The 112,666-nt window shown below is 38.8% G+C and overlaps 1 protein-coding gene across 1 annotated transcript; it reads right to left on the bottom strand.

Moving 5' to 3' along the window:
* Nucleotides 1-17,379: 17,379 nt before the first annotated feature.
* On the bottom strand, nt 17,380-109,373 carry LOC124775445 (Down syndrome cell adhesion molecule-like protein Dscam2). The gene is made up of 7 exons (XM_047250278.1): nt 109,319-109,373; nt 100,234-100,332; nt 81,632-81,817; nt 78,096-78,389; nt 75,885-76,061; nt 61,361-61,662; nt 17,380-18,164 (listed from the first exon to the last, which is right to left on the bottom strand). The coding sequence occupies exons 1-7, from the start codon at nt 109,371-109,373 to the stop codon at nt 18,045-18,047; spliced, it is 1,233 nt and encodes a 410-aa protein (XP_047106234.1). The 3' UTR covers nt 17,380-18,044.
* Nucleotides 109,374-112,666: the final 3,293 nt, after the last annotated feature.

Genomic DNA, 112,666 nt, shown 5'->3' with positions numbered 1-112,666 from the left:
ACCATCTGGCACACGTGCCCCACCTAACCAATGGTTCAATCACACACAAGTTTACATTGTCAGACTTTTACCAGCAGTTGAAGGATTTACTTACTGCCTAACAGTGATCAACTGCTTCAGTCATAGGCCTAAATCTTTCCCATGATTGACATCACTGCTGAAACAATTGCGACCACCTTCTTTCACAGATGGATTGCTCATCTTGGAGTTCCACTTCACATTACCGCTGACTAGAGCAGGCAGTTTGAATCCTACCTGTTTGAAGCACTTGCCACCCTTTTAGGTATGAAGTGCATTCAAACAATGGCTTATCACTCTGCAGAAAATGGTTTAGTGGAACATCTGCACCAACAATTAAAGGTATTCATTTTATGCCACGAATCACAATGTGGACAGAAACACTGCCGATCATCCTCCAGGGCCTCTGTGCATCCTTCAAGGATGATCTGAAAGCTATGGCTGCAGATCTTGTCTATGGTCAACTGATCTGACTGCCTGGTGAGTTCCTCAGCAACATGCTGGGTGCTGTTATCAAGGCATTAGACTTTGTCAACAATTTATGTACATAGATCCACCAGCTGTGTCCTGTTGCACAGAGAAATCAAAAGACTCACCACTCTTTTGTACTGACCAATCTGTGCAAAAGTGACCAATTTTTTGTTCACTGCAATGCTGTCTGCAGGCTTCTGCAGCCACCTTATGATGGATGGTATCCAGTCCTCAACAGAGATGTCAAAATGTTTAAGGCTGATGTTATGGTATCCAACAACCTCCATTGACCACTTTAAACTGTCTTTCAGCACTGCCTAGACTGGTACGAGGAAATTATCTGGCACATCAACCAAAGACAAAACAAAATCATGCAACATTCCACCACCCAACATGGACAAGCCCCAACAGATGTTGAATTCCAGCCCCAATGCTTCGGCAGCCACAAAATCTGTTGTCACATGATCCGGACGTTGTGTCCACTTTAGTTGACTGAATATGCTGTTAGCACATAGGGGGGAGGGGGGTTGTAGTGATTGTGCATCATTGTATCGAAATGTCCAAGATGCAAAATGTTTAAGCAATGCATCACTATTGCTGATGTTTGTTTATTCCTTTGTTTTTCTTATTATTCATTGTACTGATTCTCATCATGAATTCTCAGACTGTTTTACACCATTGTATGCTGTGCTATTAAATGTTGTAATAAAGCGGATTTACTCTAAACTGCAAGAATTGCATGATGCTACTGCTGACAGGTAATTACTAGGGGAAAGTTGGGAATTAAAAACTGAAACCAAATCACAGAATGAAAATATAAATTATAGAAAAAAAGGGTAATATTACATAAAATTGAAAGACATAAGAAGTTAACGAAGTCACAGCACATGTTAGTTCTTTCTCTTCTTTTCTTATTAATTGTCTTCTCCATTTTTATTTCATAATTTCTTTGCCTTTATTTCTGCTTATCGTTTTCATTTTATTTAGTTGGCTCTCAAGTATTACTTAATTTAAAGGTTTTACTTTTCTTGGAATATGTTGTGTGAAATGGTATCTCATATGTGTGTGCACTTTATTTTCTTTGAATAGATAGAAGTTTTTCAGAAAGCTCTGTAATTCAAGAATTATGTAATGTAAAAACATTTGCAAAGGAAAATCAGTGATTTAAGATCAACCTGTGGCTGAAACAAAAGATGTATTTAAAATTGGTTTTTGCTTGTATTTTTTCCACATATGTCTTCTTCCTTAGTCTACCCTAGTGAGCACATGAATAGTGTACGTTCATTTGATGTTTGCTGGTTTCAGTCTTATAAGTAAAAAGAAAACACTGTTATTATTCTTATCATAAGTTCCCAGTTTACAGATCTGTGTACACAGTAACACTGTTTCAGATAATTTAGCTGGAATAACAAAAATCAGTATATCATTGTGAAGAGACATAATGGCAGAACATACACTGTGTTCAGCCATTAATTTGTTGCTACCTATAGCAGATCACAGCCCTGATATTATATGCTGATCATTTTAACGTGTCTTACCAGACATTATCACAAATGATTTGGTCATTTGTCTCTGAACAATGATTCTGTTGGGCTTTGATTCTGTCAGACACTGGTTCCTGTAAGCAATATTGATGGTGGTGGTTGATGAAAACTAACTTAGGTATTTGCAGGTAACATATTTATACCCTCTACTGAGCATACTACATCGTCATACCACATACAATAGTGGTGAGTTATTAAATCCACATTCACACATCTAAATGATGTGTTGCTCTCAATGGTGACAGTTTCATTATTGGTGAACAATTTTGTTTAGGTCAGTTTTCACTAAATTGAACTTATTACTACAGTTACAATCTTTACTTTCAGCCAAAATTGTTATCAAGTTTTATAGAGAAGTGTGTCTTTCTGGCACCCAATATAGGACATAACAAATTATTTGTACAAAACTAAAACTCCACCTGAAAAGGCCATGAAGGCCCAACAGTACTGACTGGCTGCCGTGTAATCGTCAGCCGACAGGCACCACTGGATGCAGATACGGAATGGCATGTGGGCAGCACACCGCTTTCCCGGCTGTACGTCAGTTAATGAGAGCGGAGCCACTACTTCTCAATCAAGTAGCTCCTCAGTTTGCCTCACAAGGGCTGAGTGCACCCTGCTTGCCAATATTGCTCAGCAGGCCGGATGAGCACCCATCGAAGTGCTAACCCAGCCCGACAGTGCTTAACTTCGGTGAACTGATGGGAAACAGTGTTACCACTGCGGCGAGGCCGTTGGCAAATTATTTGTACTGGTTGCATATTTGTCTGTTTTGTTTCCTGTATTATATTTTTGGACAAGGAAAAATTTGTTATGGTGTGATGCAACATTGTAAGGAAAACGTAAGGAATGCCAGGATAGCTAGCCCGCTCTTACATGTTCAACAACTTCCTTGAATTTTTCCTAAATAGCTCTTGGCTCATTTTGGATTCTGAGTGATAAATTTTATTAACTTAATATCAGTTTGCACAATGTTGTATGGAAGATGCCCAACATGGCTACTGTTGTGCCATGCATTGACAAGATGGAGGGCTAGCCATTCTTCTGTTACATGAGCATCCACCTTGTCTATCTGTATTAGACAGTAATGGCTGCAGAGCACGATTGTTGAATGAGAGAACACAAACTCTGTGAATAAATCTGTTTTAAAATATTATGCTCTTTCTGTGAGATTTAATCATGACAAAATTTTGGTATCCAGGAAAGATGGAAATGGAACCTGATACAGAAAAACATGTCCATGTTGATAGCAGTGACATTGTTGATTCAACTGTGGAAAAAGCAGATTCTGACCTTGATATTTCAGAATCTGCAGTTGCTAACATTAGTGTTTTGTTCAAGAAGGTTGAATTACAACCAAAAGTTTAAATGGAAGTTACACCAAACAGACAACCTCTCACATTGTTTGATGATTCATTTGAAAAATTTGTGGAAATAATGTCTTTTCAAGATGCTAAACTAAAGAATGAGTTAGCTTCTCAGCATATAAAGCTAAGTGAATGTATTGAAAGAAAATTTTTCTTGCACTGCAAAAGAATAGGCCACTAAAGTAAATGAAAATATTTCTCACATTGCAAATGAACAGTACGCTAGAATCAGTGATAGGTTGAAAGCACAATCAATTAGGATGAACAGAATAATGTAAATAATCAGATTGCCTCAACTTCAGATTCAGTGACAACTGAAATATTAGGTGGCACTGAAGTGTACCATGAAACAATGGATGTAGTAAGCATTTATCTGGTGATGTTAAGAAAGTAAAAAGTATCCAAAGTATAACAGAGACTAAAATGCCAAAATTGTTGTAACAAGTTAATTTGTGACTTGAGCAATAACAGAAAACAATCCAAACCCTGTCTGCTCAAGGTGAACAGTTTAGCAAATCATTTAATTAAGATTTCAGAGAAAAATACTGATATTCTTGAAAAGGCCAAAAAGGAAATCCCTGCAGTGGTACTATCCACTATTGTGGAAGTTCTATCTGAAACAAGGCCTACAGGCAAGACAATGCAAAATGAGCTCAGCCAGATAAAGGTAGATATCAACCTGGCACCTAGCTGGCTGGTATGAGAATGTTAATGCACAAATCTCTATCCTGAACTTGAGATGATAAAGAACTCACAGCATGAGGCAATGCCTACATTGGCACATGAAAATGAAAGGTATGGTAATACTAGTCATTGTAATCAGTGTATTTCAAATCATTCAGAGCCTAATAGCCCATGTCTGGAATGTTCAAGTGACTCAGTGGGGATAACACATAACTTCTGTGTTTTTATATGAAAGTTTGCTCTAACACCAGCAGTTCCAGGTTTCCATGCACGAGGAAAAATGTCCACATCCCATCATTTTCATTCAAAGTTTTTAGGGTATTCTACATATAACTTGGACTGAGAGACAAAAAATCTGTGCTATGGCCATGACCACTTCTGAAATCTTTTGCTCAATTTGAACATGCTTTTTTTTGTGAAGTATTGGTCAGAGCATGTCCAAGCTTGCTTAAGATGTGAAGTGTTTAATCCTGAGACCTACAACTTGAAATGGGCTGTCTCAGAAAATATTTTAAGAAACATTTAGGAAAAACATGCTACTGAGTCAACTCAGTGGCACACAAAGATGTCACAGGAATACTAAAAGGTAAACTACTGATCACTAGTCACAAAAAATTAATCTATACACTGTTGGATGCTGTAGGAAACTTTTTGCCAGTGGTAGGTTCACTCAATCTGGCTCAGGAGGATGAAATCTTATTCAGGACATCAAGCATATTAATTGCAATGCTAGTGTGATGACACCACACTCTGCAAACCACAGCAACAATGTCCGGAACCATGTCATTTGTGACAATGATGCCACATGCAGCAGGCCCTCAGAATGAAAATAGTCACAATCAGTTCCAAAATGGTTCAGATTTCTTGAGGAAAAAAATTATTGGCATTGGTACCATCCTGGGTACCAGGTGGGTAGGAATGTATCTTATCAGGAATACTAGACGCCATCAAATAACAGAAAGCAATGGCAACCGAAGTATTGTGGACCACAGAAGGTGAATGCTATCAGCAATCGGCCAGTTAAATATTCTGAACCACCTCCTGGTTGGGTTGGCCACAACAACATTTTGAACCTATAAGAGTGGTTGAGGTCACTGAAGAGTTGCCTCTGACCTCTAATCACTTAACAATCTAGAGGTGGTCTTATCCTGCTCCTGGATATCTACTGCAAAATGGAATGAGGGCACACATTATGATGCAGCAACACATGTTACATTATGACAAATGAAAAGATATATGCAAAAAATTATGTGATAGTCCCATGTCATATACAGAACACTTTGAAGGCCAGATTCAAGCCACAGTTCACACTATTGTGGGTGGAATACCACCCAAGATAGACATAGAAATAGACATGGGTGCAAAAATGAATGTCTTAGCAAGTCATTTTTTCTGAAAAGATCTGTGAGACTGCTAAAATTCCAGTGTTGCTAGTGCAAAATTGCATTGTGTTGGGGGCTAGTGCACCTGTACATGGAGGGTAGAAAAGCAAGCACAGGTGGTGGTAAAATTTGAGAACAGTGCTATTGAGTGCAAATTTTTCATTGTCAAGGGTTTATCCATGCCATGCATACTGGTCATGGAATTCCTATGACAGAGGGATGCAAGAATGAACTTCTGAAGTGGAACTTGCCTGCTAGATATTGGAGGAAGAGAAATTTAATTTGTACTCAGAGCAGATTCTGCCAGAACTTAAGTGAAAAATTGTAGTCAGTAAGGTGCTGGGGCCACAAAGTGACCTTGTTGACTACAAATGTGATGATACTTTGTCAACAGCTGTAGAAGGCAATTAGCCTCATACCAATAAGTTTTACACCAAGGCATAAGAGTCTGGGTGCCTTACTGAACGTAAGAAGGCTGATATAGGAAAGTTACTACAGTAATTTGTTCATATATTCTTTGGTAAATCCAGAGTTATAAATGGATAAATACAACATATGAATGTCATCCTCCATGATAGCTTTTAACAACACCAAACTTATTCTAGTCAGTGTGGGGGGGGGGGGGGGGGGGAGAGAAAGGAAGCAGTGAAGTAGGAGGTACGTAGGATGAATTTTTGTTGGTTTTATTGTTCTATGAGGTGATTTGTTGTTTTCATTTTGTAATGAAGTATGTGAAAGCCCATGAACTCCATTGAAATGTAGTATAAATAAATGTGTCATGAGAGCTAATTGTAAGATGAAACCATTATTCAATGTCACATTTTAAAATGCTGCATGTTAATGTGAAGATTTGTTGATTACTCTGAAATGTTAAATGATCATAACTATGAAAGTAGATTTCAAATGATGATATAATTTAGCTGTGTAATGAAAAATGCATGTAGCAATTAGGTCCAATTAGGGCTATTTGCGTAAATTTCTTTATGTTGTAAATACCAATTTAGAGTTATCTTATTACAAAATAGGAAAGATGTTTGTCCAGCGAAAGCCGAAACATGAGAGAAAACTGTGTTAAACACTAGGCCTACATAGAACTGAAAAATCTTCTGCCAATAGCAACATATTGTGTGTACATTGTAAAGATGGTGCAAAAGCTATGCACTGTGCCATTCCTTAGTTTAAGTAGCAAGCCAAAGGCAATAGTTACTTGGATTGTAGGTCATTATATTTACTAATCCACTTTAGATTCTAGTAATGATGTGTCTTCTTTTTGTAATATTGTTTCAGTTATTTTTTTGTACTTGTGTTGTTATGGTGTCAAAAGGCAAACTGGGTCACGCGTTGTTTTTGTAAAGGTTTAGGAATGCAATGTAATTAGAGAATTTCTTTTATACCTTGACCATTTGTGATGGTCACACACTTAGTGATTTGCTATTTTATATCTCATTCCAAAAAGTCAGGTATCTTAAATCAAGGCATGTTCACGTGTAGAATGCCCAGCCTTCTAACACTTTCCATGTAATTATTTCTGTTGTTTTGAGTACTGGGCCAAGATGTAAGTGTCTGGGCACTATATACCACAATTGGAAACATGGTCAATGAGTAACAATATGTTGTTGTTGTTGTGGTCTTCAGTCCTGAGACTGGTTTGATGCAGCTCTCCATGCTACTCTATCCTGTGCAAGCTTTTTCATCTCCCAGTACCTACTGCAACCTACATCCTTCTGAATCTGCTTAGTGTATTCATCTCTTGGTCTCCCTCTACGATTTTTACCCTCCACGCTGCCCTCCAATACTAAATTGGTGATCCCTTGATGCCTCAGAACATGTCCTACCAACCGATCCCTTCTTGTGGTCAAGTTGTGCCACAAACTTCTCTCCTCCCCAATCCTATTCAATACCTCCTCATTAGTTATGTGATCTACCCATCTAATCTTCAGCATTCTTCTGTAGCACCACATTTCGAAAGCTTCTATTCTCTTCTTGTCCAAACTATTTATCGTCCATGTTTCACTTCCATACATGGCTACACTCCATACGAATACTTTCAGAAATGACTTCCTGACACTTAAATCAATACTGGATGTTAACAAATTTCTCTTCTTTAAAAACTCTTTCCTTGCCATTGCCAGCCTACATTTTATATCCTCTCTACTTCGACCATCATCAGTTATTTTGCTCCCCAAATAGCAAAACTCCTTTACTACTTTAAGTGCCTCATTTCCTAATCTAATTCCCTCAGCATCACCCGACTTAATTTGACTACATTCCATTATCCTTGTTTTGCTTTTGTTGATGTTCATCTTATATCCTCCTTTCAAGACACTGTCCATTCCATTCAACTGCTCTTCCAAGTCCTTTGCTGTCTCTGACAGAATTACAATGTCATCGGCGAACCTCAAAGTTTTTATTTCTTCTCCATGAATTTTAATACCTACCCCGAATTTTTCTTTTGTTTCCTTTACTGCTTGCTCAATATACAGATTGAACAACATCGGGGAGAGGCTACAACCCTGTCTTACTCCCTTCCCAACCACTGCTTCCCTTTCATGTCCCTCGGCTCTTATAACTGCCATCTGGTTTCTGTACAAATTGTAAATAGCCTTTCGCTCCCTGTATTTTACCCCTGCCACCTTTAGAATTTGAAAGAGAGTATTCCAGTCAGCATTGTCAAAAGCTTTCTCTAAGTCTACAAATGCTAGAAATGTAGGTTTGCCTTTCCTTAATCTTTCTTCTAAGATAAGTCGTAAGGTCAGTATTGCCTCACGTGTTCCAGTGTTTCTACGGAATCCAAACTGATCTTCCCCGAGATCAGCTTCTACTAGTTTTTCCATTCGTCTGTAAAGAATTCGTGTTAGTATTTTGCAGCTGTGACTTATTAAGCTGATAGTTCGGTAATTTTCACATCTGTCAACACCTGCTTTCTTTGGGATTGGAATTATTATATTCTTCTTGAAGTCTGAGGGTATTTCGCCTGTTTCATACATCTTGCTCACCAAATGGTAGAGTTTTGTCAGGACTGGCTTTCCCACGGCTGTCAGTAGTTCCAATGGAATATTGTCTACTCCGGGGCCTTGTTTCGACTCAGGTCTTTCAGTGCTCTGTCAAACTCTTCACGCAGTATCGTATCTCCCATTTCATCTTCATCTACATCCTCTTCCATTTCCATAATATTGTCCTCAAGTACATCGCCCTTGTATAGACCCTCTATATACTCCTTCCACCTTTCTGCTTTCCCTTCTTTGCTTAGAACTGGGTTTCCATCTGAGCTCTTGATATTCATACAAGTCATTCTCTTATCTCCAAAGGTCTCTTTAATTTTCCTGTAGGCGGTATCTATCTTACCCCTAGTGAGATAGGCCTCTACATCCTTACATTTGTCCTCTAGCCATCCCTGCTTAGCCATTTTGCACTTCCTGTCGATCTCATTTTTGAGACGTTTGTATTCCTTTTTGCCTGTTTCACTTACTGCATTTTTTATATTTTCTCCTTTCATCAATTAAATTCAATATTTCTTCTGTTACCCAAGGATTTCTACTAGCCCTCGTCTTTTTACCTACTTGATATATATACACTTCAAAATCTATGTGTACCCTATCATTGCATTTTGTAACAGAAAAGCATGTGTAATGTTAAAATCCTTTGTAAAGATTGATTATTAAGAGCCTGGGACTGTAAAAAAAGAAATGCTAATGTATGTGATGAAAATGAAGATGGCACAACACAAGAATGGTATAAATCAAAATAACACTTTTGGTGAATTAAATGGAAGTGCTGGAACACTGTGTGCAAAAAGCAGTATCCCCAAGTGAAAACAAAGTGCTGGTGATATATACGAGTGTGCACAGTAAAAAGACACTTACCTCTGCCTAGCTGCAAGTAGGTTGGAGATGAGTGATGAATTTGGTGAAAACACAGAATCCTGTGAAGCTGCAGGAGGCCAATATCACACAAGTTTAAGCTTCTCACTGTGCATGGGTTACACCCAATTGCCATGAAGGGACGCTCTTGTAGTGCATGTGCCAAAGTATTAGAGTAAGTAAAGGAACAATAAACCATGGAGCCACCAGGTGTAAAATAAATCAATTTACTTTGAGTATTAGTAAAGCCAGCAAACATAAATAGTAGTACCAGTGAATAACATAAGTCCCTCTACATATTTGTGGATCATTACTGCATTAAGTAACTGCAAGTTTTCTTTAGCAGCAAAAGGCAGTTTGATCAGTGATCTACACATTGGCAGCTTTGTGCCCTACAGCTTCTATCTTTCTATTGGTACTGCCTTTCTCACCTTGTTTCATAAAGTCATATTCTGATGAGGTTTGACACCACTACCATCAGTTTGACTGCCTGCACACGATCACCAGTTGTCTACAGAGACTGCCACAACAGCACTGATAACACTCTGACACTTTCCCTGTGTCAACACTGGTGGGAGAGGGATTCGGTCAATTTTCTGTGAACAATGATTGTGTTGGGCTTCAGTTCTGTCAAATACCAGTCCAACTAAACAATACCCTTTGCTGAGCATACTATGTAGTCATAACACACATAGTAACAGTTGTTATTAAGTCCATATTCCCACCACCTAAATAATGTGTTGCTCTCGCTAGCAATAGTTGCATTATTGTTGGATAATTTCATTTAGATCAATTACTATTAAGTTATACTGATCACCACATTTGTGAACTTAACCCTCAACCAAAATTATTAGTAACATGTCAACAATAATGAAGGAAAAGACAGGTTGCAACTTACTGTAAAGAAGACACATTACATTGCAGACAAGGACAATTAAAAAACACTGTGTCAATCATTTCTTATCCATTCTCTTGTGTTCAGCTTCACATGCCTTTACTTTCCTGCTTTCCTTTCTTGTTTCCAATCCCAGTTAGCATCTTGTGATTTCTTTCTCATTTTCTTTTTTCCTAACAAACGTACATGAGGTAATGTACAAATAATTCCTATAATTATCAGTGCAAACAGATTGCTACAGGTCATGTTTATATATTTTGCAACAGTATACAGCAGTGACTGATACAGTATCTGAGTGAGCACAAATTGATATTTAAAATGATATTGTGGTTCAGGTGCCTTTCAACATAAAACAAATGTGGTGGTAAAAGTTGTGGCATCGATAGTTCGTATCGACCATGAAACTTAATACCTGTGAACTCTAATTGCTCCGTCAAGCCTCTAGCTTAACTTTACTTTAGTCAGTTCTTTGTTATACTTCATTCTGTATGGACACAGTGTCAAGTGTAAATATACACGAGCTATTACATATTTGGGAATTTAGTTTTCTATATCCCGATTACCAATCCCGTTCCCATAGTGGTGACCCCGCAGTTCGTTTGTGTTTCACATCTTCCCCGCCAGTGTTTATGCAACAGGTTATATGCACTACACAATGACCATGCCAAACAATGCCTTGTTCGAAGATGTGGAAGCACAACTACCCTCACCGAGTTTCGCCGTTTCTTCGCCAACGGCATATTCATCATTTACGCACAGTGATTCGCCTTCTCAACCAATGCCATGTGCTAACCTCATTAATTTTCAATGGTTGACAACTATGCCATAGAGTGAACAATGGACTCAGGCTTCACGTCACTGGATTATATCCATCCAACAGTGAAATGTGAACTGAACAATATTTCAATTTGTGTCTCTTCTAATCGAGTGTTTCAAGAAAAAAGTGATCTCCATTCAAACATGTGTTTAGCCACCCACCACCATGCTACATCAGTTACTGTCAGGCCGTGTGTAATGCCACCATTACTGTGCAGGGTCCATTCCGCGCATGTGGTGTTCCAGTTGTGTCTAATTTACATGCACAATTCAGTGTTTTGCGTAACATGGACCCCTTACCTCGCCACCATATGCACCAGAGGCAGGTTATGCATCAGATAGTTTCCACGCAGGTGACATTCTCAACCCAACCCCCCCCCCCTCCCCCCCCACTTGCGGAAGTCCTCATTTCCGGTCGCTCAACTGCCTGCCGCTCCCACAGCAATGCCTGTGTCTGCCGTGCCAGTCTCTCGCCCTGTTCCGGAAGCGGGTCGTTTCCATCCAGCACTCGTCACTCATGGTTCAGTTTCCGGGCCCCCCTTCTGTGCTGTCCATCCACCCGTTTCCATGGTACTGTCCGAGCCTGCCGCACCACATCTTCGTGACACACAGTCAACTATACCAGCTCTGCTGCTACTATGGATTTGCTCACCTTGTTTAAATCCGGGCCAACTGCACCGGCCTCTGACTTAACCTCAGTTCAGCCACTACCCCTGGAGTCACCAAAGCCACTGTTGACACCCCCTCCTGGCCGCCTGCCAAAGCTACCGCCCTCACACCAGGACAACCAATCATTTTGCTTCGCACCTGTTGAGCATCTGTTCGAGTTATATCATGTGTCTGACGACAACTCAAAGTTTCTCTGGCTCGTCACACACCTCCACGACCACTCGGATTTGATTTGAGACCTACTCCTTTTGCCACCACCTGCACTAAAAGACGAGTTTGCAAAGAAGACTATAATGGAATGACTTGTCTACTCACCACAAGAGTTAATAATCAAGATTTTCTACGAGGAGCACCTGGGGGAATGCACCGCCTCACAACTCAGGTGCTGCCTTCAATTGCTCGTGAACAAGCATACCATGCCTGATGCCATGCTATGGGCTGTGTGGTCTGCCAAACTACCTATCAATCTACAGATCCATCTGTTACCATACTTGTTCAAGTCCATCAGCTCCCGCCTATGCACACCATTTGTCGGCACAGCTGCCCCCGCATACCGACCTTCGGCCAGCAGAGGCAGGGCTCACTCTGCCGTCACCTCGTCAGGTTCTCCTGGCAGTCTCAGCTCACTCTCTCTGCTGTCCAAGCACTCCAGGATCACTCACGCAGCTTACATACTGGTCTATTTACCGGAAAAAATCAATGACGACAAGCCGCCTCTGCTACCGCAGTCTCCACCTCCTCCTCACCCTGCTTACCCTTTCTGCTGGTACCACAAAGTGTTCAGTGATGATGCCAAGAAGTGCAGGTTGCCATGCCAACACCCAAACACTAACCACAGGAACTAAGAGATGCCGAGTCCTGTGAGGAACCTAACAGGCATCCTCTTACATTCACTCATCCGCCCGGCTGAGTGGTTGTCTCTATGTGGCTGACATTGTGTCAGGTCTAGCTTTCCTGGTCAACACTGGTGCTGACATGTTGATCATACCTACTTTGATGGCTCCACCCACTTCTTCACAGATGAAGTCACTTCTACAAGCTGTCAACACGACGATGTTACCTACCTCAGGCTCAGTAAAGGTTACAGTGACCCCATCTCCTTCTCTGTGTTTTCTGTGGATGTTCTATGTTGCCGCCATTGATGAACCAATCCTGGGTATGGATTTTTTGTCTCATTACGAACTATCTCCGAACATCATACAGGGTTCAGTGCTCCACCAGCCTATGAACACTCACAAACCATGCACCCGCAGCTACATCCAACGCTCTATTTTCACCACAACATACAATATAATACGCAAGTGCTCCATCCTCACGGGCAACATTGTGACCTGCATTACTGACCTACTGTCAGAATACGACTCAGCGACGCAACTCTGTCAGGACGAGGAGAAGCTGAAACAACGCATCCGTGGCCTGGCAGCGGATTAATGAACTTTTGGTGGCAGGTGTTCTGCAACCTTCAGACAGCAACTGGTCTTCACCAATCCACCTCGTCCCCAAACACGATGGATCTTTTCAAATGTGCGGTGATTACAGATGCTTAAACGCTCGTACTGTCATGGACAATCACCCAGCGACGAACATCAATGACTTCATTCATATGTTATCGGGTGCCAAAATTTTCAGTGTTATTAACTGTAAACATGCCTACCACCAGATTCCCATGGCGCTGGAAGACATTCCTAAGAGAGCTATTATCACACTGCTCGGTTTATTCCAATACCACTTCATGCCGTTCAGCCTAAAGAACACGGCGCAAATATGGCAACGTTTCATTGACTCTATCTTGCAACTCTTCGAGTTTTGCTTTCCTTATCTAAACGACATTCTCATTTTCAGCAGCTCAGCAGAGGAACATGAAAATCATCTGTCTACGGTCCTCCAGTGGTCCTCCAATAGTGTCGAGGTCAACAAAGACAAGTTTCAGTTGCGCCAGGTGTCAGTTTCCTTCCTAGGTTACACCGTCTCCGCTGACAGAATACAGCTCCCAGATCTTGTGTGCAGGCTATCACATCTCTGCCGCCTCCAGCTACTTACAAAGAGCTACGTTGTTTCTTCAACACCATCGATTACTATTGTCGCCATCTTCCTTCTGCCGCCGCTGTTCAGGCACCCCTCATGGATGCGCTATCAGGCAAACAAACTTCTGGTATCAAACCCATCTTTTGGACTGCTCCAATGCTAGAGGCCTACAAGGCTCTGAAGACTTCTTTAGCTCATGGTGTGACATTCGCCCACCCCGACCCCTCGGCTGAGTTATTCATCACTATGGACGCCAGCGGCATCGCGGTGGGAGCAGCGTTGCAACAACACAAGGATGACATGGTTTCTCCCCTTCATTTCTTCTCCAAGAAACTATCTACGGCTCAGAGAAAATATTTTGCATTCGATGGAGAGCTCAGGCAATCAAACATTTCCACCCTGACGTTGAGGGATGTTCGTTTTTCGTTCTCACCGATCACAAACCACTGGCAGAAGCTTTCTGCAACACACCTGAGGACCCACCACCTTGACGATACTGCCACTTTGACCTGGTTTCTCAATTCACAATGGACGTCCGTCACATCAAGGGTGCAGATAACGTCGCTGCGGATTTCTTCTCAAGGATCAGTGCTGTTTCCCGCATCGTTGATCTTTCCAATCTGGCTTCCCTCCAAGCTTCTGACGAAGCTTGGAGCTCCTACAAGACCCACAGACATCACTTATTTTCACAAAGGCTAAATTTCCTGGCATTTCTGACGAGATGTGGTGTGATTCTTCGACCGGCACTCTATGCCCTTTGCTCCCACCCGGGCTGCCCCGACAGGTTTCCGGTGCCCTTCATAACCTAGCCCACCTGGGTGTTCGAGCCACCACATGTCTCATGTCAGAACACTTTGTTTGGAAGAATATCAAATGGGACTGTCAAACCTGGGCATGCAGCTGTGTTGCTTACCAGCGCAACAAGATCAGCCACCACACCTCCCCACTTCTGGGCAAGTTTGACATTCCCACAGGATGGTCCCATCACATACATATTGATCTGATCAGGCCTCTTCCTCCCTTGGAGGGCCATAGATATATTTTATCAACTATTGACTGTTTATCTCACTGGGTCAAGGCTGTCCCTCTCCCTAACATTACTGCCGAGACGGTAGCCAAGGCTTTCATTGGCTCGTGGATCGCTAGTTTCGGGTGCCCAACCACTATCACCACTAATCAGGGTTGACAGTTTGAATCCTCCATTTTCATCACCCTCTGCAATATCTGCGGTATTAAAAAAATACACACTACTGCCTATCACCCACAAAGCAATGTGTTGGTGGTGAGGTGGCACTGCACCCTCAAGACGGCCGTTTGATGCCATGATTGTCTCTGGTCAGAAGCTCTCCTGTGGGTGCTACTTGGTCTACACTCAACCTACAAACCTGACCTACAGGGGACTATATCCGAATTTGTTTTCAGTGAGAATCTGGTCCTGCCAGGGGAACTGATTCTTCCCCAGGTTAGCGAGGATCTTCCCCCCTCACCAGATTTCATTAGCCGGATGTGCACGCATTTTCAACAAACGTGTTTCCACCCACCCATCAGTCACTCACCGCCCGAGACTTATGTTCCCACTGCACATTCTGTCTGCTCCCACATCATGCTGCGTGATGATGCAGTTAGGCAGCCTCTTCAATCTCTCTATCTTGGCCCCTACAAGGTCCTGCGGTGGGGGAATACAACTTTTGATATCATGATTAAAGACCGCACGCAGGCAGTTTCTCTGCATTGCCTGAAACCGGCTTTTGTCGACACTGATGGTCTCACACTGATGCAGTCGGACTCTGCAGATGATCCATCCTTGATTGAGAACAAATATGTGCTCCCACCGCACACCTCTTCCGCCGAAGACTGTTTGCCACCGTTCACTGGTTTCCCGACCTCGCCCCCTGTTTCACCCTGCGTAGGTTTCATGCCCTGACCTCCAACGTCGGAGACACACACACCTGCTATCAGTTTGTCTTGCAGCACGCCGCCGCACCGAGTGAGCGACATTTCTATAGTGATGTTCGACGACCGAGTGCACATTCTTTTGACAGATACCGAGGTCCCGCCATCAGACGGTCCCTTACCCGTTAACATTGCACACAACCTCACACTCCCGCATGAGTGTGACTGAACATCTCTATGTGCTTTCATTTCTATGGACTTCTTGATCCACTTAAAGGCCACACACGCCTCAATCATGCCGTCGACCACCCCGCCCGTTTGCTTCTGGACCGGCTGCCATCTCATCCAGCCATGGTGGCTAACTGGCTACGAAGTGGACCTGCGTCTTGAGCAGCACAACCCACCTCATTCGAGATGGAAGTACCTGTGGTGTGCCTGTCTACGTGCACGAAGTGTTCCATACAGCAGGGGGGGGGGGGGGGGGGGGGCTGTGTGGTGTTGATAGTTCGTAACTTAATATCTGTGACCTCTAAGTGCTCTGTCAAGCCTCCATCTTAACTTTACTTTAGTCAGTTCTTTGTTATACTTCATTCTGTATGGATGCAGTGTCAAATGTAAATACATACGAACTATGACATATATGGGAATTAAGTTTTCTATATCCTGATTACCGATCCCATTCCCATAAAGTGAACAATTAATTAATGTACTGTGAGTTAGGTGTTCGTGTGGAAATGTTATTTCTTGCTGTGTGGTGTCTATCTGAAATAAGGCAACCAAACTGATAGTTCAGTTTTCTCTGAATTTAAGGAATTAATAGGAGTAGTAGAAGTTTCATGGTGTTCTGGATTCATGCATCACCGGAAATAGGAATCTATACTCTTACATACTCATGACATACACAATTTATTACTTTCTATCATTTTCATTGGATGCAAGAGGACATGAGATTTTGTTACAGTTGTTTTATTGAAAGTTATAACATCTTCAAAATAATTTATTACTTCATTTATTGGCTGTAAATATATCAACAGGCAAGTAGCTTATAGCTATCTCTCTGTTATAATATTATCAGTTTCAAACATATAGACATCTTTAAAATTTTTAGTTCTTAATTGTTGTTATCTGAATTCTCAAAGAAGTAAAAAGAAGCTGCAGAGTCATAAAAGATAAGTTGCTGAGAAGATGAGTTTTCACAATAAAACAAGTTTTAGTCAGCCAGATACTTGAGTTCATCATATCAACAATCGTAATTCTGACTGTCTTTATGATGACTGCAGCTTCTTGTTTCATTCCACATTCTAGTGTGTCAGATTTATGCCAACTTTTCATACATAAATATTCTAGAACAATTTAGTTACGCTTTACCGTGACTGTTATTGACATTAAATGAGACAACAAGTTTACTGTTTTTTTATATTTTTTTAATTTTATTTTTTATACCTGTCACAAAACAGTGACGGGTAACAGTAAGCTTGTTGTTTCATTTAATATTCTAGAAACTGAACTTTATTCATAGAAAATTATATCACCAGATTATAAAAAGCTTATTTCCAAAATGTTCCAGATTTGAGAAATTACAGTATTAATCTAAACATAACAGACTTTTATCTTGTCTTCTCACCACAACTGAATGAGATTATCTAAATATCAACCTTTCATGTGTTTGAAATAAATAATAGAAAGTGTGTTAATGTATTGTGACACTGTATTACTTTGAAACCATTCAAACATAAGGTATCTTGAACCACAAAAGACTGCATTTTATAAGGCATAAAACAGCAAACAACTAGTTACTTGTGTTATAAATGAAATTTTTCGACAGTGTCACAACTTATTCCTGCGATTTTTTCCATTTTAATTGTCAGGCTGACAGTTCCATTTTTCTGCACCATATTTTGACAACCACACTTGTCACCTTTGTCAAACTACTCTGCAGGAAAATGGAATCAACAACATTGCTAACTATGTGAATGTAAATATTATTAGACCACAAATATTTGCTATCTGATGGATGTTAGACAAATGAATGGGAACATTAAGGAATTAACAGTTTAATCAGGGAATCTTAAAATAATACACAATTGTTTTCCAGCAGTTGTATATATTCATTTCTCACAACATTATCTGAGGCACCACTTGTCATTGTACTGCTATATGTTGTAGGTAATGATGCCTCTCGAGCTCACTTGTATGATTTCATATACACTGGGCACTTAAGGTGTTGCGAAGTTATCCTTGACTGTGAGTATCACCTCCAAAACAGTTCTCACAAATTCTTAAAATAAGGCACTTGAAAAATCTTAGACTATGTTATTAAATCCACAATCTTATATTTCCATTTTCTTTTATCCAAGAAATGCACAACAGAGGAAACGGTTTGGAAGACAGATGCCATACCAGCACAAGTCAATTTACTGTCAGTACCTGTGAGATTTATACAAACTGTGGAGAGGAATCCAGTCCACAGCATCATCATCATCACCATACTGTGACTTCTTACAAATCTTTGTATAAACAGAGTCTGCACTGCTACCATACTGAAAAAGAAGACAGACTTCATTAATACTGAAGTTACAAATAGTTATATGATAATACCTGCACCATTCTTTCTGCATTTACCTTACACACTACATTATGACAAATAATGGAACGAATAAAGACAACCACTAACCATATAGTTGAGACACTGACTGACCAACAGGTACATAAATGAAAGTGGAAACATTGCTGAGTTTTTGGACCTTTTTTTTTAGTTACCTGATACAAAATAACCACACACACACACACACACACGTCTGTCTCAAACGGAAAGTCTAAATTTTTGTAATAAACACAAAGGAACCAAAGATCTCACATCTCTTCTAAGATGCTATTTTGGAACTGTGCGCTGCTGTTTGAGGTGCATAACACAAGGTAAGTGTATTTATTTGGTGGGCACAACAAATAACTTTCCAATTTTTCCTGTTTACAATGATGTTATCTTTTTCTTGCACCTTATTCTACGTTTCATTACATAATAAATTTTCTCAACAGCTATAGCAATCATTTAGTAACGTAAATATGTCTTTGACTTGCCAGAACCCATGTCTATGATAATATGAATGGTGAGATCAGAGGAAATAAAAATGCCATCAGAAATTTCTTACCATATAAAGTTTGCTTGATTTAATTGTAGGCTCTCAGTGTTTCTAAATATTCCCACTTGAGATCAAATTAGACACAAAACCTGATATGATTGAGAAGGTGCCATAGAACATAATGCCCAGTCACAGTAGTAGTGCCTCATAGAGAGATTCATTCAGTCTAAATTTTTACACAGAACCTAACAACATTCAGAGTGGATAGATTAAATACTGTTGGAGAGGAATGTTTAATCCTGTTAGAAATAGTTTACTTAGTAATGAAACTGAAGCAGATGGTTCCTGTGATGATGCAGTTGTTGAACAATTCAAAGAAAACAAGAGTCTCATTTCAAGTTGGTACCTCACTCACACAGTTATAGTTGGAGATGACCTCCATATATCTTTGATATGCTGGCAAAAAGACATGCAGTAAGCAAAAAACAGTGTCTGATATGCTGTTACAGAAGCAACAAAAACAATGTGTCAATTTTAAAAGAGCACAAAATCTCCAATTTTAGAGAAGCTCAAAATTTAACAATGACTTAAATGTGAGATGCTTTTAATACTTTACACAATGAAACTCTGACTCAAGATCTGGCAGAAACTCCAAAGAGAGTCTGGTCGTATGTAATAAGGTACACCAGTAACAAGACATAGTCAAAACTTCTGATGTGGGATAGCAATGGTAAGATGTTACTGATGACAATGCCAATAGGTGCATACTTAGCAATCAGATACAACTGCTCACTTGTCAAATGATCCATACCTAAAAGACTGGAAATCTCCAAATGAAGTGTTATAGGCCATCTGCTGTTCTTTATCTGTACAGGATGTAACAAAATTACATTTTAAAAATTTGAGAGATTGAGGAGGAGAAAATTTTTAATGCTTTGATATAAGGAACCTACAGCCAGAAATGTGAAATAAAGTTTCTACTGCCCCCACTGGGCTGTTGAAAATCCATATGTTACCTTTATGAGAAGTTACCAGGTGAGATTCTCAAAGGATACTTGTGTGGAGTTCTTGGAGATCACCATACTGGATGACATATCATATCATTTGAATAGTGCATGACATTTGAACTTTTGTAGATAATGCCTTGCCTGAACTGAGGGATGGTCCCATGCTACTGTGTACTATACACCATTCATCATAAGACTGAAACTCGTGTAAAGATTACAATATGTATTCTTCTGCATTTGCTGGAATGTCATTGGATTTCGTTTCACATGGAGCAGAAGCCATGTATGATAATGAGGAAATGGTTTATGTTGTGCATTACATGTACATTGAGTCAGTGATAATATGGGGCAGCATCTTTACCATTGCATTTAACTTGGACAGTACTGGCCAGACAGTTGATCCAACTAACCTGCAGTGATGTGAATAGTTCCAGCAAAGACATAAAGAGAGATGAGCAGAGCAATATAGCTTTGAATGTCATTTAATTTTTAAACAGAAGGAAATAATATATGGTAAAACTCAGCCGATACACTTCATAGGTGACCAGATGGAAAATATAACATGCTCTCGATGTTAGGTAACATAACTTTGTATTTTAAAACAAGAGTGATAGAAATTCCTGACTTTAACTAGGGTAATTTTGCTGCATGAGCTATGTGTGGCATAAAAATACGCAGCTGGAATTTTACCATATAGGTAAATATTGAAGCCACTGAATGTAATCTCTGTACACCTTTGATATTGGGCTCCGAGGAATACTGCTATGTTGATAACTGCTACATTGATAATGAGGTGATCAGCAATAGAACCGCAAGCCACCAAAAAATCCACATTTCCTCCTCCTCTTTTATGATTTGCTGTTCTGCATTTTGCATGGTTCAGGAGTGACGTGTCAGAAAGCTTTGTGCATTAGTTCCAGTACTTTTGGCAGTTTAAATGTCTTGTTATTACTCACGACGAATCCCTTAACTTGGCTCTAGATCAGTTCTATTGGGTTCTGATTGCAGTGTTGAGGTGACAACTGTAAAATTGCAGTATTTGTACAGTGTGCTTAATGCCATGGAAATGATTGTTTTCCATGTTTCTACGACACTTATCACTCTGGCTCATGTGAGACCACATCTGTCCTAGAAAACAATGGGCATATTCAAACAAAGAGTATTTAATTTTTCATTTTTCTACAAAAAATTTAATTGTGCAATATTTTCTTAACCTTTTACAATCTTTTATAAAATATCAATAATTAAAAAAGTGCATTTGCAATGAAATTCAGAATTTTGCATGTGATATGCAATTAAAAACTAGAAGACAAACATTTTTCTTCAAAATCATGATTAAGTATAAGTTAATTACCATATATTTGATGAATTTCATATTTAAAGGATTTAATTATTCAAACCAAACAAAAAAAGGTTATAGACCACAATGAATTTCAAACTGCTGCCCGCCAACATACACGAGTATCAATCTACGGTGCTATTGATTGCACCATGCATATAATTAAAATATCCTCCTTCATTATTAGTACATAGTCTTTCTTGAAAAATGTGAAAGGTAATTTTCCCTTGTAGTCTCGTGAAAAGCATTAACAACAACTTGTTTCTCACCATTAATGGTCTTCTGCATGCGTGTTTCACTAAGAAGCAGGAAGCAATGTCATCCATTTTCATGGTACATATGAACAGCTAGAAAATCAGAGCCCAAGTAACATTTACAGAGAGTGTGCCTGTACAAGATTTTTGAAATAAAAATTATGTAGCTAAAGTATGATTAAGGAAAGCATTGATGGCTGTTAATACCCCACAATGCCCTAAAGTTTCATTAACAGTGACATAGTAATAAGATAGAGTGGTGTGGAGAGCTGCATCAAACCAGTCTCTGGACTGAAGACTACAACAACAACTACTACAGTAATAAGATATCTAATACACAATAAGATATCTAATACATAAGTTGGCCCTAATTCCAAGAGTGGAACAACACCAGTGCATGAGAGCTGTGGCTGCTGACCAGTCATTGCATTTGTGTTTGTTCACATCAGGCATACTTTAATGATGAACAAAGTATAGTTTGCGGTTTCAGAACAATGGTGCTTCAGTGCAGTTTGATTGTTAGATCAGGGAATATCTCACAGACAACTTCAGGAAAAGAGTAATTGGAAGAGGATGCCCCGTCCCTTGGTCTCTGCACTCCACTGACCTCAACCCTCTATGGTCTGTTAGCCTTCTAACCACGGGTGATTTGCTTATTATCTGGGTGTAGGGCAATTTTATTTGATAATTAGAATAGTTCTAAGAATAGAATTATTGGAATGTAACAAGAAAACCAAAAACTTATTTCATAGTTGATTTTTAATTAAGGTTTAGCATACATAATGTAGGAAACACAAAAATCAGGTTCAACATTATAAAAGCAGAATGAACATGCTGATAAATTTTCAGAGAGTTGTACATCTTACAGCAAGGTTCTATACTCGAGCTCAGGAATAGGGATACAAAACTGATGCCATGAGAAGATACATGTGTAGATATGCGATTGAGACATGGGAATGTGAAAAATGTGACTTTAGCTGTTTCAGATGGGAAAATAGCAACCTTCAATATTCCAAGGCAACAAAAAACAATTTGATGGGAAAATAGCAGCCTACAGCGTTTCAGAGCAACAATAAAGTAATAGATGGGTAAATTGTGACATCCAGTTTGCAAAAAGATCATAAATTATGTCTGATGTGATAACTGTGGGCCCCACTAAATTATACGGAAAGAGCTGAATACACACATCCTCATCACCCTGAGCTGGAGGGTTAAGTCCCTTGTGTGTTCAACACCAGTGAGAGCTTGTTGAGTGCATCTTTATGGAACTTGATATCACAAGAAGGAAGCACAGAATCTTGCAGAGAATCAGATGAAACTTGGTTCATTGTTACACATTACTTAACAAGGTTGATGGTTGTCACATTGAACATTTACTCTACAGTAGTGAAGCCACAGATTTGATTTGCAGTATTTAATAGTACTTTAATGTCAATAAATATTTTCCAGACTATAGTATTCTTGTGTTTTATTGTCTACTGAATGTGTAGAAAATGTATAGTGCTATAGAAACTTTAGTTCATATTTCTGGTTATAGTTTCCTTACATCACATAAGTTCAAAGTATCAACCTCTACAATCACTGAAATTTTTGAAACATCATTCCATTACACCCGGTATAAATGATTCAGGGGACAATCTGAGCAGTCATCTTAGATTGTTTGCAGTTGAGTCTTTTACCATTTAGTAAAGTAATCGGAAGATCAAAACCAATTGAGGTGCTTTCCTTTGTTACTCCTCTCTGTAGCATTACTCTTGTAACACAGGCTTTGTGACCATGCAGATTGTTGATGCAGCATTTGATGCCCCAGTTTCTTTCCTCCAATAGCTATTATTATCCAGAATGAGATTTTCACTCTGCAGCGGAGTGTGCACTGATATGAAACTTCCTGTGAGGACAGGGTGTGAGTTGTGCTTGGGCAGCTGAGTTCAAAAATGGTTCAAATGGCTCTGAGCACTATGGGACTTAACTGCTAAGGTCATCAGTCCCCCTAGAACTTAGAACTGGTTAAAACTAACTAACCTAAGGACATCACACACAGCCATGCCCGAGGCAGGATTCGAACCTGCGACCATAGCGGTCGCACGGTTCCAGACTGAAGCACCTAGAACCGCTCGGCCACTCCGGTCAGCGGTAGCTCAGTTGGTAGAGCACTTGCCTGTTAAAGGCAAAGATCCCGAGTTCGAGTCTCGGTCCGGCACACAGTTTTAATCTGCCAGGAAGTTCATATCAGCGCACACTCCACTGCAGAGTGAAAATCTCATTCTGGAAACATCCCCCAGGCTGTGGCTAAGCCATGTCTCCGCCTTATCCTATCTTTCAGGAGTGCTAGTTCTGCTAGGTTCGCAGGAGAGCTTCTGTAAAGTTTGGAAAGTACGAGACAAGGTATTGGAAGAAGTAAAGCTGTGAGGACGGGGCGTGAGTCGTGCTTGGGTAGCTCAGTTGGTAGAGCACTTGCCCGCGAAAGAAAAAGGTCCTAATTTTGAGTCTTGGTCCGGCACAAAGTTTTAATCTGCCAGGAAGTTAACTATTATTATATTTATTCTTACTGATCACACTTCATCCCACATCATGATGTACTTTAATGTTTTATTTTACACACCCGCCCATGCCACAAGAACTTATGATCCTTGACTCAACCCATTTGCCCTTCCTCCCCACCCCATTTTCATCTACATCTACATTTATACTCTGCAAGCCACCCAACAGTGTGTGGCGGAGGGCACTTTACGTGCCACTGTCATTACCTCTCTTTCCTGTTCCAGTCGCGTATGGTTCGCGGGAAGAACGACTGTCTGAAAGCCTCCGTGCGCACTCGAATCTCTCTAATTTTACATTCGTGATCTCCTCGGGAGGTATAAGTAGGGGGAAGCAATATATTCGATACCTCATCCAGAAATGCACCCTCTCGGAACCTGGCGAGCAAGCTACACCGCGATGCAGAGTGCCTCTCTTGCAGAGTCTGCCACTTGAGTTTGCTAAACATCTCCGTAACGCTATCACGGTTACCAAATAACTCTGTGACGAAACGCGCCGCTCTTCTTTGGATCTTCTCTATCTCCTCCGTCAACCTGATCTGGTACGGATCCCACACTGATGAGCAATACTCAAGTATAGGTCGAACGAGTGTTTTGTAAGCCACCTCCTTTGTTGATGGACTACATTTTCTAAGGACTCTCCCAATGAATCTCAACCTGGCACCCGCCTTACCAACAATTAATATTATATGATCATTCCACTTCAAATCGTTCCACACGCATACTCCCAGATATTTTACAGAAGTAACTGCTACCAGTGTTTGTTCCGCTATCGTATAAGCATACACTAAAGGATTCTTCTTTCTATGTATTTGCAATACATTACATTTGTTTGTTAAGGGTCAGTTGCTACTCCATGCACCAAGTGCCTATCAGCTGCAGATCTTCCTGCATTTTGCTACAATTTTCTAATGCTGCAACTTCTCTGTATACTACAGCATCATCCGCGAAAAGCTGCATGGAACTTCCAACACTATCTACTATGTCATTTATATATATTGTGAAAAGCAATGGTCCCATAACACTCTCCTGTGGCACGCCAGAGGTTACTTTAACGTCTGTAGGTGTCTCTTCATTGATAACAACATGCTGTGTTATGTTTGCTAAAAACTCTTCAATCCAGCCACACAGCTGGTCTGATATTCCGTAGGCTCTTACTTTGTTTATCAGGCGACAGTGCAGAACTGTATCGAACGCCTTCCGGAAGTCAAGGAAAATAGCATCTACCTGGGAGCCTATATCTAATATTTTCTGGGTCTCATGAACAAATAAAGCGAGTTGGGTCTCACACGATTGCTGTTTCCGGAATCCATGTTGATTCCTACAGAGTAGATTCTGGGTTTCCAAACACGACATGATACTCGAGCAAAAAACATGTTCTAAAATTCTACAACAGATCGACGTCAGAGATATAGGTCTATAGTTTTGCGCATCTGCTCGACAACCCTTCTTGAAGACTGGGGCTACCTGTGCTCTTTTCCAATCATTTGGAACCTTCCGTTCCTCCAGAGACTTGTGGTACACGGCTGTTAGAAGGGGGGCAAGTTCTTTCGCGTACTCTGTGTAGAATCGAATTGGTATCCCGTCAGGTCCAGTGGACTTTCCTCTGTTGAGTGATTCCAGTTGCTTTTCTATTCCTTGGACACTTATTTTGATGTCAGCCATTTTTTCATTTGTGCGAGGATTTAGAGAAGGAACTGCAGTGCGGTCTTCCTCTGTGAAACAGCTCTGGAAAAAGGTGTTTAGTATTTCAGCTTTACGCGTGTCATCCTCTGTTTCAATGCCATCATCATCCCGGAGTGTCTGGATATGCTGTTTCGAGCCACTTAACTGATTTAACGTAAGACCAGAGCTTCCTAGGATTTTCTGTGAAGTCGGTACATAGAATTTTACTTTCGAATTCACTTAATGCTTCACGCATAGCTCTCCTTACGCTAACTTTGGCATCGTTTAGCTTCTGTTTGTCTGAGAGGTTTTGGCTGCATTTGAACTTGGAGGGAAGCTCTCTTTGCTTTCACAGTAGTTTCCTAACTTTGTTGTTGAACCACGGTGGGTTTTTCCCGTCCCTCACAGTTTTACTCGGCACGTACCTGTCTAAAACGCATTTTACGATTGCCTTGAACTTTTTCCATAAACACTCAACAATGTCAGTGTAGGAACAGAAATTTTCGTTTTGATCTGTTAGGTAGTCTGAAATCTGCCTTCTATTACTCTTGCTAAACAGATAAACCTTCCTCCCTTTTTTTATATACCTATTAACTTCCATATTCAGGGATGCTGCAATGGCCTTATGATCACTGATTCCCTATTCTGCACTTATAGAGTCGAAAAGTTCGGGTCTGTTTGTTATCAGTAGGTCCAAGATGTTATCTCCATGAGTCGGTTCTCTGTTTAATTGCTCGAGGTAATTTTTGGATAGTGCACTCAGGATAATGTCACTCGATGCTCTGTCCCTACCACCCGTCCTAAACATCTGAGTGTCCCAGTCTATATCTGGTAAATTGAAATGTCCACCTAAGACTATAAAATGCTGAGAAAATTTATGTGAAATGTATTCCAAATTGTCTCTCAGTTGTTCTGCCACTAATGCTGCTGAGTCGCGAGGTCGGTAGAAGGAGCCAATTATTAACCTAGCTCGGTTGTTGAGTGTAACCTCACCCTTCCCTTATAAACCACACACACACACACACACACACACACACACACACACACACACACACACACACACAGTCCCATGTCTCATCTGTTCATTTTCTCCCACATTTCTGTGTATTTTTAACATATTTGTGCGTATTTTTATATAGTCCCATTCAGTTTCACACATTTTTGTGTATTGCTACATATTTGTTTCTATTCCTATGTATCAGTGTATTATTTTATATCTGTGTGCATTTCTGTGTGTTTTTACTTATTTTTTACATGTCTTTCCTCTTATCCAGTTCCTCTCACAACCATCGACACCTGTTTTGCCCATTTCCACATCACACCCTTTCCCTTCACAGCATTTCTTCCACAATGGACCCCTTCTCCATCTTTCTGCACCAGTTCATAAAATGTGGGAGTCAACAAAATATTTACTCATTTGGAAGAGAAAGTTGGTGATTGAAATTTCATAAATAGATCTCACCGCAAAGAAAACCGCCTTTGTTTCAGTGACTGCCACTCCAACTCACGTATCATATCAGTGACACTCTCACCCCTGTTTCATGATAAACACGAAATGAGCTGCCCTTCTTTGCACTTTCTCAATGTCCACTGCCAATCCTACCTGGTAAGGATCCCATACCATGCAGCAATATTCCAGCAGAGGACAGACAAGTGTAATGTAAACTGTCTCTTTAGTGGGTTTGTCGCATCTTCTAAGTGTTCTGCCAGCAAAGTGCAGTCTTTGTTTCGCCTTCCCCACATGATTATCTATGTGGTCTTTCCAATTTAAGTTGCTCGTAATTGTTATTCCTAGGTATTTAGTCGAATTGACAGCCTTTAGATTTATGTGATTTATCATATACCCAAAATTTATTGGATTTCTTTTAGTACCCATGTGGATGACCTTGCAGTTTTCTTTGTTTAGTGCTAATTGCCACTTTTCACACCATACAGAAATTCTCTCTAGATCATTTTGTAATTGGAACTGATCATCTGATGATTTTACTAGATGGTAAATTACAGCGTCATCTGCAAACAATCTAAGCAGGCTGCTCAGATTATCACCTAGATCATTTATATAAATCAGGAAAAGCAGAGGACCTATGACATTACCTTGCAGAACACCAGATATCACTTCTGTTCTACTCAATGATTTACCATCTATCACTATGAACTGTGACCTCTCTGAGAGGAAATCATGAATACAGTTACACAACTGAGATGATACTCTATATGCACGAAATTTGATTAACATATTTAAAAACAAAGATGATGTGACTTACCATACGAAAGCGCTGGCAGGTCGATAGAAACACAAACAGACACATACATACACACAAAATTCAAGCTTTCGCAACAAACTGTTGCCTCATCAGGAAAGAGGGAAGGAGAGGGAAAGACGAAAGGAAGTGGGTTTTACGGGAGAGGGTAAGGAGTCATTCCAATCCCGGGAGCGGAAAGACTTACCTTAGGGGGGAAAAAGGACGGGTATACACTCGCGCACACACACACACACACACACACACACACACACACATATCTATCCACACATATACAGACACAAGCAGACAAGCTTGTGTCTGTATATGTGTGGATAGATATGTGTGTGTGTGCGAGTGTATACCCGTCCTTTTTCCCCCCTAAGGTAAGTCTTTCCGCTCCCGGGATTGGAATGACTCCTTACCCTCTCCCTTAAAACCCACTTCCTTTCGTCTTTCCCTCTCCTTCCCTCTTTCCTGATGAGGCAACAGTTTGTTGCGAAAGCTTGAATTTTGTGTGTATGTATGTGTCTGTTTGTGTTTCTATCGACCTGCCAGCGCTTTCGTATGGTAAGTCACATCATCTTTGTTTTTAAATATATTTTTCCCGCGTGGAATGTTTCCCTCTATTATATTGATATCATAAATTTGATTAACAGTCACTTGTGAGGAACGGTATCAAAAGCCTTCTGGAAATCTAGGAGTATGGAATCAATCTGAGATCCCTTGGTAACAGCACTCATTACTTCATGCGAATAAAGAGCTAGCTGTGTTGCACAAGACGATATTTTCTGAATCCGTGTTGGTTATGTATCAATAAGTCATTTTCTTCAAGGTGATTCATAATGTTTGAGTACAGTATATGCTCCAAAATGCTACTGCAAATTGAGGTCAGTGATATGCATCTGCAATTCAATGGGTTACTCCTATTTCCTTTCTTGAATTTTGGTGTGACCTGTGCTACTTTCCAGTCTTTAGGAACAGACCTTTCATCAAGTGAGCGGTTGTATATGATTGCTAAGAAAGGCGCTGTTGTGTCTGGATACTCTGAGAGGAACCTGATTGGTATACCATCTGGACCAGAAGACTTGCCTTTCTTAAGTGATTTGAATTGTTTTGCAACACCTAAGATATCTACTTTTATGTCACTCATGCTAAGAGCCATTCTGGTTTTGAATTTTGGAATATTTACTTCATCTTATTTCATGAAGGAATTACGGAAAACTATATTTAGTAACTCCGCTTTAGTGGCACCACCATCGGTAACATTTCCATTGCTATTGCACAGTGATGCTATTGACTGATTTTTGCCACTGGTGTACTTTACATATGACCAGAATCTCTTTGGGTTTTCTACCATATTTTGAGACAATATTTCTCTGTGGAAACTATAAAAAGCATCTCGCATTGATGTCGGCACTAAATCTTGGGCTTCTGGGATTTTGCGTTCTTCTGGATTTGGCATGCTGTTTTCATTGCTTCTGCAACAGTGTTCTGACGTGTTTTGTGTACCATGGTGGATCAGTCCTGTCTCTTATTAACTTATGCGGTATGAATCTACCTATTGCTGTCGATACTGTACCTTTGAATTTGAGCCATATCTGGTCTACACTTACATAATTAGCTTCGAAGGAATAAAGACTCTCTCTTAGGAAGGCATCTAGCAATTTTTGTCTGCTGTTTTAAATATACAGGGTGATTCAAAAAGAATATCACAACTTTAGGAATGTAAAACTCTGCAATGACAAAAGGCAGAGCTAAGCACTATCTGTCGGCGAATTAAGGGAGCTATAAAGTTTCATTTAGTTGTACATTTGTTCGCTTGAGGCGCTGTTGACTAGGCGTCAGCGTCAGTTGATGCTAAGATGGCGACCGCTCAACAGAATGCTTTTTGTGTTATTGAGTGAAGTGAATCGACGACAGTTGTTCAGCGTGCATTTCGAACGAAGTATGGTGTTAAACCTCCTGATAGGTGGTGTATTAAACGTTGGTATAAACAGTTTACAGAGAATGGGTGTTTGTGCAAAGGGAAAAGTTCTGGACGGCTGAGAACGAGTGATGAAAATGTAGCACGCATCCAGCAAGCATTTGTTCGCAGCCCAGGAAAATCGACTCGCAGAGCTAGCAGAGAGCTGCAAATTCCACAATCAACTGTATGGAGAGTCCTACGAAAAAGGTTAGTTACGAAACCTGAACGTCAACTACCCGAGACGATGGATCGGCCGCCAGGCAGCCCGTGACAGAGCACTTCATCACTGGCCTCCAAGAAGCCCTGATCTTACCCCCTGCGATTTTTTCTTATGGCGGTATGTTAAGGATATGGTGTTTCGGCCACCTCTCCCAGCCACCATTGATGATTTGAAACGAGAAATAACAGCAGCTATCCAAACTGTTACGCCTGATATGCTACAGAGAGTGTGGAACGAGTTGGAGTATCGGGTTGATATTGCTCGTGTGTCTGGAGGGGGCCATATTGAACATCTCTGAACTTGTTTTTGAGTGAAAAAAAATCTTTTTAAATACTCTTTGTAATGATGTATAACAGAAGGTTATATTATGTTTCTTTCATTAAATACACATTTTTAAAGTTGTGGTATTCTTTTTGAATCACCCTGTATATATTTTGCGTTTATTTTAAGTGGTTTTGGTTTATATGGTTTTGAGCCTTGCTACAATGACCTTGTGTTCACTAATCCCTGTATCCATCATGACGCTCACTATTAGATCAGGATTATTTGTGGCTAAGAGGTCAAGTGTATTTTTGCAATCGTTTACAATTTGTGTGGACTCATGAACTAATTGTTCAACGTAATACTCAAAGAAAGCATTTAGTACAATTTCTGAAGATGTTTTCTGTCTACCACCAGCTTTGAACATGTATTTTCACCAACAAATCGAGGGTAGATTGAAGTCTCCACCAATTATAACCGTACAAATAAGGTACTTATTCAAGTTTTCTTTGAAGCATTCAGCTATTATATCATCTGAGTTGCGGGGTTGGTTGAGGGAGCCAATTATTATTTTGGTATGGCTGTCGAGTATAACCTCCACCCATAGTAATTTGCAGGAACTATCTATTTCAACTTCACTACAAGATAAACTACTACCAACTGACACAAACACACCACCACCTACTTTATTTAATCTATCCATTCTGAACACGGTTTGCACCTCTGTAAAAATTTCAGCAGAATTTATCTCCAACCCTAGCCAGCTTTCTATTCCTATAACAATTTCAGCTTCAGTGCTTTCTATCAGCGCTTGAAGCTCTAGTACTTTTCCAACACTGCTACAACAATTTACAACTACAATACTTACTTTTGCTTGGTCGATTCTCGTCATTTCTTTGCCCTGTACCCTTTGAGACTGGAGCCCTTTTCGATCTTTCCCAAGACTGTATAACCTAAAAAACTGCCCAGTCCATGCCACACAGCCCCTGCTACCCATGTATCTGCCTCCTGTGTGTTGTGGACTCCTAACCTATTTAGCGGAACCTGAAATCCCACCACCCTATGGCGCAAGTCAAGGAATCTGCAGCCTACACAGTCACAGAACCATCTGAGCCTCTGATTCAGAGCCTCCATTTGGCTCTGTACCAAAAGTCCGCAATCTGTCATGTCGATGATGCTGCAGATGGTGAGCTCTGCCTTCATCTCGCTAGCAAGACTGGCAGTCTTCACCAACTCAGATAGCCACCGGAAACCAGAGAGAATCTTTACCAATCCATAGCAGCACACATCATTAGTGCCAACACGAGCCACCACCTGCAGTTGGCTGCTAGCTGTACCCTTCATGGCATCCAGAAGGACCCTTTCCACATCTTGGATGACTCCTCCCAATATGCACACAGAGTGCACATTGGCTTTCTTCCCATCCTTAGCTGCCATATCCCTAAGGGGCTCCACCCATCTAACATTGGAGCTCCCAATGACAAGTAATCCCACCCTTCGTGCTTGTCTGGGCCTCTCAGGAGGACCGGACACTGCTGCAACAGGCGAGGCCACCCTTGCTGGCTCAGAAGTACTTTCAGAGTGGTCAGCACCTCAAACCTGTTACAGAGGCATAAGGGTACAGCCTTGCAGCCAGCACCAACTTTCGCCTTCCACCCAGGGATTAACGACCCTGCCACAGTTCGACAAGAATCTGAGGGCGCAGTGGCATCAGAGATCCCAGGCAATGCTACAGGTTCCAGAGGTGCCAAAGCGCTCACCTCGGGTGTCCCATTGTCACCGTGGCCCAGGGCAACAGCCTGGAGCCTGTCAACCATGGCCAACACAGCTTCCAGCTGATTACGGACTGTGGCCAATTCTCCCTGAATCCGTACACAACAGGCGCAGTCCCTATCCATCCGTAACAACCTTTCCATCCGTAACAACCTTTTTCCTCTCTTTTATCTCACAAGCCGTTCAAACCAAACAGATGACTGATGACTACGCGAATTTACACAATTCAGGTACTACTAAAACGTGATGCTACAACACTCAAATACAATAATATGCCCAAAATTTAGGAGCATTCCAGTAGCCAACTCCATAAGTTATTAAAACTGCTGACGTCCAACTGCGGCCTTGGGGCACCGCTACTCAAACCCTATCCTGTCCCCGGTGTTCCTCGTCATCCACCCCTCTTAGCACCTAAACCTTGCCTCTAAACCCTGCCTAGTTACCTTTACGACTTGCCACATCCTCAGAAGCTCCCTACCAACAATCCACCAGACCCAGAGCTGAAACATTCCCATAACACTATTGTTAACCTTCCCACCAAACCCCCAGTTCCTCAGAAGTTTCAGTCCTATCCAAAGGCCTCATTTTTAGCCCTAGAACCAAATTTAACTGTGTTAGACGTGTGAAAGATCTACTCTTCTTCTACCAATCCCTGCAATGGAAGCACTTCTTTGTTGCCAACCTCTCTAACCAAAACCAACCTAATTCCAACATTGAACCTTACCTCTCCCAGTTCATACCACCATCCAACCGTAATCCTTCTCCCTCCCACCTAACTACCTGTTGGTCACCTTCCAGGAATATCTTACATCCAACTTAGGCTCACCATCATTGCCCAGAACACCAACCTTTCAGTGGAAGAAAGAATAGCCGTACATAACTTGAAAACAAATCCTGACCTAATCATCCTACCAGCAGACAAAGGTTCCACCACTGTTGTTATGAATCACAGTGACTACCTGGCAGAGAGTGTTAGCCAGTTATTTGACTCCTCCAGATATAAACTCTGCCAGAGTGATCCCATCCCAGAAGTCTGACACAACCTCCAGTCTCTGTTTAAAGCCTTAGGCCCTTCCTAGAAACTGTGCCCTGAGTCCATTTCACTCCTCACCCCTATGATATTCCACATACCCACCTTCTACATGCTCCCCAAAATCCACAAACCCAACAACCCTGGACAACCCATCATGGCTGGTTATTGTGCCTCCACTGGTAGAATTTCGGCCCTCATTGACCAACACCTTCAACCAATTGACGGTAATCTAACCTCCTACATCAAAGATACCAACCACTTTCTTCACCAACTCCCCAACATCACCACCCCTTTACCTCCTGGATCATTACTCATCACTGTTGACACCACCTCCATGTACATCAACAACCCTCATGCCCAAAGTTTTCAGACTCGAAATCCACTATCTCATTACCAACTTTATCCCAACCCGCAACTACTTCTGCTTTGAGGGGAAGGCACACAAATAAATCTGTGGCTCATCGATGGACACCCACATGGCTCCCTACTAGGCCAACATGATTATGGGCCATCTACATTCTATCTTCATCCCTTCAGAACCTCAATACCTTCTCTCCCATCTGCTTCACGGTCATCCTCAACCTAGCATGCCACCTTCTTAGACACCGAACTTCTCCTCTCTGATGGTTCCATCCACACCTCTGTCCACATTAAACCCACCAACAGTACCTGAATTTTGACAGCTATTGTCTCTTTCACACCAAAAAAATCCTGCCAGTACAGCCTGGTCACCCAGGGACAGCATATCTGTAGTAACAACAACTCTCTTGCCCATTAGGATGAGGGTCTCATCAAGGCCTACAGAAACAGGCACTATCCCCCAGGCCTAGTCTGCAAATAGATCTCCTGTGTCATTTCCCCTCATATCCCAAAACCTCCCTCCAACCCCAACAACTAGCCACAAAGGAGTGTCCCTTCACCACCCAGTACCACCCCAGACAGGAACAACTGAACCACGTCCTTTGCCAGGACTTTTGTTACCTATCAAGATGCCCTGAAATGAAGGGACATCCTACCTGAGATCCTTCCCAACCCTCCAGCCACGATGTTCTGTTGCCCACCCAACCTCCACAACATCCTACCCTATCCCTATGCTGCTTCGAATCCCAATCCCTTGACACAAGAATCTTATCCCTATGGAAGACCTAGGTAAAAGACCTGCCCAATCCACCCATTCAGCGCTTCCTCTTTCAGTCCTAACACAGGTTTATTCTACCTTTGCCATGAGGCAAGGATTTGAGAGCAGGGCTGAGTAAGGATGGATGAGGATTTTTCTGTACAAGGTTGCTACAAGGTGGTCTCAGTGAGGCCTATGCAGGGCGTAATTATCCTCCCAATCTTGTGCAGAAACAGGTCTCTCATCCCTTATTTCTCCAGTCACTCACCACCTCCAAAAGTCCCACCGTCTGGCCACAGAGGAGCATTCCCCTCATCACTCAGTACCACACAGTACTGGAGCAACTGAATCACATTCTCTGCCAAGGTTCTGACTACCTCTCATCATGTCCTGAAATGAGGAATGGCCTACCCACTACCCTGACACCCTCCCTCCCAAAGTGGTATTCCACACCCACCAAATCTACTCAATATCCTCATCCATCCATTCTCAAACCCAGCCAGAGTGATCCCATTCCAGAAGTCTGACACAACCTCCAGTCTCTGTTTAAAGTTTTAGGCCCTTCCCAGAAGCTCTGCCCCAAGTCCATTCCACTCCTCACCCCTATGATATTCCACACACCCACCTTCTACGTGCTACCCAACATCCACAAACACAACAAACCTAGATGCAAGACCTGTGCCCTACATTCTCCCACCACCACCAACTCCAGTCCAGTCACTAGCATCATCCATCCCATCAAGGCAGGGGTACTTGTGAAACCAGTCATGTGACCTACAAGCTAAGCTGAAACCATTTAGCTGCATTCTATGTGGGCATGACAACCAAAAAGCTGTCTGTCTGCATGAATGGCCACTGAGAAACTCTGGCCAAGAAGCAGCTGCACCACATAGTTGCTGAGCATGCTGTCCAACACAATGTTCTTCATTTCAGTGACTGTTTCACTGACTGTGCCATCTGGATCCTTCCTACCAACACCAGATTTTCTGAATTTGACATGTGGGAACTCTCCCTGCACTATATTCTACATTTCTGTAACCCTCCCGGCCTCAGCATTTGTTCCTGTCCCTGTATGCTCCTAAAAGTAGCACTTTTCTATCCCCCACCCCTACACTGCTATCTGTTCCTCTCTCTGACGCAGCCTCCTCCTTACCTCCACCACACACATTCCTTCTCCCATCATGCACTGATGCTTGTAGCCCAGCCATAGCAGAGAGAGACATTGCTGATGGCTGTATGAGTTGCATTTGTGTGAGTTTGTGTCTGTATGTTGTCTAATTTAGAAGAAGGACTTTTGGCTAATGGCCAATGGCCTACTTGTTTAACAGTCTCTTTGTTGTGCCTATCTGTGACTCAGCATCTCCACTATGTCAAATGTCCTCCCACTATAGGAGCTAGTAGTTAACCCTTTAGCTACCCCTGCCCTCCCCCTCCCCTTGCTACCCTATAAACACAATTTAGAATATCTAACTTTCATGTTGTAGAGTTACAGAATTTTTACGTTGTTGGTTGTTGTAGATTTTTGTATATGGGCATTATATCTTATTGGGTTTTGTAATTTTTCTAGACTGTCTGAAGACGGCTTTCAACACAGGCAAAACATTTCGCAAATGAAGAACTAATAGAATGTCCTTCATTGCAACTGTGAATGAATTCTCTCTGTCTCCACTATATGGTGAGTGCCGCCCAGTTAGCCATGCAGTCTAACACACTGCTTTCCGAGAGGGAAGGCATGCCGGTCCCCGGCATGAATCTGCCTGGCAGATTAGTGTCAAGGTCTGGTGTGCCAGCCAGTCTGTGGATGGTTTTTAAGGTGGCTTTTCATCCACCTCAGCAAATGCAGGCTGGTTCCACTTACTCCATCTCAGTTACATGATGTCGGCAGTTGCTACGCAAACACAGTCTTCATGTGTCAGGGTGTATACGTGGACAAGGAAAAAAAATTCCTGGATTTTTCCTGGATTTCTCGGTTTAAAATACACTTTCTCCCGGGTGACAGTATATTTTCCCTTATCAATCCTTTGAATGGTTATGGTTTCAGAAATCAACTTAAAATGTGTTCAAAAATGTTCAAAAACCAACAGGGAAGCATTTCAAAATCATATGAATAATCGGTATGCAACCGTGCACTGGATGCTAGGTGCTTTGTGGAACAAGCTTTTTTCCTCAATAATATGAATTTGGCACCCCCTTTTCCCAGTAGCATGTAGCTGCTTGCTGCGACTGCTTGCACAGCCAACAGCCACATTCCTGTTGCCAGAAGCGGGAGAATCTTCTACTCAAACGTGACCCAACTGCGCATGCGCATGAGTCCACGCTTAACTGCTAAAACAAATCAAATGTAAACAGTTGTGACTTCACGCTAATTGGAGGCAATTTTTTGTTATGAAGCACTGCATAGCCTTCTTGCCTTTGACACGCTTGCATGAGCACTGTGTGTCGTTCTTGCATATGGCGCATTTCCTTTGCAATTTAAGTTATTTCCATTTCTTTTCTCTCGTTTATGTTTTATTGTCGAAGTATTATTCTGCAGTAGCGGGATACAGTAATATTCTTTGTTAGAGTATCGGTCCTTACTAGTCAAAATTACAAAAATTTAACTGAAAACTAAAACAATGAAAAATTCCCGGAATTATAAAAATATCCCTGGTTTTTCCCGGATCTCCCGGTTGTCCCGGGTCATATACACCCTGTGTACGCATACACCATAATTACTCTACTGCACAGATATTTGGGGCTACACTTGTCTGGTGCGAAATGCTCCCGTGGGGTGTCCATCGGGGGCTGAACCGCACAATAACCCTGGATTCGGTGTGGGGTGGAAGTGGGGTGAGTGGACTGCTGTAGCCTGTTGTGGGGTTGTAAACCACTGAGGGCTACAGCAGGGATGAAGCCTCTCCATCATTTCCAGGTCCCCAGTTCCATACAATACAATACAATACAATATGATGAGTACAAATCTATATGTTCATAATTTTGTCTTTATTCCAGCCTGGATTTTCCATTGTTTGTAATTTATTGTTTGATATTCTAGACAACATTCCATTGGAACTACTGACGGCCTTGAGAGAGCCAGTCCTGACAAAACTCTACCATCTGGTGAGCAAGATGTATGAGACAGGCGACTTACCCTCAGACTTCAAGAAGAATATAATAATTCCAATCCCAAAGAAAGCAGGTGTTGACAGATGTGAAAATTACCGAACTATCAGTTTAATAAGTCACAGCTCCAAAATACTAATGTGAATTCTTTACAGATGAATGGAAAACTGGTAGAAGCCAACCTCAGGGAAGATCATTTCGGATTCCGTAGAAATGTTGGAACTTGTGAGGCAATACTAACCTTACAACTTATCCTAGAAGAAAGATTAAGGAAAGACAAACCTACGTTTCTAGCATTTGTAGACTTAGAGAAAGCTCTTGACAACGTTGACTGGAATGCTCTCTTTCAAATTCTAAAGGTAGCAGGGGTAAAATACAGGGAGCGAAAGGCTATTTACAATTTGTACAGAAACCAGATGGCAGTTATAAGAGTCGAGTGGTATGAAAGGGAAACAGTATTTGGGAAGGGGGTGAGACAGGTTTGTAGCCTCTCTCTGATGTTATTCAATCTGTATATTGAGCAAGCAGTAAAGGAAACAAAAGAAAAATTCAGAGTAGGTATTAAAATCCATGGAGAAGAAATAAAAACTTTGAAGTTCACCGATGACATTGTAATTCTGTCAGAGACAGCAGAGGACTTGGAAGAGCAGTTGAACGGAATGGACAGTGTATTAAAAGGAGGATATAAGATGAACGTCAACAAAAGCAAAACGAGAATAATGGAATGTAGTCGAATTAAGTCTGGTGAAGCTGAGGGAATTAGATTAGGAAATGAGACACTTCAAGTAGTAAAGGAGTTTTGCTATTTGGGGAGCTAAATAACTGATGATGGTCAAAGTAGAGAGGATATAAAATGTAGACAGGCAATGGAAAGGAAAGCATTTCTGAAGAAGAGAAATTTGTTAACATCGAGTATAGATTTAAGTGTCAGGAAGTCGTTTCTTGAAAGTATTTGTATGGAGTGTAGCCATGTATGGAAGTGAAACATGGACAATAAATAGTTTAGACAAGAAGAGAATAGAAGCTTTCAAAATGTGGTGCTACAGAAGAATGCTGAAGATCAGATGGGTAGATCACATAACTAATGAGGAGGTATTGAATAGAAATGGTGAGAAGAGGAGTTTGCGGCACAACTTGACAAGAAGAAGGTACCGGTTGGTAGGACATGTTCTGAGGCATCAAGGGATCACAAATTTAGCATTGGAGGGCAGTGTGGAGGGTAAAAATTGTAGAGGGAGACCAAGAGATGAATACAGTAAGCAGGTTCAGAAGGATGTGGGTTGCAGTAAGTACTGGGAGATGAAGAAGCTTGCACAGGATAGAGTAGCATGGATAGCTGCATCAAACCAGTCTCAGGACTGAAGAACACAACAAAACAACAACATTCTTAATTGATTCATTCAGCAAAAATTAAAGTTCTATTACAAAATATTAAACAACTACTAGTTGCTAACTGGATAAGTGCATGAAACATGTTCTGTTCATAATATAACTTCATGCATTCAAGGGGGCTACATTGTGTTAGCCAGGAAATACATGTTTGCATTGCCCCAATCTAACTTCATAACAGCATAAAGTGTGAGATGAAAATATACCAATAGAATCGTATTAATATGTGATGAATTTCTGTTTTTTGTTGTTCTGTGTAAAACACATTTCATAACTAAAATCATAACAAACATGTTTGGTTAGAGGCTCGCTAAAGAGCCCAAACACAACAAACTCTGTGTATCCTTTGCTGTAAAACAAATGAACCCATACTTCAATAATTCTCACCATTCTGTGCTGTTGTGGAGTAAGCACACATTTCTATGTACTGTAGACATAAACACACACACACACACACACACACACACACACACACACACACACACACACACACACACACACATATCAAAAAAGATTTTGCATCACCCCAATTCCCAGAAATCCTAAAAAAGTTTTGCATGACCCTAATTCCGGAATTCCTGAAGATAGACATTGACTGTGGATATTGTTTCACAGACTTTGACTGTTCAGAGACATCACTAAACCCATCCAAAGATGTAAACAACCATGCACGAGCAGTGCCTATTAGACAGAGGGGGTCCGACAGCCGATCATTTCCACTCATTCCACTAGGAAGGAAGTACACAGCTTGTGTTGTCTGTAGTTCAACCATGCCTCGATGGTCAATACCGTGATTTGATCATGTCCACATTGTTACTTTGTGCCAAGAAGGGCTTTTAACAAGGGAAGTGTCCAGGTGTCTCAGAGTGAAACAGAGTGATTTTATTTGGACATGGAGGAGATACAGAGAGAGGCAGGAACTGTCGATGACATGCATTGCTCAGGGCACCCAAGGGCTGCTGCTGCAGTGGATGACTACTACTTATGGATTATGGTTCAAAAGAACCCTGACAGAAATGCCACCATGTTGAATAATGCTTTTTGTGCTGCCACAGGACATCATGTTAGAACTCAAACTGTCCACAATAGGCTGCATGCTGTGCAACTTCACTCCTGACATCCATAGTGAGGTCCATCTTTGCAACCAAGACACCATGCATGGGTCCAACAATATGCCGAATAGACCCCTCAGAATTGGCATCAGATTCTCTTCACCAATGAGTGTCACATATGGCTTCAACCAGACAATCATTGGAGGCATGTTTGGAGGCAACCTGGTCAGGCTGAACGCCTTAGACACACTGTCCAGCGATTGCTGCAAGGTGGAGATTCTCTGATGTTTTGGGGTGGCATTATGTGGGGCCACTGGTGGTCATGGAAGGGGCTGTAAGAGTTGTACGATACAGGAATGCCATCCTCTAATCAATAGTGCAACCATATTGGCAGCATATTGGAGAGGCATTCATCTTCGTGGATGACAATTTGTGCCCCCATCATGCACATCTTGTGAATGACTTCCTTCAGGATAATGACATCACTCGACTGGAGTGGCCAGCATGTTCTCCAGACATGAACCCTATCAAATGTGCCTTGCATAGATTGCAAAGGGCTTTTTATGGGTGACGTGACCCACTAACCAGTCTGAGGGGTCTACGCCAAATTGCTGTTGAGGAGTGGGACAATCTGGAACAACAGTGCATTGATGAACTTGTGGATAGTATGCCATGATGAATACAGGCATACATCAATGCAAGAGGATGTGCTACTGGGTGTTAGAGGTACCGGTGTATACAGCAATCTGGACCACCACCTCTGAAGGTCTCGCTATATGGTGGTACAACATGCAATGTGTGGTTTTCATGAGTAATAAAAAGGGTGGAAATGATGTTTATGTTGATCTCTATTCCAATCTTACGTACAGGTTCCAGAACCAAGGTGATGCAAAAGTTTTTTGGTGTGTGTGTGTGTGTGTGTGTGTGTGTGTGTGTGTGTGTGTGTGTGTGTGTGTGTAAGTATGGTGATGAATTGTTTGAGTGTAGAACAACCAAACACATTACATGCTCTCTTTACCTATTCAATATTGCTAAGTATAACCAACCTGAGATCAAGTGATGACTATCTCCTTCCATTCCTTTCAAATATTTTTTGCATAAGAATCATGTTAAGTCATTCGCTCAATTCCCTTCAACTAATGACATCGGCAGTTGCTTCAGTGGCTTGGTTAATAATGTGCCTCATGATAATAAAAGGCAGAAACCTGATAATTACATAAATACATAATTTACATCTATTGACAGTAATCATTAATTTCATTTACCTATATATTTTTGCTCAGGTTTGCCATCTGTGAATGTTTCTCTCACTCATCACTGAATTACATAATCATCAGTGTTTTCATTTGTCATGACATACTGGGAAAGATTTCATAATAGTAATAGCTCAGGCCTTTTTCTTTTATTATAGTGGCATCCTACTCCACACTTGTCTCTCCTCTTTTGTACTATTGCTGCATGATGTGGGATTTGCATCAGATAGGATTGATGGAGGACATAAAAAAAGTTCAAAGAAGGGCAGCTTGTCCTGTATTATTGCAAAATAAAGGAGAGTGTCACAGATATGATACATGAAATGGGACAGAAAAAATTAACACATAAATCCTTCTGTGCGAGCACTGATTTCTCTTATTTTGTTATGATAATCATTCCTCACTATGTAGGTGGGTGCCAACAAAATATTTTCACACTCTGAAGAGAAAGTTGCTGATTGAAATTTCACGAGAAGTCCTGCCGCATTGAAAAGTCTCTTTGTTTTAATGATTGCCACCCTAATTCACATATCATATCTATGCCACTCTCTCCCCAATTTTGTGACAGTTCAAAATGAGCTGCATTTCTCTGAACTTTTTCGATGTCATCCATTGACCCTTTCTGATGTGGATCCCACACTGCACAGCAGTACTTCAGAAGAGGTGAACATACATAAGCAGTCTCTTTCATAGCCCTACACTGGAAACAATTCTTTGCCACCAATTCCTCCAATGAAAACCAAAACAAACCTATCCCAAACATTGAACTTTGCCTTCCCCCATTCTTACTACCATCCACCTCCCACCTAAACACCCTCCAGTCACTTTGTAGGAATTCCTTACCTCCAACTTGGCCTCACCATCCTTCCCCAGATTCCTTCTAAGAACACTAACCTTTCGGCAGAAGGAAAGACAGCCATTCACAACCTGAAAACAGTTCCTGGCCAAATCATCCTCCCATCAGACAAAAGTTCCATCACTTTCATGATGAGTCATAGTGACTACCTGACAGAAAGACTCCACCAATTGTCTAACTCCTCCATCAATAAGCTTTGCCAGAATGCTCCCACCCCAGAAGTCCACCTCCAATCCTGACTAGAATTTCTCCCCTGCGTCCATCTCCTTCCTTACCCCAAGAACACCCTGCACACCCATCTTCTGCAAGGTTCCCAAAATCCACAAATTCAACAATCCTAGATGCCCCAATGCAGCTGGGTATTATGTTACCACTGAAAGGATTTCTGCTCTTGTTGACTAACACCCCCAACCAACCGCCAAAAACCTAGCCTCCCACATCAAAGATATTAACCACTTCCTTCACAAACTTTCCATCATCCCCACCACTTTACCTCCTGGATCCCTTCTCATCACTGTTGATACCACCTCCCTATCTGCCAATATCCCTCGTACCCATAATTTTTGCACTATTTACACTACTTCTCCCAATGTCTTTCAGGCTCCACACACACCACCTCATCCCTTACCAACTACATACTACAAACAAATCCATGGCATGGCCATAGGCACACTCCCAAAACTCCCAACCACTTGTATGGTTCAGGTTCATTAATGTCATCTTCATGATCTAGACACAGGGGCAAGATATCCTATCCACATTCCTTCACAACCTCAACACCTTCCACCCCCCACCTTCCCATCCCTCCCATCTGCTTCACTGGGTCCTCCTCTACCCAATGTGCAACCTCCCTGAACACTGAACATTGATCTCCACTTCTCTGATTAGTACATCCACACCTCTGTCCACATTAAATCACTAACTATCAAGAGTGCCTGTGTTTTGACAGATGTCATCCTTTTGACTCAAAAAAATCCCTCCCATACAGCCTAGCCTCCTACTCTAAACCTGCGACAGGCTTATCCTACCTCATCAAAGGCTGGGCCACCTATGCAACCAGCCATGTCATATACTAAATCTGCTGTAAACCATGCACAATTGTTTATGTTGGTATGACTACCAACCACATGATCACTATGATGAATGTTCACTGCCAGACGAAAGCCAAGAATGAAGTTCACCATCTCGTGGTTACAACATGCAGCTGAGCACAACATGCTCAATTCCAGTGGCTGCTTCACATTCTGATCTATCTGAATCCTTGCCTACACCACCACCTTCTCTGAACTACACAAATGGAATAATCCTTACAACACACTCTCTGCTCCCATAATCATCCTGACTTCAACCTCAGGCAACTCACTGTCTCTGCACCCTCTTGCCAACTGTTTCCCCTTCCTTGATCCTGTCATCCACATTCATTTAACATCTCCATTTTGCCTCCAGCATGCACTGCTTCCCATTGGCCCCTACAATAATGCATTACATGGCTATTCCACATACATTCCACATTTCTCTCCTGCATTTGTACCTAGCAAACTGGCTGCCAGCCCCTGTGCCACAACTACCCATCCACAGTCCCTCTCCTTGCTTTCCTCCCTCTCTGCCCACCCCAAAAAACTCTACTCCCTCCACAACTACCAAAATATATCATTTTCAATGTTAATTCAACTGGCACCATGTAGAGGCATAGGCTCGTGTGTGTGTGTGTGTGTGTGTGTGTGTGTGTGTGTGTGTGTGTGTGTTTGTGTGTGTGTGTGTGTGTGTGTAAGTGGGTTTTTTACTATAGCTCATCAAAGGATAACTCTGAAAGCTAACAAGTTTTCTTTCTTTTATGTACACCTATCAACAACTCAATATTTCTGCATTTTGGTGTATGGTTTCCTTTAATACAAAAGTATTAAAATAAGAAGTTTCAGAAAGAAGCCCTCAGTATGCTATGGACAGAAGTAAAACATTGGTGTAATGAGTGTTGTGGGAACTGTGAAGACATCACTACTTGTGACCTATATAAGAGCTTTTTTCTGTTTTCTTTGTCACTTTCTTTCTTTTTTCATAGTTGTACATGACTTTCTAGTAATGTAGCATAGTGTTTATTTTGTTCTTTAATGTAATGAGTAACTGTTTGTTGAAAATAACAATATGCAAAAGATTTTATTTCCCTTTTGGTCATTAGTAATTAGGTTTTCTTGTCTATTGAATATGTAAAATGTTTTGATTATTTATCATTTATTGCATTAATTTTGATTGGAATGCCTTTGCAAAGTTAAATGTATATTGAGATATTGTACAAGCAGAGTGGGAGTGATCAGAACATTGATTGTAAGGAGATTAAAAAGTGTGCTGACTATGTCGTGTTGTGAAACAATCGGTGTGAATGAGAAACTGATTAACGATGAGTAGATTTCTGCTTCTTCCTGTAATGGAAATAACTTTAAAACCCTCTACTGAACTGTGTTACTTCAGTGTTGTGCATGAGAGACATAATAAATTGCTTGTGCAAAGCTGAAAGTTGGCAACAACTGTAACAACATCTAACTACCCAGTGGCCTTTAAAATCCCACTGATGAAATCACTGCTGAGTGGAAAGTAAAATTCCACATGAGATAATTCATCTGCAGCATCTAGGAGCTGATTTCAATGCGCTGTCTGCAATGATAAGCTGCTGACAACATTGCACCTCACCACCTGCATTGTAACTGATAAGGATATCTGCTTTGGACCTCATCAAAGACTAAAACAACTATTAAAAGTGTAAACTTTATATCTGGAACTTGTTCAAAGAAACTAGTCTTTAATTTGCTTTTTCTTTAAAATAAATGTCATGTTAGTGAAATTTTGTTATTAATGTAGACATTCTCAACCTCCATTAGTGTTGTTTCCAATCCTATGCCTATTTCTTTCATTCATAATTTTAACACTGCTGCCACTGCCTGCTATTTTAAGTACTTTTTGGTAAGTGTAAAACATACATGCACCATAATTTCTGTGAGTGAATTTAATGTGCAATTATTTAGCCATTGTACTTGTTTGAATTGTGGCATCCACCATTAAGCTGAATGCAACAGCCAATGACAGCAGAGCTGCTTACACTTGATTGGTGAAATATACACAGATATGAGTAAACATAATAACAAGTGTCAGACTGAGTACTGTCTGTTCAATTACAAGCAAACATCCTATTGCCATATCATCATAACCATATATGCATGCAGTTGTTGTGTATGCAGAGATAAATGTTAGGCAAAATGATCAAACTGTTTTTAGTAGAAATCAGATAGTGTTTTTTTTTTCACAACACATCAGATTTGCAATGAGTAGGACTGACTCAGTGTTTTATGGTAGTTTGGCGAAAATTTAGTGGCAGGCTGAGTCACAATCATGACATATGGCTTGATTCATAACTGAACTAGATAACATAGCAGGTTAGGTCTTAATTTTGTTAGACATGTATAGCTGGATCACTACAGAATACATCTCTGAATGTTTAATTTTTTTCAGTAAGTTCATCATGTTACCTAACCTTGTATCTCAATAGCTATATTCCTTCCCACCAGTTATCCTCAGGTCTGAGTTATCTGTTACAAGGATTCCACCTTCTTGATGCATGCTTTTACCTTCAGCTGGCAGAACTCCCCTCTTATACCAGAAGTTCCTCCCACAGTTTGCTTTTCATGAAGAAGAACTACTCAACTGTTCTGGAAGATTATGTGGTCTTATTTACCAGATTGCAAATAGACTTGAATTCACAACTCAGATTACAAAGTGTTAGCAATAAAAGTATGACTGAACTGTTCCAAGGCTATTGGCAGAATCCTCCTTTACTTTTTTCAATATCCTTAGGTCACCATTGATCCTTGTCATGGAACTTCATTGTGGAGGGTCTCCATGGTGTGATGCACAGCACTATACACTCTGTGGCTACTTCCAGTGATATGATTTCATCATAAGATGTTCTTTCTCTGCCACACAATGACCCAGCAGCACCTCCGACAAAAAATACATATACAATGAACCCAGAACGGGTCAAATACTCCAGCTAACCATAATAACATAACTCCGACTTGATTGCCTACCAACTAGCTATGATTTCTCAATTATATCAGCTATTATGCAAGCCAGTGTTGCACAAGCTCCTGTATTATTATTTCATATCTCTGTACCCTCACACTGTTCTTCCTTTTTGACTAATGCCAACATATCTCGCTCTCCTCACTGAGGATGGAAAATGGGACTATTAGGTCTAAAAGCTAGGTAGTATTTACTTTTTCTCATCAGACAATCTGTTTAAAAAGAATGAAAAAGGGGAGCAGTAAAATGCAAGGAAACTGAATGATAAATCACATTAGCTAAATACAACTATATCTATTTCAATACATTACATAGTAACTCATCAGCTGAACAGGCCCACATGGCACTCACATTGTAAACTTAATCTGCACTCTGATTGTTGGAACTGAAACTACAGTTAACAAAATAATAACATGAAGTTCATAAGTTTTAAATCTTAAATATAAAATTAAAAATATTCACAATAGTGAACTGATTGAGAAAAAATCATTTAATTGCTGGCCGAGCAAAGGCAGATGTGCACTAGAAGCAGGATAGATGAAGCCTGCCTGCAGATGCAGCTTGCAAGTAACAGACTAATAGCTGGCAGTTGTAAGTGTACACTAAACATCCTGTATAAACCATATGCTGAATCAAACTACTATTAGACAGAACTGAGCTAGTAGAATATAAGTGGGCATATCTTTGGTCTTACAACATACTCTCCCTCTAAATCAGGACAGGTGCAATTAGGGACTTCGGATACTGAAACAAGTAGCTGTGAAACAATTTTAAAGAAAAGTGCATCATTAAACTGTACAAAAAACTAATTAACAAACAGATGAATAGGGTAGATGATAAAAGCAAAACATAAAAAAACAAATATGTTGAACTCACTCACATGTTACAGAGGAAAAGTGTCTGAACAGACAGCTCATTTAAAAAAAAAAAGGTAAGAAACCTGACAATGCTTTTCTTTACTGACAATCAAAGTTGATGTCAAATGTGGTATAAAGAAAGAAGTTCATGATAAATACATAGTCAGGAATGTAAAAGAGGCTATTTTATCAGAATATGAAAAAGCCTATTTTGTCGTTATGTTCTGAATGGATGCCATTTCAACACTCCTTGAAATTTCTATTAATTTAAAAAAATGACCAGAACATTTGTTAAATGAACAAAGCTATTTCCATAACAAAGCCTTTTCTGAAGTATTTTTTGAGATTTTAGGATGCTTCTTTGCCTTGGTTTTACCTTCCCCTTTTTGTGGTTTGTTTCCTTGCCAGTTCACACTTGTCCAGTAGTATTTATCAGTGTTTCATTCTGACTGTTTAAGGATGCTTGCAACTGCCAACTACTAGTTTTCTACTTGCTGATAGCATCTGCAGATTGGTGTTGTATTTCATGCTTCTATTCATACTTCTAGTGCATGTCTAGCTTATCTATACCAGTTGCTGAGTAGTAATTTACTAGTTTCCTACTTTCAGAAGGGTTTATCTCACATTTCTTTTTTTTTTTTTAACTGTTAATGTTTTTAAGCTTACAAGGGCTGTTCAAAAAATTCTGGAACATTTGAAATTTTGCTACAATGGTGTGTTGGAGCGAAACAGGATTGGCATTCCTCCACACGCCTGTGTTTAGCGTGTAACTGCCCGAACTTTCATTGTTGTGTATCTGTTATTATTGTTCAGTGCTGTATTGAGCAGAAAGTTGTGTAGCACAGTTTGTAAATTTTGAGAATTCAGAGTTATAGGAGCAATGTGCCTGTATTAAATTTTGCATGAAACTCAAGAAAACCTTTACAGAGACACACCAAATGATGGAAGAAGCCTACGGTGATGATTGCTTAAGCTGTACTCAGTGTAACAAATGGTTCACATGGTTTAAAAATGGCCAGATGAAAGTCAAAGATGACTCTTGAGGACACCCTCTGATGTCTACTGACAATGCTCATGGCAGGAATATCAATGAAATTGTGCATGCCAATCGAAGACTGACTATCAAAGAGATTTTAGAAGAATGCAAGATTTCAGTGGGATCATGTCATGAAATCCTTACACAGCATCTTGAAAACTTCACAATGGGTTGGGAAACGTTCTCCAAGACCAAAAAAAGCTTTTCAGGTCAGGTCAAATGTCAAAGCCAAGTTGATGGTTTCCTTTGACTTTGAAGGATTAGTTCGTCATCAATATGTGCCACAGAGACAAACCATTAATCAGTGGCACTATCAGGATGTGTTGCGATGCATGTGAGAAAATGTGAGAAGGAAATGGCGAGAATAATAATAAGTGGCATTTTGTACAGAAGATCAGTGAGTGACAGTTATGTGAAGAGAATAAATGGCAATATTAAAGAACAGCGCAATAAACTAGGAGTCATTTTCATTGATCCCAACAAATTTCTAAGTGCAAAGTGTCTTACCAAAGATGATCTACATCTGAATAAGTTGGGCTCAAAAATATTCAGTAAGATGTTCATAGATACTTGCCAGATTATAAAAAATAAGGGAAACTTATAACTAGTGATGGGGGTGAAAACACTTGTGTAGCATTAAGAAAGACAGAACCAAACCATTATCTGGCAGGAAATGTGCTAAAGCCTGTAAGTGATAGTCAAAGTAGGTATGTTATCCACTGGAATATAAATGGCTTAAGCACTGATGCATCTAACAATAAAAGCTCCAAAATAGATGAATTGGAAATCATTCTGTCAGAATGTGCAAATATTAAAGTTGTTTGTTTAAATGAGCACTGGTTTTATACAAACACAATTAAAATTCTATACAAAATAGGGAACTTAAGATTAGCAAGTAGATTTTGCAGAAGAAAAAAGTCACGTGGAGGCTCATGTATACTTCTACATAGTGATACAAATTATGAGACCAGAAACTGCTTTAATTATTTAAATGAAGAATGTATGTTGGACAGCTGTTGTGTAGAAATAGTGGACCCACTAGCAAATGTTATAATAATCTCAATATACAGAATTCCAGGGACATCAACAATAGAACTATTCTTATCTAAGCTTCAAATTATGCTACAAGACCTTTGCAGAGAAAAAAAGAAAAAAAGTTGTAATAGCTGCTGATTTTAACATTGATATCACATGTGATAGTAGCCACACTTCAAGTTTCACTGACTTAATAAAGAAATATGGTTTCAAACTGAATTTCTTTGAATCTACCAGAGACAATGAGCAATCAGCAACATGCATTGACAATGTTCTAACTAATTATGTATATGAAGACGTGTATAAATTTTGTCTAGATCTAGGTATTTCATATCATTGTGCATTGTTCATTGAGCTGGCACAGACAGACAGGAACATTTCACATATGAGAACCCATATGAGCAGGAACTTTAGCAAAGAAAACTTGCTGACATTTAGTGAGAAGCTAAGAGATAAAACATGGCCTTTTGATTATTGTAACTCAAGTAAAGAAAACTTTGAGAAAGTCCTAAATAGTTTTCTTGGAGACTTTAATGAAACATTTCCACCTAGACTCTGCAGCAGTAAAATAACAAATACAGTAAAGTGGATTATCCAGGTCATAAAAATTTCCAGTGTAAGGAAAAGGCAACTGCACAGAGAACTAAAATATAATAAAGATATTGATTTCATTAAATATGTTATACTCTATAAAACCATATTTAAAAGAGTTGTCAAGGCAGCAAAACAACTGGTAAATAACAGGCTAGTTTTAAATAATAAAAATAAGATAAAGGCTGTGTCGTCAATCATTAAATCTGAGTTAGGTGTTAAAGCCTGTAATCAAGAAATTCCAAAAGTTGACATTGAAGGAAGTATTATTGTAAATCCAACTCAAATACCAGAGTACTTTAATGAATTCTTTATAAATGTAGCAAAGTCTGATGTAGATGTAACAGATTATCAAAACAAAGTAAATCCCTTTGGCCTTGGTGAAAACTCTGAAAACTTTACAAAATTCTCAAAAGTTTCTATGGAGGATGTAGAAAATGCTATTCTAATATTAATAAACAAAAAATCTGCAGGTTGGGATGGAGTACCCACCAAAGTTATTAACGTGGTACACAACAGAATTGCAAACCCATTAGCTCAGATAATAAATCAATGTTTTGAAGAGGGCTGTTTCCCAGAGGTACTGTAATGTGCTGAAGTCAAACCAATCTTCAAGAAGGGATCAAGAGAGATCATGGGAAATAATCATCCTATCTTGATTCTCCCAGTCCTATCTAAAATATTTGAAAAACTTGCTGTTGCACAAATCCAAAACTTCATTGTAAAATATTCTGTTATTCTAAACAATCAGTTTGGTTTTCAGCAGGGTAAAAGCACCATCACTGCAGTAAACAGTTTCATTGAGAAAATAAGTACATCATTAGACAAGAGATATAAGGTGGCAGGAAGTTTCTGTGACTTCACAAAGGCATTTGATTCCGTAAACCATGCATTGCTTGTTTACAAACTTAAAAGTATGGCATTAGCAGCAGTGCCCTACAATGGCTTAAATCCTACTTATCCAACAGAAAGCAAACAGTTAGCATTTTTTCAAATGGCACATATTATTTTTCTGACTGTACAAAAATATTCAGGGTGTTCCACAAGGCTCCATATTAGGCCCAGTACTATTTCTCTTTTATGTTAATGGCTTACCATTAAATATCAGCTCCCCATCAGTTCTGTTTGCAGATGATACTTGTGTCTTAGTTGAAGATCAGGACTCGGGAAAAATTCCCAAATCTGTGACCAGTACCCTCAGTACCTTAGAAACTTGGTTTCAGCTAAATGAGTTGAATCTAAACATATCTTAGACTCACATGATGCAGTTCAGAACCAAACAGTCAAAATGTGAGCAGATTAAGATTGTACACAACAACCAAGGTATAGAAGAAGTTGACTCAGGCAAATTCTTAGGTTTAAATGTAGATAAAAATTTGAGCTGGCAGGTACACATTGAATACCTGGCAAACAAACTGAGCAGCTTTGCATTTACAATGCAAATATTGTCAACTGCAACTGACATGGACACACAAAAAGTAGGACACACAAAAAAAGCTATTTTGAACCCATTATTAGGTATGGTATTGTTTTTTGGGGTAGCTCGACAAACATAGTGCGGATATTAAAAATACAGAAAAAAATCATACAAAATATGTGCACTGCAAATCACAAAGAACCATGTCGACCATTATTTAGAAAACTTAATTTATTAACTCTGCTATCCTTATACATATATGAGATTATTATATTTTTGTACACCAGACATGAATTATTTGAGGGAAACAATTTTGTCCATTCACATGATACCAGAAACAAAGAAAATTTTATGACCCCCACCCACTGCCTCAGACTGTATGCCCAGGGACCACAATACATGGGAATGAAAATTTGTAATAAATTAAAGGGGAATAAGTTGATGCAGATGAATTTATGTTCACTTAAAAGAAAGCTGTATGAGGTAGTGACACTGAAGTGTTATTACTCAGTGGATGAATTCATGCAGGACAAACTGGAAATTTGAGCTGGGTACAATGTGTTATCCTTATAGAGTTGTTATTTATCATAGTGCTATTATTTATTAATGTAAAAATCATTGTAATTGTTTTATAAATTTTGACATGTCTCCTGTATGCGAACCAAATGGATTGCAAATGTACATCATGAGATGAATAAAACACAATTCACAATGTGGCAAGACAATTCATGGCTCTTGCATCATGATAATGAACCCGCACATTCGTCCCTGTTGGTGTGCGACTATTGCATGAAAAACGAGATCACTGTGGTGCCTCATTCCCTGTACCCTCCAGACCTGGCCCCTGCAAACTTCTTTTTATTTCTATAGTTGAAAACCCCGTTGAAAGGATGAAGATTTGCACTGATAGATGTGGTAAAAGAAAATTCGCAGACAGCGCTTCACACGATCCAGCAAGAGGCTTAGCAAGACTGCTTCCAGAGGTGGAAATTGAGTTGAGAGTGCTGTATCAACTATGGAGGAGAGTATTTCCAAGGAGACCATGCACAATAAGTGAAAGGTAAGCACAGAAAAATTTTGTGGACCAAGTTCCAGGATTTTTTGAATAGGCCACATGTATTTGTAATTTGAGAGCTTCCTACTTTATGCTGTTACATAGTTACCACTAGTCTACTGTTCGAACAATAAGAGCATGAGATGTTTACATTGTGAGTGTGTTTACAGGCAAGGATGTAGACAAGGGGGAGGGGCTGTCCAGGAGGTCCAGACTCCCCCACGCCCTCCCAAATGGAATTATACACCACCTTGTTGCCGCATAGTGAAATTGTAATATATAATGGGTGATCAGAAAGTTTCCTTTTGAGGGAATTGCTGCTGCTTTTATGCAATGTAACATGACTCTGGAGTAGGTATATAATCACTGACATGACATTCACGCCTCTGCACTAAATGCAGAAACATGACCTATGGTGGTGTTACTACCAAATTCATCCTAACAGGACCAACATGCTGTTATTCTTCTCTTGGCATCTATCAAAGAATGAAGAATGTGTATGAGGCATATTAAAAATGTCCTATTGCAGAAGTTACACAACACATGTAGGAGACACTCAAGCACCTGCCCTATAGTCCTGATCTCTCCCTGTGTGATTATGACACCTTTGGTCCCTTAAAAAGGCCTTGAGCGGTCAACAATTCTTGTGGGTGAGGATGTGCAGCATGCAGTTATGCACTTCTTCATGCAGGAGGACATGGTGTTTTATCATAAGAATATCTTCAACCAGGTGCATCAATGAAATCATTGCTTCAGTGCCCAGGCAATTTTGCCTGAGTGCCATACCAATTCTGGACTGTGCAGCCTCTGAATGGAAACTTGTTGATCACCTTCTGTAATCTGTTTTCAATCATATGACAAAAGACATTAACACACTATCTATAGTCAACAAGGCTATCAATAGATTTAAGACATCAATATATTGACAGTACAATTGGCTATTGCCTATCCCTACTTTAACCAAGACCAACTATTGTATATTGTTGACCTTACTTGAGTTCAACTGTTATTTTGTTAATCAGTTTAATGTTTACTTGTAACTGAATTTAAGGTAAGTGCTGTCATTTATTGTTTCTGTGTTGTTCTGATAGTTTCTAACTTTGGATAAGTTTGTAATAAAAAGGAAGCAGAAAACCAATTTTGATTCATCCACTCATATTGTGAGAAGTTAAAAATATGTATGCACTACTATAATAGCCAAATTACCTATCTATAGCAGTTTAATGCAAGCATTGAACTTGTTATTTGGAGACCATAGAACTTTGCGTTGCAATATTTCAATATTCTACAAGGCAATGAAGCAATAATTAACATTAAAATCAGGGCATAAAAATACACTTGGATTTGCCTGTGACACTCCAAAACCTTGTTGACCAACAAAAATGTTGCATAAACATTCTTTAAAAATTCTATCATCATTAGCCCAAATGCTTCAGTATAACCCAGTCTGGTCACATGGAACATAGATTATGAAAACTGGTTCTGATACAGAATGATGGGGAAGAGTATGTGGAGAGAAGAAGGGGTATCTGATGACAGCATAGTCTCTAGTTCATTCATTTCTAAAACACTGTTTCATTGGGCTGCTTAAATTTGTCTGAGCCAACTGCAGCCTGCATCCTTCCCCTTTTCATCCACAATCAGTTTACACTCTTGTAATACTATAATAACTGAAGCCACAAATTCCCAGCACTATTAAATCTTAAAATATGCATGAATTCACGCGCTATCAGATGACATAATATGCACAAATAATGGAAAAATATAAAATATGAGAATTCCATCTTTTTTGTGATGTATTTTATTTTATTTGAAAACAATGTACAACAACCAGTGTTGCCAAATTTTCCACCAACTGGGGTAGCTTTGCATCTTGAGGTACTGATGTAGCAGTCCCTGGATTCAGGAAGCAGGGGGGACACATCCAGCAGCAACCTGAAAATGGTTTTCTGTGGTTTCCCATTTTCAGTTTATGCAAATACCAGGGTTGGTGCCTTGCTATAGGCCAGTCAATTGTTTTCAAGTTTCTTTTTTTGCTTACAGATTCCAGTTCCCTTAAAGATGCAGACTCTCTGCTTAAATGAAAGGAGTTGCATCGAAGCCGAGCTGAACATCTCTTCAGAGACTCTTGGGACCAAAAGCTATATTTACATTGGAAGGCAGCTAGCAACTGTCATTTTGTGCATAAAGATGCCTCACTTGTGAAACGGTGATATATTATATCTTCAAGGTTTGATACAAGAATGATGTTCTACTGTGAAATGTCTTATTCATAATGTCCTTGGAACAGTCAGTCCAACCACCACACCTCTAATATACTGGTAAATGAACGTCATATAAGTAACAATGTATGTTGTACAGTATAGGTGAATTTATTAGCATCAATGACTGTATAGTCATATTATCATATATAAATAAAAACTGATTTATGGTTTCACATACATTAGAATCTGGCTGAAATTAACAAATGAATCAATATTAGGATTTCAAAACTGTAGCTAAAAGTATCTCTGCATTTCATTTCATTTTGTAAATAAATTTGGTCACTATAAGTTCAAGTTGACTGTTGAAATAATAATTTAAAAGAAGTTCTTAATCAGTCAAGGAAATTGAAGCATTGTCATGAAATCTAAAATATTTAATACAATTTGTACTGAGGAAATTGGGATGCTTTGATGTGCTGAAGGAATTGTGACTTGGTTTCAGATAAGTTGTAAATTTGAATGGAAGACTGTAGTAGGAGAAAGATGAATAGAAAATTGTAGTAGGAGAAAGATAACTATTGTCGAAAGAGATCTGAACCATTAACTTTATAAGATATTCAGCTTAATGTCAAAATTCTTCTCTGTGACAGTGAAACATATATTATAAGACTGAGCTGTGTTTTCTTAGCAAAGTAGCAATCCATTATAGTCAAATATATATGGCCTCCCAAAGGCAAATTATGTACATAAAATAAATAAATAAACGAGTTTTCAGAATAAAATGAAAAATGTGAGCCTTTTTAAGGTTCTCTTTAAGAAATTGGACCCCACTTTGATAAAATCCTGGCTATGTCCGTGTTCCAGGTCACAAGTTACTTTGTGACAAAATAAAATACATACTATTGTGTGTAGAGGTTACAACAATATGAAAAGGGCAGATTGCTACTCACAACATAGAGGAGGCAATGACAGACTGACTTGCACATTGAAAAACTGCTAGATATTATTCAGCTCTTGTACTAGTACAAAGCTTACACACATTCACAACTCACACACATTCACAACTCTCTCTCTCTCTCTCTCTCTCTCTCTCTCTCTCTCGCCCCCCCCCCCCCCCTCTCTCTCTCTCTCTCACACACACACACACACACACACACACACACAGTCACTGTGGTCTCCAGGTGCTAAGGCCAGACTGTGATTGCACCTGAGGTGAGTGATGTTCTTTGCTGGTGCAGGTAGTGGATGTACAGAAGAGGTATGATGTCTGGAGCAAGAGAGATGGCAGAGTAGGTGGTGGTGGTGGGGAGGGGGGGGGGGAGGGGACAGGGGAGAGGGGAATGTGCTAATGCTGCCTGTGGGAGCATACAGGGACATGGTGGGGACAAGATAGTGGGCTGCAACAAAAGAATGTGCTGGGAGGGGGAAGGCACAATGGGGAGAGGAGAGAAGCAAAAAGGACTAAACAGGTTTACTGGAGGTGTAGAAGGTGTGTGTGAGGTTGGATTAGGAGTAGGGAAGAGGACAGAGGTAGGTGAAGGATAGGAACTAGTAAAGGTTGGGTCAGAGGGTTTATGGGAATGAAGGATATATTTCAGGGAGAGTTCCCACCTGCAAAGTTGCTAGCATTAGTGAGAAGAATCCAGATGGCACAGGCTGTGAAGCAGATGTTCAAGTCAAGCACATTATTTTGGTCAGTATGCTCAGTAACTGGGTGGCCCAGCTGTTTCTTTGCTATTCATGCAGACAGGCAGCTTGTTGGTTGTCAAGTCCACATAGGATGCATGCAGCACAGGGGTTGCAACTAAGTTGATAGATCACATGGCCTGATTTCACAGGTGGCCCTGCCTAAGAGTGGAGTAGGAGGTAGTGAAAGGGTGTATGGGATAGGTCTTTCATCTAAATCTACTGCAAGGTTATGAGCAATGCGGCAAGGGGTTGGGAGCACGAGGTGACAGAGAAGGATATTGTGGGTGGGTGGTGGAATACTACTGTTGGAGGGTGGAGAGGATATTTCTCATTTCAGAACACAATGAGAGGTAGTCAAAACCCTGGCAGAGAATGTGACTCAGTTGCTCCAGTCCTGTGTGGTACTGAATCATGAGAGGGGTGCTCCTCTGTAGGCAGACTGTGGGTACTTGGGGATGGTAGGCAACTGGGGAGACAAGGCATCGGAGATCAGTTTTGGACAGGGTGGGGTAAATAATAACAGTCTGTGAAGGCCTCAGTGAGACCCTTGGCATATATGGAGAGAGACTGCTCACCACTACAAATGCAATAATCATGGGTGGCTATGATGTGTGTAAGGGAATTCTTGGTGTAAAATTGATGGTGGCTGTATATATTGGTAGGTTTGACATAGATGGAGGTACTGATGTTGCCATCTTTGAGGTGGAGGTCAACACCAATGAAGATGGCTTGTTGGGCTGAAGAGGACCAGGTGAAGTGAAAAGGGAAGGAGATGTTGAGAAAATAGAGGAATATGACTAGAGTATCGTCATCCTCAGTCCAGATAATGAAGATTTCACTGATGAATCCGAACTGGATGAGGGCTTGGAATTCTGAGTGGTCAGGAAGGTTTCCTGTAAGTGACTCACTAGTAGGTTAGGAAGGATGGTGCCATGCACATGCCCATTACTGTACCATGGATTTATTTGTAGGTGATGTCTTCAAAGTAGAAATAATAATAATTGTGGGTGAGGATATAGACCAGAAAAGAGGTTGTAGGTTTGGAGTCAGTCAGGCATTGGGAAAAGTAGTAGTGTTCAATAGCCACAACATAGGCACTGGAGATGCTAGTGCAGAGGGAGGTAGCATCAACAGTGATCAGCAGGGCACTGGGTGGTAAAGGAACAGGAACTGTGGAGATTTGTGAGAGGAAATGGTTGGTTACTTGTAATACTCTGAATGTGTTGGTCCAGAAAGGTAGAGATTCTCTTTGTGGGGACACAGTTACCAGCCACAAGGGGTCATCCTGTGTTGTTGGGTTTATGTAGTTTAGGAGCCATGTAGGTCTTTTAGTGGACATACCTGACAGCAGGAAGAGTCCCTCCATCTGTTAAATCCTACAGTTCATAACCACTGTTGTGGAGCCTTTGATATCAGGCAGTATTATATGGTCAGGGTCAGTTTTTAGGCAGTGATTTGCAGATTTTTCTGCAGATGTGAGTTTGCTTTCTATATAGAGAATGAATCAACTTTTAGTTTTGATGGATAAGTTGAAACTCGCCCCAAGTTTCTATCTTCATTCATGTGGAAGATATAGTGTTGCAAAATCAGACAAATCTTTCTGAAATATCCTGTATAATGTTTCAAGTCCTCAGTAGTCACCTGCTCATATCTGTCTGCCTTTATAACTGGACAGCAGTGTGAGCTTGTTTAGTTTTAGCTTTTCTGTATTTTTTGTGGGGGTTTGGGTTATGCATGTACAGTTCTCCATGAGATGGAATGTGTCAGTAAGTTCACAAGTATTATAAATTTTTTCTATGATAACATGGCTACATGCTGGCCATTTGCATTACTGATTTTTTTAACATTAATCAAAGACAAAATTTGATCAATGTAGCCTTACAACATACTTACTAACTGCACAGTAACTCAAATGTTGAATAGGCTGAGTTGTCAAGTTGAAATTAGTTCAGTTTGTTTTTAAATGTTGAATTATCTGTCAGTGCATTTAATTTACAAAGAAGGCGATCAAATATTTTATGGCTGCATACTTTGTTCCTTTCTATGCAAGAGTAAAGTTATGTTGTGGTTACTTGAGGTTACTTCTGTTCCTATTTTTTTTTATTAATGCTATGAATGAACAAAGCTTTCTTGCAGGCAGTTCTGCTCTATATATCAATAGCACTCACTTATGAACAGGTCCAGAAGGATCAGTATTGATAGTTTGCCACACTGCCTATGTAATAAACAGAAATGGAAAGATGAAAGATTATGCTTTAACATAATGTTCACAATGAGGTCACTGGATATGGAGCACAAGACCAGCAAATCCAAGAATGGGGAAAGGAATTGGCCATTATGTTTTTGAAAGAATAATCTTGTATCCACCTTAATCAATTTACAGAAACTTAAACATGAATGGCTAAACACATTTTAGAACCCCACTTCTACTAAATGTGAGTCCAGTGTGCTAACAATTGTAGCAGTTGGCTTTACTAGGGTAGGGATTTAACCATGGACAGTAACACATGCCAATGATCTCCACCTGTCAGGATTATTTTTGGTCACAATACTGGCACAAATGTGTTGCAGAATGTGATGATTGTTACTGCTGACAGACCACAAAGGTGACATAAGGCAACCAACTCAAAACATTGTGAAGGTTGTTTAGTACAGTAGACAATATGTTTACTTTACATTACATTACATCCTATTATTATTATAACCTACATTAGACATGGAAAATGTGATGGGTATTGCATTACACTACCTCTGTTGACACTTATCAACACTCCACATGCAATGACCATTTTCTCCACTTTCTTCAACTTCATTTGATGCTATAGTTATCATTATTTTTGACATGTCATAGGACTAATTTCTATCTGATAAATTGTTGTATATGTACATGTTATTCTGTAATGAGGAAAGCAGTTATTTTGCAAATGGGATCTTCATTTACTGTTTATATAATTTCACTGCAAAGTAAACCATTGTACACTTTGCACTGAGTAGACAATGATCAATAATAACTGAAAAATATTTTCCTGTGATCATAATTCCCTAAGGCACTGCAATGGATTTCCATTTTCTATTCAGGTCTTCATATAACTTGTAAAAGGAGCAGATAAAAAATATTTATTTGTGAAGTTCCATGGATTCTCAATCTATCATCTTTTGCCTGTCAGCAGCTAAGTAACCAGTTTTGCACCAGAATAAAAATGGCTCTCTGAATGATAAATGAATTCATCAATTTTTTCAGATCACCATTGATAATCTGAACCTCAAGAGATAGGTTAGTCTGTATCTCTGTTTCTGAATGTAATAGCAAGCACTGACAAAGATGTTGCAAAATATCATTATAAATTAAATAAAATTCATCTGGGGAAATATAGTGATAATATTTGAGAAAAAATGCATATTTAATCATTATTTACTGAAAAAGGAACAAGTAATGCATATGTAAGACAAAAAAATGAAACACTTCGTTCAGCAACTTATACTCTATAACTTAACAGCAACAACTGCTAATACTAATGCTACTAAGGCTGCTTATTTTGTTTTCTCTCACTTTTGTCCTATGGCATAATTTTTTGGGGTAACCAACCAATGGAAAATAAAGTGCTCATCACTCAGAAAATTGCTATTCAAATTATGAGAGGAAATTATCCAGGCAGAAATCATTTTAAAATGAATAAAATGTTAACAATGATATGTTAACAATAATATGTCCTATCATTTATGTGCTTTTTAATTAATAGCCTCCCCATGCACGAAATCAATAGTGCCTTTCATGACTGCGACACAAGATCAAAACACAACTCACGTGTTGATAGGGAAAACTTGACTATAGTACAAAATGGGGTACACTGCTCAAACACAAAGGTGTTTGGATACGAAAAGTATTACCAGTGTAATGCCACAACTTAAGAGTAAATTGAGGGATTATATCCTGGAAAACTCTTTTTACTCTTTTGATGAATTCTTGAATGTAAACATTTCTACATTGTTTGAATATAATAGAGGGAAACATTCCACGTGGGAAAAATATACTAATGTCTGCCTGTGTCTGTATATGTGCAAATGGATATGTGTGTCTGTGCAAGTGTATACCTGTCCTTTTTTCCCCCCAAGGTAAGTCTTTCCGCTCCCGGGATTGGAATGACTCCTTACCCTCTCCCTTAAAACCCACATACTTTCGTCTTTCCCTCTCCTTCCCTCTTTCCTGATGAAGCAACCTTGGGTTGCGAAAGCTTGAAATTTGTGTGTGTGTTTTTTATTGTCTCTATCAACATACCAACACTCTCTCATTTGGTAAGTTACAGCATCTTTGTATATTTCTACATTGTTTTGTAGCTTAGGTGTGATGTATTGTACTTGTAACATTTGCTTTTACCACTTTGTAACTGAACATGATAATGTACATCAGCATGGACATTTTCACTCAAGCTAATGATGTACTTCAGTTCTAGCAGATTTATAATTTGTATTGTGGAATACTTGCAATTTATTATTTGATTGTTTTATACTTCTGTTTTGCTGTAGGGAATTGCTGCAGGAAATGTCTAAGTTTGTAATTGTTAGCATATTTTGTTTTTCTGTACATACTATAATATATATCTATTAGCATCACAAGTACTGTTGTCATGTATAATTATGACTCATTACATATCCATGTGATCTTGTACACTAGATCAATGGAATAAATAAATAAGACACTTCAATCTCTAAAATACAAGGAAAAGATAGACTGCTTCTCACCATAAAGATTACATGCTGAGTTGCAGACAGGCACAACAAAAAGACACTTACACATTAGCGTATGGGCAAAGCCTTCTTCAGAAAAGCAGATGCAAGCACTTTCATTCACACAAATGAGCACACCTCACACACACATGACCACCATCTATGACTGCTTGGACCAGAATGCATTATATTGTACATATTCCTTCTATTGTTGACATTTTAACCTGGAGTTCCTATTGTTTGATTTTACATTTCAGTCCCTAGTTTTCATACTATTAAGATTGTTTCTGCATCAGAAGAATCATAAAAGAAATTGGAGGGCAGGGTAAGCTATACAAATGCTGAAGGGAGGCTAAAGGTTCTCAGATCCATGCTTAGTCACCAGATGTAAGGCTTTCATCTTTTTTGCTCATGTTATTTCTCATAATCCAGAACATAGAGTGACTTTCCTTCCTTTCAGCACCTTTATGTCTCAATCCTTTCTTCCTATTTCCTACATTTCTCTTTTACTGATGGAAGGAAGGCTTAAAATTACTGAGAGCTATAGCTTGGAGACTATTTTTAACTCTTGTGTCTTTCAAGCTACCATATTTCTGTTTCAGTGTTTTGTAAGTAGATGCTTTCCATCTGACCAAGCATGCTTTCTTTCCATATTGTTATTAATGCAATCAGATACACACATTATGTGCAATATATTTTGCAATGTGTTAAAAATGTTTACAGAGCATTCAGTGACTATGAATCACTGAGTCTGGCATCACTCAAAGTCATTTAAAGCATCCGTTTCAACAAATTTAAGTGAAGACAGAATTTATCTGCATTAGTATTCAGAAATCTTTGTCAAACTCCATTAATAAACATATGGTCTAAAAATGGATATACATACATGTTCAAAGACACAATATACTACCTTATATGTATCAGTATTGGCTCCCTTTATGTACTGACTGTGTGAGCAGTGATCAATAGTTTGTGGTGTACTTTCCATTGCTCCTTCACCACCTGTGGAATTAGGTACCTGGAAAGTTGCATAAGGGCTAATATCTTGTCTGCGCCCCAATGATATGTGCACTGGAGTGGGCAAGCACAATGATTCATTTGGGCTTGAACTGACCATTGCACCACATCCAATACTACCTCCTGCTGTTGTGTCAGACTCACATCTTCCAGTCTTCTGTACATCAGGCACAAGTCCTATCTGTGATGGCTTTTCTGTAAAATAAATGGCAATTATAAGTATGCATGGGAAATATGCCAAGGATTGTTGATAATTAACACAGTGTGCTAAAGTATGTAAAAAATTTTTACGAGATTGTGGGACAAGGAAAAGAAATGGGTGCAAAAATTCAAAGAAAAGCATACAGTTAAAATAGAAGGTACATCAAAATATTAATTTAGAATACAAAAATAAATTCACACACACACATTTATCACAGACCCCAGTTTGAATTAGAATTTCGGAAATATAGCACAAGTCAATGAAATGCTTTAACATGCTATATCTGGTATCAAACAGGTTTTGTTTGCTATATTAAATATTCTTCACTAATGATAATCATGATGATGGGAAGACCCCCTACCCCTTCCTGAAGACATTTATATACTCACAGGTCTAGTTTGACAACGGTGAAACAGTTTTAGTCAGCAGTGGACTTAAAGTAGGAACCATTCCAGGACACACCTGAACTAATTTAGGATATGAAAAACTTACTTCCAGATGGCAGGATGGAGATTTGAGTCTCCACCCTTCCATATCAAAAATTGCAGAAATGTAATTGATAGTATGCAGGACATCATTTGGTTACTATTTCAGCTTTATACTCAAAGAAAGTTCATTTATATGTATAGTTTTTCTTTTCTTGTGTGCTTGATGCACATCATTATCATTCACAGTATAATTTACATGTAACAGATGACAACTGTATAAGTAGTTCATGCAGGAACATTTTCTTTACTCAAAATTTATGATTCAGGAAAACCATGTGCACATAAAAATCCATCCCAGGTAATAATTGTTTGTTTTAGGATTGACATATCTTCAATATAAATAAAATTTAAATTTTACTGAAACTTTTTTGTTTCAAGAAAAGTTTTCATATAAAATTATTTTTGTCATAAGAATTCCAGAGTCTTCAAATATTGAAATGTAATCTTTTCAAAACTCCAATGTTAGGCCCTATTGTCTTATGGTGTTGACTTTTCTACTTTCAAAAATATATACATTTACTACAATAACCTGTTATTTAATGAAATCTTCAGGATCCAAAATATGAGTTCTTGCCAGGCTTTTGTAGAACTTGGGGATATAAGTGCACACCCAAAAATCTTCTCCAGAGAGCAGAACCTGATTATTGGTAGCTTTTGAAGAATAGATAGTCAACAAAATCATTGCAAAAACTGTATACGTATTACCATCAGTGTTTACAGCAGGTTGCCTCTTTTTAATGCTTTAAATGATACAGTAATCCACTTGTGTCCCTTTATGCAGTTTTGGCCCCTCAAACCATCCTATATAAATCATAACAATGGTTTTTGTATGTTTGTGTATAGGAAAATGAACGATTTCTCAGAACATAGCGAGATGGCAATGTCTTACATTTCATTTTCCTGTAGAAGGCTCCAAAGAGTTCTGGTTACTTCTAAAATTTTTCAGAATGATACACAGAGTTCTACGCTCTAATATTTGGGATGAATTTCATCATGTGTTTTATCAGTTAGTCAAATGACCCAAAATACCATGTGTTTGAACTATTCTTGGTCATTCTCAGTACACACAGTACTCTGATACACACATCAATAAGTGTGCAAAGGCTGTCTTATCCTTATTCTATTTTTGCCCAGATAGTAAGTTCTATGTGTTACAGGATTGGCTGATACTGCCCCAAATCCTCGAGTGAAATGTAGAAACAAATACAAGGACACTGATTCCAATCTGCTCATCGCTGTTGACTTACACATCACTTATTATTTATTATTTTCATAAGAATTTGTTTTAATATATGAACAACAAATACAACTGAAATCTGAATTTCATTGACGTTATCATTCTGATCCATATTGAGGGCATATTCGCCAATGGCACATACTAAATTTAATGTCCACACAGGACTTGAATCTGTGGTCACCTATTACTTTCCCAGAGTCCATCTGATGACAGCAGTCCAACCACCATGACATTCTTTATTGGCATGTAGAAATATTTTCAGTGTGTCCACAAAGATTTCTGCTGCTCATTTACCATTAGTCATTAAACAACATTATTATTTTCATTAGAACTTGTTTTAAAAATATTTTATCTTCTTGCAGCTTCATAATCATTTTTGAAAAATAAAATATAAGTTTCAAAGCATAATTCTATGTGATTGTTGTGGTAAACATATTTTATGCTTTTCTTTTTTTTTAAAAAAAGAAAATGTCTTTCAGTTCAACATTCAACTTTTATAGCAAATTACCAAATCAATTACATTACTTTAATTCCTACAGCAGCCACCAGCAAGCATGAAATGAAAATGACTAAAAATCTGAGAATGGGAACTTTGATCACATTTGCTCGAGAAATACATGCCCATATGGGAACTGAATCACAAAAACTAACAAGTGAGAACAATCAATGGAGAGCTTGAAGTGTGGACTGAAAACCAAGAACCAAGTATCAAGATTGCTTCTTGAGAACACAGAGAATAGAGAACTTTGTGGTTCTTAGTGTATGCACCACTACTGTCAGTTATGGTTGAGAAGCCACTCATTAATGTACACTCCTGGAAATGGAAAAAAGAACACATTGACACCGGTGTGTCAGACCCACCATACTTGCTCCGGACACTGCGAGAGGGCTGTACAAGCAATGATCGCACGCACGGCACAGCGGACACACCAGGAACCGCAGTGTTGGCCGTCGAATGGCGCTAGCTGCGCAGCATTTGTGCACCGCCGCCGTCAGTGTCAGCCAGTTTGCCGTGGCATACGGAGCTCCATCGCAGTCTTTAACACTGGTAGCATGCCGCGACAGCGTGGACGTGAACCGTATGTGCAGTTGACGGACTTTGAGCGAGGGCGTATAGTGGGCATGCGGGAGGCCGGGTGGACGTACCGCCGAATTGCTCAACACGTGGGGCGTGAGGTCTCCACAGTACATCGATGTTGTCGCCAGTGGTCGGCGGAAGGTGCACGTGCCCGTCGACCTGGGACCGGACCACAGCGACGCACGGATGCACGCCAAGACCGTAGGATCCTACGCAGTGCCGTAGGGGACCGCACCGCCACTTCCCAGCAAATTAGGGACACTGTTGCTCCTGGGGTATCGGCGAGGACCATTCGCAACCGTCTCCATGAAGCTGGGCTACGGTCCCGCACACCGTTAGGCCGTCTTCCGCTCACGCCCCAACATCGTGCAGCCCACCTCCAGTGGTGTCGCGACAGGCGTGAATGGAGGGACGAATGGAGACGTGTCGTCTTCAGCGATGAGAGTCGCTTCTGCCTTGGTGCCAATGATGGTCGTATGCGTGTTTCGCACCGTGCAGGTGAGCGCCACAATCAGGACTGCATACGACCGAGGCACACAGGGCCAACTCCCGGCATCATGGTGTGGGGAGCGATCTCCTACACTGGCCGTACACCACTGGTGATCATCGAGGGGACACTGAATAGTGCACGGTACATCCAAACCGTCATCGAACCCATCGTTCTACCATTCCTAGACCGGCAAGGGAACTTGCTGTTCCAACAGGACAATGCACGTCCGCATGTATCCTGTGCCACCCAACGTGCTCTAGAAGGTGTAAGTCAACTACCCTGGCCAGCAAGATCTCCGGATCTGTCCCCCATTGAGCATGTTTGGGACTGGATGAAGCGTCGTCTCACGCAGTCTGCACGTCCAGCACGAACGCTGGTCCAACTGAGGCGCCAGGTGGAAATGGCATGGCAAGCCGTTCCACAGGACTACATCCAGCATCTCTACGATCGTCTCCATGGGAGAATAGCAGCCTGCATTGCTGCGAAAGGTGGATATACACTGTACTAGTGCCGACATTGTGCATGCTGTGTTGCCTGTGTCTATGTGCCTGTGGTTCTGTCAGTGTGATCATGTGATGTATCTGACCCCAGGAATGTGTCAATAAAGTTTCCCCTTCCTGGGACAATGAATTCACGGTGTTCTTATTTCAATTTCCAGGAGTGTATATAGAGTCTGCATTTACCCTATGCTGAATAAAATTCTGTGTATTCTATCATTTGTATCCCCATGAACTGACACTCATTATTTAAGTTAGACACTTTGAAATCTTTGTGTATTACTGAACTATTTTATGATGAATATGAATCTTGATATGTGAAATATTATCATAATTAATATGACCATTGAAAATAAATATGTGTCAGTTGAAAATTAACTTCAATGGTCTTGACTTGAATTATTTAAAAACTTGTCTAAACTATCTAGCAGTCAGGTATCTGATGTTAACTGAAGATGATTTATGAGTCAGTAAAAGGGCATTGACGTAAGAACCCTTATTTATCTACTACTGATTGTACTGGTATTTTTCAAAGAAAATTTTTGCCTGTTGTTGTTGTGGTCTGCAGTCCTGAGACTGATTTGATGCAGCTCTCGATGCTACTCTATCCTGTGCAAGCTTCTTCATCTCCCAGTACCTACTGCGACCTACATCCTTCTGAATTTAGAGTATTCATCTCTTGGTCTCCCTCTACAATTTGTACCCTCCATGCTACCATCCAATACTAAATTGGTGATCCCTTCATTCCTCAGAATATGCCCTACCAACCGATCCCTTCATCTAGTCAAGTTGTGACACAAATTTCTCTTCTCTCCAATTCTAATCAATACCTCCTCATTAGTTATGTGACCTACCCATCTAATCTTCAGCATTCTTCTGTAGCACCACATTTTGAAAGCTTCTATTCTCTTCTTGTCTAAACTATTTATCGTCCATGTTTCACTTCCATACATGGTTACACTCCATACAAATACTTTCAGAAATGGTTTCCTGACACTTAAATCTATACTCAATGTTAATGAATTACTTTTCTTCAGAAATGCTTTCCTTGCCATTGCCAGTCTAGATTTTATATCCTCTCTACTTTGACCATCATCAGTTATTTAGCTCCCCAAATAGCAAAACTCCTTTACTACTTTAAGCGTTTCATTTCCTAATCTACTTCCCGCAGCATCACCCAATTTAATTCGACTACATTCAATTATCCTCATTTTGCTTTTGTTGATGTTCATCTTATATCCTCCTTTCAAGACACTGTCCATTCCGTTCAGCTGCTCTTCCAGGTCCTTTGCTGCCTCTGACAGAATTACAATATCATCGGCGAACCTCAAAGTTTTTATTTCTTCTCCATGGATTTTAATTCCTACTCCAAATTTTTCTTTTGTTTCCTTTACTGCTTGCTTGATATACAGATTGAATAACATCAGCGATAGGCTACAACCCTGTCTCACCCCCTTCCCAACCACTGCTTCCCTTTCATGCCCCTCAACCTTTATAACTGCCATCTGGTTTCTGTACAAATTGTAAATAGCCTTTTGCTACCTTTATTTTACCACTGCCACCTTCAGAATTTGAAAGAGAGCATTCCAGTTAACGCTGCCAAAACTTGCTCTAAGTGTACAAATGCTAGAAATGTAGGTTTGCCTTTTCTATTTTCTAAGATAAGTTGTAGGGTCAGTATTGACTCACACGTTCCAACATTTCTACAGAATCCAAACTGATCTTCCCCAAGGTCAGCTTCTACTAGTTTTTCCATTTGCCTGTAAAGAATTCGTGTTAGTATTTTGCAGCTGTGGCTTATTAAACTCATATTGTGGTAATTTTCACACCTGTCAGCAAATGCTTTCTTTGGGATTGGAATTATTATATTCTTCTTGAAGTCTGAGGGTATTTCGCCTGTCTCATACATCTTGCTCACAAGATGGTAGAGTTTTGTCAGGACTGGCTCTCCCAAGGCCGTCAGTAGTTCTAATGGAATGTTGTCTACTCCCAGGGCCTCGTTTCGACTTAGGTCTTTCAGTGCTCTGTCAAACTCTTCATGCAGTATCATATCTCCTATTTCATCTTCATCTACATTCTCTTCCATTTCCATAATATTATCCTCAAGAACATCGCCCTTGTATAGATGCTCTATATACTCCTTCCACCTTTCTGCTTTCCCTTCTTTGTTTAGAACAGGTTTCCATCTGAGCTCTTGATATTCGTGCAAGTGGTTCTGTTTCCTCCGAAGGTCTCTTTAATTTTCCTGTAGGAAGTATCTCTCTTACCCCTGGTGATATGCATCTCTACATCCTTACATTTGTCCTCTAGCCATCCCTGCTTTGCCATTTTGCACTTCCTGTCGATCTCATTTTTGAGATGTTTGTATTCCTTTTTGCCTGCTTCATTTACTGCATTTTTATATTTTCTCCATTCATCAATTAAATTCAATATTTCTTCTGTCACCCAAGGATTTCTATTACCCCTCATTTTTTTACCTACTTGATTCTCTGCTGCCTTCACAATTTCATCTCTCAAAGCTACACATTCTTCTTCTACTGTATTTCCTTTGCCCATTCTTGTCAATCATTCCCTAATGCTCTCCCTGAAGCTCTCTACAACCTCTGGTTCTTTCAGTGTATCCAGGTCCCATCTCCTCAAATTCTAACCTTTTTGCAGTTTCTTCAGTTTTAATCTACAGTTCATAATCAATAGATTGGGGTCAGAGTCCACATCTACCCCTGGAAATGTCTTACAATTTAAAACCTGGTTCCTAAATCTCTGTCTTACCATTATTTAATCTATCTGAAACCTTATAGTATCTCCATGCCTCGTCAATCTATACAACCTTCTTTAATGATTCTTGAATCAAGTGTTAGGTATGATTAAGCTATGCTCTGTGCAAAATTCTTTCCTTACCCCCATTCCATATTCACCTACTACGTTTTCTTCTCTTCCTTTTCCTACTATTGAATTCCAGTCACCCATGACTATTAAAAATTTTCATCTCGCTTGACTATCTGGATAATTTCTCATCATACATTTCATCAATCTCTCTGTCATCTGCAGAGCTAGTTGGCATATAAACTTATACTACTGCGGTAGGTGTGGGCTTTGTATCTTTCTTGGCCACAGTAATGCATTCACTATGCTGTTTGTAGTAGCTTACCCACATTCCTCTTTTCCTATTCATTATTGAACCTACTCCTGCATTACCCAATTTGATTTTGTATTTATAACCCTGTATTCACCTGACCAGAAGTCTTGTTCCTCCTGCCACCAAACTTCACTAATTCCCACTGTATCTAACTTTAACCTATCCATTTCCCTTTTTTAACTTTCTAATCTACCTGCCCTATTAAGGGATGTGACATTCCACGCTCCGATCCGTAGAACACCAGTTTTCTTTCTCTTGATAACAACATCCTCCTGAGTAGTCCCCACATGGATATGCAAATGGGGGACTGTTTTACCTCAAGAATATTTTACCCAAGAGGACGCCATCATCATTTAACCATACGGTAAAGTTGCATGCCCTCGGGAAAAATTACGGCTGTAGTTTCCCCTTGCTTTCAGCCGTTTGCAGTACCAGCACAGCAAGGCCGATTTGGTTAATGTTACAAGGCCAGATCAGTCAATCATGCAGACTGTTGCCCCTGCAACTACTGAAAAGGCTGATGCCCCTCTTCAGGAACCACACGTTTGTCTGGCCTTTCAACTGATACCCCTCCGTTGAGGTTGCAGCTATGGTACAGCTATCTGTATCACTGAGGCACGCAAGCCTCCCCACCAACGGCAAGTTCCTTGGTTCATGGGGAGTGGGGTGGAGGGGATTTTTGCCTACATCTGTAAATACAAAATGCTGATTACAATATGTTACTACTTGTCATGATGCTTCACATAAATAGTGCTACTTGTTATGTAGCCAACACAACTTTTCAATCACTGAGTTTGCAATGTTAAGTAATTTGTAAAGGAATAGTTAATGGAACATATTTTTAGTTTTCTTTTGAATTGTTTGGCTTTAAAAATTTTTTGCTCTGTATTAGATAGGAGCTTCTCAAATATCTTTGCACTAGAGAATGTAACTTCACTCTGGATCTTAGAAAAAGAAGAACAGCCTATATAAAAACTATTTCTGTATACTAATTGTGACTGTGTAGACTGTAGTTCAACTGAAACTGTTTTTATTGTCAGCAATAAAAAATCATGGAATAAATATGTGTACTGAGACAAGACTATATAAATTCCAAGGTTCTTAGAAAAAAAAGCTTCTGTAACATGTGTATTTATCTTCCTTACTCACTATTTATCCTGCTCACTTCTGTTGACTAAGTATTTTATTTACGTAAGGTGAACTGCCTAAATGTGAGTCCATAAGACAACAGGAAGTGATAATATGTGGAATAAGCCAACTTTCTTGTCTTTAGATCAACATGATGAGAGATATTCCCAAGGGTAACCATGCTGAACTGATTTTCTAGACTGCTTTCACTATGTTTTGACTTCATTTTGGTTTGTTATCCATCTGTATCCCAGACATACAGTGTTTCATTTAGTATACAATCATTAACATCTGCTTCTGATGGTAACAGGTAACTATCGCATGTTTAAAATCACATTATGTGAGTCTTTATGAGATCAAGCATTAAACTGTTTGCTGGGAACCAGTTTTAGGCTGTTCAGCTAGAATCTGAGCTTTGTCTGGTGAAGATGACTTTCGACTCTTTATTAGTATCAGTAAGCTTGTTGTAAGGTTATGATAGTAAGATTACTGTGTCTTTAGAGCTCTTTGGATGATTTTTAGTTTGGTAGAAGGTAGCTTGATGAATGGAGGAATGTAGGACTGAAATGAGAATGGTAGTCATACTGTACAACAAATTACCACAAGAAATTAAAGAAATAAATGAGCCCCTCACTTTCAGACAAAAGCTTAAAACCTTTTTAGTAAGTAAAAGTTGTTATACTGTAAAAGAATATTTAACATAGATGTAGATTATTAGCAACATATGACATTATCACCAAAATATTATGTAATTATAAATATGTGTATGACTAGTTATAAAAACTACACAAAATATGAGAAACCTGTTTAATTGTAAATGTAAATGTGTGCTTATGTGTTGTAATCTGACGACATCCATACAATATTTATTGTTCCATGGATGAATAAATAAATAAATAAATAAATAAAAAATAAATAAACTACTAAGCAAATGAGAAGAAAAGCAGGGGCTTGTGTTCATCATTTGTCATCATAGATAATTGTTCTAGTGAAACAAAAAGTTTTGATTTAACTGTTGCCTTCTTAAAGTTTTAAGGTTTTGTTCTTCAAAGTAATATTTTTATTTAGTTACTTTTCTCCCACTCTGAAACCTTACAAGTGGCAATGAGTGATTAGCACAATCTTTGGTGCAGAAGAATATGAAGGAGCCCATACTGAAATTAAATATTAAAATTAAAAGTGCTAATGAAGAGACTAATTTTACATGCCAACAAAGGAACTGACTGGTGAGAGAGTAGACATTCTTGAACAGTGAGTAGCAACCAGCATAATTAACCTCCCACTGCTGGAATGAACATCAAGTGAGAAATGGAGTGACGTTATATGTTGAACAACTAAGACGGCCACAAGAATGCTGTGGAGCAATTTCCAACACCACAGAGTACACTATGCCGTGCATTCACAACAGTTCAAGAGAACAAGAATTAAGTGCTTCAAGAAGCAAAGCTGTAGTTTTGCTTAGAATTGCTCCAGTAGAATGTTTGGAAATAACAGTTGAATTTTTGGGTGTGAAATAGCATCTGAAGATTTTGAATTATATTTTGTAATTATACTGGGTGATTCAAAGAGAAAGAAAAGGTTTCAGTTGTTTATTATGCACAAACTATAAAAGATGGAAACACATTGCACATGTCATCAGATAGAGGAAGGTTCAAAGTTTTGACACTGCTGCAGTGTTGTTTGTTCATAGAAATATGGCAACTACACCACAAGAGAAATCATTTTGTGTATTGGATATTGTACAGAGTCAGGAATGTTGTACCTCGACATACTAGAAAACTGATTGTTTCCTCAATTTCATGAAGTTTCCAATGATTTCATTTCTATGCAAAATGGTGCCCTGCCTCACTATCACCTGGAGGTATGGGATTATCTTAACAATATTATCTCACAGTGTTGGATTGGAAGAGGTAGTCAACAAGATCTTGTTCATTACTTTTGGCATCCCAGGTCACCAGAGCTCACACACTGCAGTTGTTTTTCTGTGGGGGTACATAAAAGGCAGAGTCTTTGTCCCAAATATGGCAGCTACTCTTCAAGAGTTGAGAAATCAAATTGTTGAAGCTGTCAGTTCAATTCAATAAACAGGGAACTGTGGTTTCAAGTGTGAAACAAAATGGGCTACTGTTTTGATATTTCTTGAACAATGCATAGTGCTAATGGTGAATGTATGGTACAGCATCTGTGCGAATGTAAACTTTGAACCTTCCTCTATCCAGTGACATGCCCAATATGTTTCTGTGTTTCACAATTGATCTGTAATAGTAAATTGAAATCTGTTCTTTCTTTTTGAATCACCCCATATCTTACTTATTTGTTCAAGCTAAGTGCGATTGTCAAATTTGTACTATTTCAATTTATAACTGTAACAAAACAGCAGATAAATAAGGACCAGAATGATAACAAAATGGAAGAAGGAGATGAAGATTCAGGATTTTTGGACAATAGTGATGTCAGTGGTAAAACAGGTCCCCATCAGATCACTGTCCGCCCCTGGTAGCTGAGTAATCAGCATGACAGAATGTCAATCCTAAGGGCCCGGGTTGAATTCCCAGCTGGGTCAGAGATTTTCTTCACTCAGGGACTGGTGTTGTGTTGTCCTAATCATCGTCATTTCATCCCCATTGACGCGCAAGCCGCCGAAGTGGCACCAAATCGAAAGACTTGCACCCGGTGAACGGTCTACCCGACAGGAGGCCCCAGTCACACAACATTAATTATCAGATCACTTAAGTTAACAACTGTTGGGCTTGGCTAGCACTTGGATGGGTCACTGTCTGGCTCTGCCAACAGCACTCAGCCCTTGTGAGGCAAACTGAGAAGTAGTGACACTGGTCATGAAAACTGAAAACCACAGGAAACATAGTGTGCTGACCTCATGCCCCTCTGTGTCTGCATCCAGTGAAGCCTAAGGGCTTGGAACGACATAATGGCCAGTTGGTACCCTACAATGCCTGTATAGATGGCGTCTGTTTTTGTTTTTTTGTTTTTTAGTGATGTCAGACGAGGAAAATCTTACATTCACTAGTGTGTCTTGTTGGTGGTCATGTAAAGATCAACAAAAGGAAGAGCTGACTGTTAGTGAATGGGGAATACAAAATTAACCCATAGCATTGATGGGTTTAATAATGTGAAAGCTGGTGGAACAATTGCAAAAGAAAAAAGAACAGGAGGCACAATGATTAAAGAAAAATAATAACTTGAAGAATTTCTGAGTCAATATATGAAAAGTTGGAAGACTATACAGGTAGATATGTGGGATTAGGTGCAAACAATCAGGGAAGAATTTCTGAATTGGAAGCAAGACTACAAAACAAATCTGAAACAGATGGAAATATGGGAGGGAAAATACAAGTCAGTGTGGATTAACTAAGGAACAAAATGTGAAAATAGAAAGTGACTTACAAGTAGTGCATAGTGATGTACAAAACTCCAGGATATTGTAGTGGAAATACACAAGAAATGTGATAGACCTTGTAATGAAATGGAAATAACAAGGTGTGACATCATTAAGAAAAATAACAAGATCAAAAGGACCCAAAAGGCTTGATCTAGCCTGACAAACAGTTAGCAAATTTCAAAGGAAGCTGTCCTATCAGTTGGACAGAAGAGGAAAAGGTCAGTTTTGCATTGAGGAAGCTAACAGGAGATGCAGCCATGAAGTGTATATGTGTAGGAACAAGAGGAAAAGCTATGGAGATTTTGAGACGGCATTCTGGAAGAATACAGGTAAGAAGAAAAACAGACAGAAGGAAAGCTGACATTAGTAATTCGACCAAAATATTGAAGAAGGAACATACGTGGAGGGAATGCACAGCAATGAAAACAGAGTGAACCATGAAGAAGATGCAAAATAAGAATCAGACAAAAGATTTGTGGCCATCTCAAGAACATCAAAGGCGTAAGAAATAAGAAGACACACATCATATTTTGCTGTGTGAAAAGGAACAGAAGAAAGAAGAAAAGTACAAATTAAGCAGTAGCAAGAGTGAATCTACTCCCATGTAAATCAACTGAAAGCTCTTGGTGGAAATTCCCGAACTTTTGAGTGTAACAGTCATGTCCCTTTCAAGTTCAGTGAGTTCTCTCTGCTCACTCATTTATAAACCCCTGGATGTAAAGCCTAATGTCACAAGGAGTGCAATTCACAGAGATGTTGGCAGCATACTGAGTGTTAATGTGATAACATCACTAGACCTGATGGGATATCTTTCAAGTCTTCATCAGCTCTGCAATAGAACTGATTTCTCTTCTACAAGCTCATTCTAGTATATAACTTTTGTGGAAGACCATGAAGGTCATTTCAAATTTATTTATGTATTTTTTAGATCACCGTAGACAATTTTCTAGAAGACCATGAAGGTCATTCCAAATTGTTTAGAAACCCCACAGGATGGACTTATGAAAATAAATGCCTGCACTGATGACATTAGTTTCTTGTAGAGATATGGAACTGTTTATATGTTCACACATGACAACTGATTTGGAGACCAAATGGTCCCTGTAAGCAGCAGGACTGTTGAAAATTTTGGAACTGAAAATTGCATGAAACTCAGCTCTATCCATTCATTTATAAGTTCTAGAATGAGACACACAATGACACTTGATTGATTCCACATTTCTTAACTTTTGGAATGTATTGAATACAATTTTAGACTGATGCTCTCTTTAAAGAGATTCTTACAGGGTATAAAACTAGCTAAAGGTCGGGACTGGGAATTTTCTAGTGAGAACACCCGGTATGCTGCTACCAACAACAAAAATTAATATCAGCTGCACATGAACACAGTGTGACAGGACAATAACTATATACATTTCATATTAACTACTTTGTAGCTCTCAGAGAGTGTTACTAGTATATGGAGATGGTACTGGTAGGAAATTGCTGCAAAGCTTGGAGGACATCACATTGGCAACACTTGACAAAAAGTTTGCTAGTTGACTCTCAATACTCTAAAGCACCAGTGCAGTTGAGAAGCTTTTACATCATTTGATTATATCATGTGCAACAATTTGTTGGTTTGAAGTTACAGCAGTCAAATATTTAATCTTTATTGTCCATAGCCATAACTACGTAATTCCAGCCCTACATACTATATTCTGCAGCTCACATCCCTGTCTAAGTTTTAGAATGACTACAAGTGACAGTTCATTTCACTTTTTGCATCAAAGGAGGAGTATTTTTACTATGGAACATGTGTTCTTCATAAGTGCTACATTTATTGTTTCTAGATATTACTCTCTCATAGTTGATGGCTAACCATGTTTGCTTAATCAAGAACATGTCTGAATCATGAAATGAATGTTTACAGCTGCCTATGAATATTAGTTTTACACATTTTCTCATCCTCAAAATCAAACAAATTCGTCAGAGTTGTTCACATTTTATGAAATCAAAAACTGAGTCACCACTTGATTTTTGTATCTGGCAGTAATTTTAGTTCTGCTTGTGTTTGTAAATGCCTGGCATCACTAATATACAGTTCACAACTAAATACAAATATCACATGCCTCCAAATAAGCAAACAACTCATGTGTGTAATGCATTCACAAAACTGCATTTTTATGGCCATCTTGCCAGAATTTATGATCAGAATTAATGTTATGAATAATCCTACAGAGGCAAAGAAAAAAAAAAATTAAATACCAGATGAATCACAAAAATGGAAAAAACAGCAGCTTTTTGCAATGGGTATTTCTTATCAGTCTGTGATCCACTACATATTTGCTGCTCTTATAAACAAAAAGTAAAGCAAATAGCCTTTATTAATATTACATAAGTCAACTTTTATTCATGATAGTTGACAGCAAATGAAGCAAAATATAACAATTTATAATGGCTGATTGTATAAATATATTTTCTGATTTGTTCTACATCCCTAGAGAATAATTTATGCTAGTATCTTTAGAACATGAAAAGAAAACTAATGTGTGACTTTAAAGACAACATAATTTTGTTGAGATGTAAACAGGAATTTCATTATAATGTCTGGTGACACAGTTTTTACAAGTTTATTGTTTTCCTCTTCCCTTAATAGTCACAATACTAAGCTGACATGTTCGTAATATAAGCTAAGAGAAACAAAACAATGTTACAAGTGTCTTTTCTGCAGGTTTCTATAAGACATCTGAACATTATAAGAATGAAACCTTCTTCTTACCTCCATACTTATTTGCATTGTATAATTCTTGTTTTCTCTTCATATACAAGAAAAATCCTGCACCAGACACAACTATGATGACTAAAGCAGCTCCTGTTGGTATTATTATTCCAAGATCACTAAAGATACTGTTTTGACCATAACCAGAGTGAATGATTAGCTCTGGAGCTACAATAGCTGTAAATAAACATGAAGATGAATTCCACATATAAAAATTTCATAAATCAAATTATTTGTTTGGTAAATTCTGATGCTGTTGTGCAACAATGAAAATAATATCAACAAGTGAATGTAATCTGGGCACAACAACAGGGAAAATGAAATTTAGAGTGTTAATATCTTATGTTCATAAAATTATTCTCAGTTCTCTGAATATTCTGCCTTCAGTATTGTTAAGTGATATGCCACGGTAAAATGACTGCCAAAAAGAACTAGAAATAGATGGGTAAAATTGAGTCTTTTAAGTTGGAAGTAACATCATAAGCCATGCAGAATGTTGTCATATTTGTAACAAAAAGTAATCAACAGAACTTGAAGTTGCACCAACAAAGGTAGCATATTACGAAGTAGTTAAAAGTTAAATATGAGAAGGAAAAAATGTTTTTATGGGGGATGAGGAAAGGGAAATCTAATAGGTTTGAGAAATAAATCCGCCACACATGAAATTCAAATTAAAAAATGTAAACACCCTTCGACAAGGAGATGTTTTCATAATTAGAGATAGGTTTATGAATGACCAACTAGAACCTTACACACAGCTTCTCCTTTGGAGGGAAGATATATAAACAAATCTATGACATACTTATGTTCTTGTATTCTTAATACAGGGTCAGTACACTTTAGCCTTCCTCCGCAACCTTCACAATTTACCTGTTACCTGTACGTTAAGTGTGCCAACTTCCTGGACATATGACTTTCACCTCACTGATGCCTCCACAAAGACTTCCACCCATCTAAAGACAACCATCTGCCAGCAGTTACTCCATTTCAATAACTGCCATGCCTTCATACTAAAAAAAATCTCTCCCCCTCATAGTATCTCCACCTCAGAGGCACGGAGAGGCTTAACATGATTCTTTGTGTAATATGGTCTACTTCAATGGCCTCCTTACAACCTATGCAATCTGAACCTCCTCCTTGCTCCCTCTGTCATCTTGTATCTTCTTCTTCCCCCATACCAGCATCTCTGAATTACACAGATGGGAAGTCCCTTACAGCATAGCTCTGACCATACACTTCTAGCCTCAGTCAATCTCTGTTATGCACCCATCTCCAGCCCTGGCCTCATACCTCCCACTTTATTAATTATCTCCAACAGCATTATCCCTGCTGTCTCCCTCTTTTGTTATCAACCACACTCTCTCCCTCTCAAATGACTCATCCACTTCACTATGTGTCACTTGCAACTTCCCTGCCTTTCAGGTCAGTGCCACATTCCTACCTTGTGGCCTTGTCACCTGTCCCTCTCAGCTACTAATCTCCATTCTCTCTACCCCTACCTGCCCCTCCTCTCCTCCTTGATTCTCTCATTGACATCATCAACATAATTGCCCCTCCCCCCACCCCACCCCACTACCACCACTGGGCCAATGTAACAGCCTGGAAAACAATGTAGTCACACATGTGTTTGCTCACTTTTGTTGTTAATGGTCTCTGTGGAAGAACATTACAGAATTACTAACATTTCAGACAATATTGTTTATGTACTTGTTGACCCCAAAATTCAACTATATGAGTTGTTGCATCGAATTCTTCTATTATTTAATTTCTTATGAGACCGTAATTAACTATTATATACAAGCTGCTCTGGTGTGAGCACCACATATTATTCTTGATGCATACTTTCACACAATGAAAACTTTGATTCTTATGTGTGACTTACCACATAATAATGATTCCTTCAGACATTATTGTCTTAGAAGACTTACACTGAAGCTTATATCAAAATATGAAATGATTTACAATTCATTCAATTTTATAATACCTTATAGTAAATTTATGCATGTACATTTCAACTTAATTATAGAATACCTTTCAATAATTTATGGTGACAGTATGTAAATTTAATTTTGTAGCCAGAATAACTGTTTAAACAAACGTATTTATTTTACAATTATTATTCTACAATTATAAAATATAATTTTGCATTGATTATTTTCAATGAAACATAATTACTTAGAGACTATGGGCTATCTTGACTTATATTATTACCTCCAGAATGAGTAAGGGTTACAAAGTCATATTTGTGAATTGTAGACCCTGCACTATTATGTGCTGTCATCCGTAGTGTGTACCAAGTCTCAGGATTAAGATCAAGCACCAAAAATTCTGTTTGATCAAATTTTACATTATTTGAGACTAATGTCCAGTCCACTCCATGTTTTAACTTATATTCTACGACAAATGAAGTTATGGGACAGCCACCATCTCCCCATGATGTAACATTTAAGGAAATTGAAGTTGAGTTGACATGTATGAGGTCAAAGATACTTGGTGCAACTGGAGCTGCAAATAAAACAAAACATTGTTTTGATTTATGTGATTGAATTTCTCATTTATACAGTAAAAACTATTTTTATTGTATTACAGAGCCATAATTAGAGGTAGTTCTGGATGCAGATATCAGAAGATTCCAGCAGTAACAACTACTTTGTTTATAAAAGGCTGTGCTGATGCAGATATCTGTAGGTATATCTGCAAATGTTCACAGTAATAATAATGGATAAAAGTCAGTACCAGTATTATGATTTCATCTGTTTGCATGCAATATACAATAATTATTATGATTGTTTTAAGTCACTATTATCACCTATTTGGGATGGAGTAACACTATATTAGCTTTGATGGGCAGTGTTCTGGAAAATAGGACACAAATAATGCATCAGTACAAAATCAGTGTCTCTCTTAAATAAACACTGCCAGAAAAAAATTACTACACCCTTTTAGATGTTCCCAGTCCACTCAATATTTATTGTGCAATGGTGCACATAGAGTTGATGAAACAATTACTTTCCAGATCAATAGTACAAGCAGTTCTGAGGTAACAGGTATTGACCTATGCAGAAACACCCACATTAGTACATGTTACAACCTGGCATCCAGTCAGTCATACAGATGGTGAATACTGTCCTCGGATATGTTATTCCACACCTGCTCAACCTGTTCACATAGTTCTGTAAGAATTGTCGGTAGATGAGTCACACAAATCTTGTCATACCAAATCCCACATATGCCTGATTGGAGACATGCCTGGAGATCATGCTGCCAGAGCAGTTGCTGCACATCTTGTAGAGCACATTGAGTTTCAAGGGCAGTGTGTGGGTGAGCATTATCCTGTCAGAACAACACATCACTGTGCTGTTGCAAGAATGGCAGAAGAACAAATTTAATAACATTCAACATGTACTGAGGGCCAGTTAGTGTCCCCTCCAGAAATACCAAGTGTGAATAAGAGTTGTAGCTTATAGCATCCCAGACCATAAGACCTAGGGTGGATTTAGTGTGTATTGGACAAATGCACTCTTCAACACAGCACTTACCAGGCCTAAACTGAACATGCAAATGACCATCACTTGCATGCAGGCAGAATCTGCTTTCATCGCTGAAGACCATGGTGTGCCATTCCATCTTCCATGTGATCCTCTGACAGCACCAGTCAAGCAATGCACATTGATGCGGTGATGTGAGTGGAAGATGGGCTAGAGAGTGCATGGTCACAGTCCCACTGCTAATAACAAGTTTGCAAAAATTTGTGTTGACATGTCTGTACTAACAATCCCTCTTATCTGTGTTGTGATGGCTGTATGATCTGCCACTGCTGCCCTTACAACATGATAACACTGGCAGGCATCAGTGATGTGTTGGTGTCCAGAAACATATCTACAGGTGTGAGAATATTCACATGACCACAGACTCCAGCATCATTGCTCAACTGATGTGGCATGTCCAATTTGTGTGGCAATTCTCCACAAGGACATCCCACTACTTTGAAGGCCACAATTTGACCTCTTTGAAACTTGCTCAGTTGGCTATAGGAAGCATGAGTGCATCACTGTGGCATGACAGCCTGCTTGCTTCACACACTGAGCCTTCTGGCTGTGAGCATTTCGTATTAAAGGATAGGCACAGATGGTGCTCTGATGGCTATGCCACTACACTATCTGTTGGCGGATGATGCTGAAACCATTGTCAGTACATCTACTGCCTCCAGGTGGCATATGCCATCATCAGATCAAACTCATCATCATCTATCCAGGTATACTAATTTTTTTCCAGCCATTTATTTATAAGGACACAATGCAACTCTTATTACACTGAGGAGTGTAGCATGTTAATGTGATTTATCGCTGTTGTGAATTAATGTAAATTTCATGGATTAACTTTAAACAGTATGCAGTATGTAACAGCAACTTGTAACATGACTTCATAACACTTTCCAGTGTTTTGGGATACTCCTTAGAAAAGTTCAAAGAATTTCTTTCATTAATTACATAACTTACAGAATGTATAATAGATACGAAATGATATGATGTATTAAAATATGATGATGATCAGCTGCTAGTTTCTTAGTCAATGGAAAATTTATGCCAGGGTTAATCCTCCCATCAGAGCTCTGGTGAACTGAATGGGTTAAAATGGCTTACAAAACTGTAACATCCACAAATGTGGATTTAGATAGAAGGCTTGTAGATAAGGAAAAGCAACTTAAGAATTTGGATCTCACTTCCCTTATTTGCACAGACTTTTAACCATAATATTACTGTATAATCTATTTTTGTCAAATACTCAAATCAAGAATTTCTTATACAGTGGGGAAATATGCAGATGATTAGTAGCTTTCTTAATTCAGAAAAATGAATGGTTTTAATAGTCCAATAATGTCTTCAGTTTTTGTTGTACATCATTCATTTATAAATATTCTGCATGAATGTGTACACAATCAAACATGTTCCCACATGCACATGCCCCCCCTTCCCACCTCACATGTAGATAACAAGTACAGAAAATTTAACAACGAGAATTTAACAATCAAGGAGAACTTCAGTGCAAAGGAAGCTCATGGAGGTAAAGGTAGATGTCATTTGTGCATTAGGGAAAGCTGTACAGAGGCAGAAAAGTACAACAAAGTGAAGAAAATAACAATAATCTGTAACAATCGTAAGAGATACACATGCAGTAAAAACAACAAGAAAACTGTTGTCTGTTCCATGTGTGGAATAGATTCTGAAGAAAGTGGTGAATAATTCTTCTCACAAAACTATGTTATGTGCCTAAGCTATTTGTATTGTAATATTTTTTAATTATAGTAAGGTGTACTTCAATAGTACTGTAAAGTGTTTACTACTAATTTTTCTCAAGCTAATTAGACTTAGTAAACTTAAATGACACAGTAAGTGAAAGATATAAAATGAATTTTTGAAAACAGTTTTAAAAGAAATATTCAGGTTCTGGATCCTGATTATGCATCAAAAGATCTTTCAAAAGTATGTTTTTAATGTAATTCAAGAACAATTAATAAATTTTATTTATTTTTTACTTTTTTTGTGGTGAGCACAAAGTACACCCCCCCCCCCCCCCGCCCCCCCCTTTGGTAATACACATTACTGAAAATGGCTTGGTGTGCAAGGTTCAGTTTATTTCCTGATCTTTTTCTGTACAGTGCACTGTACATTAGCATATTACTTGTTAGAAATGTTGAGAAATAGTAAGGCTTTATGACTACATTGCTTTGTCCATTTAATACATACCAGAACCCTGTGTTCGCTGTGATATTGTGGAAGTTGGAGAACTTTGTCCCAATTGATTAAATGCTTGAAGATAGAACTGGTGTCTTGTACCACACTGAAGGTTGTTTAGAGTGAAACTCATATCATGAGCTGGAATTTTTATCTTCTCCCACTCACCAAATTCTCTTTTGAAGTGTAGATAATAACCTGAAACGATATTTCATCATTATTAATTATGAAATGCCTGTAACACCAAATACCATAACAATGTGTTTAAATGTTAATGTAATGAAACTGTTTCAGCATCAGTCAGGTTCTATGGACAATGAGTGACTAACACAAAAATACATGGAACACATCACAAATGGGTCTGAGGTTGTAGTAGACCTATTATTACTGTTGTTATTATCATTATTATTATGTTTTCAATTTTTCCTTTGCTATTTTCATATGTTTATGTCCTTGTACACTCCTGGAAATTGAAATAAGAACACCGTGAATTCATTGTCCCAGGAAGGGGAAACTTTATTGACACATTCCTGGGGTCAGATACATCACATGATCACACTGACAGAACCACAGGCACATAGACACAGGCAACAGAGCATGCACAATGTCGGCACTAGTACAGTGTATATCCACCTTTCGCAGCAATGCAGGCTGCTATTCTCCCATGGAGACGATCGTAGAGATGCTGGATGTAGTCCTGTGGAACGGCTTGCCATGCCATTTCCACCTGGCGCCTCAGTTGGACCAGCGTTCGTGCTGGACGTGCAGACCGCGTGAGACGACGCTTCATCCAGTCCCAAACATGCTCAATGGGGGACAGATCCGGAGATCTTGCTGGCCAGGGTAGTTGACTTACACCTTCTAGACCACGTTGGGTGGCACGGGATACATGCGGACGTGCATTGTCCTGTTGGAACAGCAAGTTCCCTTGCCGGTCTAGGAATGGTAGAACGATGGGTTCGATGACGGTTTGGATGTACCGTGCACTATTCAGTGTCCCCTCGACGATCACCAGTGGTGTACGGCCAGTGTAGGAGATCGCTCCCCACACCATGATGCCGGGTGTTGGCCCTGTGTGCCTCGGTCGTATGCAGTCCTGATTGTGGCGCTCACCTGCACAGCGCCAAACACGCATACGACCATCATTGGCACCAAGGCAGAAGCGACTCTCATCGCTGAAGACGACACGTCTCCATTCGTCCCTCCATTCACGCCTGTCGCGACACCACTGGAGGCGGGCTGCACGATGTTGGGGCGTGAGCGGAAGACGGCCTAACGGTGTGCGGGACCGTAGCCCAGCTTCATGGAGACGGTTGCGAATGGTCCTCGCCGATACCCCAGGAGCAACAGTGTCCCTAATTTGCTGGGAAGTGGCGGTGCGGTCCCCTACGGCACTGCGTAGGATCCTACGGTCTTGGCGTGCATCCGTGCGTCGCTGCGGTCCGGTCCCAGGTCGACGGGCACGTGCACCTTCCGCCGGCCACTGGCGACAACATCGATGTACTGTGGAGACCTCACACCCCACGTGTTGAGCAATTCGGCGGTACGTCCACCCGGCCTCCCGCATGCCCACTATACGCCCTCGCTCAAAGTCCGTCAACTGCACATACGGTTCACGTCCACACTGTCGCGGCATGCTACCAGTGTTAAAGACTGCGATGGAGCTCCGTATGCCACGGCAAACTGGCTGACACTGACGGCGGCGGTGCACAAACGCTGCGCAGCTAGCGCCATTCGACGGCCAACACCGCGGTTCCTGGTGTGTCCGCTGTGCCGTGCGTGTGATCATTGCTTGTACAGCCCTCTCGCAGTGTCCGGAGCAAGTATGGTGGGTCTGACACACCGGTGTCAATGTGTTCTTTTTTCCATTTCCAGGAGTGTATTATAAATGAAGGAATACTATCTCTAAAGCCTAAAAGTTGGATTAATGTTTGTTCTGGGGACTACTACATTTAGTCCTTCATTTATCAGAAATATATTATCACTTTTAATTTTTGTTAAATATTTTGCTGGTATAAATTTATGACTGTAGAACATTTATTTTCAGTTTCTAGTGCACCTAGTTTCTTTTTCTGTAAAAAAACACTTGTTATTGGAAGACCATGTACAAAAATCTAAAGTGAAATCAGTGAAATGTGGAAAGAGGTGACTACTGCAGTAGAGGACTGTGGTGACTGCTACATTAGAGCCAACAGTGAAGTGGTGTAGGCCTACAGATCACCTAAATTAATGTTTATACTTTGCTGTTTGCTACTTCTTACATGAAGAAGTCAAATCTTTTCCTTTATTACTCTTTTATTCCTTCATCTCTCAAGGATAAGGCTGTTGTTCAGCCACTATGATTTCAGCTGAAATGGCATTGATGGCTGAGTCCCTACCTAAGGGAGTTCATCCACTAAGTTGCAAATCTTTTCAGTTAACACCACACTGAGTGATTTGTGTGTCAATGATGATGAAATGATGATGAGGACAAGACAAAACCCAGTCCTCAAGTGGAGAAAATCTCTCACCCAACTGGGAATTGAACCTACCGGTAGGCCTACTGCAGGGTAGTCATACATGCTGTCTACTCAGTTAAGGAGTCGGTCAGAAGTTTAGCAAATATAAATAGTTTCAAATCTATTTTTAAAAATATATTTACATGATTTTTAAAGTGATTAAAATGATGCTTTGACACTGATTAAAATAATTAATGTTTACTGATGAAAACGATGCAGGATTTGCACTGAAATGAAAGTTCTTATGCTGGTAGGAGATAATTTGGGGGTAGTGTATGACATGTATTAATGAAGCAGGAGGGTCAATATTTGAGAATGGTGTAATATGGGAGGGTGGATGATAGGGAAACATGGGATTTGAGACAGGTGTAAGTCAATGGAGACTAGGATATGGTTATGAAGAGGAAACAGTAGGAGAGGATGGGAAGGAGAGACGGAGTCCTCATGTGGGGAAGAAATAGTTTGAATCACAGCCCCAACTATTCAGTTGAGGATAATACCAGGCACATAGCTGGGATGATTTTTGTACAAATGTGATGGTTGTGTAATTCTAACAAGCCTTGGATGAAGCATTTTCTTGAAAATATAAATGAAAAACTACAGGAATTGTTTGCTAGAGGACTGTAATTACACATGGGTATGATACAAGCATAGCCTCACACACAGCATAGCCTACATCTGAATGTTTTCAGCAACGTGACTGGTTTCCACAATCATTCAGTGTAACCAGATGACTGTCTGTCCAATTCTTGGGATTCCTAATAATTTTGGTAGGCCTTTTTTAGGTAACATGTTTCCAAGAGATAGAGTTGCTGAATAAGTTAAGACATAGTGCAACAGCAAGTTTAGAAATAAAAAATGGGAATTTGGATGATGAAAAGTGTAGCAATCATAATATATTTGGACTTTTCAATCAAAATATGGGAAACTTGTTAAACAAGATAGCTGAGCTTTCTCATCACAGCATGGAATACAAAGAGCTTAAGATATTTTTAAGGATGCACACTGCATAAAAACACATATATTGGAAGTCACAGAAATTAAACAGGTGTACAACAATGGATATAAGTTAGTATCATATTACCACAGGTGTAATATGAGAAAAAGGGAATGATTATGTAAACAAAAGTTGAATAACGTCATGAACCATAGATCTAAATGAGTACAGCTTTGACAAATTCATTGAGTGCTGTAGATTTCCAAACATACAACATAGCAATTTGGACACCCTACAGACCTCAACTGGAAATGTTTTATATTTTGTTTAGTGATTAGGAAGAGTACTAGTAGGAATTAGTAAAAATAACTGAGAATTAATAGTATACAGAGATATTAATATTGATTTAATCTGGTTTTGTATTGAAAGAGAAGACACCAAGTTACAGATGTACAGCTTTGAAGTGAAACACACAGTACTGCTCCCAACAAGAAAGGCTGATGTAGTGCAGTAGGAATTGGTAATTTGTTTATCTAATGAAACAGACGTGAGATCAAATGCCAGCAATGAAGTATCCCCATCCATCAAGGGTAACTAATAAGTAAAGAGTAAAACACCAAAGAATTGTAAATGCTGACTCAGTTATGTTACTTAGGGAGAAATTGCAGGATGAAGAAAAGATGTAGGGAAGCAGCCTACTCACGCCTTATAAAATTCACATCAGTCTTTCCATTGTGTGCCAGCCTTGTCTGCTGTAACTAGCTCTGATGTCATAAATGTTGTGCAATACTTTAAAAATCAAGTAAATAACCTGAAACGTTTCTAGCATGTCAGGAACAATACTAAATCAATATGTGTTGAATATCAGTTCAATAACTTTAACCTTTTTCGAAATTTGGACGTTTTTCTGTAAAAATCATTGGCGCAACAGAAAAGAGCTAGAAACTTAAAAATTTATATTTAGATTTCTTTTGCATAATAATTTAATAGAAACAGTATTCTGGATCTCACAAATTAAAATTTTAGTTGAAATTCATGATTTTCTGGTTTTAGTCTTAAAAATTAAGGAAGCAAGATAGATTAAGTAGGCGAATAAATAAGGCTAGGATGTTTAAATTTAAGTAGAAGGGAGATCCGCTATAAGCATGAAGATGTGAGAAGTTTCAGCTGAATAACTATAAAACTATAGTGATAGCGTATCTCCAAAGGGCAAGTTCAGAGCTCGTCTACTGCGTGTAGTGTAATTAAATGAATTCTCTCGCCCAAAATATTTGACTTAGCCACGTCAGACTTTAGTTATGATTACTTACCTGTGTGCTGATTGCACATTTAAATTGAGTGCTTCATCGGCCATCAGCAAAGGAAACGATGATTTATTCGATAACTTAAAGTGGTGCATTACTAGCCCAGCGGCTAGTCGGGAGAGCGGATTTGATCAGGCGCTCCCTTAGCTGCCTGCACCGCGGCTTTATATATAAGAATTCTGCATGAGGAAGGAAGGCCCCAGTTCTCTCCAGACGCTGATTAGCGCACCACGTGTGCCGGGAGTCGCGTCGCGTCGGTATCATTGCTATAAACAGCCTTGGATGCCGTAATAAGTTACTCGGGATATGTGTAACCATGAAATCATTTTTGAGTGAAGTGTTAATTCTGGGATGACTTTAATGATCTATCTTCAGTTTGCGTATGTCGTATTTTCACGTGCTGCCGCGGGACAGACATTCTACCATTATTTCGCGTGGCGTTTGATGAGCATTATCATCAAATTATGGCGAGCGTTCACTTAAACATTTAATTTGAACAGTTATAGTTGCATCAGCGCATTAGACTCTGAACTGCTCTGGTAGTTGGATTGTGTGGATTCTATTTGGTCTGTGACTTTCAGAATATAGTGAACATTTTAGAGAGAATGGTTTTTGATTATGAATCCCAGACAATCTCCTAATTCCTCAGAGCTATAAGCTGTAGCTATAAATGTATTTCTCAGATGAAGTGGGCACTAGGAATTCTAATTACAGGCTTCACGTTTTGCTAATCACTTTCTGGTTGCCAATATTGTAGTTAGAGAGCCAGTGTTGAGAACGGCAAACAGCATAAAAACGACAGAATTAAATAAATAATAGTAACATTACCATTTATAACAATTATTCCACCCGCTGCCCCACATATGTTGCTAATCGGCCGGGAAAGAAACTGAGTGAAAGTGAAAGTGATTTTTAAATATTCGGATTCGGGAGTGAAATGCGACACACAACTGAATAATAGCAGTTGTCCGCCAGAGCAACCAGGCCGTGCCTGCAGTTGCGGGCCACACAGCAGCCGTTGAAGTGCTGTCTGCAGTTCAACGCGCCACGTCACATCAGTAGTCCTGGTACGCCGTGCCGGCAACGCCATACGTCGTGCAGAAGGAACTAAGTTAAGTGAAGAGCTGTTTTACTAACCTGCACTAAAAGGCTGTCGGCGATGGAACCGCCTGAAGAAACTGAGGTTAAATTTAAATCAGAACCTATATCTGTTGTGGGAACTTTAAATCCAGACAATGGTTCAAGTGTAAATATGCATGAAAATAGTAATGTTAAAGTGAAATATGAAGTATTGTCTCCTGACAGTTGTGTGAAAAGGGTCAATGATTCAATAATAGATACCCCTGTAGTAAAGCAGAAATTGTTAATTTATTGGATGATAGTTTATCTGATGAGTTATAAACGAAACAGTCATCAGAGGTGGTAGAGTTTAAAAAGGATAAGTTAGATATGGCTGATCAATCAGAAGTTTCATTTAGTTTTGATGATTCTGGTATTGGAGCTAGTTTTTCGTCACCTGAGTGTGATAAAAAGCCAGCTAGTGAGCAACCCAAAGATACTGGGGCTATTGATTTAAATGTAATATTACAAGCAATAGCTGCCAGTAATGCAAAAATGTCAGCCAGTAATGCTAAAACGATAGCTGAATTAAAATCTGATATAATTGGGGTAAATAACAGGATTATGGCAAGCCAAACTAATTTTAATAAACGATTGGAGGTAATGGACAGTACCTTCAAGAATGGTTGCAATAAATTGAAAGAGGATCTGGACAGTTTGAATTATAAAATTGATTGCAATCATGAGGATATTAAGAAAAAGGTTGCTCAACAATTTTCTGAAATGTATAAACAGTAAAATCTGAAGTTGCTGAGGTTCGCAAGGACTTCCAAATGGAAGATGCGAAGCTGGAGCACAAGTAAACAGAAAAGATCGAGGCGGAATCTGAACTGTGCTCAGATAGGTTTAAAGATGTTAATATAACAGTAAACATATGTCAAGCAGAAGTAGATGCAATCAAAACTGATACTACTCATATTGTGCAAAGAGTAGATAATGTTGAAATGAGAGTAGAAAATATTAGTACTAACATTGCTAACATTGAGAGTAAAGTAGCTTCATAACTTCTGGTAATGGTAGTATACAACAAGTTGTAGCTGCAAACGCCGCATTTATCGGATGTCGGCAGTTCTTGCGGTTCGATCCAGATAAAAATATCCACCTGCTAGATTTCTGGAAAGATTTTGAAGATGTGATTCCACCAACTTGGTCTGAACGAGAGAAAATCTCATTTATTAGAAGCCATTTAGCAGGTGACGCCATGCGTTGGTCAGCTGATGTTATGTTGAAGTGTAAAACATTATCAGAATTTAAAACAGCTTTCATTAATGAGTATTGGTCTAGCAATAAGCAAAATGAAGTGTTGAGAGAATTTTGGAGTGGAAAACGCTTCAATGCAAGCAAGGAATCTATTAAAGAGTTTGCCAGGTCATGGATCTCACGTTTGTCACATTTGACCGAAAAGCTAAAACCTGAAATGATAATACTAGGTCTTGAAGCCAAACTGCCATGGTATTGGCAAACTAGAATTATATCTACCCCTAGAGACAATCTGGATTGTTTCATTGAATATTTGGAACGTGTAGAGCGTGTTGCTGCCAATGAGGAGCAAGCATGTAATAACAGAAATGGTAATAACACTAGTAGTAATTTTAAGAACGAGCAGAATGGCAATGTAAACATCAGAACAGTAGGTGTTCACCATCCTAAGAGAGGTAGGAATTGGAGAAATAATTATCATAACCAACAATGGCATCCAAATGATAGTAATTTTGTTCCGAACAAAATTATGCGGGTCAACAACAGTGCAGAAAGCAATGCTGTGCCAGTTAACTATAATGGAAATAAAGGAAACAGTAGTAGGCCGAGGCAGGAAAACTAGCTCCCATCTATGAGGACACTGGCGCTCACCAGGTGGTTACTTTTCCTAAGCCAGTAATTACAGTAATTGGTAAGACAGATCAGAATACTCAGACTGAACATGTGGATGAGGGGTCGATAGCATCTAAGGATACAGCAGAAATGTTAGATCACTCACAGTATTTGATAGATACCGTGTTAGAGATGCTTTCTAAGTGGGAAGAGAAAGAGAAGGCACAGCACTGTAATGGTAGGGAAGAGCTACAGAATACTGAATTGTCAGGTGAAGAAGCAGAAGAAATTCATGCTTATCCCAGCTAGCACTCAAGCTTATTTCAAGGTGGATATTGAGTTTAGGTTCAGTTGAAAATTCAAGATTGAAAAATCAACCTGTTACACAGCTTATTTCAAGCTGGATATTGAGTTTAGGTTCAGTTGAAAATTCAAGATTGAAAAATCAACCTGTTACTCAGTTTACATCAAGCTGTAAAAATTTAGCTTCAATTAAAATAATTTTCCCAAGCTTGAAATAAACTGTAATTTCCCTGGAAGGCTGTACAGCAGATGCGCATGCAGCATAGCTTCCATAGATGTCCACGGGAAGTGCCACAAGCATTTATAAGCCTTAAACTGACTGCTAGGTTTACGGCTATTTTACTTTTGTGACGCGCGTTAATGATTGTTGACTGTTGTGAAGTTTGTTTTATACTGGAAAATAGTTTGGAAAGTGGGTGGCGTCCCCTGCCTTACTGCTACACTGGGTCTGAAGAAGATATATAGTGTATTACAGGTACGTTGGTGCATTTTTCTCTAGTGGTACGTTAATATTACAAATGTTAAATATTATTACGTAACGTAAAGAAATATCATATTCTTTTACGTAGAAAAATTGAGCCTGGATGAAAGTGAAATGGATTACCAGCTAAGAATACATATTACAAGTTGTTCAGCACCAATAAATTAAAACTTAATGTAATTTTACCTTTCTAAAATCTCGCCTTTTTATATATATATATATCGCCCTATTACATTTGTTTACTTGTAAGTACTCGTGTGTGTCACACCATGAATGAATAATCGTGAAGTGTGAAAAGTGTTTTTGCGAATACAAATAGTAATGACATGGTGAATGGGAAAAAGTGCTCAAGAACCAGTCACTACATAGGTGTCAGTCTTTTTTATTTACGTAGCTTTGACTGCTCTTCTTCTGCTCTTAATTTTGTTGTTCCCTAGGTGAAATAATACTGCAAGGCCTACAGGTACTTTTTAATTTTATTGTTATTTGTAATGTGGCTGAAATCTAAAAAAAGGCAATATTAAAATATGACAAGAACATTTTTTGTTTTACATTTCAGTTCCACTGAGCTGGTAATTTCTTAAATTCATTTCGATTTCATCTTTTATTTCATTTTGATTCAGTTTTACTCACCAAAAAATAACTGTGGATAGAATAAAATGTCTACATTTTTCTAAGCCGTAGTTTCCTTATAAGCTTACAGGATGAGGTGTATATGATTTCAAGTAATTGTTTCTTTATAATTCAGTTTAAATGGCCCTGAAACTGTTAGAAATAGTGACGTGTGGCTTCTTCATGAAGCCATCACAAAATTACCCAAATATCATCTTTACTTTAAAAATTCCAAACAAAAAGTTATTTCAAATTACTTTAAAAACTCTTTGGAATGAAGTCACCAGAAGCAGTTGCTTACTCAGTGACGTTCATACTACTTAATGATTTTTACTGCATCAGTGAGTTTGAAGTTATTTTGCTAATCTGGGGCATAAATTATATTTAGGTTGATCAGTTTAAACTTTTTACATTTTTTATGTTTAGGTATGGCTAACATTTTCTTTTACCTTTTACAGGATCATTATACCGGCAGAAGTCAGCGATATTTGATCCTGCTCTGGTCTGTGTGCTGGGGCCGGAGGGGCTTCAGAATAATAAAATTTTGAAATAAAACAATTTTAAACACTTTGAAAATAAAAAAAATTAAACATACATGTCTTGATAAATTTTTTCACACCATTTCCATTCTGGTATTTATTTAATTAATTAGGTTCAATAAATTCAGATTAATAATTATGTAGCTTAAAACAAACTGTAAATACCAGGCTGTATTCCATGTGTGTAGATACAGCTGGAGCCAAACTTGATAAGTCAAGCTTGAAATATAGCTTGAACTCTGCCAACTTTGATGTTGGTTTCAAGCTCGAATCCAACTAACAGGCCTGAATATTCCAGCTTTGATCAAGCTCATATACTTGAACTTTACACCTGGAAACAAGTTTGAAACCGGCTTACTGTGCTATCTGGGATCTTTATGATGAGGATGATGTGCTCTTATCTAAAGTGCCTGTGCAGGATGTTGATACTGTACTAATAGATTTAGGACAGGAGGTAAGTGAAAATGTAGAGGATAGCCTGTTGGGGGTCGATGAACCCAGTAGCTGTGACCAGTTGTCACTTGAGAAGGAACCTGACGATAATAGTGAAAGTGGTTTAGCTGTAACTAGTGTTATGCCCAGTCTGGAGGCGCAGAATCGCTCAACTACAATAATTTGGGTCATGTTCAGCAAACTAAATGTAATGAAGTCGTGCGGTGTTTTGATTTGAAATTAATAGACCGACTGGAAAAGGCAGCTGAAAATGTAATTCAGGAAACCCCTACACACTTTGACCTAAATGTAATGAAGACAGATGTCGATCACTTTAGTTGGAAACAAATCCAAAAGGAACTATTGGATGAGTTTGAGGAACCACCTGTACAAACTAGAATAAGCCACCCTATAATAATAGTGAATATGTTGGGTATCAATGTACGTTGTCTCTTAGACAGTGGAAGTGAGGTGAGTGCGATATCTCAGTCCTTCTTTGATGCATTACCTAGCAAAGACAAGCTTACCGTAATGAGGGTATCAGGACTAAGAATAATTGGTGCTACTGGCAAGGTGTCAAAAACGGTAAAACAAGATGCTCTGCTGCCCTTTAACATAAATGGTAATTTAATTGATTATCCATGCTTAATTGTAAATAATCTCAGTATTGAGATTTCAATTGGCATAGATTTCTTGTCGGAATATCAGAGTGTTGTTGACTTTGAAAGAAGCCAGTTAAAACTGGTCTTGCCGATAACCGGAGTAATTATGGTACCTTTTATTGATAAATATGTAGTAACTAATGCTGAAACTTGGGAGCTGCCTATACGAGTTCTGAAAAATAGGAGATATTGGGATGAAGGTGTTAATCTTAGTAAAAGTAAGCTAAACACAGACGAAAAGAAGTTAAAGGCTAGGGCAAATATAAGAAAAAGAGCATTGGAAAGGAAGAAGCGTCATGACGCAAAAGCTGTACCCACCAGTTTTGAAATACGTCAGTTAGTCCTTGTCAAAACCAAGGAAAAATCAAAGAAAATAAATGCAGAAACAAAGAAATTCATGTTCATATACCAAGGACCTTTCGGGATCATAGGAAAACCACATGCCAATGCATTTAGGCTAGAGTACCCTAAGAGTAAAAAGCTACTAGGTCTCAGGAACGTGATCGACCTAAAGAAGTTCATATGTAGTGAATGAATTCTGTAGGGAGGAGGTTGTTTTGTAACCTCTACACAGTGTGGCAGCTGTGCAGTCCCAGCTGTGTGAGATCTTCTTTCCTTTTCGGGTCTCACTCATTCTTCATCTTTCCTATCCACCAAAATTTCGGCTTTTGCTCTCAAATACTAAAATCTTTCGGTATGACTATCAAGCCAGCATTAAACTAATGAACTCTGTAGGGAGGAGGTTGTTCTGTAACCTCTACACAGTGTGGCAGCTGTGCAGTCCCAGATGTGTGAGATTTTCTTTCCCATTTCAGATTTCACTCTCTCTTCATCTTTTCTATCCACCTAAAATTTTGACCAGTTCTTTCCAACACATTAAATTTTCCATTATGGTTATCAAGCCAATAATAAACTAATGAATTCTATAGGGAGGAGATTGTTCTGTAACCTGTACATAGAGTGGCAGCTGTGCAGTCCCAGCTGTGTGGATCTTCTTTCCTTTTCAGGTCTCACTCATTCTTCATCTTTCCTATCCACCAAAGTTTTGACTCCTTCTTTGCAATACAAAAATTTTTCGTCATGGCTATCAAACCATGAGTTCTGTAACCATTCTATCCACTGATTAGTGAAGAAAATACCTAATGTGACAAACCTAACAGTGACATAAACAACAGAGAAGTATATGATGTAATTAAGATACAAAAGTATTTGAGTAACAAGTATGTGTAGAACCCTGGTAATATAAGTACAAAGTTGTTATTTTTTTTGGAAATGATCCACCAACAGTAATTTAAAAAGATATACACAATTCATGTACAAGCAGGATCTGAAGTGGCAGTGAAACCTATTGTATGCTGTAGAGTAACTAATTAATAGTAAAAGAGATTGCTTAGTGTTATGAAAAATATGCAGATAAGTTGTAAGAATGAACTCACCTTGTGTAGCAAGAAATGGCAGTGTAATAGAATTGAACAGTGTTTGTGGTTGAGACATGAAGGACACGTCCGTGAAATATTTATAAGGTTGGAGCTGGCCGTTATTTGGTGTAGTGTGTGACAGGACACACCTACATGTATTGAGGCTATGAGTTGGAGGCGTGAATGCGACCATAGGTACCCTTATGTTAGATGAGACAGGGCAGCTCATGGTGTCCTATAGGTTTAAGGAATTTAGCATTACGCTCATCCATAATTACTTAATGCACTTTAATGGTAGGTCGAGAGAGACTACCTGTGGGTTCAGCATTCAATCAAATGGAAATGGATTGCCACGTGAGCAAACTAATCAGTTGCAATACACTATAGATATGAAATAAATGTGCTATCCTATGCGTTAAATGTTAATAGAGTAAGTGTTAAATAAGTACATACACTAGCAACATAATTGAATAACATATTGGCAGACGTGAAACATTATTTATAGCTCAGCATAAATACACTTCGATGAAGTAAGTACATAATTGCAGATGTGGAACAGACACAGCAGCAGAGGACCAATAAGTGGATTTAGTAGTCAACTAAACGTAGTGTGTTTTGAACACTCAGAACTGTATTATTACCACAAGTTACTCACATGTACAAAGAGGATGAGGGCTGAGAAAACAACTACTAATCAAATATACTCATACTATCTCTAAGAATAAGGTAATCGAAGATGAGTCAGTTAAGTAAATAAAATACAGATTTGTCAGGAATGTATCGAGCATTGGTTCAGTGTTCTGGCCTCGAAATAATAAATTGAGATTAAATAGGATTTATGATTGTATGCCTTGGGCATAAATTTTCTCTAGTAAGTGACTAACAGCATTTTGAGCCATTTGTTTACCGATTTTATGACAGTTAAGTAACTGCGAGAGTAAAATTGAAAAAGTTCTGTTAACTTTGTTCCAGTAACATATTGAAAGATAAAATGTATATACCCCCATTTCATTGTGACCCACCCTTAGGTATTAAGTGAACAGAGTCTGAGGCACTCTTTTTGTTTGTTCTACAGGGCAAACCAGATAATGGCAGCCTGGTAGCTGCGTGAAAGCGTGGAGTGACTTGGACACAACTCACAGTGACCCCTCCCCTTTCCCCATGTAATTTAGAGTGAACGTGAAGGACGCACTCCATAGTAACTTCCCCTCCTCTACCCTTGTGAATGGAAGTGTAGAACGCCAGCCAAAGCGGCTACAACCACGTGTGTAAAAATGAAATTGTCATGATTTGTGAAATTTTCTTTCAGGATTAGAAAGGACTGCTAAGATATAATTATCTGTTTATGTATCATGAATAACTGTGTTATTTTCTTTGAATTTGTGTATGTAAAAATGTATTTAATGGATTTAAGATTTTCATAATTTTACATATTTTATGTGTTTGTCTGTCTAAGGCAATATGTATGCCAAAGTGTTTCATTGATTTTGCTTAAATTTTGAGTGATAATGTTGCTTAAGAGGCAGTGAACATGCCAGCAATTTAAATAATTGAAGTAAGTAATAAGTTTTATTTTAATATTTCTATATGTTTACATTTCAATTTTAATTTTCATAGGGAGTTAAGTTGTACTCTTGCTTCCCTTTTTGCAATTGATTTTTTTTCTTCCATTTACATTAAAAAAAAAAAAAGTAGAGGGTGATGTAGGGAAGCAACCTACTAACGCCTTATAAAATTCACATCAGTCTTTCTATTGTGTGCCAGCCTAGTCTGCTGCAACTAGCTCTGATGTCATAAATGTTGCGCAATACTTTAAAAATCAAGTAAATAACCTGAAATGTTTCTAGCATGTCAGGAGTAATACTAAATCAATATGTGTCGAATATCAGTTCAATAACTTTAACCTTTTTCGAAATTTGGACGTTTTTCTGTAAAAATCATTGGCACAACAAAATAGAGCTAGAAACTTAAAAATTTATATTTAGATTACTTTTGCATTTTAATAGAAACAGTATTCTGGATCTCACAAATTAAAATTTTAGTTGAAATTCATGATTTTCTGGTTTTTGTCTTAAAAATTTAGGAAGCAAGATAGATTAAGTAAGCGAATAAATAAGGCTAGGATGTTTGAATTTAAGTAGAAGGGAGATCCGCTATAATCATGAAGATGTGAGAAGTTTCAGCTGAATAACTATAAAACTATAGCGATAGCGTATCTCCAAAGGGCAAGTTCAGAGCTTGTCCACTGCGTGTAGTGTAATTAAATGAATTCTCTCGCCCAAAATATTTGACTTAGCCACGTCAGACTTTAATTATGATTACTTACCTGTGTGCTGATTGCACATTTAAATTGAGTGCTTCATCGGCCATCAGCAAAGGAAACGATGATTTATTCGATAACTTAAAGTGGTGCATTACTAGCCCAGCGGCTAGTCGGGAGAGTGGATTTGATCAGGCGTTCCCTTAGCCGTCCGCACTGTGGCTTTATATATAAGAATGCTGCACAAGGAAGGAAGGCCCCAGTTCTCTCCAGACGCTGATTAGCGCACCACGTGTGCGAGGAGTCGCGTCGCGTCGGTATCGTTGCTATAAACAGCCTCGGATGCCGTAATAAGTTACTCGGGATATGCATAACCATGAAATCGTTTTCGAGTGAAGTGTTGATTCTAGGATGACTTTAATGATCTATCTTCAGTTTGTGTATGTCTTATTTTCACGTGCTGCCGCGGGACAGACATTCTACCATTATTTAGCGTGGCGTTTGATGAGCATTATCATCAAATTATGGCGAGCATTCACTTAAACATTTAATTTGAACAGTTATAGTTGCATCAGCGCATTAGACTCTGAACTGCTTTGGTAGTTGGATTGTGTGGATACTTTTTGGTCTGTGACTTTCAGAATATAGTGACCATTTCAGAGAGAATGGTTTTTGATTATGAATCCCAGACAATCTCCTAATTCCTCAGAGCTATAAGCTGTAGCTATAAATGTATTTCTCAGATGAAGTGGGCACTAGGAATTCTAATTACAGGCTTAACATTTTGCTAATCACTTCCTGGTTGCCAATATTGTAGTTAGAGAGCCAGTGTTGAGAACGGCAAACAGCATAAAAACAACAGCATTAAATAAATAATAGGATCATTACCATTTAATACAATAATTCCACCTGTCGCCCCACAAAGAGACTAACTTTATCAAGGATATAAAGTAGCTGATAAACTTAATTCTTTCCTTAAAATATTCTGAGAACAACATTAACCTAGTTTTGTTTCCAGTGGGTCAGGGACACTTACAGTGGAAGTCAAGAGTAAGTGTGGCTAACATCTGCAGTCAAGGTATCTTATGTTAACAAAGAAAACAAAAATTTAATTCTGAAGCGTGGGCAATGACATTAAGAATAATATTTCAGTAAGCCAAATGATAATCAGCTCCTCGATGGCAGTAGCAGCAAAACATGGTACTAAATTCAAATTATTGGCTACTAAAATTAACAAACTGTATCTATAAAGGAAGTACAAGGACAAAAAAAGACGCATAAAAGTAAGATGTGTTTGAATTATATTGGTAGACCTTGTATCAGTTTTGCCAGAGATAACAAAAATCAACCAAAGCATCAAAATGTTGTGCTGACTTGGTAGTCTTTCCCTTGAGTTGCCTTTGTAACCAGTCAATAAGTGAAGGTGTATTTGCTGAAAGACTGAAATACCAGTATAGCCATGAAAGTAAACAAATTATCTCTAATTACTGGCTGAGGTCCCTTTTGTCTGCATTCTCAATATTTTTGGGAAAGGCAATGTACAGCAGAAAATAAACTATACATCTGAGAATTACATGTTAACAGCATCTCATTTGCCTTTCAAAAAGGCTGCTGTAAAGAGAAAGCAACTGATGGGGTCACAAACTCAGTTATGGTAGAATTAAACTTCATTATTCTGCTGCTATTTTCTGTGATCTTGCTGAGGCATTCAGCTTGTATGGACAAAGTATTATCTTAACAGCAAACAGTCAAATTAGCAAATTAAAGAACAAGCACAAAACTAAATATGGAGTGGGGACACATCATGGTATTCCAGATTCACCCAAGACATTGCATGATGTCAGAAACTGTAATATTTGCTTATGATACAAGCACACTGCCGGACAAAAAAAGTGAAGCACTCAGGATAAATGGTCAGGTGTCACTGTAACTTTGTATACTTACACACAAGTGGTGGACAAGTTAATGATTAGAGTTATGATTCTGTCTGATCTTTCGTCAAAGGTTATTATTGAATCATAGTAACAAAACCATGCCATGAACTTCAAACAAAATAACTTTCATGAGTGCCTTAATCTCAGATGGCATTCCCTACATGCAGATTGATGTTCAATATTCTTTTGACGCATGACCGGAAAAAATCAGTACACATTCTCTGGCCAGGATTTCATGACTGATCACACCTGGAGGCTCTTGATTAATGACTGCAACACTGGTGCATTCTTAAAAACAAGCCACCCTAAAACTAAGATAGCTACACAGTAGCTGAAATCAATCAGCATTAAACAGATTAAAAATTTATGACTAATGCTGCCCTTCTTCCTAACTTGGATAAAATTAATTATTGAGCACAGAGATATTTAACCACATATTGTCACACCTCCCAAACTATGTGTTTGCTCTTGTATTGATCAAGATGCAGAAATGGTGACCTCACAACCTGCACACTGGATTAATAGCACACTTTGCACACTTTCACTCAATACTATCCTATGCCAATCTTCTGGAACAGTGCAAATAAGGTCAGGAGAGTATTTATTCTACACAGATACTTCAGAGTATTAACAGTGGCCTAGGATCCATACTTGTTGTAGGTAAAAACTTTCATTTCCAAACACCTCTTGGATGTCAGGTAAAATGGAAATTTGCAGATTATGAAGATACACCTTGCTGGTTACATTATCTTCAAAGAAGAATGGACCAGTCAAACCACATAATGACACACCACACCACAAATTAACACACAGTAGATTAAAACGTTTGTCAATGTGAATGTGAGGATTTTCAGGAGCTGAGTCCATGCAGTTGTGGCAGTTTACAGTACCACTCAATTTGAATTACACCTTGTCAGACCAGATACATACCTGCAAACTGTTCATCCTCACAAAGCATGCCTTCAAACCACACATAGCACTCCATCTCTTGACCCAGGTCATACTTGTTCATAGCGTGCAGCAATATTGGAATGTACACATTCTACTTCGCACCATTCAGGATATGGCAGTTATTTATTAAGTAGAAAGTAACTTCAGTGATACTCCACTACTCTCTCCTCCGAATTTTACTTTTCTTTCTGATTACCAGAGATGTCAGAGCCTACTTGGCTAGAACTCTTCCTGGACAGTGGATAGGTATCTACCGCAGTCTCCAGATCTTACACCTATGACTTCTATCTATGGGACACTGGAAAAATTAAGTTTATCAACAGAAGCCAGCTACACTGGACAACCTATGACAAACTATTGAGGAATCCTGTGCAGCTATCATACCAGCAACACTGACAGCCATAGTTTGGTCAACAGCTCAGTGACATTGATGTTGTTTGGCTGCTAATGGGAGTCACTTTGAACACATAAAATAACCTTCCCCCAATGCAAGAACTGTAAAGGTACATCACTTTGTTACATTATTATTGACTCTCAAAGATTGTCTACATTTTTCTGGACCCCTATGTACATGAAAGTTGTCCTTCATAATGGGACTTATGGAAAACAGTGTGTTAACAAATGAGTGTTAGAGAGTGGATTAGGGTAAAAGTCAGGGTGGATGTAACTGTGTGGAAGAGGGGGGTGGGGGTGGGGAGGAGTTGGAATTGCATGTTAGAGGATGTGGTTAGTTTGCATATGTATTGCTAGTTGTATCTGTTAGTATAGGCATGACAACTTATTACGACTGGAAATTACAGTTGAAATCATGGGTTTGCTTGAGTCTGGTTGGTGAATATGGAGAATGGCGGAGGGATGCCAACACATGTTTGGCCTGTTAGTAGTTTTATTGTGTTGTAAGCTTTATGCTAGGTAATTAGCAGGTAGGATTTCCATAATAGTTTATGCCTGAGGGTTAGTCCAAGATACTTTAATGTGTTATTTAATTTTATCGGAGGGTCATAAATGCTTAGCAATAAGTTTTGGAGAGAAGTTACAGGTAGTTTGCACTGCCATCTCTTTGACATTCTATACTTACAGAGACAAAGTATATCACCATTCTTACAGACTTAGTTCTGTATTTTGAATTAATAGTTTCATTTCAAAATATAATTCTATAAATGTTAATTAGTTATTAAGTGGAAAGTAACTTCTGTGATACTGTGCTACTCTCTCTCCCCTGAATTTTATTTTTCTTTCTTGTTCTGTATTTTACAGCCACACATGTTTTCTCCACATCTTTCACTGTTCTTGACAGTTATTTACTTGATGGAAGATTGCATTAGCCTGGAAGCTAACAGTTGGTGTTTTACCTTTAATAGTGCTTCCTTTTGATAGAGGTGCTTGCCATGTCACTGTGATAGTGGATGTAGAAAGCGAAGTTGCTTGAAATTCTGTTGGAGCAGATGGAACTGGAAAAAAAGTACATGTTTTATAAAATGAGCATTAAAACTGTGCATGTAAATGAATACACATGTAATATATGATGCACACTCTTGGTTGTATGCAGACACATTTAAACGTTACATAAGACTATAAGAATATTCAGATTGTCTGAAAAATTGTGTCTGTTGAAGACATAAAGTCTGTAAATGATTCCATGATCATGTTTTAGAACTTTTATATGTGAAGGTCTATCTTGATAACACATTTTACAATTCACAATTATTGGTTTCACCTACTGCCATCTTCAGATCTGTTGCAAATAGAAAAAAGATAAGATGAGAATCATGAGCCTGCTACTCCCGTTATCCCAGAATATTTTAACTTTTGTATAAGGATATCATGCTTAACACAATCAAAAGCTTTACCCAGATAACAGAATATTCCAAGTGGTAATAACTTTTGATTTATTGGTTCTAATATATCATCTGTAAAAGTGAATATAGCTTGATCAGTTGACAATTCTTTCCAAAATCCAAACTGATTGTGAATGAAAATATCTTTCTGTACTAAGTGTTTATGAAGTCTATTGTACATAACCCTTTCAAACACTTTTGAGAATACCGCCAATATTGAAATGGGATGGAAGTTTTCCACTGATGACTTGTCTCCTTTTTTGTGTAATGGTTTGACAATAGCATATTTAAGCCTATCTGGAAAAGTACCACTGTGGAGGGATTCATTAAAAAAATAACTCAGTGTATCACAAAGTTCTGAGGAGCAACATTTAATTATGGCAGTGCTGGCTTCATCATAACCACTGGAACATTTGTTTTTAAGAGAGCTAATAATACTAGAAATCTCTTTTGGTGGGGTAGGATATAGTTGAATTTTGTCAAACTTCTGTGGAAATGCATTTTTAAAAATATTTTAAGCTGTCTTCTGAGGAACTATGCAAATGTAAGTTGTCTGCTACTGAAAGGAAAAAGTTGTTGAAAGTGTCTGCAATTTTGGAGGTATCTCTAATCAACTCATTATTTACATTTAACATAATTTCCTCATTTGCCTGATTAGTTTTTCCTGTTTCACTTTTTACAATGTTCCATATAGTTTTTATCTTGTTATTAGAAGCATTTATTTTTTCATGAAAATAAATACATTTTGAGGTTCTGATTACTTGGCTTAGAATTTTACAATATAATTTGTAATGTGATTTAGCTCTGTAGTCATTGTTTTCCCTTGACATTAAGTACAGTCTTCTGTTTGTTTTGCAAGATATTTTTATTCCATTTTTAATCCAAGCTTTTGAATCATTTAATCTATTTGCTTTGATTACTTTCTTAGGGCAGTAGTTTTCAGTGTGACCTATGACCGTATTAGAGAAACAGTTATATTTTTCATTTATTCCAGGTGAACTGTATACATCTTTCCAGTCTGTATTCCTCAAACAGTTTTTTATACCTTCAATTCCTGTTTCATTTATTATTCATATAGTTTCCCCCTTCCTGTTATTAGTTGAATCAGACTCCACTATATTAAATGTAAGCAATTGGGCATCTGTTATAATGTCAAGTTGAACATATATATTTCAAAAACGACACAAGACATGTAAGTTACAGAGCAAGCAGACAAAGTAAGACATGTGTACACGGTAACATTCAAATCATCACTGAGTCCAAGTGTAGCGGCCGCTGGCTGCCTGGCCGCTCAGGTGGCGCAGCTGCTGCATGGCTGGCAGAGCGCGCCGCATGTAGAGGACGCGCGTAACTGCACGGCAGCACTTTGAAAGATCGGCGAGTCACAACAGAATCATGATCTGAAAGGCCATTAAATATTGGATTTCTACTATATTTTGCTAGTGTGGTGGTATCTATGAAAATGTTTTCAATAGCAGTGCTGCTGGTACCCACAACCCTGGTTGGAACTGTACTAAGGGAATGAGATTACAAGAAGTGATAAGAGACTCTAATAGATGGAAATTACCATTTGGAGCCCTGTATATTGTGACTATAATTATTTTTCTTTTGTGTGTTTGTACTTGTGTGGCACATGCTTCAAAATGCTGATCACTACATTACTTAAGAATGTCAATGTTTTTATAATTGTGACCCTTTATAATGTAAGTGGCATCTCCTCCTTTCTCTATCCCTTTTCTACAATACTTTGAAGCTAGGGTATACCCTTCCATATTAAGCATTTCAATTTTACTACCTAAATGATGTTCAGAAATACAAATAATATCAACAGGATTTGTAGACTGTAGCTCATCTAAATAGATCTGAAATTCATTAATCTGAAGATGGCAGTAGCCAAAACTCATAACAGTGAATTGTAAAAATTTGTGTGATCAAGACAGATATTTAAAAATAAAGTGAAAAATCTTGTGTTGATAGCAGAGGTTACTTAAAGCCACTATATTTCAGATGTAGTTATTGAACTGAATCCCACTTTGAAAAACTAATCAAGTTTTTTAGTGCTAGTTTCAGTAACATGGCTCTGCAAGAATTGCAGTATCAAGGGAATTGAGAATGTTCACAAAACAGAAAATTACGCAATGCATTCTTGATTGTTTGTTTCCCTTCTTTTTTTGTTGGATTTATTTTGATGGTCTGATAATTTGGCCTAGGCCTATGTGCTTCTCTGTTGTTTTGAGATGTAACAAGGCAAAATAGCTTTATTTGGTATAACACCAACAAAAATACAATTATTTATCTTGTATGAAAATACTATTATTTATCTTTTCTGCTCTCTTTACTGTACTTGCAGATGTGAAATCGGCAAACTATTATCCAAGCCATTTCTTTCTTAACTTTGGAAAATCCAGGATGGAACATAACATTATTATGAAAAGGATAGTTGCTATTCAGCAAATAGCAGAGATACTGAGCACAAATAGGCACAACAGAAAGACTGGCTTCAGCTGCCGGAGACTGTGGTCATGTGTGTGTGAGTTGCATTTGTGTGTATGTGTGTGTGTGTGTGTGTGTGTGTGTGTGTGTGTGTTGTCTACTTTTGACAAAGGTCTTATAGGACAAAAGCTTATTTTGAGACAGGCTTTTTGTTGTGTCTATCTGCGACTCAGCATCTCTGCTGTATGGTGAATAGACTCTATCCTTTACATAATATTCTTTTTTGATTTTATTATGTGGTGCATATTTCAGGCTGCCGATAATAACAGTATAAGTAGCATATGTACAAACATTTTATTTTAAAAAATATTCAAGATTTCACAAAAACCACAGGCTCTTGAACATTTTATCCTGCTAATGATTATTTTTTTCATAGTTGGTACATTTTATTTTCTTCATTCTGATGAAAATATTATCTTTCTTGAAACTTACGTAACTAAGATAATTTCTTTACTCGAAATTATTATTATCACTACAATTACAGAATTTTCAAATTCTAAAAAGTTATCCTTTCATAATTACAGTGTCATTATCTTGTATTACTAATTTTTTCCCAAAAATGTGTACTTTCTTTAGAATAACATGCTAGTTTATAAATTATTTCAGTCAAAAATTGAGTTTCCAGAAAATTATTCTCACATGCCTTAGCAACTAGGCTCATGCTTCATCATTGTGTTAAGTAATGTAAGCAAATGTATGCATCATAGGCTACCTACACAGTTTAATTATGGTCTCCTGGGACACTGGATGGTCATGAGTTTGTAGATCAGTTTTTCCATGGTCCAAGTCAGGCAATATGTTTCAAAGGCAACAAAACACATCAAACATGGACAACAATTACTTTTTTTGTTCCCAATCCATCTCCTATCAAACATGAAGTTCAAAATATACAGAAATAAATCAATAGGTTGATCTATGAGCAATCAGTGTTATCAAGCTGTTTGGTTGCTACTTGTGGTAAACAAGACACAAAATGAAACATTCCAACTGTGTAGCCATTTAAATGCAATTTTTGTTACTGGACCAGATACTGGTTGGTTCCTTATTCTGTAGTCAAACTACTTATTCACCAACGTAGAGGAAAGAACCCATCTCTGATACTGGTTGTAGGGAAGCAGCCTACTCACGCCGTATAAAATTCACATCTGTCTTTCCATTGTGGGCCAGCCAATCCGCTGTAACTAGCTCTGACGTCATAAATGTTGCGCAATACTTTAAAAATCAAGTAAATAACGTGAAACGTTTCTAGCATGTCAGGAGTAATACTAAATCAATATGTGTTGAATATCAGTTCAATAACTTTAACCATTTTAGAAATTTGGATGTTTTTCTGTAAAAATCATTGGCGCAACAGAAAAGAACTAGAAACTTAAAAATTTATATTTAGATTCCTTTTTCATAACAATTTAGTAGAAACAATATTCTGGATCTCACAAATTAAAATTTTAGTTGAAATTCATGATTTTCTGGTTTTTGTCTTAAAAATTTAGGAAGCAAGATAGATTAAGTAAGCGAATAAATAAGGCTAGGATGTTTAAATTTAAGTAGAAGGGAGATCCTCTATAATCATAAAGATGTGAGAAGTTTCAATTGAATAACTATAAAACTATAGTGATAGCGTATCTCCAAAGGGCAAGTTCAGAGCTCGTCTACTGCGTGTAGTGTAATTAAATTAATTCTCTCGCCCAAAATATTTGACTTAGCCATGTCAGACTTTTATTATGATTACTTACATGTGTGCTGCATGCACATTTAAACTGAGAGCTTCATCGGCCATCAGCAAAGGAAGCGATGATTTATTCAATAACTTAAAGTGGTGCATTACTAGCCCAGCGGCTAGTCGGGAGAGCAGATTCAATCAGGCGTTCCCTTAGCCGTCCACACTGTGGCTTTATATATAAGAATGCTGCACGAGAGAAAGGCCCCAGTTCTCTACAGATGCTGATTAGCGCACCATGTGTGCCGGGATTCGCATCGCGTCGGTATCGTTGCTATAAACAGCCTCCCGTAATAAGTTACTCGGGATACGCGTAACCATGAAATCATTTTCGAGTGAAGTGTTAATTCTGGGATGACTTTAATGATCTATCTTCAGTTGGCGTATGTCGTATTTTCACGTGCCGCCGCGGGACAGACATTCTACCATTATTTAGCGTGGCGTTTGATGAACATTATCATCAAATTATGGTGAGCAATCACTTAAACCTTTAATTTGAACAGTTATAGTTGCATCAGCGCATTAGACTCTGAACTGCTCTGGTAGTTGGATTGTGTGGATTCTTTTTTGGTCTGTGACTTTCAGAATATAGTGAACATTTTAGAGAGAATCGTTTTTGATTATGAATCCCAGACAATCTCCTAATTTCTCAGAGCTATAAGCTGTAGCTATAAGTTTATTTATTTATTGTATTTTTTTTTATGGAGACACCAACTGGTGTCTTTTGCAAACGTCATAGCATTTTTTTACAAGTTAGTACAGTCATATATACATATGTGATTACATATACATGATACAAATGTACCATTGTACCTAATAAGGCACAATATTGGATGTTACATCGTACCTATTACAAATATTCAGATTTTACACAACTATATATATATATATATATATATATATATATATATATATATATATATATATATATATATATATATATATATATACAATAATTTATTTTAGTTTAATATTAATATTCACTTAAAGAATATAAACACTTGTCAATCAAGAAATATTTCAGCTTCACTTTGAATTAGTTCCCTTTGTGGCACCTTATAGAGCTTGGTAATCTGTTGTACCATATTTGACCACTAATGCATGGACTATGGTCTGTTGTTTTTAATTTTGTTCTTTGTCTGTAGTAGCAGTCTTTATTTCTTGTATTATAGGCATGCATATCAGAGCACTTTGTTGCTTTGTTTTTATGTGTCACAAAAAATATAATTAATTTGTAAAGATACAGTGAGTAGACTGTGAGGTATTTATGATGAACAAAGATTTCCCTGCATGAATCTCTATACCCTAATCCATGGATAATTCTGATTGCTCTTTTCTGTGGGGTTAATATTCTGTTCATATGTATGTCAGCAGCACAACCCCATATCTCTATCCCGTAATTAATCTGTGCAAAAATGGTTTCATAATAAATTGTTTTTAATGTCTGATGTGGGACTACTTTTGATAACTGGCTGATTAGATGTAATGAACTGCTGATTTTATTGCATAAAAATTTGATATGGTTTACCCATCTTAGATTTTCATCTAGGTGAATACCTAGAAATCTGCAGCCTTCTGTGTCCACTACTTCCATTCCACCTATGTTACTGATAGAGGTTTGGTGTGAGTTTGTAAGTTTAAATGGCAATAAGATGAAGTGGGCACTAGGAATTCTAATTACAGGCTTCACGTTTTGCTAATCACTTTCTGGTTGCCAATATTGTAGTTAGAGAGCCAGTGTTGAGAACGGCAAACAACAGCATTAAATAAATAATGGGAACATTTATATAAACAATAATTCTACCCGCCGCCCCACATATGGCTAATCGGCCGGGAAAAACAAACAAAACATACATATATTCTACAATAATTCCACCCGCCGCCCCACATGGTTTTCGGGAACCTACTGAAAGCAAGTCTTGGCTAACATTCCAAATGAGGCTTGGTAATTTATATACCGTTTTTCTGCTACATTTATCAATTTTTTTCCATTTCCTAGGACAACACATTCAAAATATACCAATATGTAAAAATTAATAAATAATGTGATAGTTACTGGTAAGTGCACCAAAAGATCAAATAGAATGCAAATGCCCTCAGCTTCCTAATTAAAAACAGCTGGGTTAAAATGGAAGCTATCCATTTGCAATTTTCTCCATCCTTGTGCAGAATACATGAGGTTCAGTTTAAGTAAGGACAGTAATTCACCTCAGATAACAGCATCAGTCACAAAATAATATTTGTGAGCATACTGTCATACCACCTTATACAATATTTGAACATTTCAATAGTACGGTGGTGCTTATAATTTGCTTTGAGGTTTCATCAACAGAGCTGATCATTGTTCCCAGCACAGTCACATGGCAGCTGGAAGTCAGCATGTGTCAGGACTTGCATGAGTAACTGGACAGTGCCATATCATAAAGTAAAATACATTATGTGAGAAGCGGTAACATCTCTACTAACGTTTTATCACAATGTGATTTGAGTATTGTGAAGAACTGAAGAACAGTATTTTTACAGACATGCACTGCATTCAATAATGAATGGAAAGTGTTGTTTGCTCACAGTGTTTGTGTACATGTAACATGAATTATTAGTCATATATTTCTGACTGTATCACTGACAAACTTCAGTAACATTACTAAAATAAACTGTGCTTCTTGTGAATAACTAGTTTACCAACAGTATGATGTCAGTGCTTATAAACTTTATTGCAGAACTAGCTTGCAAATATATTCTGAACTTGTCACACAATACTGAACAATCAGTGATTAATTCTGGTCACACAGATATAACTGACATTTAATAAATGTAAAATGCATTTGCTTACACTCATTTAATGGTTTTCAGAATACATGCTAGTATATTTTCTAGTTTGTGCAATGCCATTCAAAACTCTCCTTGCTACCTACATGGTTAACACTGTAAGGTATGATCCGTCATAGCGTAGTCAGTGTACAGTTGCAGCCTATGCACTCTCGAATATGTAGAGGTACATGTTGCTATACAGCATAGCAACATGTCACTTTCCTTTTACTAGATCAATGAAAACAATGTGTGTGTGTGTGTGTGTGTGTGTGTGTGTGTGGAAAACATGACTGTAATTAGTAGTAGCAGCACAAATAATGTGCTCAGGCTTTTTGGAATTTATTTGCAGATATGAGAAAGAAAAAAGTGGGCACTAATTTGGACTGGCCAGTGAGGGGCCACTCACACTTCACAGTAATGCTTTAGGAGTGCAGTGGACTCCAAAGAAGAAGGCTGATGCCAATGGTTGAGCACTAAAGAAAAATGAATGTTGTTATGTAGACTCTATACTATGCTATTTTGGGCTAAGTATGAATTTATGGTTTTGGTTGAGCTTTGAAGTGTTGTCTGGAAAGCTTTGTTAATTATCAGTTGTTGTGAGTTGAGAACTTGTTTGAATATAGATGAACTATGGAAATTGTGTTTTGTGATTTTGTAGTGAGTTGTTTAAATGTAGAAGCTCTCTTATATGCCTCACTCCTCTGCAGTTGAAGAAAAAGTCAGCAGTCAAATATGTGGGACTGCCTAGCCCACTTACAATCAACCCACAACAAGAAAAACACCTCAAATGTTGAGTGTCTGATATAAACTGTGTTGTGGTCTTGTTAGACTCCAATGAATGGACAAATTCAATATGCCCATTTCATAGGCAGCATGATCAAATCAATACTAACGTGCAAAGAGGAAACATTGTTGGCAAAGATCTTGAAACGTTCTTGACCATTTTACAAATTCTTACAATACTCTAATGAACATTCCAATGGACATTAAGATGCATATATAATTATTTTTTAAGCAAAATTGTACAGCTTTTCTTTTGAAAATGACTTCAAGAAAGAAACTAATGTACTATTCTGTAAAATTGTGTGGTTTTGTTTTCTTTCTCACAGTCAATTTAACTATGATAACATGGCCTTTAAACCATTAGAAAAATTTTTTCTCCCACACATATTGTTTCTCTGTATATGTAATTTTAAATAAAAATTGTATACACAACTCTTGCTGATCTGTCTTCTTCCTTGCAGGTGGTTCTAATAGAAAACCTGCATATTAGGGAAAGGAAGTTGTATTTGCTACTTATTGACCTTTGATCAAACTACTACTATGCAATCTCAATGACCCAGAACTTTATAATGCTATCTGTTTGTTAACTAAAACTATGCAAAATAATGTAATTGAAGCTACTTTCATAGATCCAGCAGCTGGAAAGATCTCTCTCATACCCCAAGACCTATGATCCCAACATATCTACTCATTAAGTTTAGGTGAATCAATGTTTGATTTGGAGTATCAATAAAGAAGACTCAAGGTCAGACATTAAAATGCTTTGAAATTGATTCACAACTGAAGCATTCTTACCATATTCAACTGTATGTTGCCTTCCATGAACTGGTAGTTCAGACAACCAGTTCATACTCTTACCACACTGTATCCAAAAAACGAAAAATGTTGCATCCTTTCAGGTTTTGTAGTTATATTGAGTGCATTTTTTTTAAAAAAACCTTATAACCAATAAAAACCAAAAACGAAAACAAAGGAGTCTTTTTCATTCATATACTATATGATTTATTATAGTTTCGAGTTTCGTACTTGCAAAGTGGGTAAAGTCATAATGATGAGATGAAATCCGCATCCTGAGACATCCCAGGGATATCTCAGATTAGGGCATGTATCCAATTCCCATATATATTCAATAATTACAAAGCATTGCTCGGCTTGCTAACATATAAAAGCAGTAACAATATATACAATAAAATACGGGAGTCACAAGATGGCACAGCTCTGTTCCACAGTGATTTGGTGCAACAGAGAATCCAGTCACATGTGCTACACGAGCACTTACCACTGCATAGACAAACTAAACTTAGATAAAGAAAGAGGCTTTTCTGTCCTATTTGGACATAAGTAGAAGCAGAGTTAGTGATTCCTTGCACAAACCATGTTGCTGAGACTGGTGGAACAAATAAGTAGCTTCATGTGATCAGTCATGACAGAATGAGATTTTCACTCTGCAGCAGAGTGTGCGCGAAAGGTAAAGGTCCCGAGTTCGAATCTCGGTCAGGCACACAGTTTTAATCTGCCAGGAAGTTTCAGTCATGACAGAGTTCACTTAGTGAATTGCTGACCAGAACTGAACTCCAAAACACAGCAAAAGTTGTCAGAAAGATTGCTACATCAGTTCGGAGAGTAGTCCAAAACGATAAACATAAATAGCAAAGTCAGGCTAAGAATAATCTTTTAGTGCACATATAAGGGCTTTATAGACTAAATGAGAGTGAGTGGCAAATGCCTGATTGCAGATATTTAGCAGCAATATCATACGAGAGGGCATGCTCAAGCCATGTGTCACCTCCTCCTCCATGGGACTGTGACTCAATTTTATGGCCACATAATCCAGGGATCTCTGACCATTTGTATGTATCAATAGTATGTATCAGTTCCACCTTTAATTGATTAGTAGTATCAAAAATAGTTAGACTCGTGTCTGGTCCACCAAGAAAGGCAAGAGAGAGGACTGGAATGGTCGTTGAAGGACCCCGTTACAAGCCTACATTGTGACTGACTGCTTCGTTTATTAGTTCCAGTGCAGTGTACAGTATTACTGACTGATTGTATTTCTCTGAGATGCTGTTTGGGCTTACCTGCAGGGAGGTGGATGCCAGAGTTGGGCCCGATGGGGGGACTGTAATTCCATCTCAGTGAGCACCCCATTATTTTTTATTCTAACCCCTGCAACCCTTTTGAGTGAGGGGAGGCAGTGTGTCCACCTCCATTAGTCCATGTCTCTGCTCGCTTTTGACTTAGTAGTTTTCAGAGATGAGGGTAGAGGGCATAACAGTGTGTAATTTCCAAGAATGATTGCCTATCGAAGTCGCAGGGTCCAAACGATACATATCGAACGTGCGATAGTAAATCAATCGTGCGAGTCTCATGGCGGGTTTTATGATCAATTATTTGTGATCGTCGTTTTTATCTGCTTTCTGTCGTTCCTTTAGTTCGTCTACATTACATTCCCACCCTAATTATTTGTGACTTGATTGGGAAACCCAGACGGTTTCTGTCGATAGCAAGTGTAATGTCTGGTGTTTCTGACGTTTCTTCTGCAGATTCTCTGACATGGAAAACTCTAATTCCATGTAGCCTATATCCAGCATAGAGAGTTGTTTGACTTTTGCCGCAAATATGCAGTTCTAACAGACGAGGGAAGGAGGGACTGTGCTGACTGTGGTGCTGCAAAGTCTGTAAAACTTCGTAAGAGGAGTGTCGATACTGAAATACCATTGCAATTTCATTGTGGAGAGTGCAGAAAACGAATGAGTATCTGGAAAAATACGTGGTTCCACTCTTCCAAGTTATCCATTCAGACTAGAGTAATTCTTGTATTGTGCTGGATTCGAGACTACACGTTGCAAGCAACAGCATCAGAAACTGAATTATCTGCAAATACCATGTGTGACTACTTCGGGTTTTGCCGAGAAGTCTGTTACGTGGTGGTGACAAATGATAGTGTACCAATTGGTGGAGCGAATAAAGTTGTAGAAATAGAGGAATCTCATATAGCTAGACGAAAGAACCAGAGAGGACGACATTCAAAAAGTGAAATAGATCACATTTGGGAATTCGGTGGAATAGAAAGAGAGTCCTGGAAGTGTTTTATTGTCAGAGTATTGTCCCGAGACAAGGTCACTTTAGTGGGTCTCATAAAACACCTCATACTGCCTGGTACTGAAGTTATTACAGACGGGTTTCAATCTTAAAAGACATTGAAAGCTGAAGGGTTCGACCATTAATTCGTGAACCATTCTATGGAGTTCGTGTCTTCGGATGACCCCAGTGTCTACACCGAGATTACTGAGCAGCTGTAGAAATCTGTTAAGTCTTCCATAAAAAGAGAAGGGCGTCTCAGACAAAGAGACGAAGTGTACTTGTTTCAGTACCTATACATCGACATCGTTTTCAGGGAAAAGTTAACGCATGCGACACTCTGCCGATATTCTTGCGTGATCTTGGCAGAGTTTACCCTGGCTATGGGGAAAAAGGGAATTGTCCCTGTAGCGTAATGATCGATTTACTATCGAAAGTTCGATATGTATCGTTTGGACCCCGCAACTTCGATAGGCAATCATTCTTGGAAATTACCTAACAGTGCTATCAAGTAGGTTGGTAGGCTGACTTGTAATAGCTGTGGTTTTATCTCTGTGCCAAAATCAATTGTGGGGGTGGGTCAGTCACGACTTCAAATAAATAGCGCAGATGCGAAAGCTGCTAACTGCATGATAAGTGAAACTGAGATAATCACGAAAAACTGGTCCCATCCAGCTGTTAAATGTTGTAGGCTTCATTCCTTTTTTAAAACAAGTAAAAAAAATATTAATTGCTTGGTATTAATGGCAGATATCTGCAATTATGTTTTATAAGTTAGCCTAATCTTAAGTGAAATATTGACCCGATTTATGCAGTTACCAGTTTTTGCAAATATATCGGTCCAATTACGAAACAAAAAGTCGGCGGAAAAACCCACTATTTGGTGATATGTGAGGAATGACAGAAGGATGGAATTTAGTTATTGCGAATATAAACAGAATACGTTTTATTTCAAAGAGAAGTTTGAAAATTCTATAAAATTGGCGTATAAAAATACGAGGGTGTCATCATTTTACCAGGAAAAGCTGACTAATATAACGTCAAAAAGAGGACAGAAATGAA

The sequence above is a fragment of the Schistocerca piceifrons genome, chromosome 2 (genome assembly GCF_021461385.2).
Source record: "Schistocerca piceifrons isolate TAMUIC-IGC-003096 chromosome 2, iqSchPice1.1, whole genome shotgun sequence".
Lineage (NCBI taxonomy): Eukaryota > Metazoa > Arthropoda > Insecta > Orthoptera > Acrididae > Schistocerca > Schistocerca piceifrons.
Note: the sequence above shows the minus strand (reverse complement) of the source record. Positions and strands in the feature narration are given on the sequence as shown.

Coding starts and splice junctions, on each gene's coding strand:
- LOC124775445 (XM_047250278.1), bottom strand. CDS start 109,373: ATGAACTGGTTGTCTGAACTACCAGTTCATGGAAGGCAACATACAGTT. Junction 81,818..100,233: donor AAAAGGAAGCACTATTAAAG/GTAAAACACCAA, acceptor ATATCGTTTCAG/GTTATTATCTACACTTCAAA. Junction 78,390..81,631: donor ACAGCGAACACAGGGTTCTG/GTATGTATTAAA, acceptor TTTTATTTGCAG/CTCCAGTTGCACCAAGTATC.